This window comes from Aquarana catesbeiana, linkage group LG06 (genome assembly GCF_042186555.1).
Source record: "Aquarana catesbeiana isolate 2022-GZ linkage group LG06, ASM4218655v1, whole genome shotgun sequence".
Taxonomy (NCBI): Eukaryota; Metazoa; Chordata; class Amphibia; order Anura; family Ranidae; genus Aquarana; species Aquarana catesbeiana.
The window spans coordinates 20672451-20816629 of NC_133329.1; the positions used below are offsets into that span (position 1 = coordinate 20672451).

A 144179-nucleotide genomic window follows, 5' to 3' on the forward strand; every position below is an offset into this window, starting at 1 on the left:
GGGTTTAGGCAGTTTGAAACCCGGACACATGATTCCAAACTCGAACTGTCCAGGTGAATCCCGGACAGGTGGCAACCCTAGGCTCACTGCAGTGTGGAGTGGACACGAATCGACAGACTAAGGCTGCCAGAGTGGCTCCATAATGGCAGAGGTAAGCCCCTATGCAGGGCAGTGACAAGGCATGGACGGAGGAGAAGCGGCTCTGTATAGAGGGATGAACTTGAAGTTGGAGCAGCTTGTCCTCTCTGTAGCAACAAGCAATTGGAGAAAAGTAAACCTTTCACTCACTCACATGACAACATCTCACTGCACACCAGGCTCAGCCTTATTTATTGCAGGAGAGATACCGATCTTCCCCTGTGACAGGTTGCCATTCAGAGTGCTGCTATCTTCAGCTATCTCACTCTCTGTTGAACTTGTCTCCAGACAGTAAACAACTATACTAGTTTTCCAACACTATCCAGAGGTTAGTACAGTAATTGATTGTTTCTTGACCAGCTGCACCAGACTCTTTTACCACTTCTTGCCCGGCCTATAGCAGATTGACGGCCGGGAAGTGGTTCTGTTATCCTGACTGGGCGTCATATGACGTCCAGCAGGGTAACATGCTGGCGCGCGCCCGCAAGGGCGCACAGCACGGCGATCGCGAGTGCGGTGTGTCAGTCTGATACGCCGCATCTCTGATAATGATAAGAAGCCTCTGTCAGAGGCTTATTACCACATGATCAGCTGTGACCAATCACAGATGATCATCGCGTGAACCAGGAAGTGGCGGTAAACGGCGTTCCTCGGTTCGTGCTGACAGGGAGCCCTGATCGGAGCCAATTGGTGGCTCTCCCTGTCAGAGGGGGGTCTGTGCTGATAATCAGCACATTGATTATCAGCACAGCCCTATCAGATGTGCCAAAAAGGTACCCAGTCAGTGCCCCTTCAGGATCGCCTATCAGTGCCCAATAACGTGCCAATCAGTGCCATATAGTGCCCACCACAGTGCCAGTCAGTGCCCATCACTTTGCCAATCAGTGCCCTACAGTAACACCTGTCAAAACCTCATTAGTACCTCATGATCAGTGCTGCCCATTAGTGCCGCCTGCCAGTGCCACCTGTCAGTGCCAATCAGTACCGCCTATCAGTGCCAATCAGTGCCACCTATCGGTGCCAATCAGTGCCGCCTGTCAGTGCCCATCACAGCAACTTGTCAGTGCCCATCTGTGCCGCCTGTCAGTGCCCATCAGTGCCACCTATAAGTGCCCATCAGTGCCACCTATAAGTGCCCATCAGTGCCGCCTATCAGTGCCCATCAGTGCTGCATATCTATGCTGCCTATCAGTGCCCATCGATTCTACATATCAGGGCCTCCTCATCAGTGCCCATCAGTGCCACCTTATCAGTGCCAACTCATTAGTGCCCATCAGTGCTGCCTCATCAGTGCCCATCAGTGCCACCTCATCTTTGCCCGTAAATGAAGGAGAAAACAAAATTTTTTAACCGAAACAAAGAAAAACGTTTTTTTCAAAAATTTCTGTCTTTTTTAGTCGGTTTAGCAGAAAATAAAACCCCCAGGGGTGATCAAATACCACCAAAAGAAAGCCCTTTTTTTTAGAAAGAAAATAATAAAAATTTATTTTGAGTACAGCGTTGCATGACTGTGCAATTGTCATTCAAACTGCGACAGCGCTGAAAGCTTAAAATTGTCCTGGGCAGGAAGGTGCGAAAGTGCCTGGTATTGAAGTGGTTAAAAATGGAGCGAGGCACCTTCAGTACACCAAGCTTGAGAAAGGGGGATACCTCCCCAAGACACTTCACCTTGCACATCCAGTGAAGCTTTGGCGTAGGAAGTGGAGGGAATGCTACCTCTTCTCCACTGATAGATGCCACTTGCAGGACAACGTGCCAGCAGGTTCTTTTTTTTTTTTTTTTTGAAAATAAAGCTTTATTAAAGAGCAGTGCAGTACATTGAAATGAAATCCAAAGGTATACTGACAAATCCCATGCAAATAAGGGATTGATATTAGAAAAGTACAAAGATTTTAAACAGACATTCAAAACAACTTATAATTGCTATTGGAACAGTAGGGAAGGCTGAGTCTTATGTTCCCTGTGTGGGTTGACATTCCCAACACCCCTAACGGGATCACACTGTGTCAGGAGCCCCCCCATCTCCAGGGAAAGTGTTAAGGATATCCCGGGACCCCTACTGGCCCCGCTCCCAGGGACCTGCCACATTCCCTGAGGTAAAGATAGGGACCACTAGAAAAGCCATCAGACCCCTCCAGCAGCTCCCATCTATCTGGAAATAGTCCGTGTTGAGTCCATGGCTCAAACTCACTATTCAAAGTCTGAAGGCGACTTAAGAAATTCTACTATATTGCAAACTAGTGAGTTAAATATTACTGATACACTGCGAATGTGATATCAAAACATTATGGTAACAGAAAGAAAGGACAGAGAAGAAGAAAAGAGGAGAGAAATAGAACGCTAGGATGGTTGAATATAGTTGTGCCTGGTCCAGGGTGTTTTCCTTTTTTTATTTATTTATTTTTTTTAACTTTGAATTCAGCTTGACTATTTAGTTTGAATACCAGGGATAAGGGAAATGCCTAAATGCCTAGCCCAGGGCTCCCATCTTGCCTCGAATGATTTAGTTTTGTCCGTCATAGAGCTGACCGTTTTTTCTTGGGACATAATCCACAAAATCTTTCTTTTGGCTGCCTGGAAAGATACTGTGGGTTGCTTCCAGGCCTTAGCTGTGGTGGTTTTAGCTCCTAACAACATGAAAGATATCAACTTTTGAGAGTGTTTCGTTGTCTTAGGAATTGGTGCATTAAGTAATGCCACTTGGGACGATTTAGTAATAGGAAGACCCGAGACTTTTCGAATCATAGTGAATATTTTGTTCCAGAAACCTCTTAATCTCGGACAATCCCACCAGATATGAATCATGGAGCCCTGAGCTTGACAACCTCTGAAGCATAACGGGAAAGCGGAGGAAAACATAGTCGCTAGTCTGGTGGGTACTAGATACCATCTCAACAAAACTTTTAGATTAGCTTCTATTAATGAAATATTTAAGATACCTTTATAGGCTATGGATCCTCTCCGATGCCATTCCTCCAGGCTCCAGGTCTCCTGTAGATCCCTCTCCCACGCTTCCATGTACGCAAATTTTGTGGTGGGTTCCACAAGAGATGCGTAAATGAGAGATATGCCCCCCTTTATGTCTAAAGCTTGGCCGCACCAACGCTCATAATGTGTAAATTCCAAAGGGAACGCCTGTCCCTTCGTTAGTGAGGAGAGAAAGTGGGAGATCTGGACAAATCTAAATCTCTCTGAACCTGGAAGTTCAAGTTTATCTATACAGTGCTTCAGCGTAATCGGACCCGAGGGAGAAAGAAAGTGGCCAATACGGTACATCCCCTTGACCAGCCACCATTTAAAGGACTTGATATCCATGCAATCGGGGGTTATGGAAAATGTGGTCAAGAGGGTGGGTGGGTGAGGTCAGTGCTGGTAAGCATTTCATGGTGTCCCATAATTTAAAGGATTGGGACAATGCCAGAGCTAGTATGGAAGGCCTTGATTTCATGGGGCACCCGAGGAGGTAGTCTATGGTGTGTGTCGGGACAGCTTGTCTCTCTATATTTATCCAATCAGGTTTCTCAACTCTGAAGTATACCATTGAGAGTTGGGCCAGTCTTGCAGCTTGGTAGTAGCTATAAAGATCTGGGAGACCTAAACCCCCCCTGGTTTTGGGACTAAAAAGAATATTGCGAGCTAGCCTATATCCTTTTTTACCCCAAATGAATTTTATGATTTTCCCTTGGAGGGATTTGAGATGATGTTTTCTAATGTCTATCGGGAGTGACCTAAACAAATAGAGGAGCTTGGGCAGTAACGTCATTTTGATAGAATGTATTCTACCTAGCCAGGTTATATTGTATTTGGACCAGGCTAGAATGTCAGATTCTAATGTGCGGAACATGGGAGGGAAATTAGCTTGAAAAAGTCGCTCAAACTTGGGGGTAAGGTTTATCCCTAATGGGAAGTGAGGTAGTTGGGGATGTGACAAATAGAAGGATGTCGTCCGCAAAAAGGGCGCATTTGTGGGTGTGCGCTCCGCATTTTACACCCTTAATATTTTGGTTAGATCTGATCGCAATTGCCAGAACCTCTATAGCTAATGCAAAAATCACAGGAGATAGGGGACACCCCTGTCTGGTACCCCTGGTTATTTGAATGGGATCCGAATAGAATCCGTGTAGTTTGACCTTGGCACTAGGAGTGGAGTATAAAGCTTTCAGGGTACTTATGAACTTTTCCCCGAATCCCCAACGTCCCAGGACTGTGAATAGGAATGACCAAGACAAGGAATCGAAGGCCTTTTGAAGGTCCAACGACAGCAATAAACCTTCCTGCTTTGGGCCTCCATCCCAACCCGTTTGTAATAATGAGACAATATTGACCGCCCTTCTAACTTGATCCGGGCCCTGTCTTCCCGGTATAAAGCCCACTTGGTCTTTGTTTATATATTGGTTGATGAAGGAGTTAATTCTGTTAGCTAGGATTTTAGTAAGTATTTTCAAGTCGTTGTTAATCAGCGAAATTGGTCTGTAGTTCTCGACTAAAGATGGATCCTTGTCCGGTTTGGGTATGACAGAGATAAACGCCATATTTAGTTGTGACTCTAGGGGTGCCCCTGCCCTTTTGGAGTTGAAGAATTTTGTAATATGGGGTGCTAAGGTTTTCGTAAAAGTTTTGTAGTATTGATTGGAGAATCCATCGGGGCCGGGAGCTGAACCCCCTTTTAAATTTTTAATTACCTCTATTGTTTCTTCTATGGAAAAGGGCGCTTCCATGAGGTCCACATGATCTTTACGTAGAGTGGGTATGTCAAGATTTCAAGGAAGAGTCTGACATGGAGTCATTTTTCTGATATAGTTTAGAGTAAAAAGACTGAAATGCTTGCAGAATTTTTGGGGGATTAAGGGTTGAGGAGCCGTCCTGTAGTCTAAGGTTTGGGATTGTGAAGTTAGTGAATTTGGGAGAGAGCTTTCTTGCTAATAGAGTACTCATCTTGTCTCTCTGAAAGTAGAATTTCGCACTATTCCATTTCAAGTGTCTTTCTGCCCTTACTGTGTGAGCTAGGTTTAAAGCTTTTCTGGCTGCATTTAGATGAGCTATTTGGACCTTAGAAGAATCCCTTTTGTGTTGTTTACATAGGGCCTTGAAGCCCCTCTCTAGTTTCTCTATCTCCGCTATCTGTTCTTTCTTTCTTTGAGACGACATTTGAATGAGCTTTCCCCATATGGTAGCTTTATGAGCGGCCCAAAGAGTCTCTGCTGATATTCCCTCCACATCGTTCCGCAAAAAGTAATCTTTTAATTCCCTCTCAATCTCTATTACTGAAATAGGGTCATTAAGGATAGTGTCGTTGAGTCTCCACTGGGTAGTGGGTGGTTTGTGGGAACCCCCCCGTAGGGTGACGACCACCATGGCATGATCTGATAGGGCTGTGTCCTTAATATAGGCCTTAACTACATAGGGGATATGAATCACTGACAGGAGTATGTGGTCGATCCTGGGGTATGTTTTGTGAGGGTTTGAATAATGTGTATAATCCCTCTTTGTGGGATTATGTTCTCTCCAGATATCGGCTAGGCCTTGTTGATAAATAAGTTTCGCGATCTTGGAACTTGTTTTTGTGGGGCGGATTAATTGTGCTTTTAGAGGTTTGGATTTATCTAGACATGGGTCGAAGGCGACATTAGAGTCACCTCCGAATATTACCGTTCCTTCTAATAGTGGGCTTAAAGTTTGAAGCATTGCTTGGAAGAATTTTGTCTGACCCTTGTTGGGGGAGTAATAAGAAATGAATGAATATAGGCTTTCATCTATTTTACCTTTTACCAAAATAAATCTACCCTCTGGGTCTCTGTGCACCAGATTGGGCTTGAATTTACAATTTTTCGCAAATAGTATTGCCACACCTCTGGTCTTATCATTCGCATTCGCTAGGAAGAATGTGGGAAATTGAGCATGTAAAAATGTCGGGTTATATCTTGAAGAGAAATGTGTTTCCTGGATCAAGACTACCACCTTTTTTGAGCATGATAAGACTGAAATAATTTACGCCTTTTTACCGCTGAATTTAACCCTTGGGCATTGTGAGATGCTAATTTAAAGGACGTTAGGGGCACGGTGTTACTTGACATATTGGTTGCGTGGGGAGAGCTTGTGAGAGTCAGTATTTCTTACCTCCTCTGAAGTATGGTGGAAAGTTGTTATTCGAATCGTGAAGCAGGACCTGGAGCCTGGAGGAGAGAAGCATATCTGTATATCCTGTGGACTGGCACAAAAGAAGACAGGGTTAGAGAAGAAGACCAAAAGAAAAGAGAAACAGAGAAAAAGAAAATGCGAGTATTGTCGTGTAAAGTGTCCCAAAAAGGACCTGCGGCATCGGGAGGGTGAAAAGATCCTCCCAATGACGCACAACAATAGACAATAGTAGCCCTCCAAAGGGGTTAACGGGCCATCTCTCGACCATGGGGATCCCATTATCGTGAGATGGATGGAGGTGCATGACTGCTACCCCAGTCAGTGCCTACCCAATTGGTTAACCTGTATAAAATACTTTACATAACCTCATGAAGAAAACCAATTAAACACTATAACATTGTAAACTGTGTGAATCAAATCCAGCCGGCAAAATTATTCTTACAGTAGGCCTATCAAGCCTTGGGAAGGTATGGGAGAGAGAGGGGTGGAGGTTGAGGTGGGGAGGGGAGGTAAAAGAAGGGGAATGGGGTAAGAGCGGGAGGGAAGAGGGGGAGGATTATTAGAAGAGCTGTATCTCAATCTACTAGGTGAGAGATATTCCTATCTTTCGGATGGTCGGGGTACGAGGTAGACAACCTCTAAAGAGTCCTCTGCAATTCCCCCCATAAACTTTGGGAAAATTGTCGTCGCAGGGTTCTAACGTGTCCAGTTCCTGGTCTTCCAATCTACCAGCCGGTGTTGAAGAAATCCCAGAGGGGGGAAGGCCCAAGAGCTCGATCTTTGTTGCTTGTTGTCAAGTTGATCGTGAGAGGTCCGGACGAACCCTTTGAAGAAAGGGGGGAGCAGTGATTTTTCGACCCGCTTAAGTAGGGACCGAAGATCCAACAGAAGAGTTCGCATGGCAAATAGATGCATTCTTATGGTTCAGTGGGACCCATCAGGTCTGAAGTGTCGGTGTCAGGAGATGTACATAAGGAGGTGGAAGTCCGGTAACCCTGATGAGTTCAGAGATCGTACATCTTAAACTTATGGGGGGGGTCTGAGGGGTCCCCATCTCATTAAGAGGGTCATTTAGGGTTATTAGCGACTTGGGTTAGACCCTGAAGAATATGTCTAGGTAAAACCTGGAGGTACTCATCTGAATCAGGTGGGCATCGGTTCCCTCAAGCGTCTGCTTTTGGTAGTTTTCCATAAAGGTGAAACAGGGCTGGTCGGAGTAGGTCTCTTGTAGGATCCGGATTGTGTATTTGATGTGTCCATCTCTGAGTCCTGAGATATAAGCTTCAGTGAAAGGAGGATCCGTTCTCCTTCAGACAGATTGGTGAATGAGTGGGTCTTGCCTTTGTAGGTGAATTTTAAAGCAAAGGGGATAGCCCACCAGTATCTAATTTCCTTTTGTGTCAGGATTAGTAATAGTGGTTTGAGGGCTCTGTGTTTTTGTATCGTCATAGGCGAAATGTCCACAAATATTTGAACATCGTGGCCTTGGAAGGAGATGTGTGTTTGCTGGCGGGAGAGCTTCATGATGTTCTCTTTCACTCCGTAGTGGTGCGGCTTCACCACTATATCCCTGGGAGACCCATCCTTCCTGGGGGGTCCCAGTGATCTGTGGGCTCTGTCTAACTCCAGCTTGTGTGTAGAGATATCAGGAATAAGGGATTTGATAAAATCTTGCACTGCTGTAGGGACATCCGTGCATGATTCTGGGATGCCTCTGACCCTGAAGTTCTCCCTTCTCAATCGGTTTTCCAAATCATTGATCTTATTTAATTCTGCATCCAACTGTTCCTGAACAATCTGAATGTGATCAGAGTTTTGATTGGTTCTTGCGACTGTATAGTCAAGCTTTTGTTCGATCGCTTCTATTCTGGTGCCCAGGTTCTGGAAACCAGAGCGAATGTCATTTGTTATTTTGTGGGCTGTGTTAGCTAAGCCCCTTTCCAACAGGTCAGATAACTTGAGAAAGAGATTCCCTGCATTCTGGGGCATGTCTGTGTCTGGGCCTCCCATAGTGCTGTTAGTGTGCTGGAGGTTAGGATTATGTCCCATAGGAGATAGCAAGGGGGTTGCCAGGGAGTGCTCATCCAGATTGACTGAATTGTAGCTTGAGGGGGATGTGGTGAGGGGGGATGAGGAGATCGCTGGAGGAGGATATGGGAGAGTAGCAGGAGTGATCACTTGCCTGTTGTCTTGTAATCCCCCTGACGCTGCATCTCGTGTCTGAGGCACGGCCGCCATCTTGGATTCGGCCTGCAAACCTTCTGCCTCAAAACGGGGTCCCAGGTCCTTTTTTGCTGCTGAGCCTGGCATGGGTGGGGAGCCGCTGTGTTCCCCAAACAGATCCCGCTGTGCACGGGGTCGCGGCTGGCTTTGAAACGGCGCTAGGGCGGCTGGCTGGGGTAGTGAGGAGCTCCCGGCTTACGCGGCCATCTTGGAGTCCCTCACACATGCGCCCCTCGTGCCAGCAGGTTCTTGTGTGCCAATACCAGTGCTCCAGACCTGTTATAGTGCTAGCCCCACCCTTTGTATTTTGCCAGTTCTATTTAGACCTTGCTTTGTGTTGAGGGTCAGTGAAGTGCTAAAACAGCCACATTTGGCATCAATAGCCAATCTCACCAATTAGATGCAATAGTTGAACACTTTTGGTCATATAGTTTATGTTCAGTGTCACTTGTGAAAGTGTGTAGGGTGATGGTTCTCTAGCTACCTTGCCTCAAGCAGGAGTGTTTATTAAATATAGTACTATATTGTTCCTGGGAGAGGCAGAACGACTATGTAAACAAGGCTGATTGCCGTTATGACAGAGCAGAAGATGGAGATCTTTGATTTGTCCACCGCAATGTCGCAGTCCCGCTAAAAATCACTGATCACCGCCAATACTAGTAAAAAAATTAATAAATAAAAATTCCATAAATCCATCCCATAGTTTGTAGACGCGATAACTTTTGCGCAAACCAATCAATATGCGTTTATTGGGATTTTTTTAAATCAAAAATATGTAGCAGAATACATATTGGCCTAAATTGATGAAGAAATTTGATTTTTTAATTTTTTTTTATTGGATATGTTTTATAGCAGAAAGTAATATATAGATATATATCTATCTATATCTATCTATATAGATAGATATATATCTATATATATAGATATATATATATATCTATATATATAGATATATATATATATCTATATATATAGATATATATAGATATATATATATATAATTTTTTTTTTTTTTTAATTGTCTGCCTTTTTTTTTATAACGCAAAAAATAAAAACCGCAGAGGTGATCAAATACCACCAAAAGAAAGCTCTATTTGTGGGAAAAAAAGACCTACATTTTATTTGGGTACAGCGTCGCACAAACGCGCAATTGTCATTTAAAGTAATGCAGTGCCATTTCGCAAACAAAATGGCCTGGTCATTAAGGGGGTAAAATCTTCCAGGGGGCTGAAGTGGTTAAAGGCACAGGGGCCCACTGGACATCCAGTATTTAATATAGAATTAAATATATTGATTATTTGGTATAAGAACTTTCCAGATGAAAATAAAATTCCATCAATCTTGGTCCTGTTCACATTCACTTTTTGGGATCAAGTAGCTAACTTCATATATATATATATATATATATATATATTTATATATATATATATATTTATATATACATATATAAGGGTTTACGCTAAAGAATCCCCAAACATCCAATATGGCACAATGGCGTCTAACTCTACGATGGGCCAATCAAAAAGTACCCTATATTTTTCACAAAGGACTCATATATGTATATTAGTTGCTTGTAGAGCAATCCTGAAAAAGTGGATTCTCCCTACAGCACCTACTGTAGCTAATATAAAAAAAAAAAAAAAAAAGAGCTAAATCTTGTAATGAATAAAGAAAAAACAAAAGGTAAAAATTACAGAACTATTCTCCCATTGATTGTTTCTTTACCAGATGGTGGGCCTTCATGGAAATTACTCTAACTAGGTCAGAGATAGCATCACTAATAACATTGTTTCAATATACGGAGTGGTATTCCAAAGTAGTCCTAGGCGACCCTATAGGTGCATTACGCATCTGATTCCCCCTTTCTCCTCTATATGAATTCTCAGGGGTATGTCTTTTTCAGGCCTTAAAGTATCACTAAACCCACATCATAAAAATCTATCAATAAATGGTGGATTACATGCTGTTCATACTCACTCAGTCACGATGAGATTTATTTTCTGTATTCTGCAAAAAACCTGGTTGATCCTGCTGTATCTCCACCTACTTACTGTTCATGTCCCCAAATCAGCTAGGGGTTTTGCAGCTGTAGTGGCAACCCTGCACATGCTCAGTTTTCAGTGAGTTTCTACTCTGAGCATTTCCTCCCTATCACATCTGAGCAGCCCATGTGACTATAGAGTCACACATGTGGGCGTATACATAGTGCTAAATTACAGCCTACTCCCTCCTCCTCCACGCCCACTAAGTCTAAATGTGAGATCAGAGGTCTTTTTGACCCCAGATCTCACATTAAAGAGGTCCTGTCATACTTTTTTCTATTACAAGGGATGTTTACATTCCTTGTAATAGGAATAAAAGTGATCCATTTTTTTTTAAAGGAACAGTGTAAAAAATAAAATAAAAAGTAAACTAAATAAGACTTTTTTTTTTAAAGCGCCCTGTCCCTCCAACCATACGTAAGTCGCGCCCGCATATGTAAACTGTGTTCAAATCACACATGTGAAGTATCGCCGCGATTGTTAGAGTGAGAGAAATAATTCTAGTACTAGACCCCCTCTTTAACTCAAAACTGGTAAACTGTAGAAAATTTTAAACGTTGCCTATGGAGATTTTTAAGGGTCAAAGTTTGTCGCCATTCCACGAGCGGGCGCAATTTTGAAGCATGACTTATTGGGTATCAATTTAGTGTAACATTATCTTTCACAATTTAGAAAAAAAATTGGGCAAACTTTACTGTTGTCTTATTTTTTAATTAAAGAAAAGTGTTTTTTTTTCCAAAAAAATTTGCGCTTGTAAGACCGCTGCGCAAATACGGTGTGACATAAAGTATTGCAACAACCACCATTTTATCTCTAGGGTGTCTGAAAAAAAATATATAATGTTTGGGGGTTCTAAGTAATTTTCTAGCAAAAACACCTGATTTTAACTTGTAAACAACTGATGTCAAAAAGAGGCTCGGTCCTTAAGTGGTTAAAAACTTTTCAGTTCCTTTATCCATGATTCTTTGATACTATATTATATTTTCCAATCCAATATTTCCAAATACACCTTCAATCTAATCTATTATTTTCCTGTTGCTGCTAAGATACCACTTACAAAATGCTGTGAAAACCCTACTATTGATTTTGTGTTTGGAAGGCTTTATATTATATGATAACGTAGAATTAGGTAATTAAATAAATAATATGTGTTCTTTTTAAAACTAAACCAAAAAAGACATGGATGAGCTTGAATTTTATCCTTTTTATGTAAATCTGTGGTCATATATTGTGGAATTATAGGCATCGTTTCTAAATATTTGTTAATTTACTCATCAGTTATTTAATACATTTTTATTTAGGATCTTCAGTACAACTCTTTATTGTCTTCTTCCTTTACTTCATGACAACAACCAAAAAATGTTTTGAAAATTTAAACTCTCCTTTTGGATGTCCATATTTGTGTTATTGCTGCCTTGATCTCTTGGTTCCTCAAGGTATAAATGAAGGGATTCAATAATGGGGTGAGAACTGTATAGAGAAGTGATAGAACTTTGTTTGCTACCAATGAATGTCCAGATGGGACCTCATAGACCATAATCAAGGTAGCATAGTACATGGAAACGACGCCAAGATGGGAACTGCAGGTAGAGAAGGCTTTCTTTTTCCCCTTTGCTGAAAAAATCCCAGTGATGGCTTTGATGATGAACCCATAAGTAGCTATGATTAGGAGAAATGGGAACACAGTGGCTGTGGATGAAAGCAGAGACACAACTATTTGAACAGTAGAAGTGTCAGAACAAGACAGCTTCAATAAAGGAACAAAGTCGCAGAAAAAATGATCAATAATATTTGTGCTGCAAAAATTCAAGGTTTTCAAAAAACCCAAAGAAATCGACATAATCAAAAATGCTGACATCCAGGAGACAAGAATCAGAGATAGACACATCCTGGGACTCATAATTAACCTGTAATTAAGAGGTTTGCAGATAGCAAGAAATCTATCATAGGACATTGCCGAGAGGAGGAAACTTTCCAGGGCACCCAATGACCCAAATAAGTAAAACTGAATGAAACATCCAACAAGAGAAAACTTTGCACCATCTCTGCTTATTACATGGAGCATGGGGGGAGCAATGTTACTGGTAAACAAGATCTCCGACAGTGAAAGATTGGAGAGGAGCACATACATAGGAGAATGTGAAAGTTTGGAGAAGAACATCAACAAGATGATCAAGAGATTGCATGATAAAGTCAGTATGTAGATAATTAGGAACATGTTGAAGAGAATAAGTCTGTAGTTAAGGGGAATTCTGAACCCAACGATGAAAACATTACTGATAGAAGACTTGTTCTGAGTGTCTGACAATTGTTGAAGGCTAGATTCCTCCTTGTCTTCAATCATCTGCATACAAAATGTATATTTAGACATTAATGGCACTGTTTTCATGTCTATCATGTGAAGATCTGTTTCCCCTCATAACTTGTTTCTGGTTTGATTTACTAAAATCTATGTCATGCCTTAAGCTGGTCATAGATGGACCAATTTTCTTTCAACCACAGGTTACAGGTAAGAAAATTACTTAATTCCCCCATCAGTACAGTCAGTATTAATGGGGGGGGGATTCCTCCTGTGGGTCCATTGCGTTCTCCCTATGGGAGGGGGGGGTAGGGGGCAACTAGCAATAATTGCATGTAAAATCCGACAGGCTAGTTATACCTAAGTTGATCGATCAATCAACTTGGGTATATTCAGCCTGCTAATACATGGTTTGAATCTTGGCAGGTCTCTGCTGAACCGACCAAGACTTGAACTGTCTATGACTGGGTTTGTTTGATATTTTAAGTGTAGGAACAGTTTTTTATCTATTATATAAAATTAATGAAAAAAGGGAAAGCAGGACCCCTCGCAACATTATTGGTAGGTGAATGGAGCAAATCATTTAGATGTGGAAACATTGTCACCAGTGTTTAGATGGATATCATGGATATCCAAAGTTCTTTGCAAAATCAAGATTTTTTTTCACAAAATTGTTATATTAGCATGTTATTTCTCACACACAGCATATGCATACCACAAATTACACCCCAAAACACATTCTACTACTCCTCCTGAGTATGGCGATACCACATGGCCCAACATTGAGGAAACACCATCAGACATTCTTGGAGCATAAATTACACATATAATTTCTTGACTACCTCTTACACTTTTGAAGGCCCTTGAGCACCAGGACAATGGAAATGCCCCAAAAATGACCCCATTTTGAAAAGAAAACAACTTAACGTATAATCTATGAGGCATAATGAGACTTTTGAACATGTCATTTTTTTCTACAAGTTTTTGGAAAATGTGCAAAGAAAATGAAAATGCATTTTTTTTACACAAAGTTGTCCATTTATACAATATTTCTAACACATAGCATGTACATACCAAAAATTACACCCCAAAATAGATTCTCCTACTCCTCCTGAGTACGGCGATATCACATGTGGGAGACTTTTACACAGCCTGTTCACATAGAGGCGCCCAACATGCAGGGAGCACCATCAGGCATTCTAGGGGCAAAGGTTTCAAATCTAATTTGACTATGGCTGAGTATAGATGGGATGACTGAGCATGAATGAGTATGGCTGAGTACGGCCAGGTACGACTGAGTATGGCTGGGTACGGCTGGGTACGGCTGGGTATGGCTGAGTATGGATGGGATGGCTGGGTACGGCTGAATATGGATGGGTACGGCTGGGTACGGCTGAGTACGGCTGGGTATGGCTGGGTACGGCTGAGTACGGCTGGGTACGGCTGAGTATGGATGGGATGACTGGGTATGGCTGAGTATGGCTGGATACGGCTGAGTATGGCTGAGTATGGATGGGATGGCTGGGTATGGCTGGGTAGGGCTGAGTATGGCTAGGTATGACTGGGTATGACTGGGTATGGCTGAGTATGGCCGGGTACGACCGAGTACGGATGGGTACAGCTGAGTATGAATGGGATGGGGGTGGATGGAATGGCTGAGCATGGATGGATGGATGAGTATTGCTGAGTATGGATGGATGGATGAGCATGGATGAGTATTGCTGATTAGGGATGGCTGGCTGAGTATGGATGGATGGCAAAGTATGGATGGATGGCCGAGTATGGATGGATGGCTGAGTAGGGATTGCTGAGCATGGATGGCTGGGTATGGATGGCTGAGCATGGATGGCTGGGTATGGATGGATGAGTGCTTGAATGGGCACATATCAGCGCTGTGGACACTACACATCCAGCCCACAGCGCTGCAGCACTTGATCTCTCCCCTCGCACTGTACCAATTGGTACAGAGAGGGGAGAGAGGAACCGGACGTGATGCCGATTTGTTTACATGTGATAGCTCCATCAATTGACAGAGCGATCCCGTGGTAAACGCCCACTGTCAGCCGTGATGGACGCCCTCCCAGAATAAGCTGACCGCTCTGCAGCTGTCTTTCAGCTTTGGCCCGGTCGGCACTAGCCGACCTTCTCATGCAGATATACGTCGGCAGGTTGGCAGCGGTGCGTGAAGCCGTGAATGGGTATGTCGGTGCCTTTAAGAGCAACAGCAGGCGCGTGCGCGTTGCACGGCGGGGGACCCGATGCACATGGCCGGCGATCGCGATGGCAGGAAAGCCAGAATGGGATTTGTGTGTTTACAAACACACAAATCCCTGTTCTGTCAGGAAAGGAGAGACAGATTGTCTGTTCCTACTAATCAGGAACAGCAATCGGTCTCCTCCTCTAGTCAGTTCCATCCCCCCTACAGTTAGAACACACATGAGGGAACGCATTTAACCCCTTGATCGCCCCCTAGGGTTAACCCCTTCCCTGACAGTGACATTTACACAGTAATCAGTGCATTTTTATAGCACTAATCGCTGTATAAATGTCAATGGTCCCAAAATAGTGTCAAAAGTGTCCGATCTGGCTGCCGCAATGTCACAGTCCTGCTAAAAATTGCAGATCGCCGCCATTACTAGTAAAAAAAAAAAAATTACAAAAATGCCATAAATCTATCCCCTATTTTGTAGACGCTATAACCTTTGTGCAAACCAATCAATATACGCTTATTGTGATTTTTTTTACTAAAAATATGTAGAAGAATACATATTGGCCTAAGCTGAGGAAGAAATTTGTTTTAAAAAAAACGGATATTTATTATAGCAAAAAAGTAAAAAATATTGTTTTATATTCAAAACTGTCGCGTTTTTGTTTATAGCACAAAAAATAAAAAGCGCAGAGGTGATCAAATACCACCAAAAGAAAGCTCTATTTGTTAGAAAAAAAGGACGTCAATTTTATTTGGGTACAACGTCGCACCACCGCGCAATTATCAGTTAAAGCAACCTTCCGGGGGGGCTGAAGTGGATAAAAACCATATTAAAAAAATGCACCTCCCCGTTAAAATAAATTGTGCAAAGAAAGAGGGGGCTGTGAAAAAACACATGTGGGACTTTGAATGAGGAACATATCAAGTGTGCCTCCATTACTGGTACAGAACAATAGAAAAAGGGATATGGAACTTTAAATGAGGTTAGAGATATAGTGGGGGTATGTAGGAAAGAAATACATGTTTATTGACATGGAAGAAAACTGCGTAAAAATATCTGGGTCATGGGGTTGCACATAAAAATATAGATATATCATGGACAGCAAAGATATATGATCATATCAACTTGGAAACTCACAATATGGCGAATACATATATGTAACATGGTACATCAAGGATTCAAATTAATGACAACTTGTCAGTACATGACAGTATCCAAAATAAATGGACAATTCCCATGAATTCGTATATATATATATATATATATATATATACACAGTCAGGTCCATAAATATTGGGACATCGACACAATTCTAATCTTTTTGGCTCTATACACCACCAAAATGGATTTGAAATTAAACTAACAAAATGTGCTTTAACTGCAGACTTTCAGCTTTAATTTGAGGGTATTTACATCCAAATCAGGTGAACGGTGTACCAATTATAACAGTTTGTATATGTGCCTCCTACTTTTAAGGGACCGAAGTAATGGGACAATTGGCTGCTCAGCTGTTCCATGGCCATGTGTGTGTTATTCACTCATTATCACATTTACAAGGAGCAGATAAAAGGTCCAGAGTTCATTTCAAGTGTGCTATTTGCATTTGGAATCTGTTGCTGCCAACTCTCAATATGAGATCCAAAGAGCTGTCACTATCAGTGAAGCAAGCCATCATTAGGCTGAAAAAACAAAACAAACCCATCAGAGAGATAGCAAAAACATTAGGTGTGGCCAAATCAATTGTTTGGAACATCCTTAAAAAGAAAGAATGCACCGGTGAGCTCAGCAACACCAAAAGACCCGGAAGACCACGGAAAACAACTGTGGTGGATGACCGAAGAATTATTTCCCTGGTGAAGAAAACACCGTCCACAACAGTTGGCCAGATGAAGAACACTCTCCAGGAGGTAGGTGTATGTGTGTCAAAGTCAACAATAAAGAGAAGACTTCACCAGAGTGAATACAGAGGGTTCACCACAAGATGTAAACCATTGGTGAGCCTCAAAAACAGGAAGGCCAGATTAGAGTTTGCCAAACAACATCTAAAAAAGCCTTCACAGTTCTGGAATGACATCCTATGGATAGATGAGACCAAGATCAACTTGTACCAGAGTGATGGGAAGAGAAGAGTATGGAGAAGGAAAGGAACTGCTCATGATCCAAAGCATACCACCTCATCAGTGAAGCATGCTGGTGGTAGTGTCATGGCGTGGGCATGTATGGCTGCCAATGGAACGGGTTCTCTTTTATTTATTGATGATATGACTGCTGACAAAAGCAGCAGGATGAATTCTGAAGTGTTTCGGACAATATTATCTGCTCATATTAAGCAAAATGCTTCAGAACTCATTGGACGGTGCTTCACAGTGCAGATGGACAATGACCCCAAGAATACTGCGAAAGCAACCAAAGAGTTTTTTAAGGGAAAGAAGTGGAATGTTATGCAATGGCCAAGTCAATCACCTGACCTGAATCTGATTGAGCATGCATTTCACTTGCTGAAGACAAAACTGAAGGGAAAATGCCCCAAGAACAAGCAGGAACTGAAGACAGTTGCTGTAGAGGACTGGCAGAGCATCACCAGGGATGAAACCCAGCATCTGGTGATGTCTATGCGTTCCAGACTTCAGGCTCTAATTGACTGCAAAGGATTTGCAACCAAGTATTAAAAAGTAAAAGTTTGATGGATGATTGTTAATCTGTCCCATTACTTTTGGTCCCTTAAAAAGTGGGAGGCACATATACAAACCGTTGTAATTCCTACACCATTTACCTGATTTTGATGTAAATACCCTCAAATTAAAGCTGAAAGTCTGCAGTTAAAGCACATCTTGTTCGTCTCATTTCAAATCCATTGTGGTGGTGTATAGAGCCAAAAAGATTAGAATTGTGTCAATGTCCCAATATTTATGGACCTGACTGTATACACACAAGTCCTCAAGATGGCACAGTGTCATGGTGCAAATGGATAAAAACACAATTGCTTTGTGGACAGTAGACTTGGTTGGTTACTGATAAGAGTATGTGTTAGCATCATAGGTTGTCTAACGCGTTTCATGTCTGCACACTCATCAGGGGTGGATGCTCCTAAATATCTAAAAAGATTGGAATGTAATTAGTCTAATGTGCCATTAAGCATAACAGAAAGAGGTGGTTAAACCAGTCCTGGATACTTACATATATGGAGTGAATGGTGGGGGTATGTTGAATGTGGGACCAGGGCCAACATGAAGGTGTCCATCCTGGAAGCTGGGGTAATATGGAGCCATGTGTAACTGGGACGCATTTAAAATAAATTGAAACCGCATCAAAAGTGTTTTTGGTGCATTTTTGAGTCACATGTCCAAGTTCCACAGGTTCATGATTTGAGTCAGGAGTCCAGCAAATATGGCAAAAATGCCTTAACAATTATGCAAGAATGTATACGCATTTCTAGCATGTTTTTTCCCAACACAGAAGTGTGAAAGAGCCCTTAGGGTTCAGGTTAATGTTGTGTGGGATTAAAGAATATGTAAACCCAACATTTTATATTCCTGATATGTGTCTGAAAACACGGATATCGCCCTTTGGACTTTATATCAGGTGTGCACAAATGGCCGAGGAAATTGACAAATATAAATACAATAAAAACATTTATTGCAGAAATGATCACACATGAAAGAGTAGCATAAACAAAGGCAAAGCCGATACAATTTTGCATATAAAGATTGCCCATTAAAGATTGCATTACATCGCAAGGCCTAGGTGCCTGTGACCATGTTCACTGAGGATGGCAGCAATATATACTTGGGAAGGGAGCTGAGGGAGCAGAACCAACCAAAAAACCCTGACCAAGGAATAACGAGAAGGCGGACATGGCATGGGTAGAAATAAGTGACCTTGGAGGTCCTAGATAATCCGTTCAGGTGTCAACTATAATATAATATGTATATAATCAAACATTGCTAAATTGGCAAAATAATCATAAAGAATATAATGAAATGCATGAATGCATGTATGAACCAACCTGTTGCGATAGTAGGATGGATAATAAGGCCAAGGAGGAATGTGTGCAAAACAGCAGATATGTGAAAAGTGATGTCAGAAAAGGCAACCCCTAAAAGGAAAAGGGGAAATATGAAAAAGTGTTGTGTGTCTAAAGATCAATTGATCTTTTGATGGATGAATACCAAGAATTTGGCCTTGAATTTTATTTAATTCAATTGGTTTTTATTAGGATTTATAAATGAATACAAAATTATACTTAGTAGACACAGTATCATAAAAAAACAGATAAAACATCATGTAAGAACAGTGTACAACATACATCTGATACATTAGTAGACGAGAAAGAGTACACACCTAGTGGTCAGATCAATTGTGAGAATTTCAAAGTATACAAGCTTAGGGTTTAGCCCAGGATAGCCATTGGTGCCATAATTTCTCAAGTTTGCTTAACATGCCAGAGCGCACTGATAGTGTTTTTTTCATATTCATAGGTTAGGTTAACGGACAAGATCACTTCAGATAAATTGGGGGCCTTCTCTGTTTTCCAATATCTGGTTATTACTGTTCTGGATGCTAGTAGTATGTGGGTGACTACCAGAGGAAATACGTGTGGAAAGTTACCAATTTCCTGATTTAGTAAGGCCAAAGCTGGAATGGAAGGGGTTAGTATGCCTGTAATGGAAGAAATTAGGCCAAATTCTCCTGTCCAAAAACTTGTGAGATTCTTACAGGACCACAGGGTATGGTGAAGGTTACCTATTTGACCACCTTTACGCCAACATAGAGGTGACTGAGTAGGGTAGATCCGTGCCATACAATAAGGTACCACGAGACAGGATTTTTTGAGAGGGTTCCCAATGGTTATTACACTTTGAGATACCATGGGTAAATCTAAACGACTGGAGCCATTGCTCTGGTGTGAAGGTTTTCTGGAGGTCCTCCTCCCATCTTAGGATAGGATTAAATTTGCAGAACGTTGACTTGCAGTGGAGAACATTATAATTTGTTGACTTGCAGTGGAGAACATTATAATTTGTTGACTTGCAGTGGAGAACATTATAATAGTGGGACATACATCTAGGGCCATGTGAGGGGGATTCATAATAGGTAAGTACCAAGGAAGAAAGTTTTATCACTGGAATGTTTTTTTTTTTTTAATTTGATAATTCAGACATGTGAATATAGTTCAGAGGAAGGTATGTTATATAGAGTGATTCATTCAGAAAAAGGCTTAGGTAAACCATTTTCTAGAATATTGTCTACCCACTGGATGTTGTGAATATTATCACAACAATATTATTAACACAACGGTGACTATACCCCTTGGGGTAACAGCTGTTTTTTTTTCTGTAGTCCTGCTGGAAGCATAGGGGTATAACCACCGTTTTGAGGGCAAGGAGCATTTTTTTATCAGCCTTCCTTAATGCTGCATGATATGATTTGCTTGTGTGTGTGAATTGAAATAAGAATGAATGTGCCAGAATTAAATTAAAATTTGTAGTCAAGGTAAGAGCCAAAGATCAAGATCCAAGGCTGGGTCAAAGGTCAGGGTCATTATATTTTGGGTAGAATTTTTTTTTTAAAAGCATTTTTTTTAATTATTATCGGTGTCAGTGCTCTTCACACCACCTCCCTTCCCATAACTTTTTCTTTTTTTTCTTTCTATCTGTGTCCCTTCAGGGGATATTTCCCTTTACTTCCTGTCCCAGAGAGACAGCAGGAAGTAATAGGAGCTATCTCCAAAGTGAAAGATATCTCTCTCAGCTGTCACTGGAACAAGTGTCCTCATTGGAAGAATTGCCCTTACCTCCCTTGACAACTCAAATATTTTGTATTTCCCATTACTCTCTATACTGGGGACAATGGCTTCCAGGTCCATTCAAGAGGGATAAGGAGGGATACAGGAAACAATAGAAACCTTACAAAGGTTTTAACCATTTCACATATCATAAAAAAAAAATGCTTCAATCAAAAATAAAATTTAAACACTTCCCACCGACAGTACGTAGATACGTGGCCTCACGGAAAGTGGGTCTTTATCTGAGAGGCCGCATTACTGCGTACCTTTCTTTGTGCTGGTAGTGTCCCACACAGAGCGCTCCCAGCACAGAGACCGAGCCCCAGGTCTCATACTGATGACATCTGATTGGCTAGCACAGTGATCAATCACAAACTTTCTCTTCTGAATGGAGAGAAAGATACATTGTATTTTCCTCTCATTGAGGGAGAGGAAGATGTAAATAAACAAGTGTGTAATAAAATTAAAATAAAAAATAAAGAAAGAAAAAAATACAGTAAAACCTCAGATTGAGAGTAACGCGGTTTACGCATTTAAAAAAAAAATGCTGACTCAATTTGTAAGCTTTGTCTCGCAAGACAACCAGGATTCAAGCCCCTGGGGTGTGCAGTACCGCATGTGGCCAGAGGTGCGGGGGCGTCAGTGATGCTCAGTAACACTTGGAAACATGCCTTTCCCAAGCATCTCCGAGTGTCTCTGAGCATCCCCGAGTGTTTCCGAGTGTGTCCGGCACCCCCCACCTCTGGCCACACACTGTACTGCATGCACTAACAGCAAGGTTTGATCTAGGTCAGTGCCAGGGTTAGTGTTAGGGTCACGGTAAGAGCCAAAGGTCAGGATCAAAGGCTGGGGTCAAAGATCAGGGTCAGTATATTTTGGGTAGAATTTTTTTTTTTTTAAATAATTTTTTTAATTAGTATCAGTGTGTTTTAGGTAGGGTAAATAAAGCAAAATGTGGATTATTGTTTCTGGGCCCAACTAGGGGTACAAACAACTAACATACACATATGTGGTATTGCTGCAATCATGAGGAGCAGGAGAATTTATTTTGGGTTGTTCTTTGGTGGTAAATAATGGTTATGGCAAGAAAAAAAAATATTTTGGGCCAGTTTTTCATTGATAATAAAAAAAATCAGGAGACATCAATTACCTTTCATGATCAAACGAAAGCCCAATTTGTTCTGAAAAAACCTGTAGTATACTCCACCTGAATACACAAAGTAGTTGTAATGATATGTACAGTTTTACTAACACATGTGAAAGTTGGAAAATTGTGTTCAGGCATTAACATTTGTTTCACCCTCCATCACTAAGGGTTAACCTTTATCTTCTATGTCTGTCTCTATTTATGACTAAATCAAACCTTTATTTGCAGATCCAGTTGTCATTCACCAACATTCACAAAAAAAAAAAACACAATCCGAAATAACATTTTCTCATAATAAAAGAAAAATAATTTTCAGTAAGATGGGCTAATCTAGTTAAAAATCAATCAATCGGTTCTCAAATGGAAATGGCATATAATTGGTTTCATTTTTTTTTTTAAATAGGTCTTTGTGATTATGAAATGTACGCATTGACAGATATGTTGAATTCTTTTTGTTCTTTGCTACCTAATAAATCTATTATTATGGCTCAACATGGGAAAGCTCATTCAGCCCAGTCTCATAGGCACTAATGTGCAAATCCTTAGCAATGAGAGTGCAGTAATGTGCCTGATTACGATTCCTTTCATTTAATTAATTAATGTAACAATGAAAATATGAAGGTAAAATATCAGAATGGGAAAAAGAAGGATAATCCCCGACAAGCAAAGAAAGGTGTCTCACTTCATTATGGCAAATAATAGTCATTGTACAAGTCAGAAGGACAGACACAGAACCGTGCAACTAATATACCTTCAGACCAAGTGATGTAAGTCAGAGACATGGAATAAATTGGTCCCCCGGAAAATAAATACCCAATGTGTATTGTACAAATTACCGTCCTTCAGTTACAAAAAATTATCTTTAATAAGTGAGTAATTATTATTTCCTTAGATAAAAAAAATCAGTTCACAGAAAAAAGAAACAGCCGTATTATCAAACATAAGATAATAGGTATAGGTTGAACTTGATGGACTTGTGTCTTTTTTCAAGCTCACCTACTATGTAACTATGTAAGACCAAGACTGGTAATATTACTATGTACAAAGACTAAATTCAATTCTATGCTATATGGTGATAATAAAACTAGACGAGGGTGCGCTGCCCTGCGCACCAAATGCCATTTGTCTAAAACTTTAATTGTAAATCATAAAAGGTACGTGTATGACCATAGATATGCCTGTAAGGTGATGCCTATCTCCAGATATGTGATATGGGTACACTCAGGGCTTTTTTCTCAGAGAATAGGTTCAGGAACTCCCCTTTTCAAGTCACCCCTTGACTTCGCCCCCTATCCACCTCTGAGCACCGTCCCTTGGTTCCATCCTCTACCCACCTTCCTGTGGGTAGAGGTAGAATAAAGAACCAAGTATCACATTGTGGTGCTAAGTGATTTGTATAGATTTTATTAATAAGCATTAAGATATACACAATTCTTTCAACAACAGATCCTCCCTTTCAACAATAGACCCCCCCACAATAAAATGACCCTCCAGTAACAAAAGATCCACCCTAGTAACAACAGATCCACGCCAGCAACAATAGACCCCTGTCAGAAACAACAGATTGCCCAGCAGCCAGCATCAATAGACCCTCCAGCAGCCAGCAACAATAAACCCCTCTCTCAGTAGATCCCTCCCAGCAACAAGTGGCCCCCAGCAACGATAGACCCCCCCAGCAGCTAGCATCAATAGACCCTTAGGCAGCCAACAACAATAGACCCTTCCCTCAACAGTAGATTCCTCCCATCAAAAATAGATCTCCCAGCCACACCCCAGCACCCTTTGCCATTACATACATTCAGTGGAGGAGGTGCCCGAACTGCATTCCCACACGTTCCTGCTGAAAAAAAGGCCTGGGTACACTCATCCATGTGGACACAAATAACCACTGATGGACGAGCCCCATATATCACCATATCCACAACAAAGCTTCTCCCTTAATCAAGACTGCATTGACACAAGGCATATCGCACCCCACATAAAAGAAAAATGGAGGGGGGAATGTGTCAGGACAAAAATTAAATCATGTGAACCCAAATGAAAATAAAGTCAGAAGGTGCTCCCAAAATCAAATCACCCAAACCTTACATGTTTCACTCTTCAAATAGAGCTTCGTCGGGAGGTAAAAAAGGGCACAGAAAGTGAAGAAAATAAGCAACCCAAAGTAACTGACTGTCACATGTTGAAAGGAAAATGGTGTCTTGTGTTTGTAGTTCATCTATTTATAACCTAACCAGCTGAGATGGCCTCTGCACATGCTCATTGCTGAGGAGAATCCTATCACCATCTTGTGGATAAGATCAGAACTACTGTACAAAGCAATCACTTATTGATTGCTCCTATCCCATATAACATTGTCCCGTATATGTGTACAATTCCTCTTGAGCAAAAGTGAATGTAAATTCTTACCTAAATCCCAATATGATCCATACCAATGTTGATGTTTGGTATTGTTTCTTTAGATCTAGTAGGTGCCTCGTTGGAGAACACCTGGCTATCTTCTAGAAAGAAAGTCAAAATCAATCTTTTTCAAGAAAGCCAGAAAAAAACGTAATAATGAAATTACAAATATACAAATGCCTGTGTTGTTAACAACATTTACTGTGGCAATGATCAAATAAAACTAGACCATGGTGCCCTGCCCTGCACAACAAATGCCACTTGTCAAAACATTTTATTGCAAATCATAAAAAGTATGTGTACTGTATGACCATAGATGCCTGTAAGGTGATGTCCATCTCTCGGGTATGCGATACGGGTACACTTATCCATGTGGACACAAATAACCACTGATGGAGGAGCCCCATATATCACCATATCCACAAAAAAGCTTCTCTCTTAATCAAGACTGCATTGACACAAGGCATATCTCACCCCACATAAAAGAAAAATGGAGGGGGGGGGTAATGTGTCAGGACAAAAATTAATCATGTGAACCTGTCAGAAATCATGAAATCAGACCAAGACAGAAGTACAGTTAAATCACTCTTGTTTAATAATAAAAGTAACAATAACAAACATAGTCAAAACATAGCCAAAGTTCAGTAACCAGAATGGATAGTCAGCCAAGCCATAAGTCAGGGATGAATGCAATGGAACAGCAAGCATGATCTGGAGCCAGAAGGAATGTCAGCAAAGCAAGTCTTTGAACAGGAACGCAGGAGATAGTCTCTGTGATGTTGACCAAGGCGAAGGCAAAGATCCTCTGGGCTGAACGGTTTAAGTAGGCAGGACTGACGAGCGGGATATCATCAGAAACTGAGTAACTGTGGAGAGAGAGGAGCTGACAATTAGCTAACAGCTAAGCGGCCAGATCAGAGAAGGAAGGGCTGAGCCCAGCCCTGACAGAACCTAAATGAAAATATAGTCAGAATGTGATAATGTGTAAGAAAATAATAATTATTATTATATTATTACTACTACTACTACTACTACTACTACCACCACCACTACTACTACTACTACTAATAATAATAATAATAATAATAATAATAATCATCAGTTTTCCAGGTCAGAACTTCAACCAATTCAAATAAGATGAAGAGTCAGATATTCTGCTGGCTTACAATTTTACAGTTTGGTGGCATCAGATGGGTTCCCCCTCTAACAGGCTTAACCTCCTAGATTTTTTTATGTACTGCATACCAAGATGAAAACATCTCAGAGGAAGAGCCACCTGCACTAGTCACACTGCACCCTATTGTCTTTTGCTTAGACTACAATCTGAAGATGCTATAAATTATTTATTTTTTTAGTAATACGAATTATAAAAAAGAAATAGCTCTTAAAAACTTTACACACCTCAAAAAGCCTTCCTCGCTGACTTCTGAATGCCATCACCGCATTTGTGTATGTGGACAACCTTGTATCATAGATTTATTTTGTGCATTACAAAAGTCCACTTCCAATTTAGCCAGCCACATCAATTCACATGGATGAATTTATAAAGGGAATGTATATTCGTCCATGTGAATTGATGTGGCTGATCTGGAGTTGAGGCGAGACAGTCCAAGGTCCATAGAGGGGCATACAACATTTCATGGATGGCTGTAATTATTACTCATTTGACCTTTCTAGAGATGGAAGGTCAATAAAATCTGGAAACCGCCCTATTATCAGAGGTGGTGGTATTTACACAAGGAATCTGGAGACTTTGGAGTCCGGTGTATTCTGTTTGGTGGCCCTTGATTGGATGGTTTCCACGGTGTTTATTTGTTATAATTTGGAGATCATTACCATTTGGTAAGAGAACTGGCACACTTGATTTCAAGGTGGTTTGGGACTTTTGCACGTGGATTTTCACAAATTTTCAAGATCTCACAAGATATACAGGTATGTGTTTTTTTAATGTTATGCCGTGTACACATGGGCAGACTTTTCAGCATCAAAGGTCTGTCGATCTTTCCGACAGACTTTTGACAGACTTTTGACAGATTTCCGATGGACTTTTGAACGAACGGACTTGCCTACACATGATCACACCAAAGTCTGATGGATTTGTACGTGATGACGTATGACTGGACTAAAATAAGGAAGGTTATAGCCAGTAGCCAATAGCTGCCCTAGCGTCTGTTTTTGTCCGTCAGACTAGCATACAGACGAACGTATTTTTCGACCGGACTCAAATCTGTCGGAAAGATTTGAAACATGTTTTAAATCTAAAGTCTGTCTGATTTTCATCCGAAAAAGTCCGCTGCAGGTCCGATGAAGCCCACATACGCTCGGATTGTCCGACGGATTAGTTCCGTTGGACCAGTCTGGTCAAAAAGTCCGCCCGTGTGTACTCTTTTATCATGTGCAAGTTTCAATTATATGTTCTGTGATAGGAATATATAAGGGCAGCATCATCCTTTTGTACTGAGCTCAAAATTCTTTTTTGGGTTCAAAAGTTCTATTATGACAATTTTTCCCTCTATAGTGTGGCAGTAGATGTTGTATTCATAAACAATGAAATAATGTACACCAACTCTGTCAGAAGTGAGGCTATTCATACAATCTCACCAGGAGCGGTCCATCCATTAAGGGCGCATGGGCACCACCCCCCCTGTCCATCACCACCTGCCCTATCCATGAATCCGACCCCTTTCCAGACACCAGCACATGGATTCCAATGCGGGGGGGCTGTTTTTTTGAAGCACCAATTAGAGCCAGAAGCTCTAATAGGCTTCAATATAGGGTGGGCTCGGGTCACAGAGAGTGCACTCAGATTTGTTACAACAGCGAATCAATATTCACTGTTGTAACACTAATCCTCCTCCCGGCCAATCAGGATGCAGGTTTTGACACCAGTCACCCGATTGGCTTTAAGGACAGGTGATCCTATTGCATGCCCAGGAGAAGGAAGGAAGGAGCTGGAAGCCCCAATGGAGGAGAGGACGCAGAGCCGAGCCGCTGCACCCTGCTGCCTGCCATCCGCCATGATGGGGTATGTGCCGGACTGACCAGCAAACAGCAGGGGGGGTGTTTGCCACTCGGGGCAGATAGGTGGTGTTTGCCAACCCCCCCCCCCCAAAAAAAAAAAACACCAGCCGCCACTGATTTTCACTATGCTTTCGAAAAAATGCTAGCTCTAACTCACTACTCCTTTTGAGAAGGCATGGTTACCCTGGACACAACGATTCTCTAAAAACAACTGAGGATGGCCTTCTTTGATAGTTATACATTGTGTAAGATACGTGAAATTATATTGCACTGTACCACCATTAGATTTAGGCCCTGTGGGGTGACCTCTTTTGCTTTCTTTTGTTAACTCTTGTTAACTCCTGTTACATTCAATGTATACTGTTTGTTCTGCTTACTTTACAGTTGCAGGTTTTTGTAAATCTTTCATGAAAAACTCCAATAAAATTTATAGAAAATAATCATCAAATCAATTAAACTCTCACCTTAAATCTTCAAAATAAATAAATAAATAAATAAAAATTATGTCAGTCTGCATTTTCTGTTCATATATCCCCCATTTATTGCATGATCATCTTAAAAATGATGGATGATAAAGATGTAAAGTTGGATAAGTCAGAAATAGTCTTTTCTATGGAAAAAAATAGAAACACATTTGTTTCACTTTTTTTTATAAACAAGTCTCAAAGATTATGGCATGTGAATATCATAAAATGTATTTGTTTCTATTGCTCTCTGATACCCAATAAAACCATTACTATGGCCCAATTTTATCGTCAGATTTGTTCATTATTTTTTTAAATATAACAAAGATTGACAAATTGAGTAGATACAAAGATGGTGGTACAACATTCAGATAGCAATAAAGCTAAACATATCAATTTATGAACCGGATGAGTACATAACAATGTAAAAATGTATCGAGTAGAGCAACAAATAAACCAATAAAGTATTACATCAAAAGCATTAGAAAAATATGGCCTAATTTTAGAGAAACTTGGACATCCTTGTATAGAGGTTTTGATATTTTTATGTTCAATAACAGAGAACTAACAGGAATGCTTTGCGTTTCTGGGAAATCAATTAGCAAGGCCAAAGGTATAACGTGTTTTTTTTTTTTTATTAACCTTTTTATAAGCTAATGATATGCTTAATATGACATGATGCAATCTTATCTTCCATTTTATTGATATAATTATAGTTACATAGTTACATGGTAGGTGAGGTTGAAAAAAGACACAAGTCCACCAAGTCCAACCTATGTGTGTGATTATGTGTCAGTATTACATTGTATATCCCTGTATGTTGCGATCATTCAGGTGCTTATCTAATAGTTTCTTGAAACTATCAATGCTCCCCGCTGAGACCACCACCTGTGGAAGGGAATTCCACATCCTTGCCGCTCTTACAGTAAAGAATCCTCTACATAGTTTAAGGTTAAACCTCTTTTCTTCTAATTTTAATGAGTGGCCACAAGTCTTATTAAACTCCCTTCTGCGAAAAAGTTTTCAGCCTATTGTGGGGTCACCAGTATGATATTTGTGCATTGAAATCATATCCCCTCTCAAACGTCTCTTCTCCAGAGAGAATAAGTTCAGTGCTCGCAACCTTTCCTCATAAGTAATATCCTCCAGACCCTTTATTTGCTTTGTTGCCCTTTTTTGTACTTGTTCCATTTCCAGTACATCCTTCCTGAGGACTGGTGCCCAGAACTGGACAGCATACTCTAGGTGCGGCCGGACCAGAGTCTTATAGGAGAATTATTGTATTTTTCGTATGTACACGCGCATGTACTCATTTGAATTAGCCTGCGTACTTGGCTCCCAGTTGCCTATTTAAACTGGCCTATTACCATGAGCAGTTGCTGAGTGGTCTTCAGCTTGGATCTGTATTTCTGAGACCAAATCCATTGAACCTACTTACCTGGGTATAACCCGGCTTTCTCCTGGACTTTGCCTTGGCTTCTGCATTAACCTTGTTCATCTGATCTCTTTGACCTCGCCTGTTTACTGGACTCGTCTATACTTACTGATTCGGTACTGCGCTGCCCAGCTGTTACCAACATAGACCTGCTTCCTGGACTTGCTCTGCCTGGTGACTCGGTCCTTTGTTGCCCGGCTAACGTTGGTTGCTGACTGCATACCGACTCTGCCACCATCTCCTGCTCTGGTGCCAAGCTGCTTCAGTATCCTGTTCTTAGGACTGCAACCTCAAGATTTATTCACCTAAGAGCAGAATTCACTAGCCAGCTACCCGTACCCCTCCTTGCCCTCTCTGTCCCCACCTTCTGGAGTATTGGGCAGGAGGTGCAAGAGAGGCTTTTACAACATTCCAGTCATCACCAGGCACGTGATAGCAACTCCCAAAGTGGGTTCTGGAGTTCAGAGACTTTGAAGAGCATTGGGAGGGAAGAGGCCTCTAACTGTGGGTCCAATCTTTACTAGGGGTCATCAGGCTGTGTGTGCATGCATGCATGTACACTCTTTATATTCTAGGGCCTGACAGAAGTTTGAGGCTTTACCCCGCAGACATGAGGTCCCCTGCCCAAAGGTAGGGCATGTGTCAGAGCAGAAGGGAGCTGCAAGAGAGAGAGCTAAGAGAGAGGTCCACTGTCAGGCATACCAGCAGCATTGATGGCTAGATCTGCGTAGCTACACTGAGGCCAGTCTATATATATGATAAAGTAAGTTTATTAATAGTAAAGGCATCCTAACATGAGCAAACAGGAAAAAAAGCAAAGGTAACGATACAAGTGAACCTTCAACTAAGTGACAAAAATATATAACAAGCAGCCTAACTAAGTACCAGAAAGCCTAACTAACAAACTAACTATATACAATAGATACAAAATGGGGAAAACAGAAAAACAGGGTAATACCAGAGATACAGGGAAAGGGGAACCAGGACTGGTATCAGAAACAAGGGGAGCAGATACAGGGCAGCAGGGTGCAGGATGCAGGGCAAGAGAGCAGATGGTACAAAGAGAATGAGATTTCAGGGATCACCTATAGGTGGACAGTGTAGAAGATAGCCAAAAAGTTTGAGGTAGAGGGTTCCAGATGTTGGAAGAGACTCTGGATAGGTCCTGGAGGGGCGTTTCGTCATCGATGTTTTCAAATGCGGCGCCATTTTGTTACACCTCATACCTTATAAGGCGGACGGACATGCAATATTCTCCCCCCTCTTGTTAACATAAAGGGCAGTCATGGGCGTCATAGGTAAACCAAACCCTCCCCCATATAGCAGCCACCATAAGGAATAATGGGATAGAGGGAACGCCCATCTGGAGGAGCCTAATCCCATTGTGTATTTAGACGGACCAGCGCATCTCCGTTCGCCTGTACATATATATTAGCAGACATAGATCAGAAACTATATATATATACATAATGGGCATCATAAAACTCTATGTGTGAATGCGGAACATTAAAATTATATATATTAATCAATAGTAACGGATAGACCCTACCTCTGCTTATAATGGAAATTAGAGAACCTCCCCCCAGTGGTGGGTAACAGTATTGCACCTATTGAGAAAAGGGGAAACATCTATACCAAGCCAGATATTACCCTAAGAAAGTATTGGTCAGCCTTTAGAAACAAACTTTTGATAGTGTTAATACACAATGATAAGCTTCTCCCTTTCTCAACTCTACAGGCCAAATACAAGATATTCCCTCAGGGTTTATTTGTATATAGAAAAATAGCTTCCTACCTTTATAAAAACCCTACCCCCAACACCAAAACTGCCTAAAAGGGCATGGAACTTTTGGTCCTCTGACTCACTTAAATTGAAAAGTATCTCTCTTTTCGATGTCCTCTTAAGCCTCGTACACACGCTTAGATTTTCGGATGACCAAATGTTCACTTTTTGTTGCATACTAGTCTCATGTCGAAAGTGAAGAGGTTACTCAAAATACAAAAACTTTCAAACAACATAATACAAACGTCAGAAGTCACGTAATGTATTGAATAGTTTTGTATGTATTTTTTTGTTTCTGAGCATGCATAGTCTTTCTCTTACAATTTTTTTTCCTATGAAAACTGTACCAATTTAAAGAAAGTCTGACTTTGAGTTCACATCTGACAAAAATGTTATAGTCTGCACATCCAGCTTTTGTCTGACGAAAAATCTGAATCGGTTGTGGAAACCACCGTACTAGCGATCCGAAAAATCGTCAGAGAGCTCATCGTACAAATTTTTCCATCCAATTTTCGTATTGTGTTTATGGGCCTTTACACTCTTACATAACAAAAATACTTTTAAAAAGTATTTACTAGTTAAAAAATCTCTTGTTCCACCAGTGGTGCCAGGCTATCTTTTACAATCATAGCTCCTCCAAAGCTCCCATAAACGTCATCATAGATGGTACCTAACTCCTTTTCAAATTTTCTAACTTAGATGATGACAAATGCTGGGAGGGATGCTCCCAAACAGGTTCTTTACCGCACATTCTTTGGGTGTGTCAAAATATATGCTCCTTTCGGAAAAAAAATGTCACCTTTATCTCAGAGCTTACTGGAATTATAAGGCCGTGTACACACGAGCGGACTTTTCGGCAACAAAAGTCCAACGACCATTCTGGCGGACTTTCATTGGACTTTTGAACGAATGGACTTGCCTACACAGGATCACACCAAAGTCTGATGGATTTGTACGTGATGACGTACGACCGGACTAAAATAAGGTAGTTGATAACCAGTAGCCAATAGCTGCCCTAGCTTGGGTTTTCGTCCGTCGGACTAGCACACAGACGAGCGGATTTTTCAACCGGACTCGAGTCCGTCGGAAAGATTTGAAGCATGTTTCAAATCTAAAGTCCGTCAGATTTTCAACTGGAAAAGTCCGCTGAAAGTCCGATGAAGCCCAAACACGATCGGATCGTCCGCCGGACTCGGTCCGTCAGACCAGTCCGGTCGAAAAGTCCGCTCGTGTGTACGCTGCATAACAGATCCTTCTCCTTCCTTAGCCATTCTCAGCTTAGGTATAGATGCTTTTCCATATAACCTCAGAATCCTAACCATGCACATACTATTCACTGCTAGACTACTAATTATTTACAAGTGGAGATGCTCCACAGTCCCAAATTAATCAGATGTTAAACACCAACGAAACCTAGTTAAAACTTAGTTAAAAACTTTGAATTCTGTTTGGCCTTGTATTCCAATTCCAAACAGGTAGAATCCCTCAGCTTTATCAGCCATTACTACTAGATATATCCTTTCAAATACCGATAACCAATGTTTGCATTACTGAGAAATTCTTTCACTAGCTCTTCCATTATCTGTGTCTGTGTTATATTCTAATTGGTTTGTTTTATACTTCTGTACATTACCATACTTGTAAACGCTATGTTCTTACTTTTCTTTTTTCCTTTTTTTGTTTTTTCTGCCTTGTTAATGTAAAAATCCAATAAAGATCTATGAAATATAAAAAAATATATTATATCTGGAAAAAACGCTCTTTTGGATTTCAGGAAGACATCAAACATTTTTTTTTCATTACAGGGGTTGCAAAGTCAGAAGGTTGTTTATCTCAGGAACACGCCTAGTACAGAAGTTTTTTAATGATTAACTCATCTCTAGTCATAACGAAAGTGAATTTGCTACCAACAGGAGAGCAAACAACCCAAGTAGAGCAGAATCAGATGCCATCATCCAGGATTTTGAGAAAAAAGATATAAATAACACTTTTACTGTAGACAACTCAGAAGTGGAAGAATTGCGGAATACAAACATCCCAATCTGCTCTGTTATACCTATATGTCCTCATCATACAGGGAGTGCCTAAGGGTGACAACCAAAACAAAGGAACTTATAACACAGGAGTGACAGGTGAATTGAAAATTCCTTAATGGTAAGTTCATTATTTTATATTAAATAAAGTCCCACAATGTTACTGTAGCTCTGAACCATGGAACATATTGTATATTATTATACAGGATTTATATTTCGCCAACAGTTTGCGCCAGTGTTGCCAACCTACCAAATTGAAATTTACTGACACAACACCTAAAATTTACTGGCACTGCCAAGTTTTTACTGGTATTTCCAAAATTGAAAAAATGGCAGTTTTAAGTGCAAGTTTCAGTATTTAGGCTACATAGAAATACAACATGCAATTAGCAATGTGATTTGAAATAGATATTAAGGCAAAAAACATGTTTCTTATTTTATTTTAGATATAGTAAGTAAGTAGCTCAGGGACTGGACTCAGGAGGGCAAGAAATTAGAATGGACAGCACACACACACACAGGAAATTGTCTTACTGTGAAACTGACAGCAGGTGCAGCAGCACAGATGATGATGACATCTCACCAACACGACACGTCCCCTCCCAGGTCACAGTGACAGTCTCTCTCCACGCCAGGTGGTCCCTTCAGTCCACTCCAGTCCAAACACCACTGACAGTCCCGCTCCCAGCTTGCCTTGCCCTGCATACCCGCACACGAGACTCTGGCCACTCCGCTTGGCTCCCTTGCATCATGACATCACACGACACGACTGCATGTGCAGTTCCGAGCCGAGCGCTACACAGCCATATTTTTTACTGGCAACTTTTTCCTGTTACTGGCATTTACTGGCAGGAGAAAAGTGCCGCTTTTTACTGGCTGCCAGTAAAAATACTGAGGGTTGGCAACATTGGTTTGTGCAGCACTTTACAATATAAATGGGGGCAATACAATTACAATACAGTTCAGAACATAAGGGATAGGAGGGCCTTGCTCATGGAGCTTCTAAAGGAAAGTGGATATATTTCTCTTTTATCCCTCTTCCGTTTTTATTTGTGCCTGCTTTTGTGCCCCCCCCATCCCCTCCCCTATTTCCAGAACAGAAAGCAAGCAAAGGGATATCTTTCAATGGGGACACAGATAGAAATAAATAAGCTATAAACTATGCTCACCCCAACAAACCTGCACCCTAAGAGGCCTATATGTATTAAATACTTACCTATTTTCAGATACCTTCGGTTCTGTCATATGTAGAGTTGCCACCTGGGCTGAAGCCAGCCTTTTTTTCCCCAATAAATTTGGCAACCTTAGTCACATTGCACACAGTGTCTTCTTCTTCTTCTCCTCTTCTTTAGAGCTAAGAAGTGCTCAATGATGCAGAGATCATAATGACATCAGCACTTTTCTCTGTATTATTATAGAACACCATTGTGACAACCCCCGGGGGGGATCCTTGATGCTCTATGCAGAAAGTGAGGATTGAATGAAAGTGGTTTAAATTAATTGGAGTGCAGATCAACCTAGAAGACCAGTGCTGGATCACAGAAAGCTAATGCCGCGTACACACGACCAGACTTTACGGCAGACTTGGCCGGCGGACGGGATTTCGTCAGACAATTCAATCATGTGTGGGCTCCAGCGGACTTTGTTTTCTCAAAAATTGGACAGACTTAGATTTGAAACATGTTTCAAATCTATCCGACGGACTCGAGTCTGTATGCTAGTTCGACGGACAAAAAGCCACGCTAGGGCAGCTATTGGCTACTGGCTATGAACTTCCTTGTTTTAGTCCGGTCGTACGTCATCACGTACGAATTCGACGGACTTTGGTTGATTGTGTGTAGGCAAGTCCGTTCATTCAGAAAGTCACTCGTAAAGTCTGCCGTAAAGTCCGCTCGTGTGTACGCGGCTTGAGTCTGCAGGGGATAGCACTAGAAGGGGGCAGCCTGGCTGCTAATCATGAAAAAAAGAAATAAAAAAACTGCCTTTACGGTACCTTATTTGTATGTACTACAAGTTATGACTGCAAGCACATACTCTGGTCTTTGGTACATTTTTCATAATCAGTATTCATGTTGTTTGGCAGGCATTATGTTCATGCTTTTCTCATATGCCACCATGTGACATCCTGGATTTTGAGTGGACATATCTGTAAGCTGCATTTGGATATCATTTTTTTCAGCAGGCAATTCCCTGCAAATTAAAAGCCCTCATAGTGGCTGTTTAGATACTTGATTACTTTTACAGGTAGCGGGAGGGGACTCACTCACTCACCCTACTTCCTCCCTCCGGTGCTTCTCCTGGCTCGCCCGTGTGAGCCAAAGAATTAAACCGCTTGTGGCGGTGGTTTACCATAGAGCTGGCCATGGAACAGATGGATCCTGGCCATCTCTATGACCCTCGGAGGCCAGAAGCATCACTTCCGGCCAGGGGCGGCCCGTCCATTGAGGGAGCACGGGCGTCGCCTCCTATATCCCTTCCGTTGCCCCCCTATTTGTACGCCCAGCCCTGGCATATGGTTTACAATTGCGGGGATGGGCGGGGGGTGTAATAGGCTTCGAAATAGGGTGGGCTCGGGGCACAGAGAGTGCGCTTTCAGCTCACCCAGGTGTGTTACAACAGCGAATGAATATTAACTGTTGTAACACTGATCCTCCTCCCGGCCAATCAGGTAGTGGGTTTTGACACCATCACATGATTGGTTGAAAGGACAGGAGATCCTATTGGATCAATCCTATCTGTCCACTCACAAAAAAAAATGAAAGGGAAAGTGTAAAAATAAAAAAAATAAAAATAAAATAATTAAAAAAAAAAAAGTAAACCACCCCTATCCCCGCACGCAGAAGCAAAGCATATGTAGGTTGCCCCTGTATATGTAAACGGCGTTCAAACTGCACATGTAAGGTATCACTGTGAATGTTAGAGCGAGAGCAATAATTCTAGCACAAGATCTCCTCTGTAGCTCTAAACAGGTAATCTGTAAACATTTTTAATGCATCACCTGATTTGTAAGTACCAAAAGTTTAAGTACCAAAGTTTGGTGCCATTCCACAAGTGTGTGCAATTTTAAAGCGTGACATGTTAGCTATCTATTTACTCAGTGTAACATCATCTTTCACATATTACAAAAAAATTGGGCTAACTTAGGTGGTTTTTTTTTGATTCAAGTGTTTTTTTCCCCAAAAAAATCGCATTTGAAAAATTCCTGCACAAATACCGTGTGACATAGAAAATTGTAATGACCACCATTTTATTCCTTAGGTCTCTGCTAAAAAATATCATTTTTGGGGGTTCTGAGTAATTTTCTAGCAAAAAAATATGATGAGTTTTACATGTAGGTGAGGAATGCCAGAATTGGCCTACCATTAACTAACAGGAACATCTGCTTGTATAATCCTAAGGATGTCAAGTGTATCCTATTGACAGATTTGTGTTTGTTTTATGCATGCGAGTCAGCAGGTCAGTATTATAAGGATATTCAGATCTCAAAAACTGTTTTCATCCTTTTTTATATTTTCTCCCCACAGGTTATCTAAAAACTGGGAAAATGAATAACAGCAAAGTGAAAGTGGCTGTGAGGGTCCGTCCTCTGAATCAGAGGGAGGAAGGACTAAACTCAGAGTGTGTTGTTCGGGTCAGTGGAAACCAGATTACCCTTCTGTCACCCATTTCCTGCAAGGAAAAAGCCAGAAAAGAACCTCATACCTTCACATATGACAACTGTTTCTGGACAGAGGATAGACATGATACTGGGCAAGAAGATGTTTTTGAACATCTTGGAGAAGGAGTTCTCGAGAACATATGGCTTGGTTACAATGTGTGTATCTTTGCTTATGGCCAAACAGGATCAGGAAAAACATTTTCAATGATGGGCACAGAAGACCAACCTGGTATTGTGCCAAACATCTGCTCTGCTTTATTTAATAAAGAGTCCAATGACTTGAAAACCATCAGGATTGAGGCCTCCTATTTTGAGATATATAATGAGGAGGTGAGAGATCTTCTAAGGTCAGAAGAAAAGCCAAGGAAACTAAGAGTTAGAGAAGACCGACTACTCGGCCCATATGTTGAGGAGTTATCTTGTCATGCTGTTCGAAGCTATGAAGAGATTAAATTGCTGCTGGAACAAGGTAACAAACAGAGGGCCATTGCAGAAACCAAGATGAATGAACAGAGCAGTCGATCCCATTCCATACTAATGCTGACTGTTACACAATTATGTAATGATCCCAAGTCTGGAGCCTCCAGAGAGTTGGTGAGCAAGGCCAGCCTAGTAGATCTAGCGGGAAGTGAGAGGTCCTACAAATCTGGAGCCCAAGGCAGTCAGCTTGAGGAATGTCGTAATATCAACAAATCCCTCTTAACTCTCGGTCTAGTCATAAATTCATTAGCTGAAAACTCAGAAAATAAAAGGAAGACTCAACATGTGAAATATAGAGACTCTGTGCTCACATGGCTGCTAAAGAACAATCTTGGAGGAAACAGCAAGACAATTATGTTGGCCACAGTCAGTCCTGCAGCAGATAATTATCAGGAAACGCTCTCTACCCTAAGATACGCAGAAAGCGCCAAACGAATAGTCAATCAAGCCATGGTGAATAAGGATGTGAAATCCAAAGCCATAGAGGAGTTACAAGAGGCAATAAAAAGCCTCAGAGAGCAGCTTACAACAACAGAACAAGTGAAGGCAGAAGTAAAAAAACTGAAGTCACAGTTAGAGGAAAAAGAAAGTCTTCTCAGTGATCTGAAAACCTCGTGGGAAGAAAAGCTGAAAAGGACCGAGGTTGCCACACAGGAATGGCAGAAGAATTTAGAGAACATGGGCATCATCCTTAAAAAACAGAATGTCACATTTAGTAACGATTGCTATCTTATCCAACAGAGTACATCATTAAGTATCCATAGTATAAATGATATCACCAAAATTGGCTCTGGACCTTCTCAAGACATACAGATCTCTGGTGCTGAGGCTGAGTGTGAACACTGTGTGATTAGGAAGACAGAAGAAGGAGAGGTTTTTCTAACTCCAGTCAACAACTCAAAAACCTATGTCAATGGCTGCTTATCTAAGACAAAGACCCAGCTGTGGCATGACGATAAAATGCAGATAGGAACAAATGTATTTGTTTTACACCAACCTAGCAGACCAAAGCCAGAATATATGAAGACAAATGTTTCATCTAAAGCTGAGGCTCAAACATACGATGAACTGAATACAGAAAAGGGCAGGCCATCCATATTATCTGAAAGAGAAGGCTGGAATAGTAACATGATTGAGAATGAGAAATCCAAGACTAAATCAGCATTTTACAAGGAAACTGAAAGTTCTGCACCAACCATTCCAGCCTCTGATGATGATCTTAACTCTACTGAAAAAAAACAAACATCTGATATGTTCACCCCAATCTCTAATGAGTCAAACAGTCAACCTATTGAAATGAAAGTTAATACCACCAAATCAGAATACTTGGAGATAGGTGATGGCACAAAAGTACAAGACTACATGGTTCCATGTTCACCACAGTATGGTGAGGCCAGTTCTCAAACTGCTGAAATTTTAAGGAACAGTAATTGCTTGCAGAAAACGATAGATCTGGAAGATCATTCTACTTTACCAAGGTATTTTATTAATTTTTTTCATGACACATGTAATAGTAAATTGCAGGTGATATATGACACATAAAGGCATACAGTATATCAGAAATTCCTTTTATTTTGTTATCCTGTAAATACAGGTGTTGTTACTAAACTATGCTGTAACTCGGTTGGGTCTTTGCAGCTGGGAACGTATATTGCAAATGTTTCTTAAACTCCAGCGTTCTTATAGTTTAACTTTAAGATATGTTGAAGCATGGGTGCCACGCAAAACATGAAAAAAAAATGAATACACAAAGTTATGGATTGAAAAATGCAAATGAGTGCCAAGACTATCATCATAGCAGCCAATTGGATTGCTTTGGGGACAATGAGAGCTTGGCTATCTCTGACAAAGCCAAGGTTTTAACTTAATTTTTTTATTACAACTAACTTCTGTAGGAAGGCCTTGTAATGGAATGTCCCACACTCCGATTGAGTGCTTCCGTCATATACCATAGTTTAGGCACCAAAAGGTAGAAGCATAATACCAGCACAGCCAGTAAGAGAATCACATTAGAGTGGGAGTCTTTCAGGGGCTGCAGCCTCTATTCTCACTGGCTAAGATATTCTGACTCTCTGCATTACACCCACTACAATGTACTCTAATTCTGAGCTGGACTCTAGTAACTAACCTGTTGTAACACTTATTACCAATGTAATAGAGGCTTTGGCATTGACCTCCAATAAAACAGGAATATTCACACTAATCATCAATATAATGGGAGTATTTGCACTGACCATGTCACGTACCTGGTGGTGGAGCCCAGAATGCAAGGAGTAGCCTCTCGTGTGCCTCTGGTTCGAGAGCCCCTGATAGAGAAGACAGGGACTCAGGAGCGCAGGGGGCCACAAGTGCTTGGTAAGTGGCAAGTGTAGAGTTGATCCGGACCTCTGGTGAAGCAGCAGGAGGACTGACAGGAACACTGGATCCACTGGCAGGAACTCAGGAACAACAGGCAACAGGGAGGTGTTCTGTAGTGCAACTGAAGCACTGGAACAACTGGTAGAGAACCGGAACTCTTGGCAGGAACACTAGAACTGTTGACTGGATAGAGAAGCACTGTAGCTAGCAGGAACCCACGAACAAGCAGGCAGCAGGGAGGTGTTCTGTAGTACAACTTAAGCACTAGCAAAGTCAGACAGGCCGGGTCAAACACAGGCAAGCAGAGCAGGTACAAAACGGAATCAGGAGAGTAGTCAGGGCACGGACCGGGTCGGCAACGGACAGGCAGGTAATAACTGAAGGATGAGGCAGGAGAATCGTCAGACAAGCCGAGGTCGGAGACAGGCAGCAAACAGGAGAAGTCAGGAACAAGCCGGGTAACAGGAATCAGGTAAACAGGTATACTGGAAGCTTAGGGTCACAGGAAACGCTGTAGACCGGACAGCAAGGAAGCATGCTGACAGGTACCCCTAAATAGGCCTAATGGCGCCAAAGGCTGTCACACTGCACGTCTGCACGCCGCCGCGTGCACACGTGCACGCCCGAGTACCGATTGTACGTGCCCGTTCGTCTCATCGTGTACCCGCGTACACCCGCTCGTATAAGCGCGTACCCGCATGCGTCCGTTCACGTCAACGCGCCTCCGAACGCGTCCTCTTGCTCTACTGACAGTAGCTCTGTTAACCGATCTTCCGCCGACGGCTGAACTAGCAGAACGTCTTTCATGACATTGCCCCCCCCCAAGGGGCAGGCTCCGGATGCCCAACTGTGCCATCTTACTTGGATGAGATCTTTTAAAGGCAAGAATCAACCTCCTAGCATGGATGTTGGACTCCGGCTCCCAGGAGTTTTCCTCAGGCCCATACCCCTTCCATTTTACCAAGAACTGGACTCTCTTCCTACAATCCAGAATGGACTCAACCTCATATTCAGTTTCTCCGTCAATGATCACGGGCTCAGGGGGATTGACCATCCGGTTGACAAAAGGATCAGGAACTGCAGGTTTGAGTAGGGCAACATGAAAGACCGGATGAATCCGGAATGATTCTGGTAGCTTTAGTTCATAGGCCACATTATTAATTTTTCTTGTCACTGGAAAAGGACCCACGAACTTGGGACCCAACTTTTTGGAAGGACAAGCCAATCTTAAATTCAAAGTGGATAGCCAAACCAAATCTCCAGGTTTAAGATCAAGCTCCCCCCTTCTCTTCTTGTCAAACACCTCTTTGTTATAGTCCTGGGTCCTTGCCATAGTCTCTTGCAGAAGCTTATTATTTGATTCAAAGAAGTTTAGGTTTTCTTGCACAGCTGGTACTGGACACTCCGGAATGTTAGTGGACAAGAACAGAGGATGGAACCCATAATTTTCAAAAAATGGTGTTTGTTTTGTAGCGGAATGAACAGAGTTGTTGTATGCAAATTCGGCAAGGGGAAGAAGCGGAGCCCAATCATCCTGAGAAAACGAGGAAAAACAGCGCAGATACTGCTCCAGCGTCTGATTCGTTCTCTCTGTCTGGCCATTTGTTTGGGGGTGATAGGCAGAAGAGAAGGCAAGATCAATTTTCAGGGATTCACAAAGAGCTCTCCAGAACCTAGAAGTGAATTGTACCCCCCGATCAGAAGTAATATTGGCAGGGATGCCATGAAGCCTCACCACCTCCTTAATGAATGTCCTGGCAGTTTCAGCAGCAGTAGGGGTACCTTTCATTGGTAGGAAATGTGCCATCTTGGATAGTCTATCCACTATTATGAAGATCGTAGTGTAGCTTTCAGAAGGTGGCAACTCGACAATAAAATCCATGGAGATCATCCTCCCTGGCTTCTCCGGGACAGATAGTGGTTTTAACAGGCCCCAGGCTTTAGATTTGCTGCCTTTATTTTGGATACAGGTGACACATGCTTCCACGTAGTCCTTGCAGTCCTTTCTTAATGATGGCCACCAGCACGTGCGCTGAAGAAGTTCAGATGTTTTATGTACTCCGAAATGGCCGGCCAACATATGGTCATGGCAAGAACTAAGAGCTGCCATTCGCGCCTGCTGAGGTACGAAGATCCTATCCTTAAACCACAGAAGATCATCTCTGGCCTGTAGGATTGTATCAGGTGGAGTGGAAACGTTCCTGGAGGCTTGCTTGATCTGTGACAGTAGATCCCCTTGGAGTAACAGAAAGTTCCCTGAGGACAAGATGGTATCTGGCGGAGAAGGTGCTTCTGAATCACTGTACATCCGTGACAGAGCGTCAGGCTTGATATTCTTTGACCCGGGACGGTAGGTAATATGGAAAGAAAATCTAGTAAAGAACAGTGCCCATCTGGCCTGTCGTGGTTTCAACCTCTTGGCAGTCTTTAAATATTCTAGATTCTTGTGATCTGTATAAACAAGAATCGGGTGGGCTGCTCCCTCTAACAGGTATCGCCATTCCTCCAGCGCAGCTTTGATCGCTAACAATTCTCGATCACCCACGTCATAGTTCCTTTCTGCTTCCGATAATTTACGGGAAAAAAAAGCGACTGGGTGCAGAAGAGCCCTAGGCCCCTGTCTTTGGGAGAGTACTGCGCCGACCGCTATCTCCGAGGCGTCCACCTCCAGGATGTAGGGCAACGTGGAATCAGGATGTTTTAAAACTGAGGCCGAGACAAACAGATCCTTCAGTGTAGTAAAGGCCATCTGAGCTTCCGTAGACCAGTGGAACTTGAGGCCCTGTTGGGTTAATCTTGTAATGGGAGAAATGATGGTGGAGAATCCCTTGATGAATTTTCTATAAAAATTCGCAAATCCCACGAAACATTGAATCCCTCTTTTGTCAGTAGGAGCGGGCCAGTCCAAAATGGCGGAGACCTTCTGAGGGTCCATTTTGATGCCTTCCACTGAGATAATAAGACCAAGGAACTGAATACTCTCCTGCTCGAAGACACATTTCTCAGGCTTGGCGTAAAGGCCGTGCAGGCGAAGTCGGGTCAAAACGTTTCTGACATGTTCACGGTGTTCAACTAGGGAGGAAGAGAAGATTAGAATGTCATCTAGATAAATAACAACAAACAGGTCAAGGTAGTCTCTGAAAATGTCATTTACAAAATGCTGAAATGTAGCAGGAGCATTACAAAGTCCGAAAGGCATGACTAAATATTCGAAGTGCCCAAACCGGGTACGGAAAGCAGTCTTCCATTCGTCTCCCTTGCGAATGCGGACAAGATTGTAGGCACCACGAAAATCTAACTTAGAAAACACTACTGCAGACCCCAGCCTCTGAAAAAGTTCTGGCACTAATGGTAAGGGATAACGGTTCTTGATCGTGATTTTATTGAGTGCCCGATAATCCACACAAGGGCGCAATGAATGGTCTTTCTTTTCCACAAAAAAGATTCCTGCTCCTGCCGGGGACGTGGAGGGTTGGATGAAGCCTTTCTTTAGATTGTCGTCAATGTAAGTCTTTAATACTCCTAGTTCCAACTCTGACAAAGGAAATATTCTCCCAAAAGGAATCTCTGCCCCTGGGAGAAACTCAATCGGACAGTCATATGGCCGGTGAGGAGGAAGGGTCTCGGCCCCTTTTTGACTGAAAACGTCCAGAAAGCTATGGTAGACTTCGTGTACAACTTGACGGGTCTCGGCATCAGTTTCCAGGCACAACAGGGCAGAGGGAGCTTGAGTAACTTCTGGTAGACAGTGTTGGTGGCAATAAGAGTAGGGAAACTCAATTTTCCCTGAGGCCCAGTCAACTTGTGGGTTATGGGCCTTGAGCCATGGCATGCCCAATATGATGGGGAATAGAGGAGATTCAATGACATCCAGGCAAAGTAGCTCTTGATGAGTGCCAACAATGGTAGTGAGCATAGGTACTGTTTCCTGGGTTACTGGTCCTGATCTGAGGGTAGAACCATCGGCCAGATATATGGAAAGTCCTTTCGCCCTGGGCCGGATGGGAATGTGATGTCTGGAAGCGAAGGACAAGTCTAAAAAGCCACTGCAGGCCCCGGAATCAATGATAGCGCTGGTTGGTATATTCCCTCCTGGGAGCTGTAAAAGAAGCGGAACAGCCAGGTGAGACATATTATTCAGTGCAGCTGGGGTAAGAGCAGGAGAGACAGAGAGGCACTTACGAAGCTTGGCCGGGCATGTTCGTACAAAGTGTCCGGGTTCCCCACAATATAGGCACAGGTTACCAGCCCGACGGCGTTGACGCTCTTCAGGAGTGAGGGATGGCCGTAAGAGTCCCAGCTGCATTGGTTCCGGTGTATCTGAAGTCATGGTAGTAGAAGCTGGAGGAGCGGAGTGGGGAGAACTAGGCACCCGGGGCAGCATCCAGACAGGGCGAGCAGAACCAGAAGATCGCTCCGTACGTCGTTCTCTCAAGCGTCTGTCTATTTGGATGGAAAGGTCTATGAGGTTCTCTAAAGTCTCAGGAATGCCCACTCGGGCTAGTTCATCCTTCAAGGATTCTGAAAGGCCCATACGGAACTGATACCGTAGGGCGGCATTGTTCCAGTTTGTGTCAGAACTCCAGCGTCTGAATTCTGACACATAGTCTTCAACAGGTCTGCGGCCTTGCTGTAGGGAGTGCAAGGCTGTCTCTGCCGTGGCGGTCAGCTGTGGGTCTTCATATAGTGCTGACATAGCCCGAAAGAAGGTATCCAGGGTATCAAGTGAGGTATCTTTCTTTTCTAATAAGCGATGGGCCCAGGACTGGGGCTCGCCGGTCAGCAGCGAGATCACGAACCCCACCTTGGTGGCTTCCAGGGAGAAAGTCCTTGGTTGAAGGGCAAAAAAGAGCTCACACGAGTTGCGGAAGGACCTGAATTTGCTCCGGTTACCTGAAAATCTTTCAGGCGTGGGGACCCTGGGTTCAGGCGGCAACATGACCACTGATGGTGAAGCAGAAGTCCCGGATACTGGAGGTGTAGAAGCTGCTAGGGCCTGGACTCGGCCTTCCAGCTGGGTGTAGCCTTCTTGTAGGCTTTTTACTGCCTGGGTAAGTCCAGCAAGATGGCGGCAGAGTTCATTCATGGGAGAGGCTCCCTGCGTGGGCTCAGACATGGCTGTCCGGTACTGTCATGTACCTAGTGGTGGAGCCCAGAATGCAAGGAGTAGCCTCTCGTGTGCCTCTGGTTCGGGAGCCCCTGATAGAGAAGACAGGGACTCAGGAGTGCAGGGGGCCACAAGTGCTTGGTAAGTGGCAGGTGTAGAGTTGATCCGGACCTCTGGTGAAGCAGCAGGAGGACTGACAGGAACACTGGATCCACTGGCAGGAACTCAGGAACAACAGGCAACAGGGAGGTGTTCTGTAGTGCAACTGAAGCACTGGAACAACTGGTAGAGAACCAGAACTCTTGGCAGGAACACTAGAACTGTTGACTGGATAGAGAAGCACTGTAGCTAGCAGGAACCCACGAACAAGCAGGCAGCAGGGAGGTGTTCTGTAGTACAACTTAAGCACTAGCAAAGTCAGACAGGCCGGGTCAAACACAGGCAAGCAGAGCAGGTACAAAACGGAATCAGGAGAGTAGTCAGGGCACGGACCGGGTCGGCAACGGACAGGCAGGTAATAACTGAAGGATGAGGCAGGAGAATCGTCAGACAAGCTGAGGTCGGAGACAGGCAGCAAACAGGAGAAGTCAGGAACAAGCCGGGTAACAGGAATCAGGTAAACAGGTATACTGGAAGCTTAGGGTCACAGGAAACGCTGTAGACCGGACAGCAAGGAAGCATGCTGACAGGTACCCTTAAATAGGCCTAATGGCGCCAAAGGCTGTCACACTGCACGTCTGCACGCCGCCGCGTGCACACGTGCATGCCCGAGTACCGATTGTACGTGCCCGTTCGTCTCATCGTGTACCCGCGTACACCCGCTCGTATTAGCGCGCACCCGCATGCGTCCGTTCGCGTCAACGCGCCTCCGAACGCGTCCTCTTGCTCTACTGACAGTAGCTCTGTTAACCGATCTTCCGCCGACGGCTGAACTAGCAGAACGTCTTTCATGACAGACCACTAAGGTAATAGTGGCACTAAAACTGACCATCAAGACAATGGGGTTGATAGCACTCACAATTAATTTAACAAGGGAATTTACACTGACCACCAATGTAATGACTACATTGACACTGATCACCAAAGCAATGTTCTTCGATGAATTATAGTGTTGTTATGTTTTAATAGAATCAAATCAGAGAATGAGCTTGTGTGGCAAAATTATGACTAATTGACCATCAGCATGAGATACAATTTAATAACTCTTATAACTTGTGTAATAAATATGATTATGACCGTTCATGGCAGATCCCTCAATAACAACAAGATTGAAGATCTTCCTGTTATTGTTGATTGCCAACAACTCATTAACTGTTTCCAGTGACAGACAAAAACTATTTGGCCTATGTTTGCATGTTCCTTAGGTTCTGTCTGAATTTAGTTGGTATGTTTATTTGAGAAAGGTTTTCTACAGTGCCCTGCAAAAATATTCACCCTCTTGGCATTTTTTGAGTTTTGTTGCCTCACAACCAGGAATTAACATGGATTGTTTGAGGATTTGGATCATTTCATTTACAGAACATGCCCACAACTTTGAAGATGTTTTTTTTTATTGTGAAGCAAACAACAAATGGGACAAAATAACAGAAAAAGTCAATGTGCATAACTATTCACCCCCTAAAGTCAATACTTTGTAGAGCCACCTTTGGCAGCTATTACAGCTCCAAGTCGCTTTGGATAAGTCTCTATGAGCTTGCCACATCTTACCACTGGGATTTTTGCCCATTCCTCCTTGAAAAACTGCTCCAGCTCCTTCAAGTTGGAGGGTTTACGCTTGTGAACAGCAATCTTTAAGTCTGACCACAGATTTCCTATTGGATTGAGGTCTGGGCTTTGACTAGGCCATTCCAACACATTTACATGTTTCCCCTTAAACCACTCAAGCGATGCTTTAGCAGTGTGTTTGGGGTCATTGTCCTGCTGGAAAGTGAACCTCTGTCCTAGCCTCAAATCACACACAGAGTGGTACAGGTTTTGCTCAAGAATATCCCTGTATCCGACTGCTGAAAAACATCCCCACAGCATGATGCTGCCACCACCATGTTTCACGGTGGGGATGGTGTTCTTTGGGTGATGTGATGTGTTGGGTTTGCGCCAGACATAGCGTTTTCTTTGATGGCCAAAAAGTTCAATTTTAGTCTCATCAGACCAGAGCACCTTCCTCCATACATTTTGGAAGTCTCCCACATGCCTTTTCACAAACTGAAAACGTGTTATTTTGTTTTTTGCTGAATGTAATGGCTTTCTTCTGGCCACTCTGCCATAAAGCCCAACTCTATGGAGCGTACGGCTTATTGTGGTCCTATGTACAGATACTCCAGTCTCTGCTGTGGAACTCTGCAGCTCCTCCAGGGTTACCTTAGGTCTCTGTGCTGCCTCTCTGATTAATGCCCTCCTTGCCCGGTCCGTGAGTTTTGGTGTGCGGCCGTCTCTTGGCAGGTTTGCTGTTGTACCATGTTCTTTCCATTTGGTTATGATAGATTTTATGGCGCTCCTAGGGATCATCAAAGATTTGGATGTTTCTTTATAACCTAACCCTGACTTGTACTCCTCAACAACATTGTCCCTTACGGGTTTGGAGAGTTCCTTGGTCTTCATGGCAGTGTTTGGTTAGTGGTGCCTCTTGCTTAGGTGTTGCAGCCTCTGGGGCCTTTAAAAAAGGTGTGTATATGTAATGACAGTTCATGTGACACTTAGATTGTGCACAGGTGGAAATCATTTCACTAATTATGTGATTTCTGAAGGTAATTGGTTGCACCAGAGCTTTTTATGGGCTTCATAACAAAGGGGGTGAATACATACGCACATGCCAATTATGATTTTTTATATTTCTAAAAAATTGTTTTATTTATAGATGTTTCTAATTTTACTTCACACACTTAGACTACTGTGTTCTGATCCAGCACATATAATTCAGATAAAAAAAAAAAAACATTGAACTAAAGGCTGTAATGTAACAGAATAGGTAAAAAGCCAAGGGGGTGATTACTTTTCCAAGGCACTGTAGATTCTCCCCAATCTCGTTCTACTGTATAAATTTAGGAAGAACAATAGGTTGTAAGCTCTCCTAAAGAGCATATACATTATACATTGCCACATGACATGTTAGTACTTTATGAATTTGGAAGACAAATAAATATTTTATACATAAACTATCCCAAGCTGCAGAGATTTTCTAGCAAGTCCTAACCATTTACCATCAATAATAAGCACCTTTGTTGCTCAGAGGTTCTCTTTTCAATTGCTGATAGGATCGGTTCTCTTTCTCTGGGATTATCTCTAGTTATGTTCAAATGTATTACATCATTGGAGAAGTGTTACACTGGTCACTATAGGAATATCTGATACCTTGGAAAGAGTTAATCCACCCTTGCGTGATTCTCTGCTCACCTAGAATTCTAATAACTAACTTATTGCATGTCATTAAATCTCCCTATCACTAGTAGTGATCTTGATATTAGAGAGGAACTTCAGTCTGCTCACATAATTTGTAATAAAAACATCTTTTTATCTCTTTATCTCTTCTGAAACTTCCCTCCAACCACTTTGAATATTATTTTATATATACTGTAATTCTGTACTTGCCAAATATGCTGCAGAAATCTCCCTCCACTGAGTCTGGCTGCATCCATTTTAACTGTGGGCAGCTGAAGCTGCTGCCTGTTCACTTCCTGGATTTACACAGACACACAGAGCACAACTCCAGCTCTGCAGCTCTGATTGGCCCTCTGATGACTCATCCCCCCTCCCTTCCTTGCAAACTCTCACCAGAGTGAGATTATGAGCTGTACACGGTGTCATAAGCTAATGACCAGACAAGAAACAGGAAGTGGGCTATAGAAAGGTATTTACTGGCAGAAAAAAAAATGTTTTACTATCCAAAGTTAAAACAACAAGGGCAGAAGATTTCATAGATGGAAAGTTGAAAAAATTACTGAAGTTCCGCTTTAAAGTGTTTGTTAACCTAAAAAAAAATGGATCCTGTCCCTTTAAAGCAGTGCTTGTGCTTTGTAATTTGGCCCCCTGTAACACCTAAAATACCAGGCTGATCCTGCCAGTTTCTACCCTCCTGTCTGTAAACTGACCACAGTGTGTCATGGCTGCTGAGCCCTGACCCTGTCTTTAATTTACGTGCCTCCGTCATCTGCAGCCCTGCTCTCTGCTCTCCCTGTGTCTCCTGTGTCCTCCTCCCACCTCCCCCCCTGCCTGTCAGCTCGTACCAGCGCCTCCCACCCTTCCTGCTGCTGGAATAACATTTACATTACCATACTAACCTCTCTGTCTCCTAATCCTGTGTGCCCCCATGTGTGTGACTTATTAAAAAAAAGATCAAAATATACCTAATTTCAGAGCAGCGCTCGGCGATCACATGACTGGCCAGGCTCTCTCCTCCTCCCCTCCCGGCTGACGTCAGCGGGGAATTCTCAGCTACACCCGCTGCAGCTGTCAGATGGGGAAAGGAGAGAGCTGGCCGGATCAGCACTCTGAAATGAAGTATAACCAGCATTTTTTAATAAATCACACACACACAGGGAGACACAGGATTAGGAGACAGAGAGGATAGTATGGTAATGTGGCCTAACAACTATTTTAAGTAAAACTGATAATAAAGTTTGGGTTCACAGCTGCCATGGTCTTGAGACAAATTCCATGACTTCTCCCATTCATTATGCCTTTTTTGAAAATGAGAAGGAAAGTCTGTTTGTATGATAATGAAATCTGCCAATGTGTATGTGGCTACTGTACCATATGATTTTTCTTTTGTTCCTCCAAATGATTCTAAGGTGAGTCTAAACCCAAGCACAAAAAAATAAAATATTACAATGTATCAGTCCTTAGAAGTATTTTAGCATTTTATGGTACATGCAGTACTGGTCATCTTCACTCTCTTTAACAGACATCATGAAGGTTACAGAAAGCTGTCAGTCCTGAATGTCACCCAGAATCTGTATACATTGTTTCTTTTTATCACTTTTATATTTATATTAACAAAAACAAACCAACGTCTTATTATGTCTGCTCTGTGTTCTTTCAGTGATACAAAAATTAGTAAGGAGGGTACAGAGCGCCTGGCTGTCTTCACCTGGAACCCCAAAACAGATGTAACACCACTATTAAAGCTTTTGTCAGAACTTTCAGTCTTTGAATATTGGACTGTGTGCGGCTGCATTTTTCATCTTGCAGAAGATAAATGGAAATCTTATGTTGATAGATCCTCCACCATTTTCCTGTATCACTCATACTCTCCGGAAACCCCTCTGCCGGATCTGTCTTGTCTGAAGAAATTCCTTGATCACAGCAGAGAAAAACATGGTAAGAGAGTCATACTGAGTCACATATGATAAAGGGATCTACTGGATTCTGGATCCATTCTAAATGGCTCCACAGATCAGCGAGTTCCCATCACTCTCCATTTCTCAGCTAAATATAAATATTCTGATCGACAAACTCTTTACACATCAGAAATCTAGAAATATTTAAGGTGTATGTAAAGGCAAAACTTTTTTATAGATTGTGGTAGAGTTAGACCTGCTGCCATTTTTTTTCTGTCTGTGTACACGCTAGGGAGCCTTACCTTCTCTATTTGTACTGGTGGTCATTGTCAAATAGACAGAAAATGATGTGAAATCTAAACTGTTTGAGTTGCCATGAGAGAAAGAGGTGAGGCAAATGCTTCCTATGGGAACAAACATTCTGGTGACAACTGTCTAAGATGGCATTTCCCCTCCCTTTGGGGAAGTTCCCTCTCATTTCCTGTTGCATCTTTAAAACAAAAAGTGAAGGGAAACAGGACATGGACAATAACAAAAAAAATTCTCTGACGGGATATGTTATCCTTTCCTTACTTAACTAAAAATTAAACAAAGAAAAAATTGGGCTATAAATACAATATAAAGGCATAAAGAAAGAATGTTTCTAAACTACTTTGCAGATAATTGGCCCATGTCTGGAGCAGACATGACTCCTCCCATTCATTATGTCTTTTGAAAATGAGATGGAAAGTCTGATTGTATAATAATTAAATCTGCCAATGTGTATGTAGCCACCATATATTTTTACTTTTGTTCCTCCAAATCATCTAAACAGTTTTAGCTTTTCCTCTTTCCTCCACACTGAAGATGGCTAATGCCCCGTACACACGGTCAGATTTTCCGATGGACAATGTCCGATCGGAGCGTGTTGTCGGAAATTCCGACCGTGTGTTGGCGCCATCGGACATTTTCCATCGGATTTTCCGACACACAAAGTTGGACAGCAGGAGATAAAATTTTCCGACAACAAAATCCGATCGCGTCTTTTCCGACCGTGTGTGGCCTGTTCCGACGCACAAAGTGCCACGCATGCTCAGAAGAAATTCCGACACGGGACAGCTCGTTCTGGTAAACGTAGCGTTCGGAATGGATACAGCACTTTCATCACGCTGCAATGTTCAAAATGGTTTAATACAGCGCACTCTCTTCTTCTTTATAATGTGACAAGAATTAAGTAGTTTTGCTGCTCATATTCACACACACTTCTCACAAACTTATTTCGTTACTATTTATCTGGATTCCCTCAATATATTTTGATTTCTCACATCTGACAACAAAATTTTTTTTTTTTTTTGGACTTTAATGTAGATTCTTTTTTTGTGTTTCTCTTTTTTATTTTTTTTTTTTTTTGGTGATTTTGATTTGTATTCCCGAAAATGTTTGTGTGTTTTTGGTGACAAGTTCCCACAACACCATTGATATGTTGTTCTATTTAATCTGTAGGAGATTGTTTGGTGTTGTTGTCCCTTGTTAATTTCACATTGTACTTTAGAAATGTACCTGAATCGTCACCAACAAACGGTCCTTTTTGGATGAAAACACACACAGGAGAGTAGAATTTACCTAAAAATATTTTATTAAGGGGTCACAACTAAACAAAGAGGGAGGCAACGCTGGAGAAACTGCAGAAGTGGGCGAACCCTTGGACCCCCAGGGCAGACATCAATTATTTAAAAGCAAAATTGGTGGCCTGAGGAGTCCATATCTAAGGGAGGGCAGTCTGGTCCAGAAGTCCCAGAGATCCGGAAAGCAGCAGATGACATCTGTGTCCCCAGGCTGTGGTCATACGAGAGACTGCAACTTCTGTCAGACCAGACTGAACCCAGGGTCATCACTCTTTGGTCTTCTTTCCACGCTTCCTTCCAGCCTTTGGCTGTGGTGGTGGAGTTGTGGCAGCAGGAGGAGGAGGAGGAGGAGGAGGAGGAGGATCGTCCCTCTCCATGACATCCGTCTTGTGTGTCAGTTCCCCACTCTCCCCCTTACGAAGGACTTTATAAATCAGGTCCTCAGAGATCTTGCGTTGACCCTCCTGCATGCCCTGCAATTTGGTGGCAGCCATGCAGGCAAAGGCCTCTTCAGGACTGGGGAAGGCTCGGAGGGACGCCGAAGCCTCCTGGATCAGCCTGCACGCTGAATCCTGCACGGGACTCGGAGTGGCCTTCCTGGCTCGTTTATATGGCAGGCGAAGGGGAGGGACCTGAGACTCAGTCAGGCTGCGACTTGTCCCAGGCTTCTCTTGGCTGCCACTTAGCCCCGCCTCCTCCTGGCTGCCACTAATCCCCGCCTCCTCCTGGCTGCCACATTCCACAGCCTCCTCCTGGCTGAGGTCTTCCTGTGTATGAAAAAGTGACATAGTTTTAGTATTTTTTACATCAATCACACACAATTTTCACCTCCTGACTGCTGCAAATTGAATGTTAACAAATATAACAGACTATCCTTCTGAGCCCAGCAGTTTTCATTCTTTTCCCAATTTTGGGTGCCCACTACTGTCTATTGATATGTAAAACACTTTTTTTAATCAGCAATTAGTGATCAATAATAACATCTAGTAAACATCATTTATTTATTGACCAGAAATCTGTAGAAGAATGCTATACCTGACTCCAGCTGGGCTCCTCCACTTCTTCCTGGCTGGAAGGCCCAGGTTGGACATCAGAAGCCTCAGCTGGTATGGAAGGAAGCGTGGAAGGAAGAGTAGAGAGGGATTCCCTGACTTCAGTGTGGTCTGACAGAAATCGCAGTCTCTCATAGTACCACAGCCTGGGGACATAAACGTCATCTGCTGCAGCTCCAGACCTCTGGGAATCTGTGACCTTCTTGCGCTCCCTCAGATAAGTGCTCCTCAGGCCACCAATTTTAGCTTTTAAATAAGGGATGGTTGCTGTGGGGACCACCGGCATCACCAACTCCAGCAGTTTCTCCAGCGCTGCCTGCCTCTTCTGTTTGTGGTTATAGTGGGGGTGTCTCACTTGCCACAGACAGGGCAGCTCCCTGTACTTGTCTATGAACAGGGGCAGGAAATTGTGGTCGTTGAACCCATCCATTTTCTCTGCAAGACACAACACAAGACAAACCCTAATGTCAGGCCAAACTCCCCTAATCTTGTTACAATATAGGCTTCCATTTCGAAGCAGTATAGGCCCAAGTTTAGATCCTACCTTCGTTAGCACGATCGGCGTCTCCGATGCTCCTTCCTCCGCTCACAGAGACGCGCGCGTTACGATTTATACACACTGCGCATGCATATAACTCCGCCCGCCCCTGACGTTCTTTCTAGTCTATTCCCCGCCCCTTTTCGTTTGGCGCAGTGGGGGAAGAGCACATGGTGGATAGACAGCAGGATCGTGCTAATTGTAGCAACGAGGAGGAGGAGGAGGAAAGGCTGGAGCCTGAAAAGTCCCGATCTAGAAGGAGATTAAAGGACTCAAATATGTCCTTTGGGGAGATGTTGGAGATGGTGGACATCCTGAAGAAGGCCGACTATGATGGAAAGTATGGGCCTTACCCCAACCCCAATGTCCGAAAGGCCAAGATCATGGCGAAAGTGGTCAGGAGTCTGCACCGGAAATTCGGGGTACGACGATCGAAAGATCATCTCAGGAAGCGGTGGTCGGACCTCAAATTACGAGAACACTAGCAGTACAGAAAGATCCGGAGAGTGCTGCAAAAAAGTAAGTAGTTGTGCTGTGTTCCTATTCTTTATGTTTATTACGTTCGTGCTGCTCCATGTGCTTTTAGGAACTGTTGTACAGTTTAAAATGGTAACTTTCATGTTCATGGGCACATTATTTGTTCGGATCACACATTGTTATTTCGGACAATAAAATACCATTGTTTAGGCCATATGCATTTGGCCACCATTTTGACGCCCTATACTTGTCTTTAACCACTTGAGCCCCGGACCATTATGCTGCCTAAGGACCAGAGGTCTTTTTCCAATTTGGCACTGCGTCGCTTTAACTGCTAATTGCGCGGTCATGCAATGCTGTACCCAAACGAAATTTGCGTCCTTTTCCTCCCACAAATAGAGCTTTCTTTTGATGGTATTTGATCACCTCTGCGGTTTTTATTTTTTGCGCTATAAATGGAAAAAGACCGAAAATTTTGAAAAAAAATGATATTTTCTACTTTTTGTTATAAAAAAAATCCAATAAACTCAATTTTAGTCATACATTTAGGCCAAAATGTATTCGGCCACATGTCTTTGGTAAAAAAAATGTCAATAAGTGTATATTTATTGGTTTGCGCAAAAGTTATAGCGTCTACAAACTAGGGTACATTTTCTGTAATTTACACAGCTTTTAGTTTATGACTGCCTATGTCATTTCTTGAGGTGCTAAAATGGCAGGGCAGTACAAAACCCCCAAAAATGACCCCATTTTGGAAAGTAGACGGCCCAAGGAAATTGCTGAGAGGCATGTTGAACCCATTGAATATTTATTTTTTTTGTCCCAAGTGATTGAATAATGACAAAAAAAAAAAAATATTTACAAAAAGTTGTCAATAAATGATATATTGCTCACACAGGCCATGGGCCTATGTGGAATTGCACCCCAAAATACATTCTGCTGCTTCTCCTGAGTATGGGGATACCACATGTGTGGGACTTTTTGGGAGCCTAGCCGCGTACGGGGCCCCGAAAACCAATCACCGCCTTCAGGATTTCTAAGGGTGTAAATTTATGATTTCACTCTTTACTGCCTATCACAGTTTCGGAGGCCATGGAATGCCCAGGTGGCACAAAACCCCCCCAAATGACCCCATTTTGGAAAGTAGACACCCCAAGCTATTTCCAGAGAGGCATATTGAGTCCATGGAATATTTTATATTTTGACACAAGTTGCGGGAAAGTGACACATTTTTTTTTTTTTTTTTTGCACAAAGTTGTCACTAAATGATATATTGCTCACACAGGCCATGGGCATATGTGGAATTGCACCCCAAAATACATTTAGCTACTTCTCCTGAGTATGGGGATACCACATGTGTGGGACTTTTTGGGAGCCTAGCCGTGCACGGGACCCCGAAAACCAATCACCGCCTTCAGGATTTCTAAGGGTGAAAATTTTTGATTTCACTCTTCACTGCCTATCACAGTTTCGGAGGCCATGGAATGCCCAGGTGGCACAAAACCACCCCAAATGACCCCATTTTGGAAAGTAGACACCCCAAGCTATTTGCTGAGAGGCATGGTGAGTATTTTGCAGCTCTCATTTGTTTTTGAAAATGAAGAAAGACAAGAAAAAACTTTTTTTTTTCTTTTTTCAATTTTCAAAACTTTGTGACAAAAAGTGAGGTCTGCAAAATACTCACTATACCTCTCAGCAAATAGCTTTAGGTGTCTACTTTCCAAAATGGGGTCATTTGGGGGGGGTTTGTGCCACCTGGGCATTCCATGGCCTCCGAAACTGTGATAGGCAGTCAAGAGAGAAATCAAAAATTCACGCCCTTAGAAAGCCTGAAGGCGGTGCTTGGTTTTCGGGGTTCCGTACGCGGCTAGGCTCCCAAAAAGTCTCACACATGTGGTATCCCCGTACTCAGGAGAAGCAGCAGAATGTATTTTGGGGTGTAATTTCACATATTCCCATGGCATGTTTGAGCAATATATCATTTAGTGACAATTTTGTGCAAAAAAAAAAAAATTTGTCTCTTTCCCGCAACTTGTGTCGCAATATAAAATATTCCATGGACTCGACATGCCTCTCAGCAAATAGCTTGGGGTGTCTACTTTCCAAAATGGGGTCATTTGGGGGGGTTTTGAACTGTCCTGGCATTTTATGCACAACATTTAGAAGCTTATGTCACACATCACCCACTCTTCTAACCACTTGAAGACAAAGCCCTTTCTGACATTTTTTGTTTACATGAAAAAGTTATTTTTTTTTGCAAGAAAATTACTTTGAACCCCCAAACATTATATATTTTTTTAAAGCAAATGCCCTACAGATTAAAATGGTGGGTGTTTCATTTTTTTTTTTCACACAGTATTTGCGCAGCGATTTTTCAAACGCATTTTTTGGGGAAAAAACACACTTTTTAAAATTTTAATGCACTAAAACACACTATATTGCCCAAATGTTTGATGAAATAAAAAAGATGATCTTAGGCCGAGTACATGGATACCAAACATGACATGCTTTACAATTGCGCACAAACGTGCAGTGGCAACAAAATAAATACATTTTTAAAAGCCTTTAAAAGCCTTTACAGGTTACCACTTTAGATTTACAGAGGAGGTCTACTGCAAAAATTACTGCCATCGATCTAACCTTCGCGGTGATACCTCACATGCATGGTGCAATTGCTGTGTACATTTGACGACAGACCGCCGCTTGCGTTCGCCTTAGCGCGAGAGCAGGGGGCGACAGGGGTGCTTTTTTTTTTTTTTTTTTTTTTTTTCTTTATTATTTTTTTGCTTTTTTATCTTATTTTTAAACTGTTCCTTTCATTTTTATTTTTTTTTAATCATTTTTATTGTTATCTCGGAGAATGTAAATATCCCCTATGATAGCAATAGGTAGTGACAGGTACTCTTTTTTGAAAAAATTGGGGTCTATTAGACCCTAGATCTCTCCTCTGCCCTCAAAGCATCTGACCACACCAAGATCGGTGTGATAAAATGCTTCCCCAATTTCCCAATGGCGCTATTTACATCCGGCGAAATCTAAGTCATAAAATGCTCATAGCTTCCGGTTTCTTAGGCCATAGAGATGTTTGGAGCCACTCTGGTCTCTGATCAGCTCTATGGTCAGCTGGCTGAATCACCGGCTGCATTTTCAGGTTCCCTGTTGAGACAGGAGAGCCAGAGAAAAACACGGAAGACGGTGGGGGGGGCATTCCCTCCCACGGCTTGTAAAAGCAGTCTAGAGGCTAATTAGCCACTAGGATTGCTTTTACATGAAAGCCGACCGCTGGCTGAAAAGAATGATACCAAGAGGATACCTAAACCTGCAGGCATCATTCTGGTATAACCACTCAAAGTCGTGAATGGCGTACCTGAAGACAAAAAAATGGTTAACAATAAAGCACAGTAAACGGTAAAGTACAAAAAATTGCATACCTGAAAAGCAAACATGATAAAACATAATAACAATAAAACATTGCAGAATAGAATACAGTAAAAAAGAGCAGAACAATAGAGAGAATAGAGAGAGAGAGAACAATAAAACAACAACTATTTTTTTTTATTTTATATATATTTTTTTTTTTTACACTTTTTTTGTAACTAACTTTTATAACTGTAATCGGTTCCAGGTTCGGGTCTCTCAAAATGCGATGGCATCTTGGGAGACCCTGTGAAAGTGCGCCTAGTCTGTGGAATGCTGTACCCTACGCTAATACTCAACTAGTGCATAGTAGCGTTCAAAACATTCACCAATGCAAAGACCAGGATTGTCAGGACAGGAGGGACAATAATAGCGGGTGTCACGCCTATATCCACGCTTGCTGCAGACACGACATCTTTTTGGGGGGGTACGTTGGGTAGGGGTACATAAAGAAAATGCCTCTCATGCAGCCGACTGCATTTGGTTGGGGATGTGAATGGGGGAAATACGGGCGCTGCAGAAGCGGTGGGTTCCCAATTAGGATTGGCGAATGCAGCAGGAAGGGCATTATGGGCACGACGGGCTTGTGTTTGTCTTTTTGGTGGCAGCGGGACACTACTTGTGCTTGCCACCTCACCAGCTTGAACTGCACTTATGGGACTCGCCGCGTCACCAAGTGTTACTGCAGTGCGGGTTTGACTACGACCGGGGTGTACTAGGCCGCTGGTGCTTGCCAGTTCACCAAAACGCTACCAAAAAATCTGTTGGCGATCGCAGGGATCAGGCCTGACTCTGCGAACGCTGCAGTTATGCGTTTAGTCTTTTGTAAGTGACAGTGATCGATCGATACTGCACTTGGGTGGGCTGGGCTGGGCCGGGCGGAGGGGCAAAACGCAGGTGCTAGCAGGTATCTGGGCTGATCCCACTAACACTGCGTTTTTGGGAACCCTAAACTGCTGGGGACGCCAGTATAGATCTGATCAGATCAGATATTGATCCGATCAGATACTATACCACTAAGGGAGGTGTACGGTGCGTGCGTGGGTGTTAGCGGTACTGGCGCTAACCTGACGCTGCCTGGGGCTGGTGCTTGCCAGTTCACCAAAATACTACCAAAAAAACAGTTAGCGATCGCAGGGATCAGGCCTGACTCTGCGAACACTGCAGTTATGCATTTAGTGTTTTGTAAGTGTCAGTGATCGATCGATACTGCACTTGGGTGGGCTGGGCTGGGCCGGGCGGAGGGGCAAAACGCAGGTCCTAGCAGGTATCTGGGCTGATTCCGCTAACACTGCGTTTTTGGGAACCCTAAACTGCTGGGGACGCTAGTATAGATCTGGTCGGATCAGATATTGATCCGTACAGATACTATACCACTAAGGGAGGTGTACGGTGCGTGCGTGGGTGTTAGCACAACTGGCGCTAACCTGACGCTGCCTGGGGCTGGTGCTTGCCAGTTCACCAAAATACTACCAAAAAAACTGTTAGCGATCGCAGGGATCAGGCCTGACTCTGCGAACGCTGCAGTTATGCGTTTAGTCTTTTGTAAGTGACAGTGATCGATCGATACTGCACTTGGGTGGGCTGGGCAGAGGGGCAAAACGCAGGTGCTAGTAGGTATCTGGGCTGATTCCGCTAACACTCCGTTTTTGGGAACCCTAAACTGCTGGGGACGCTAGTATAGTTCTGATCGGATCAGATATTGATCCGTACAGATACTATACCACTAAGGGAGGTGTATGCTGCGTGCGTGGGTGTTAGCGGTACTGGCACTAATCTGACGCTGCCTGGGGCGACGCATATCACCGCCGGGCGATCAGGGGGCTAAACCTTTATTCGGTAATAAACGGCGGGTGCCCTGACACTATAAAAAATAAACAAACTAACCAGCGTCACCCGTAACACTTATACGGTGATCAGTGGTGAAAGGGTTAACTAGGGGGCAATCAAGGGGTTAAAACATTTATTAGGTAGTATATGGGGGTCCCTGACACTATAAAACGCTGACGGCGAACCTAAATATTTACCTCCCTAACTAGCGTCACCAGCGACACTAATACAGCGATCAGAAAAATGATCGCTTAGCGACACTGGTGACAGGGGGTGATCAAGGGGTTAAAACTTTATTAGGGGGGGTTAGGGGGGTACCCTAGACCTAAAGGGGGGTAACAGTAACTGTCCCAACACTGTAACTGTCACAAACTGACACTATGCAGTAATCAAAAAAAAAAAAAAAAAACTGCTGGTGTCAGTTTGTGACGGGGGGGGGGGGGATCGGGGTGTTTGGTGTGCCTGGCATATTTTACTGAGTGTGTAGTGTGTTGTGCACTCACAGTGATGTCTTCTCTCCTCGGGCCGGAACGGAAATTACCGAGCCGAGGGGAGATGACATAATTTCCTTTGCTGCTGTTTAGCATACAGCAGCAAAAGAATGATTCGATTGGCCGGCGGTGATCGCGAGGGGGGAGCCACGAACGGATGGTCTCCCCCTCACCTCTGATCGCCGCTGGACAAAAGACGACCGCCTCGGGCACCGGGGCGGGTCCGATCGGACCCCCCACCCGCGGAAGGCAAATCACGTACATGTACGTGATTTTGCCTGTCCGTGCCACCTTGCCCACGTACATCGGCGTGAGGCGGTCGTCAAGTGGTTAAAGAATTGGGTTGTGTAGATGGCTTTGTTACTAGAATGAAATGCAAACTAGATTGTGTGTAAGGAGAGGACACTCAGCAGCTGTTTTCACATCTGGACACTGGAGCACTAGTGTGGGACAAAAGAACACCATTTTTATTAGGGGGCCACACAGGTGCTCCAGTGTATACTATAGGGGGGTCTCCATCTGTGAAGCTTGTGCCAAACAGGTAAAGGATTGTAGCTTGACAAAGGGCACTAAAAAAGCTACATCTTGGAACTCGGCTAAAATAGATCATTGTACCCCACTTCCAAGCAATGTTTCATCTTTATATTTCTGACATTAAATATCTGTGTGCTAATTATACCATTTTTGTTTTACATAGGGGAGAAAAGACTCGGAGGACACCCCTCATCCGAGGAGACCAGAGCCCCCCCCCTCTGGAAGAAGGGGAAATACCCCCAACACAAGATGAGCAGGAGGAAGAAGACGTGGTGGAACTAGTCACCACAACAGGTGAGTGTCTGCGACCACAGGCTCAGATAAGAGATGGATGGCGGCATATTTTGGGAAACCTAATTTATTTGGGGTTTCCTCTCTTTTTAGGTGATCGTGATGTTGTGGATCCAGATCCTTTCACATCCGAAAGTGCCCAGATCCTGATCGGGGAGATCATGGGGTGTAATTTACAATTGGAAAACATCAAGCAAAACATCAATGATGTTATTCCAAAATATAAAAACATCATTGATGTTTTGGGGCGAGTTTAAAACCCCTCCAAATCACTTTCTTCTTTTGTGTGCTACAATGTGCGAAATGTTTTTGTGATTTTTCCCAAAGCCAAATTTGGAGGATGCACACAGTGTGCCAACATGTGCTATCTGCCATCACGGGAGATCAATGGACGCGTTTTGGGGGTGCAACACCTTCCTCAATTATAAAGTAGCGGTGAGGAAGGGCTTTCTCCCCCAAAACACGTCCCTTGATCCCCCGTGATGGCAGATAGCACATGTTGACATTGTGAAATTTGTGTGCATCTTCCAAATTTGGCTTTTCCAGGGGTGATTTCCCCCCATCTGAACGCAATATCAAACACAGTTCCTAAATACTCATGTCTGATATTGCCTTCACGTTCTACCAAATGTGAACTTTGTAAGATCAAGATTTGTGTCTTTCTTGTTGGTTTTACACAGGCCTGTTTTCTATAAAATGGACATTTTGATTTTGGATAATGACACCACAAAAATTGGTATACAACAAACATGTTGGTTTGTCAGAAAAACCTTTGGTAAATGCACATGTGATTGTGCTGGTATTAAAAAGATTGTTAATCAAGAATGTGTGGATTATTGTCTCAACGCTACAACACTTTTGGGGTGATGTAATTGTTGTTTTATGAGAAAATGGGGGTTATTTCCTAAGGGCAAATCCACTTTGCACTACAAGTGCAGTTTCAGTGCAGTTGCAAGTGCACTCGTAGTGAAAAGTGTCTTTGCATTTAGTAAATAACAGCCAACAGTGCTTTGTATAAGGTTACACAATCACGACATTTTCTGCACTCCACACATTTCTGTCAGGGTCAGCTAAAACAAACACAAGCAGTAAATGGCCACAAAGAATTTCTTTTGGTTGTTTTTTATTTGAAAAAGGTGTCACAGATTGTCTGGCATATTGATAGCCCCCCTACCCGCAAAGAACTCCAGGTATCGTAACTGGACATCACGGGCATTCAGGGAGGGCAAGCCAGGACGGCCGCTTTCAAGCGCCGTCATTGTTGATGTATTTGGGATTCCGGCCTCAGGCCCAACTGAGCCAGCATAGTTGGCTGAATGTTTTCGTAGAAAATTATGGAGAACACAGCAGGCAAGTATTTTATGGTTCAGTTTATACTCCGCCATATGGATGGGTGTCAAAAATAATCGGAACCGGCTGGCCAGGATTCCAAATGTGTTCTCCACCACTCTTCGGGCTCTGGCCAGCCGGTAATTAAAAACTCTCTGTTCCGGTGTGAGGGTCCTCATAGGGAATGGTCGCATAAGATGGTCCCCCAGCGCAAACGCTTCATCAGCAACAAACACAAATGGGAGACCTTCAACATTGTCCTCTGGAGGTGGCAAGTCCAAGCTGCCATTCTGGAGACGCCTGTAGAACTCCGTCTGGGCGATCACTCCACCATCGGTCATCCGGCCATTCTTCCCCACGTCCACATACAAGAACTCGAAATTAGCCGACACCACCGCCAACATCACTATACTATTAAACCCCTTGTAATTATAATAGTACGACCCCGAGTTGGGTGGTGGGACGATGTGGACATGTTTCCCATCAATTGCCCCTCCGCAGTTAGGAAAGTCCCACCGCTGGGCAAAGTGGGAGGCCACAGTCTGCCATTCCTGTGGCGTGGAAGGAAACTGTTGAGGAAAAAACAATAAACATTACTATTTTTTCACAGAAACCTGGCAAGCAGATTAGACACAAACATTATGGGTCAACCTCCAGATAGCATTTATTAAGGGGAATTTTACAACAACAAAGTATAAGGTACACCTATCATATTCCCCCTCCCCCCCTCTCATGGGCCAGTTCTAACATTATAGGGGGGAGGAACTCTTGGACAGGTAACCCTCTTCACTTCATTGAGAGATGAATGCCTAAATAATGGGTATTACTTGGAACAGCCCCTCCTTAGTTACACTATTGGCAGACCACTGAACAGGTAAGAAGTGTCATAATACAAAGATATAAATACACACTGTACACATTTGAGCACATTTGGACATTCTGCTATTACCTATCAAGATCATAATAGGATACAAGAACTTTAAACAGTACCATTGGAAAGTATACAGGCAGGCCCTTGCACTACATGCTTTGGGTAATTCATCCATAAATCTGACCAGTAAAGAGATGGGTATAGTGTGTATGGGTTTGGCAAAGTCAGCAGATAGATGATTGAGGATAGAGAATTGGGATCAGCTGACTTAGCAGTTGGGGGAGGGAGGGTTACAAAAAATGTGGGGACACCACAAAAAAAAGCCTCTGGCCCTCTGCCTGAATTTAAATCAAAAATAACATTTCCAAACATTTTAGGGGGTGTTTGGGGTAAAGCACTACTATGGAGCTGATAAAATACATTGTTAAGTGACTACATGAGGTGAATATAGGGCAGGAGACACCATGCTGGAGAGGTTATTGAAGGGCAAATATGTATGAAGGACCTAAAATAATAATTACATAAAAATCCAGCATGCATGAGAACAAAGGGGACATTCACAGCATATTACAATCATGGTAATTAGGGAATGAGGAAAGAAATACAATATATTAGCAAACATTCAATACAATAAAATGTGATATAAAAGGATAAAAATCTTACCTTCATATACTCCTTCTGTAGGACCTGTATGATGGCAGAACAGGTCTCTGGGATAATGATCCCCAGAGCCTGGGGGGAGATGCTTGTCGAGAACTTTAAGTCCTGCAGACTTCTCCCTGTGGCCAAATACCGCAAGGTAGCGACCAACCTCTGCTCCGGAGTGATGGCTTGCCTCATGCAGGTATCCTGCCTGCTAATATAGGGGGTCAGCGAAGCCAACAGACGGTGAAACACGGGGTCCGTCATCCTGAGAAAGTTCCTGAAATCATCAGGATTATTCTCACGGATCTCACGGAGCAAAGGCATATGACAGAACTGGTCACACTGAAGCAACCAATTCTTGGTCCATGAACTCCTCCCCACCCTGTTCATGGACTGGACTTGTGTCAAGGTCAGGACCCCAACACCAAGCCCCCGCACAGCACGAACTCTACGAGGAGTACGCATACGCAACATGGCTAGAAAACGGTCGGCTGCTCAGAACGAAGTAACAGAACGCACTGAAGAACAGCAAGGCCTGTGAAGAGCGACCTGAAAAACAGCAACGAGCGGACAAGATCGCACAGAAAACTCCAATACGAACTGACTGCACGCACTGAAGAGCAGATACAAACCCACAAGCACAAACTGAACGTCAGAAAACGATCTGAAAGCCACGAGTCTGAAAAAGCGCGAATCGTCTCTCACCAAACTTTTACTAACACGAGATTAGCAAAAGGAGCCCAAAGGGTGCCGCGCTTGGTTCTGAACCGGCCTTTTCTAGTCTCGTCGTACGTGGTGTACGTGACCGCGTGGTTGTCGATCGGAAATTCCGACAACTTTGTGCGACCGTGTGTAGGCAAAACAAGTTTGAGCCAACATCCGTCGGAAAAAATCCGAGGATTTTGTTGTCGGAATGTCCGAACAAAGTCCGACCGTGTGTACGGGGCATAATACTTCTAAAGCGGATGATATAGAAAACCACATGCGACGAAATAACGTCTGCATAGTGGGCCTCCTGAAACACACTGAAGGCCGGGATCCCACTGAATTTGTGGAGCGCTGGTTATTGGAGATTTTCGGTAAAGAGTCTTTCACTCCTTTGTTTGCAGTGGAACGAGCTCTTCGCACTCCACCGAGGTTGCAACCACATGGTCTACCACCAAGACTGCTGTTAGCACGTTTGCTGAACTACAGGGACCGGAAGATAATCTTACGCTTAGCCTGTACTAAAGCCAATATTCACTATAATGGGGTGAAGATATCCTTCTACCCTGATTTTTCGACAGAAGTTCAGCGTAAACGTTCACGGTTTATGGAGGTGAAGCAACATGTGCAGTGTCTCCAACTAACCTATGCCATGTTGTATCCTGCCCAACTACGAGTGGCTGCTAATGGACAAACACACTTCTTTGATGCTGCTAAGATGCTAGCGAGCATTAGGGATGAGCTGAACACCCCCCCCCCGGTTCGGTTCGCGGTAGAACATGCGAACAGGCAAAAAATGTGTGCGAACTCGCGAACACCGTTAAAGTCTATGGGACTCGAACAGGAAAAATCAAAAGTGCTAGTTTTAAAGGCTAATATACAAGTTATTGGGGACCCAGGTCCTGCCCCAGGGGACATGTATCAATGCAAAAAAAAAAGTTTTAAAAACGTCTGTTTTTTCGGGAGCAGAGATTTTAATAATGCTTAAAGTGAAACAATAAAAGTGAAATATTCTATTAAATATCGTGCCTGGGGGGTGACTATAGTATGCCTGTAAAGTGGCACATTTTTCCCGTGTTTAGAACAGTCCCTGCACAAAATTACATTTCTAAAGTCATTTAAAACTGCTTGTGGCTGTAATGTAATGTCGGGTCCCGGCAATATGGATGAAAATCATTGAGAAAAATGGCATGGGTAACCCCCAGCCCTTTACCAGGCCCTTTGGGTCTGGTATGGATATTAAGGGGAACCCCGCACCCAAATTAAAAAAAAGGCGTGGGGCCCCAGGCCCCATATATTCTGAACAGCAGTATACAGGCGGTCCCTGGGTTACAAACAAGATAGGGACTGTAGGTATGTTCTCAAGTTGAATCTGTTTGTAATTTGGAACAGGTACATTTTGTAAGTGTAGCTCCAGCCAAAAAATCTATTTTTAAGCTTTTTGGATAACATAGGGAAGGGTTATCACCCTGTAACATTTGTTTTGCCGTCTGTGCCCCTGTTCAGAAGATTTCACCTCACTTTCTGTCCCAATGACAATTGGATTTTGAAAATTTTGAGTTATTAGGGAAACAAGGATTGGTGATAAAGCATCAGTGGAGACACCTTTTTCCCATATTAACTCTTACAGGAGAGAATTTCCCTTCCTAGTGATAGATTTCATCTCACTTCCTGTTATCTCCCTCTGTTTGTAAGTAGGAGTCGTTTGTAAGTCGGATGTTTGAAAATAGGGGACCGCCTGTATATACTATATGGGCTGCCCTATACCCTCTGTGGAGAATTGGGCTTTAGGTGTTGGTGGTACCAGAACACTGTAAGCCCTCACAGTTACTCTTGGTGGGCACTGGAATGGGCCCTGCTGTGAAATATTATATCAAGAATTGTAATTACATGCCCCTGTTAAACAGGGGCAGAAAAATTGGGCCTTAGGCAGTGGTGGTGGTGATGCCACCACACTGTAACCCCTCACAGATACTCTTGTTGGGCGCAGGCATGGGCCCTCTTGTGAAATATTAGATCAAAAATTGTAATTACAATACAATGCAGATGTAGTTCAGTTGCCACTATTTTTCTGGTGGTGTACACAGTACACAATACAGTGTAGTGCGGTGTTGCAAAACAAAATATACATTACGTCCAGAAGGCCACCAATGAGAGGCAGATGCTCACAGGCCACTAAAAGAGGGCAAGCAGGCTCTGTTTCTACAGTGAAAAGTGCTGGTCATGGACATGGTGCATCCTCTGCAGGTGGCCGTGGGGCACACTTGTCCTTTTTTTCTGCTGATGGCCGTGTTTCTGAGCCAGAACATGCAGAAGAGTTGGTGGAGAGGATAACAAAGCCCTCCTCATCCTCCTCATCCTCTGTCACCCAGGCTCATAGTAGTTTTCCTTCCTATGCAGCTGCCAAAGCAGCCTATTCCACTGGCTCCTTGTCTACAGTCACTCCTTCCATAGCCCCCACCATCATGCACGGAGGAGTCCCCCGAACTATTCGACCACAGTGTCGGGTACATGCTGCTGGAGAATGTGCAGTGATTTGAAGGTTCCAATGTTGGTTCCCAGGTTGAGGAAGGGAGTAACGTGAACCTAGAGAGAGGGGGAGCCCAAGAAGGACAAGAAACTGGAACTCATGTTCCTCCAGCTGCAGAATAGTGCCAAGTTTGCTCCAGTGATGAGGAGGGAGGGGATGATGAGGTCACTGACTCTACTTGGGTGCCTGATAGAATAGAGTAGGAGGAGGTGTCACAACTCCAATGAGGCAGGATATCCTCTAGGGGGCAGGACAGGGTTCAGTATTGCTGGAGCTTGTTCCGCCACCACACCTCCAAAATGCTAGTGATGATTCTGCCACAGATCTCTCCTCCACCCCCTCCTCTTCTTCTTCCTCTATGGCCTCTGCAGATTTGTTCTCTGAACCAGCTTTGCTCCGTAAACGTTCAAGGGGCTACGCAAGCACTCAGGCAAAAAGATGCCATGCAGTGCATGAGTTGGTCTGCTTAGGGGACAGGAGCCACACTGGGGCAGAGATTCTGTCATTGGCATGCTCAGAGGTGGTTGACGCCACACCAGCTTCAGCCAGGAATCGTTGTATGTGACAATAGCACCAACCTTCTCTTCGCCTTCCGACAGGGACACTTGACCCATGTTCCATGTTTGGCACACATCCTGAATTTGGTGGTGCAGCAGTTCTTGAGCAGGTACCCAAGCTTACAAGATCTCCTGAGGCAGGCCAGAAAAGTCTCTGGTCATTTCCACCGGTCATACAATGCCAGTGCTCGGCTGGCTGACATTCAAAGGGAATGCAACCTGCCCACCCACCGCCTCATTTGTGACATGTCCACCAGGTGGAACCCAATGTTGACAATGCTGCAGCGGCTGCACACGCAGCATAGGGCCATAAATGAGTACCTGTGTGAGTATGGCACAGGACAGGGTCAGGGGTGCTTGGCTTCTTTTCACCATGCCATTGACTACTGATCAAGGATGCATGCACTGTCCTGTCAAAATTTGAGGAGGCCACAAGGATGGTGAGCAGTGACAATGCATGCATCAGTGATACTGTCCTCTTGTCTTCCTGTTGGAGAACACGCTTCATGGAATAATTGGACAGGGCACTTGAGGCAGAACAGCGGGGGAAGAGGAGGACTTCCTTACCTCTCAAGCCCCCCTTTATCCAAATATTATTCCTGCAGGCCCGCCAAACACACAGGAAGAAGAGGAGGAGGAGGAGGATTGTGTCAGCATGGACGTGGAGGATAACACTCAGCAGCAGTCTTCAAGGGATGGTTTTTAGTCCCCAGAAACCCAAGGAGTTGTACGCGGCTGGGAGGAGGTTGTTACGGATTATGTTATCCTTAGTGACCCTTAGGACTCAGAATCGAATGCCTCTGCAAACTTTCACAGGCTTTGCAGAATCAGGAAGGCCATGCAGCGTAAGGACCCTATGATTCGTGGTATCAAAGAGAGAGATCATTACTGATCATGACAAGGGTAAGGTTTCAGAACTCATCCTGCCTTCGCAGAGGGAGCAGAGGATGAAACATCTTTAGGAGGCCTTGAAGAAAGGTTTGTGCAATGCATTTCCAGACCCTGTGAGGTTACAATTTCCTGGTGGTGGACAACGTATTGCTGAGGCTTCGTTCAGTCAGAGGAAGAGCAGTGGAAGAGCAGTGGAGAAGGTGGCCAGCTGACTGATGCCTTTAGACAATTTTTCAGTCCTCAGCGCCAAGGTCTGATCCATTCAAGCAACCATCGCCAGCGTCTGCATTATCTGCTGGATAATCTAGAGGCAAGACCTTTCCAACAGTGCATCCACTGGGTTACTGGGTCTTGAGGATGGACCACTGGCCAGAACTATCTCAATATGCATTTGAGCTACTGGCCTGTCCTGCATCCAGCGTATTTTCTGAACGTACATTCAGTGCTGCTGGAGCGTTTGTAATGGATCATAGAGTGTGCCTGTCCACAGACTCCATTGATAGGCTCACATTCATAAAAATGAATCAGTCTTGGATCAGCAGCAGCTATCAAGCACCTGATGCTGATGTAACTGATTGATTTTTCTATGGATGTGGGATCCCTTGAAGACTGCCTATGCTGAGTGACTATCCTATTCCTCCTCAATCTTGAAGATGCTAGCTTCCAACAATATTTTTGGTTTAGGGCACCACCACCACTGCCAATTTTTCTGTCCCTGTTTAACAGGGGCATGTAATTACAATTTTTAATCCAATATTTCACAGCAGGGCCTGTTCCTGCGCCCAACAAGAGTATCTGTGACTGTGAGGGGTTACAGTGTTGTTGCACCACCACCATGAATGGCCCAATTTTCTGCCCCTGTCCCAGCAGTAGAAAAAAAGGACAAGCGTGCCCCACGGCCACCTGCAGAAGATGCACCATGTCTATGACCAGAACTGTTGACTGTAGACACAGAGCCTGCTTGCCCTCTTTTAGTGGCCTGTGAGCGTCTGACTCTCCTTGGTGGCCTTCCAGACATGATTTTGTTTTGCAACACCACACTACACTGTATTGTGTACTGTGTACACCACCAGAAAAGTAGTAGCAACTGCACTAGGGGTGCACGGTACTGTGTACACCAAAATAATTCTAATAACAAATATGGGTCCACTGTATGTATTGTGTACTGTGTACACCACCAGAAAAGTAGTAGCAACTGCATGGTATTGTGTACACCACCAGAAGTCTAATAACAACTATGGGTGCACTGTATGTATTGTGTACTGTGTACACCACCAGAAAAGTAGTAGCAACTACACTATGGGTGCATGGTACTGTGTACACCAACAGAAGTGTAATAACAACTATGGGTGCACTGTATGTATTGTGTACTGTGTACACCACCATAAAAGTAGTATCAACTGCACTATGGGTGCACGGCACTGTGTACACTAACAGGAGTGTAATACCAACTATGGGTGCACTGTATGTATTGTGTACTGTGTACACCAGAAAAGTAGTAGCAACTGCACTAGGGGTGGACGATATTGTGTACACAATCAGAAGTCTAATAGCAACTATGGGTGCACTGTATGCAGTGTGTACTGTGTACAACCCCAGAAAAGTAGTAGCAACTGCACTATGGGTGCGCGGTACTGTGTACGCCAACAGAAGTGTAATAACAACTATGGGTGCACTGTATGTCTTGTGTTCTGTGTACACCACCAGAAAAGTAGTAGCAACTGCACTATGGGTGCAGGGTACTGTGTACACCAACAGGAGTGCAATATCAACTATGGGTGCACTGTATGCATTGTGTACACCACCAGAAAAGTAGTAGCAACTGCACTAGGGGTGAACAGTATTGTGTATGCCACCAGAAGTCTAATAGCAACTATGGGTGCACTGTATGTATTGTGTACTGTGTACACCACCAGAAAAGTAGTAGCAACTGCACTATGATTGCACAGTACTGTGTACACCAACAGAAGTGTAATAACAACTATGGGTGTACTGTATTGTGTACACCACCAGAAAAGAAGTAGCAACTGCACTATGGGTGCACGGTACTGTGTGCACCAACAGAAGTGTAATAACAACTATGGGTGTACTGTATTGTGTACACCACCAGAAAAAAAAGAGTTCCTTCTACCCTCTCCCTACTGTTCTAATCTAGTCTTTCATTGGCAAAGGCTTATGTTTGGGGTGCCCGGTTGGCACTTCTACAGACTTTACAATGTCTGGTATATTGGTTGTTAGCTTTATGATACGGGGCTGTGGGGTATCAGCATTCACAACGGAGAACAGATATGTCTGTATTGTTCTGTTATACCTCCAGGTTGCAGTTGCACCACATTTTTCTTTTTGGTTTTCGCAGTTTACTCCGAGACAGCTCCCGGTGTACTTGTTCCTTCTACCTCGAACGGCCTGCTATCACAAATTCATGGACTTTCCGCTTCCTGCTCCAGCAGAGACTGCTTCCACGGTCATACGACTGGCCCAGTATGAGTGGGGACATTAATAGTGCCAACTCTGCTGTTTTCTGTATATATTTGAGTTCATGGGTTATCCTTTGGACATTCTTTTATGTGGTATTATGACAGATATCCCGGTTGTATCATGGAATGTATGGGGGGTGCAGAATCCTTTAAAACAGTCTATGATTTCCACATGTTTGCGCAAATTCCATCCTGCTATTGTTGGTCTACAGGAGACTCACCTCACAAGCACTACTCTAAGCTGCCTCCGGTTTTCTCGGTTGGGTAGTTAAATTCACTCCACTAATACCTCCTTTTCTCACGGAGTGAGTGTCCTGGTCAACCAATCATTAAATTTCCATGCATATCACTCTTCCATAGACTCTTAGAGCCACTATGTATTCATTTATTGCCGATCAGCTGCTGTCCTTTCATGTATATACAGTACATACCACCACCTTTATCCAAAGTAATATTCCATACACTGTTGTACCTGGCTGACAAGGCTGATGTTCCCATCCTGATCATGGGAGATTTTAATGGCTATATTAACCCATCTTTAGATTGACATCCCACTATAACACCCGGGGCGAGTCTTTGGGGCACCACTTTGTCTCGTTTTTTGGAGGAAGTGGGTTGGCAAGATTTTTGGCAGCACAGATACCCTTTGACTAAACACCCACCCCTTTTGAGAATATATTTATGTGTTGGCACTCCATCCATGAATTGCCTGCTGTCCAAAATTTAGTACTTTCCTCACGGAGTATCTGACCACTCCCCGCTGATGGTTTGGGTTATTGCCCAACCACCAACTGGGATGCCTAGATCCCCTTGGAAGCTTAATGCTTTCTGGTTATAATTGTTCCCCTCCCATGACCGAAGATGAAACAAAGAAACCACCATAGGCAAAAAGTATGGCTGGGGCCATAAAATCACCTTGTCCCAGTGGAGCACTGAGAATGGTTTTGTTTGCTGGATGTCAGGACGTGCAGTATCTACTCTGATAACGTGTTTAAAGTTGAGATCAGCTCTCCTATAACAGAGCCTTTCTCCCGCTTTGGTTCCTTCTCACCTGCAACATCTCAGGATCTTTCCAGTGAGTTCCTCTAGCCATTCCCCTTCTGGGGGGCCTAGGGAGGGAGTTTTAAGATTTCCTTTGACAGTTGAGATATTGAAGCAGAAAGTCAGCAAACACAGTCCTCTTCATGTCTTCTTTGTTTTTAATTGTAATATGATGGAATGTCAATCCACCACATCACCATAATATCTATCTATATAGAGATATATATATCTCTATATAGATAAATATCTATGTGTTGGGTGCAAAAGGATCATATCTGTTATGCTAGTAGATGGCGATAATGTCATTGAAGTATAAAACATTCCTTTTTCATATGTTTATTTTTACTCAATGTATTTAATAAATAACAGAATCTTTTACTGTAATACTTCCAAATACTTTTACTTCAATTAGGTATGCCTTAAAAGTCCATTAAAAAGTTTTTTGTTTTTTTTCGTTTTGACTCATAGGAAAGAGCAGTCAATTCTGAAACTCTATGAGCTAAAGTAATTTTGACCAGAATAATAACCTTCTAAGTAGGGGAACTAAAGGAATATTCTGAATGGGTCCAAATGGAGAATTATGCAAAACAGAAAGTATCAAGTTGAGGTCCCACAACGTCAATGGAGTTCTACAAAAAAAGGTCACTGCCCCCACCTATAACTGGTCTTCACAGTAAGGAGCACTGGAAGGGCAAACGCATGTAAAATAAAAGCAAAGAATTTCCAAGCTCAACTTACCAACCAGCCTGCGACCAACCAAATTAACCTGCCTAACAGTATGCGTTAAAAACAGGGGTTTAGTTGCACACATTTGCAAATACATGCATAAGCTGCTGGCCACAGCAAGGCACCCTGTATCCTCAAAATACTAACCACAACATACAAAGCCATTCACTGCCCCAAGCTACATCACCAATCTTGTCTCCAAATATCACCCAAATCGTCCTCTCCGCTCTTCTCAAGACCTCCTACTCTCAAGCTCTCTCGTCTCCTCCTCTCATGCTCGTCTCCAGGATTTCTCCAGAGCCTCTCCCATCCTCTGGAACTCGCTACCTCTATCTGTCCAGCTATCCCCTATTCTTGCTACCTTCAGGCGATCCCTGAAAACTCATCTCTTCAGGAAAGCCTATCACGTATCTAGTTAATCTTTTACCACTTCTATCAGCTCATTCCCCACAGTTACAACCTTTTGTACCACCTGCGCCACCCTATTAGATTGTAAGCTCTTCTGAGCAGGGCCCTCTTAATCCTCCTGTATTTTATTGTATTATAACTGTATTGTCTCCCTTTTATATTGTAAAGCACTGCATAAACTGTTGGCGCTATATAAATCCTGTATAATAATAATAATAATCCTGTAGACCCTAACTCTAACTTTGAAGAGTCTCCACAGTGGGAGCACATGTATTCTAATGGATAGATGAAGGGAAGATGACTGGAGGGAGCCCAACCCTCCTTCAAGGTGCAGGAGTACACTGAACACCCAGCACATTGCACAATGGCAGCAAAGTTGTCAGTGCGTTGCCTGACCAATATGTCAACAATACAAAAAAAGGTCACTGCCCACACCTATAACTGGTCTTCACAGCAAGGAGCACTGGAAGGGCAAACGCATGTAAAATAAAACCAAAGAATTGCCAAACTCAACGCATACTGTTAGGCAGGTTAATTCGGTTGGTCGCAGGCTGGTTGGTAAGTTGAGCTTGGAAATTCTTTGGTTTTATTTTTCAATGGAGTTCTAACTGGCAGAATTATGTGTGTAATGCATTGAACAAAAGGATAGCTGACCCAGTGGTCACAAGTTCAGGAAACACTAATTTTTTCCCAATTCTGCCAGGGTTGAGAGCAAACAGCTGCACAAAGTTTCATCTGCTGGATCTCAAAGTGGAGGACATTTAATAATGTATCCACAGCATGGAGCATTGTAATAAACAGATTGCAGGCAGGAAGAGGGAAAGATGCTGAAAAACATTTGTAAATGGAATGTAGAGCCATATACACACTATAACATCAGCTTTACCATCTATTTACTGTAGATCTATACATTGTATTGTTGGTTTTTACACATGTTGTGTAATCAATAGTCTTATCTACTGTAGTTTCAGAAAACATAAAAGTTGTGATAAGTGATGTGGCGGATATACATTTGGAGAGGAAGATTACAGGATGGTGGATGGCGGGGGATTACCGAGACTGGGAACTCCTGACTCTCAGCAAAGCAGAAATGAAATTACTGATTGGACATAAAATAAACCCTCTATCAGCGGAACGAAGAATGGCCAATAAACTCCGACACATCTACCAGATCCTACAGGAGGCTGCAGGTAATGGAGACATTCCACTATTATATTCCCCTATTATTCTCCTATAAATACATTGTTTTTTTTTATGAGTATTACAACTAGAACAGTATTAGGTGTGGTTTTATTATGAGAAAACCTGTCATAGAAGTATAGAGACCGCCATTGCTGGCCTCTGCTTCTGAAAATATGTTTTTCTGATTACCCTTCCACAATGTCTCATATTTGTCTTTTTTTCTTTACAGAGGAATACTTTAAATGGAATTTAAAGAAGGTAAGAAGTAGATACTTATTTTATTTATTACAGGTACTTATATAGCACCCTCAATTTGCACAGTGCTTTACATACTTTATATATTGCACATTCACATCAGTCCCTGCCTTCAAGGAGTTTACAATCTAAGGTCTCTAACTAACATTCATACATATACAAGGGCCAATTTAGACAGGAGCCAATTAACCAGAACATCTTTGGAGTGTGGAATGAAACCCACACAGGCACAGGGAGAACATACAAACAATGCTATGGTTGGGATTCAAACCAATAACCCTAGTGCTGCTAGGTAGAAGTGCTAGCCACTAATGCCCTGTACACATGGTCGGACATTGATCGGACATTCCGACAACAAAATCCATGGATTTTTTCCGACGGATGTTGGCTCAAACTTATCTTGCATACACACAGTCGGACAAAGTTGTCGGAAAATTTGATCGTTCTGAATGTGGTGACATAAAACACGTACGTCAGGACTATAAACGGGTCAGTAGCCAATAGCTTTAGTCTCTTAATTTATTCTGAGCATGTGTGGCACTTTGTGCGTCGGATTTGTGTACAAACGATCGGAATTTCCGACAACGGATTTTGTTGGTGGAAAATTTTATAGCCTGCTCTCAAACTTTGTGTGTCGGAAATTCCTATGGAAAATGTGTGATGGAGACGATACACGGTCGGAATTTCTGACAACAAGGTCCTATCACACATTTTCCGTTGGAAAATCCTATCGTGTGTACAGGGCATTAGTCATTGTGCTGCCCCATAATGGAAAACTGTCCCCAATGGTGTAATTCCACCATAACATCGTTCACCCTACCTGTAGATCCATTAGTTTTCCATTTTGTTTTACAGACCAAGATGACCATTACAGAAGTTTGGACAGACCACATAATACTGCTGGGGAACTTACAATAGTCATCTTTTATTCATGTGTTTATTTCCCAAATAGTGCAAAACTTGTGCAGTAACTGCTTAAAGGGAAGATAACCTTGTAAAAAAAACCAAAAGAAATGCACATCTTTTTGCAGGTAAAAAATGAGCATTTATCATTTTCTTTTACCATGAGCCTACAAAGCATTGCACCCTTGATTAGCAGATCGCAGGTGCAATGCAGGACTCCTGCACACTGTCAGCTGTTTGCTTGTACCTCGTGCAAGCTGGCACTTACAAGCTGACAGGAAGACTGGTAGTGAACTACCACAGTGCTCAACAGTGCCCCTGGTAGTTCACTGAGAACTACAAGCCGATAAACAGATTAAAAAAAACTATGTTACAGGGGAATCATAAAAAAAATTGCTGTGTTAATGATACTATAGTGTGATTTATGTTGCAATCCCTTCAGATGCCATTAAATGTCCCAACACTTTGGTTGTTAGGCAGCTTTTCCTGCTACTCACTCTAAGTAACCCAGGACATATAAGAATTGGTGAGAGGAGCAACTAGGCTTTTGGCGGGCAGCGTAGCAGTTGGTGTTTTTATTCCTTTTGTGTGATCCAGCAAAGGAGACAGCATGTGAGTGAATGCAGATCTGCGGTGTGTGCTGTCCTTCAGGGAGGGGAGGGGGGTTGAACTACTCCCTAATAAGAGTGAGCTCATGTTAATATGGAATTCCAACCTGGGCTGTCATCCTTTTAGGGAAGGGAGTTCTCTTGATTAGGGATGGGTGAACAGTTCGGCCCAAGCATAAGTTCAGGCTGAACTTTGGTTGTTTGGAAGTTCGGCGAACAACAAACAATATGCAGTGTTCGCGGCAAATTCAAAAGCCACGGAACACCGTTAAAGTCTATAGGACACTAACATGAAAAACCAAAAGTGCTCGTTTTAAAGGCTTATATGCAAGTTATTCTCATGAGAATGAGTGTAGGGGTCCCCCCCAAAATCCATACCAGACCCTTATTTGAGAGTGCAACCTGGCAGGCTGCAGGAAAAGAGGGGGGTGAGAGCGCCCCCCTTGTGAACCATACCAGGCCACATGCCCTCAACATGGGGAGGGTGCTTTGGAGTAGCGCCCCAAAGCACCTTGTCCCCATGTTGATGGGGACAAGGGCCTCATCCCCACAACCCTTGCCCAGTGGTTGTGGGGGTATGTGGGTGGGGGGCTTATCGGAATCTGGAAGCCCCCTTTAACAAGGGGACCCCCAGATCCCAGCCTCCCCCCCATGTGAATTGGTAATGGGTACATTGTACCCGTACCATTTCACAAAAAAAGTGTCAAAAATAGTAAAAAAGACAGGAGACATGTAGGGACAAGTCCTTTATAAAAAGATAAAAAAATAAAAATGTTCCACGATGTAGATCCATCTCACGCTGCTGATGATCCGGAAAAAGAAAAAAAATCTGCAACACCTCCGCCTCTATGGCAGGCTCCCGCCGAGTGACTCTTCTTCTCGATGACAGCTGTTATATAGCTGAGGGCGGAGCCACTCGGTGACATAAATGGGCGACCCTGCCTTCCTCTGACCTCATGTGGCATCAGAGGGGGTGGGGTCACCCATTTACGTCACCGAGTGGCCCCGCCCTCAGCTATATAACAGCTGTCATCAAGAAGAAGCGTCACTCGGTGGGAGCCTTCCATGGAGGCAGGGCTGTTGCGGCTTTTTTAAAATTTTTTCGGCTCATCGGGCGGCGTGAGATGGACCTACATTGTGGGAAATTTTTAGTTTTTTTATCTTTTAATAAAGGACTTGTCCCTAAGTGTCTCCTGTCTTTTTTACTATTTTTGACGCTTTTTTGTGAAATGGTAGAGGTACAATGTACCCATTATCAATTCACATAGGGGGGAGCCTGGGATCTGGGGGTCCCCTTGTTAAAGGGGGCTTCCAGATTCCGATAAGTCCCCCACCAGCAGACCCCCACAACTACCAGGCAAGGGTTGTGGGGATGAGGCCCTTGTCCCCATCAACATGGGGACAAGGTGCTTTGGGGGACTACTCCAAAGCACCCTCCCCATGTTAAGGGCATGTGGCCTGGTACGGTTCAGGAGGGGGGCACTCTCTCATCCCCCCTCTTTTCTTGTAGCCTGCCAGGTTGTGTTCTTGGATAAGGGTCTGGTATGGATTTTGAGGGGACCCATACGCAATTTTTTTTTATTTGATACAGGGTTTCCCTTCATTTCCATACCAGACCTGAAGGGCCTGGTATGGATTTTGGAGGGACCCTCACACATTTTTTTTTTACATTTTTGGTTCGGGGTTCCCCTTAAAATTCATACCAGACCCAAGGGGCCAGGTAATGGACTGAGGGGGAACCCATGCCATTTTTTTCAATGAGTTTTATCTATATTGCAGAGACCTGACAATTCATTACAGCTGTGATCACTTTTAAATGACTTTTTTTCCTTTAGAAATGTCATTTTGCTGTGGTACTTTTCTAAACACGGGAAAACTGTGCCACTTTACAGGCATACTATAGACACCCCCCAGGCACAATATTTAAAGGAATATTTCATTTGTATTGTTTCACTTTAAGCAATATTAAAATTACTGCTCCCGAAAAAACGGCCATTTAAAAAAAAGATTTTGCATTGATACATGTCCCCTGTTTGTGTTCAGTGTTCGTGTGTTCCTCCAAATTTTTTGCCTATTTGCATGTTCTGGTACGAACGGAACCGGGGAATGTTCAGCTCATCCCTACTCTTGATTGTAAATCTGTGTGCAGGGACAGAGGGACTAACACAGGCCTAGAGTGTGGACTCAATAATTGTGCTGTATTCTGGTTAGGTCAGGCTGGGCCTTGCCTAGGGTTCCCAAGGGAGGGATGTTTTGCTGTTCCACCCTGAGGGAAGTGGGAACTTTGGGGAGTCCCATGCAAAACGATAACAGCTGCGCCACAATGTCTGCCTTGAACCAAATGAGTCAAAACCCAGTGTGATCCCACCACGTTCCAATCTCAATAGACTGCATCATCATGTACATCTTTATTTGTAATGTGCCAATATTTACACTTAAAAGGAAACTTATACTAGTACTTGTTACATATTCTTAGTTGGTAGCTTTTATTTTATATCAGCAGTGTGCCTTCTCACCAATTCATGTCTGTTTTTTAATTAGGTTTCTGTAATGTATCAAATCTGGGTAAGTACTACCTCTCTTCTTCATCCAATTTAATATTAACATAAATAAATGGATACGGTTCTGTATAGACATTTGTAAACAATTGCAAACCTGGGAATGTTTGTAAATCAGTGGACATGGGAATGGGGTTGGGACAGGTGGTGGAGTAAAGGTGGGGCCATTAGTGGTGTGCATCATCATTATGACCAGTGTATCAGATACATGATTGTAACTCTACATAAAGGTACATCTGTGGGAAGAATTAAAACATGCATATACTGTATATATGTGCAGCTCAACAAAAATGAAGATAATTGCATAGCTGCACAATGTCAGGATTGTCACAAAGTTCATATCAATATATATCAGCTATCATAAAGCACTTACCATATCTGCAATGCTGAGTAAGGGTGAGGACCACCGCTATAGAGGAATGCACCACAAGTTCAAAGTACACTCCTAGGTTGGGACCAAATATTCTTCTGTGTCGAACATATCATCTCTCGTTCTCTGACATATACAGTACAGGTCCTACATCTTAAATCTGTAATTACCTTCCTGGAGTGTGTGCATTCAGTCCTCACCATGTCCTCTAACAGACTTCAATTGCTGTGTAGTGTAGGTCCTGACATGTGCACAATGGTTGTGTAGACATCTTTAGAATGAGTCACTGTTCAGGTCTCTGCTTCCACATGGATATTTTAAAGATGTAGACAAAGATATTCACATAGAAATAGTACAGCGCTAAAAATGAGAACAAACCATGTATGTGTACATGCATACTTACTTCCTATGTTTTCACAATTGTGTAGTGATACTTCATATGAATGTACACATACATAGTTTGTTCTCATTTTTTAGCACTGCACTATTTCTATAAACGCAATTTTGATCATTTTATATCAATTGAGGTGCTGGCTGCTGTTTATACCCTCGTAGTGAATTTTTTTTTCTCTTCTTTTATAAATATTCACTTGTCAGAGAACTGAGCACAGCTGATAACAAGCTGGTAACGCCAATGAAAAGCCAGCATTGCTGGCCGAGATCAGGCAAGCTCCTGTGGATGGATATCAGTCTGCAGTTGTAACACTGCACCAGGCTGAGACCAAACATTTAAGTCCTGGTGATAGTATAGTGTGCATTCTAGGTGGTGTGAGCTGGGGATAGGTAACAGGTACAAAAACTCCCTGGGGTGAGCACGCTTCCAGGCACAGATACCAGTTCAATGGAGTGGAATCAAACAGTGGTGTGTTTATTGGTGCTATATACAAGTCTATTTACAGGTGGTGTACAGTGTTCCAGAAGATAAACAAAGGGCAAAAGCTACTAAAGAAAATCCTAGCTGTGTCCTGGCACCAAGTACACAAACTACCATTCCTTACTATCATGCTGAGCAAGCCTAATGCTTGTTAGCCTCCACATACACAGCTTGTTTGCTTTTCACCAACCTTGCAGCTCTCTCAGACAGGACTTGTCTATTCCCCAGGTATGAGAGCTCTGCCTGAATGTCTCAGGTGAGTATAAATTGCCCCCAGGAAGAGGAATAAAACCCAAACTGGAACAAGTATCAGAGCTGTAAACCCTGAACAGGACTTTTCCAAGCCCCCCTTTAGAGAGACACTGCTACAGCAGATAGAGGACTTCATTCAAATGGGATCAGAGATTTCAAGTGGTTGTAAACCCTTACAGACAACATTTCCCTACAGGTAAGCCTATGATAAGTCTTACCTGTACGTACTGGAAATGTCTCCTAAACTTGCACGGTTTAGGAGAGATTTACCATATACTGTACGCTTGCATTGTGCATACACACTTTAGAAAGGGCACAATCTATAGGGCCCATGCTGTGACCGCCAGCTTCTGCACGCATGAGCGGGAGTGACGTCATGCGACTCCGGCCAGTAACAGAGCTAGAGTCACAGAGCCCCCGGAAGGAAGAGGGGCAAAGATGAATGCTTTCGCCAGCGGGGACATCGCGGACATCGCGGGCTTCGTTTGCATACTAGCCCATTATGCTTTTACTTTGCAGGGGAATAAAGAGGAAGTAAAAGCCATCAGTGTTTACTTCCTCTTTAATGAGGGAATATTTTGGCGCTGGGATTCAATCCATTGCCCTTACTGCTGGAGTTGGCGAGAGTGCACGATAACAGGTTTTTAATCCGCTCCAACATTCATCATACCATTTTACATACCGTTGTTTAATCATCATCCTGTCTTTATATGGCTATTATGTAACTTTATTATGTAAAAAGACTCCACTCTGCATAAAAACAGCTGTGTGAACTCTATCTGAAGGGTTTTTCTTTCCTTGATTTTAATGGTTCAATATAGCAGTGTAAAAGTGAAGGAAGGATGAGAATGTACTGCTGGGAGCATTAAAGTGAAGGGATTGCTCTGGGCTGTTTGGGCAAAACTAATTAACACCCTATGAAGTGTATATTTATTTGTCTCCTCTCTATTAATTTCTGACTGGGGTAGGGAAAACAGCAGAAGGAGATGTGCTGCAGTGCTCATGCACTAACAATGATCATGCTGATAGGAGGAGAGAACAGAGTGACTGAGAGCTTTAATCAACTTGCTGCTTCTCCTTTCCCTGTCCAAACACACATTGTTAGAGATTTGTAAGAGATGCTGAAATGCAGTAGACACAAGTCATTATTATTATTATTATTATTATTATAATACAGGATTTATATAGCCCCAACAGTTTACGCAGTGCTTTACAATATAAAGGGAGACAATACAGTTATAATACAATAGAATACAAGAGGATTAAGAGGGCCCTGCTCAGAAGAGCTTACAATCTAAAAGGGTGGGGCAGGTGGTACAAAAGTTTGTAACCGTGGGGAATGAGCTGATGGAAGTGGTAGGAGATTAGTTGGAGACGTGATAGGCTTCCCTGAAGTGATGAGTTTTCAGGGATTGCCTGAAGGTAGCAAGAGTAGGGGATAGCCGGACAGGATGTAGCTTGGGGCAGAGTTATGAATGGCTTTGTATGTTGTGGTTAGCATTTTGAATTTAATTCACTGGGCGATTGGGAGCCAGTGTAGGGATTGGAGGAGAGGGTTGGTGGACACTGAATGGAAGCCAGTGTAGGGATTGGAGTAGAGGGTTCGCAGACACTGAGCGGTTTGTAAGGTGGATAAGTCTGGCAGCAGCATTCATGATAGACTGAAGAGGGGAGGAGCCTATGGAGAGGCAGGTCAATGAGAAGGGAGTTGCAATAGTCAAGGCAAGAAATAACAAGGGAGTGAATGAGGAGCTTGGTGGTTTCATTTGTTAAAAAGGGGCGCATTTTAGAGATGTTACGGAGGTGAATTCTACAAACATTTGACAACGATTGGACTTGGGGTTGAAATGACAAGTCAGAGTCTAGGATTACACCTAGTACCCTGGCATTAGGGGAGGGACTGATAGTTGCATTGTTGATTTTGATGGAAAAGTCATGGAGGGGGGCACGGGCGGGGGAATATTAATAGCTCCGTTTTGGAGAGATTTTGTTTAAGAAAGTGCGACATCCATGCTAATATGTCAGTTAGTAAGTTAGTAATGCAAGAGGAGACTGAAGGAGTGAGGTAAGGAGTAGACAGATAGATTTGGGTGTCATCTGTGTATAAGTGGTATTGGAAGGCGCGGGCGGTTAACAATGACCAAGGGAGGAGGTGTAGATAGAGAAGAGAAGGGGTCCAAGAACAGAGCCTTGGGGGACCCCCACATAAAGGGGCAATGGAGAGGAGGAGACAGAGTTGTAGGTAACACTGAAGGTGCGCTGTGATAGGTAGACAGAGAACCAGGATAGAGCAGGATCTTGGAGGCCAAGGGAATAGAGTTTATTGAGAAGGAGTGAGTGGTCAACAGTATCAAAGGCCGTAGAGAGGTCAAGTAGTAGGAGTATGGAGTACTGGCTGTTGGTTTTAGCAGTTAGTAAATCGTTAGTGAGATTTAGTAAGGCAGTTTCTGTGGAGTGCTGTGAGCGAACGCCAGACTGTAAGGGGTCAAGAAGGTTATTTTCACTGAGGTAGGAGCTAAGACGGTTGTCGACTAAGCGTTCTAGAAATTTAGAGGTGAATGGGAGCAATGAGATGGGTCTTAAGTTGTTCAGGTTGGTGGGGTCCAGTGACGGCTTTTTAAGTATGGGAGTGATCTGCGCATGTTTTAGAAGGGAGGGGAAGGTGCCACTACAGAGGGAGAGATTGAAGATGTGAGTGAGGGAGCATAGGATAGAAGAAGAGGGTGACCCCAGTAGTTGTGAGGGAACAGGATCCAAGGGACAATTGCTTGGATGGGCATCTGAGAAAAGTTTTGTAACCCCTTCAGTAGTAGACAATTCAAAAGAGGAGAGTGTTGAATGTGTGAAGGAGACGTCACACTCCTTTATCAGACACCTGATGGTATCCCAAACAGGAGACCTCCTTGATCTATCCCAACTCACCAAAAAGCCTACCCTACACTTTTTACTTGTCCTAACCAACGGGTACCTGTTCACTAATTTTAGCCATGCCAGAATGATGTAGGGCACCCTATTTATCAAGTCCCCCATCAAGATGACTGCCTGAGATCTCATGGAATTTAAGTGTCCAATTGGAAAATTGTCCTCGCCAAGATGGCCACTGGAACCCAGAAGAGAAGATCCATTCCCCCTGTAACAACAGTTCACTGCCACTTACAGGCTGAAAGAGGGCTGTCAGAACCTGGGTCTGAACCAGCAATCTCTGCTGTGGCCGATGATGTCTTTTCTTGCTGTGATACCTGGAATGCTGGACAGCTCCTGGGACAATTCCTTGAATGATCCTGCTTTAAGCCTTGTTTGTCTTGAACCTTGAACACTTTGCTCCTCCCATGAACTTATTGACTTAAGCCATGTCTCTGCATATCCTTTTTGACAGATAATTGTGCTCTCTCAGTCAATATCTCCCTCTTGTCACTCCTGCTGACATCAGGGAGGTCTCCTTCTGTTTGGGATACTATCGGGTGTCCGGTAAAGGAGTGTGATGTCTCCTTCACACAAGAAGTGCAATTTGATAATCAGTATACCACTACCCCAACAGCAGAAGCCATCCTCTAGTAACACAAATTGTGAGACACATAACACAGTGACAGCTTTATTTCTTGATTGCCTTATATCAGTGTCAAAACATTGCTTGTGGTGTTTCTGCTATCCTGTTTACAAGTTATATTAGTGCTCCATAAGACTGTGTGTGGTTCCTTTGTGTTGGGTACTTTGTCTGTTTCCCCGTCTACACAAAGGAACCTTTTTTCTCTCTCACTCTTGGGCCACTAATTCTCACATTTACTCACATTTTCCATTGTGGGATCATTCCAGTCTCACACAGCAACCACATAGTTATATAATGAAAATACTTTATTTAGTTTTGCCTTTAGTTCTATTCTAATCCTGATCACCAATTCACCTTTATTTCTTCATCAGGCCACTGGGAATTTTACAGCCCAGGTAAGTAAAGTCTACTTCCTATCTATAACTCGCCTTATCTGCTCCAATTTTCCTATCATTTGTTAGGCCTGTGATGAATTTGTTTGCCTCAATATAGCCCTATATGAATGCATGACCTGAAGCAAGTCAACTGCACAACTGCAGGTCATGTGTACTGGCCAATGAATTCTGAATGATCTCAGAAACACCTCAAACTGATCTCATCAAGACAATCCTAACACTGTGTCCACATGTGCTGTAGAGAGATATGTAGATAGCTGTATGGAAATATTCAGAATGCTCCATAAATCTAAATTGTTGCACTTATGTTCTTTTAAATGTACATTAACGCTAAATACTTTCTCATAGTGAGAATGGTGTCATCAGTCACAGTGTACTGAATAATGCTTTCACTCCATGCCCTAACCACTTGAAGACTAAGCCTTTTTCTGACACTTGTCGCTTACAAGTTAAAATCAGTATTTTTTGCTAAAAAATTACTTAGAACCCCCCAATCATTATATACATTTTTTAGCAAAGACACTAGAGAATACAATGGTGGTTGATGCAATATTTTGTGTCACACTGTATTTGTGCAGTGGTCTTTCAAAATTTTTTTGGGGAAAAAATACACTTTCATAAATAAAAAAAAATTTAAAAAAAACAGTAAAGGTAGCCCAATTTTTTGAATAATGTGAAAGATGATGTTACTCCAAGTAAATAGATACCTAACATGTCACGCTTTAAAATTGTGCACCTTCGTTGAATGGAGGACAAGCTACGATACTTAGAAATCTCCATAGACGTTGCTGTAAAACATTTTAATGGTTACCAATTTAGAGTTACAGAGGCGGTCTAGTACCAGAATTATTGCTCTCACTCTAATGCCCCGTACACACAGTCGGACTTTCTGTCCTACTTGGTCCGGCACACTTTTTGACGGACTTTGTCCGCCAGGTGCGCCGGACTTTAAAACGGACGGACTTGCCCACACACGCCCGGACTATTGCGGCGGGCTAAGTCCGCCCGTCTTTCCGACGGACTTTCGCCGGAGTTACGGCGGACTTCCAGAATGAACGGACTTGCCCACACACGGACAAGTCCGTTCATTTTGAACGTGACTCAGGTGCGACGGGACTAGAAAAGGATGTCAATCTTGCCGCTTTTATCGGCGAGATTGACACCTTGCGAGCCCCGTCGCGGGTCATACCAGGCCCTTAGGTCTGGTATGGATTATAAAGGGAACCCCCTACGCCGAAAAAACGGCGTGGGGTCCCCCCTAAAATCCATACCAGACCCCGATCCGAGTACGCAGCCTGGCCGGTCAGGAAAGGGGGTGGGGACGAGCGAGCGCCCCCCCTCCTAAACCGTACCAGGCCGCATGCCCTCAACATGGGGGGTGGGTGCTTTGGGGGAGGGGGGCGCCCTGTGGGGCCCCCCAATGCCAAAGCACCTTGTCCCCATGTTGATGAGGACAAGGGCCTCTTCCCGACAACCCTGGCCGTTGGTTGTCGGGATCTGCGGGTGGGGGGCTTATCGGAATCTGGGAGCCCCTTTTAATAAGGGGGCCCCCAGATCCCGGCCCCCCACCCTATGTGAATGAGTATGGGGTACATGGTACCCCTACCCATTCACCTAGGGAAAAAGTGTAAATAATAAAACACTACACAGGTTTTTAAAATATTTTATTAAACAGCTCGGGGGGATCTTCCTCCGGCTTCGGGGGTCTTCTTCCGGCTTCGGGGGTCCCTCCGGTTCATCTTCTCCCGGCATCCGGTTGGTTCAACATCAACATCACCCAGTGACCACGCCCCCTAAAACGTCACAGTCCCAGCATGCCCAGGGACTGTGACATCAAAAGGGGGCGGGGTCTCCGCCTATATAAGTCACAACGCAGCCCTCGGAGAGCAGTCCAGCCGGAGAGAGCATCGTGTAAACATCTGGAGAAGAGAAGAGAAGACAAGAAGCCCAGAAGACAAGAAGCCCAGAAGTCCGGACCTCTGCTGGCAAGAGAGCTACCTGAAGACAGCGGAGGAGCCGGCCGAAGAACCAACCGGACGCCGGGAGAAGATGAACCGGAGGGACCCCCAAAGCCGGAAGAAGACCCCCGAAGCCGGAGGAAGATCCCCCCCGAGCTGTTTAATAAAATATTTTAAAAACCTGTGTAGTGTTTTATTATTTACACTTTTTCCCTAGGTGAATGGGTAGGGGTACCATGTACCCCATACTCATTCACATAGGGTGGGGGGCCGGGATCTGGGGGCCCTCTTATTAGAGGGGGCTCCCAGATTCTGATAAGCCCCCCGCCCGCAGACCCCGACAACCAACGGCCAGGGTTGTCGGGAAGAGGCCCTTGTCCTCATCAACATGGGGACAAGGTGCTTGGGGGGGGGGGCCCGCAGGGCGCCCCCCTCCCCCAAAGCACCCACCCCCCATGTTGAGGGCATGCGGCCTGGTACGATTTAGGAGGGGGGGGCGCTCGCTCGTCCCCACCCCCTTTCCTGACCGGCCAGGCTGCGTGCTCGGATCGGGGTCTGGTATGGATTTTAGGGGGGACCCCACGTCTTTTTTTGGCGTAGGGGGTTCCCTTTATAATCCATACCAGACCTAAGGGCCTGGTGTGCCCCGCGCTCGCCGCAATAGGAAAATTTGTTTTTCCTATTGCAGCGAGCGCGAAATGCAATACCCTGCCCTCGCGTTGTATCTGGTCCTTTGGACCAGCATACACACGAGCGGACTTTCCGTCAGACCAGCACAAAGACAAGCAGACTTTCCACCCGAAACTGAGTCCGACGGAAAGATTTAAAACTTGTTTCAAATCTAGGTCCGGCGGGCTTTTAGGAAAAAGTCCGCTGGAAAAGTCCGCCGGCGCCTACACACGGGCGGATTGTCCGGCACACTCTGGTCCGCTGGACCAAGTATGCCGGAAAGTCCGACCATGTGTACGGGGCATAACAATTGCGGCAATACCTCACATGTGTGGTTTAAACACTGTTTACATTACGGGGGCGACTTACGTATGCGTTCGCTTACATTCTTTTTAAAAATATATATATTTTTTTGAATTTTTATTCTTTTATGTGTACACTGTCCTATTTCTTTTTTTTTGGTTTTCCAAGGAATGTAAATATCTTTCTTTTTTTTGTTTATATAAAAAAAGTAAAAAACCCAGTAGTGATCAAATACCACCAAAAGAAGGCTCTATTTGTGTGGTATAATTATTATTTGGGTACAGTGAGCGACTGCCAGTTAAAGTAGCGCAGTGCTGAAAAGCAAAAAATGCCCTGGTCATGATGGGTGTAAAACCTAAACAGGACAAGTGGTTAACATAATGATCCATACCAGGGACACATCCCATTATGGACTAATTATACTGTATATAGATTTAACCCAGAGATAAAAACAACATTATTGTCCCAGATAGTGTTGAATTGCATAAATCCAATTCTATCACCAGAAGACCTAAAATAGAAATTCCTAGTCTAATGCCCTGTACATACGGTCGGATTTTCAGCCGGAAAATGTGTGATAGGACCTTGTTGTCGGAAATTCCGACCGTGTGTAGGCTCCATCACACATTTTCCATAGGAATTTCCGACACACAAAGTTTGAGAGCAGGCTATAAAATTTTCCGACAACAAAATCTGTTGTCGGAATTTCCGATCGTGTGTACACAAATCCGACGGACAAAGTGCCACGCATGCTCAGAATAAATAAAGAGATGAAAGCTATTGGCTACTGCCCCGTTTATAGTCCCGACGTACGTCACACTCCACCACTGGAGGAAGGTGGAGTGTGTGCAGCTTGCTGTTGCTGCATCAAGACAGACCTGTCTGAAAAGCTGTCTGCCCTGTGTGAGACTACATCCCTGTCCCTTCTTTTTTATGGGTTTGATGTCTGTGGAGCCTAAAGAGCCTGGTTGGAGATCATCTGTTTTCCTGTTACTGAGCCCAGAGGTGGCTCCATAGCGTGTACAGACGCAGCTAAACCCTGTGTCACACGCTCTAAGGTGAGCGCAACTACTTTGGGGGTCACCAAGGCACATCACGGCATGATCTGGGCACTGGGGTTCAGCGATTGAATTTCTCTGTGAAACACTGTGAAACACTTTTTTGCACTGCAGTTTTACCTTTGGAACTTTTTCACTGCACATTGCTGTGGGATATTATCTTGAAAGATTTTTATCACGGATAAGGACATTATTATTTCAAGCATTGCATATCACTTATATATGGTTTTGATTTCACCTATCACCTGTATGATTTATTGCAGTTTATTAGCATAAGATACCATATTTATAGCGCATGTTTTGGTTCACTTAGATTTATTTAATACTATTAATCAATGGGAGTATATTTATGGATAGATGTAGAATATTATTTGCACACTGCACTTTGGATATAATACGCATGGCCTTTTGATATATTTCTTTGGCACATTTTTTTTGTTAGTTCGATTTAATTGATTATATGAGCTATGCAGTTTTTATGGATATATTAGGAGTAAGCCCAATGCACTTTGGATGCAACATTCAGTAGCACGATTTTTTTATGCATATAGAGTTCATTTGTTATTAAGCACATTGCACTTTGGATGTGGAATTTGGTAGCACATCCTTTTGGATATATGGTATTATTTTTGTTCTGAATCGCATGCGCACAGCACCTTTGTATATGATACCGATAGGGAAAACACATGTATTGATGTACACCTAAGCGCAGCGCATTTTTCTTTAATTATATCTATTGCACGGTCATGAAAAACGTGATCTGCGTTTGCAGCTGGGTATTTAGTTTCATAACTGTTTTTGTTGTCCAGTAGGGCATCGGATTATTGTGGCTCGCAAGATTCTCTCTATATAACAAATGTTGGATGTGAGCTTGTTGTCGGAAAGTCCGACTGTTTGTATGCTCCATCGAACATTTGTTGGCGGAATTTCCGCCAACAAATGTTTGAGAGCAGGTTCTCAAATTTTCCGACAACAAACATTGTTGTCGGAAATTCTGAGCGTGTGTACAAAAGTCAGACGCAAAAAACTCCACGCATGCTCAGAATCAAGCAGAAGAGCCGCACTGGCTATTGAACTTCATTTTTCTCTGCTTGTCGTACGTGTTGTACGTCACCACGTTCTTGACGTTCGGAATTTCCGACAAGATTTGTGTGACCGTGTGTATGCAAGACAAGTTTGAGCCAACATCCTTCGGAAAAAGATCCACCACGGTTCTGTTGTTGGAAAATCCTATCTTGTGTACAGGGCATTACAGAGGAGGCTTGGTGCCAGAATTATTGCTCTCACTCTAACAATTGCGGTGATACCTCACATGTTTGGTTTAAACACTGTTTGCGTTTGCAGGGGGGGGGGTAACTTACGTATGCATTCACTTCTTCATGGAGGGATGGGGCGCTTTAAATAAAAAAATAAATAAATAAAATTTGTATGAAAATATTTGTACAGATTACAAGACTACTAAATGTTTTCCATACATAGTAATATTTGTATATTCATTTCTTTATTTTAGTCAAAGTACACCCTTGGGATGTTCTCCAGATCAGCAATTAGCGATTATTCCTGGATAACAGAACTGCTCCATTCAGATCAATTCGGGGATCATGTTTCAGATGTCAGACATTCTGATATTAGCAATGACCCAACCAGCACCTTTGGTATTTTGTACTTCACCAACAAGAGAGGGCAAATCAATGAAATAGATGCCAAAGATGTTCAACTGATACAACAGTACAGAAGTCGTCTCGGTAAGGATTTTATAATATATATATTTATTAAATACATGTACACCCAATCAGTGAAATTTCATATAAGATTTAACATCCTAATGTCATTTCAACCACCAATCAGGTAAGAAAGCCTCACCCCCTAACATTAACCTAACATTTTAACCCTAACTAAATATCTAAAAAACATGGTCCCTGTTACCTTTAACCAGGGGCGTTGCTAGGTCTACAAAAGATCTGGGGCTAGAGCCCATAGCAGTGTAGTAAAGAAAGTCATACGCTTGGGCGGGCATACACATGTATATACAGTAATATATGTGTGTGTGTGTATATCCCCAGAGAGCCCCCCCACTTACATCAGGGTTTCCAGAGAGCCCCCCTTACATTAGGGTCCCCAAAGAGCTTCCCCCTTAAAATCAGGGTCCCCATAGAGCCTCCTCCTTGCATTAGGGTCCCCAGAGGGCCTCCCCTCCCCTTGGGGACACCTGCAGAGACTCTGGGCTATGGGCCCCAGATTCGGGGCTATAGCCCCAATAGCCACCCCCTAGCGACACCACTGCCTTTAACATTGCCATTATTGGCACTTTTGTAATTGCTATTGTTATTGATATTACCACTCATTTGCTAGTACTGGATAACATCTGCTACCTATCTGTGGTTTTAATATAACATTGTTTATTTTGATAAATTAAAATGTTTAGATGTGTGCCCATGCAGGGCATTGGATTTTGTATATGACACATTGCTTCTTACCCACCAGATTTTTCTGGATTACTCACTTGTTAATATCACTTACCATGATCCAATAACTGACTAATAATATTGTCAAAAGTATTGGGATGCCTGCCTTTACACACACATGATCTTTAATGGCATCCCAGTCTTCGTCCGTAGGGTTCAATATTGCGTTGGTCCACCCTTTTGCAACTAAAGGCAGGTGTCCCAATACTTTTGGAAATATAGTACCATATATACTCGAGTATAAGTCGAGTTTTTCAGCACATTTTTTTGTGCTGAAAGTGCCCCCCTCGACTTATACTCGAGTCAAGCACTTTTCTGCAGCAAAAAAATTCATTTTCCGATCCAACTTTGGGGCCCCGTATCTCAGCGTCACTTGGTGCTATGAACCCCAAAATTGGTGTGCAAACCCAGTGGATCTTCTACCACAACATATCCAAAGCTTGAGTACCTATCACCACGATGCCCTGAGATACATGGCCCCAAAATCGATTCGGAAAATGCCATTCTCTGCTGCAGAAAAGTGCTTGACATTTTTTGAACCAACTTTGGGGCCCCGTATCTCAGGGCCACTTAGTTCTAGGAACCCTAAATTTGTTGTGCAAACCCATTGGACCTGGTACCATAACATCCAAAACTGGGGTTCCTAGCACCAAGTGGCCCCGAGATACGGGGCCCCAAAATAGGTTCGGAAAATGTCATTCTCTGCTGCAGAAAAGTGCTTGACATTTTCTGAACCGATTTTTGGGGCCCTGTATCTTGGGGCCACTTGGTGCTAGAAATACCAGCTTTGGATATTTGATGGTGCTAGTTCTACTGGGTTTGCATACCAAATGTGGGGTTCCTAGCACTAAGTGGCCCGGAGATATGGGGCCCCAAAATCAGTCAACTGTGTCTATCTGCAGCAATGTCCTTTCGGGACCCTTTGGGTTCAGAGACCCCAAATTTTGGCTACAGCTAGGGGGCATCTAGGAACCCTTAACTACCGAGTTTGAAGTTCGGGGAACCTATGGCTGCAAATGGGCACAGTGAGGCTGCAAATGGGCATTGTTGACCCCAGGGCCGGATTAACATAGGGGCTGATGGAGCTGCAGCTCCAGGCGCCTGCCTTAAAATCGGCCCTCACAGCCAGCAGTATAAGCCTGATTTCTCATGTCCATAAACTTCTCTGGGACAGGAGAAGCTGTGTGTAAATGGAGGGGTGTCTGGCTGCATCTGTGTTGGCTCACTGTGTTTATTACAGTGTCACAGTGCACAGTTCCCCCCCTACACAAATGGCTCTGCCTTCCCCCTCCCCTCTCTCCTCTCTCTGTGTGCAGTGAAGGAGCCGTGTGGGCTGGGAAACAGAGCAACTGCAGCCGGCAGATAGAAGGTGAACTAAACACATATCTGAGTGATAACTTTCTGACCATCCAAGTGTGAGCTCAGTGACTGGACTCTTATCTCCCTTCTCTCCTCCTCTTTTACCTTTATCTTCAGCAATGGCTCTTATAACTGCAGTCAATATGTAGACTTGGCTCCTTTTGCTTTTAGGTTGGTTCACACTGCTTTGCTGTGTTTTGGCCCATTGCTGGTGTATCCGCAGTTTTCCTGCGTTTTACCCACAGTCCTATTGATTTCTAAACTGCAGATACACAAGCAGTGCGCCCAAACTGCAGCAAACCAGTGTGAGCCCAAAGGCTGTACACACCCCCCTCTATAGAACTTGGTCTGATCAATACTGCTGGCATTCATTTTACACACAGCCATACCATCCCAGATCAGGAGGGGTGGGGGCTCCAGGGATTTGTTTGACTATGCTTGCCCTGTCCCTTCTACCCATCCTGGAAGAGTCCTGGAGGGAGTGGCAGGCTGCTGGTGGCAAGTGGCACACTGTATCTGGTGGCAGGCTGCTGGTGGCAAGTGGCACACTGTATCTGGTGGTAGGCTGTGGTTGGCAAGTGGCACACTGTATCTGGTGGCAGGCTGCTGGTGGAAAGTGGCACACTGTATCTGGTGGCAGGCTGTGGTTGGCAAGTGACACGCTGTATCTGGTGACAGGCTGTCAGTGGCAAGTGGCACACTGTATCTGGTGGCAGGCTGCTGGTGGCAAGTGGCACACTGTATCTGGTGGTAGGCTGTGGTTGGCAAGTGGCACACTGTATCTGGTGGCAGGCTGCTGCTTTTAAGTGGCACACTATCTGGTGGCAAGTGGCACACTGTATCTGGTGGTTGGCAAGTGGCACACTGTATCTGGTGGTTGGCAAGTGGCACACTGTATCTGGTGGCAGGCTGCTGGTGGCAAGTGGCACACTATCTGGTGGAAGGCTGCTGGTGGTAAGTGACACACAGTATCTGGTGGTAGGCTATGGTTGGCAAGTGGCACACTGTATCTGGTGGCAGGCTGCTGGTGGCAAGTGGCACACTGTATCTGGGGTCAGGCTGCTGGTGGCAAGTGACACGCTGTATCTGGTGACAGGCTGTCAGTGGCAAGTGGCACACTGTATCTGGTGGCAGGCTGCTAGTGGCAAGTGGCACACTGTATCTGGTGGCAGGCTGCTGGTGGAAAGTGGCACACTATCTGGTGGAAGGCTGCTGGTGGTAAGTGACACACTGTATCTGGTGGTAGGCTGTGGTTGGCAAGTGGCACACTGTATCTGGTGGCAGGCTGCTGGTTTCAAGTGGCACACTATCTGGTGGCAAGTGGCACACTGTATCTGGTGGTAGGCTGTGGTTGGCAAGTGGCACACTGTATCTGGTGGCAGGCTGCTGGTGGCAAGTGGCATACTGTATCTGGTGGCAGGCTGCTGGTGGCAAGTGGCACACTATCTGGTGGAAGGCTGCTGGTGGTAAGTGACACACTGTATCTGGTGGTAGGCTGTGGTTGGCAAGTGGCACACTGTATCTGGTGGCAGGCTGCTGGTGGCAAGTGGCACACTGTATCTGGGGTCAGGCTGCTGGTGGCAAGTGACACGCTGTATCTGGTGACAGGCTGTCAGTGGCAAGTGACACACTGTATCTGGTGGCAGGCTGCTAGTGGCAAGTGGCACACTGTATCTGGTGGCAGGCTGCTGGTGGCAAGTGGCACACTATCTGGTGGAAGGCTGCTGGTGGTAAGTGACACACTGTATCTGGTGGTAGGCTGTGGTTGGCAAGTGGCACACTGTATCTGGTGGCAGGCTGCTGGTGGCAAGTGGCACACTAGTGGCAAGTGGCACACTGTATCTGGTGGCAGGCTGCTGGTGGCAAGTGGCACACTGTATCTGGTGGCAGGCTGCTGGTGGCAAGTGGCACACTATCTGGTGGAAGGCTGCTGGTGGTAAGTGACACACTGTATCTGGTGGTAGGCTGTGGTTGGCAAGTGGCACACTGTATCTGGTGGCAGGCTGCTGGAGGCAAGTGGCACACTGTATCTGGTGGCAGGCTGTGGTTGGCAAGTGGCACACTGTATCTGGTGGCAGGCTGCTGGTGGCAAGTGGCACACTGTATCTGATGGCAGGCTGCTGGTGGCAAGTGGCACACTATCTGGTGGAAGGCTACTGGTGGTAAGTGACACACTGTATCTGGTGGTAGGCTGTGGTTGGTAAGTGGCACAATGTATCTGATGGAAGGCTGCTGGTGGCAAGTGGCACACTGTATCTGGTGGCAGGGAGCTGGTGGCAAGTGGCACACTGTATCTGGTGGCAAGTGGCACACTGTATCTGGTGGCAAGTGGCACAATGTATCTGGTGACAGGCTGCTGGTGGAAAGTGACACACTGTATCTGGTGGCAGGCTGCTGGTGGCAAGTGGCACACTGTATCTGGTGGCAAGTGGCACAATGTATCTGGTGGCAAGTGGCACACTGTATCTAGTGGCAGGCTGCTGGTGGCAAGTGGCACACTGTATCTGGTGACAGGCTGTCGGTAGCAAGTGGCACACTGTATCTGGTGACAGGCTGTGGTTGGTAAGTGGCGCACTGTATCTGGTGAAAGGCTGCTGTTGGCAAGTGGCCCACTGTATCTGGTGGCAGGCTGCTGGTGGCAATTGGCACATTGTATCTGGTGGCAGGCTGATGGTGGCAAGTGGCACACTGTATCTGTGGCAGGCTGTGGGTAGCAAGTGCCACACTGTATCTGGTGGCAAGTGGCACACTGTATCTGGTGGCAAGTGGCACACTGTATCTGGTGGCAAGTGGCACACTGTATCTGGTGGCAGGCTGCTGGTGGCAAGTGACATGCTGCATCTAGCGGCAGGCAACTGTGGAAAGTGATATGCTACATCTGGTGGCAAGTGACAAGCTCAGGTCCCACTGATTCTGCATCATGGTGAGTTGAACTATTTCACTATATATTACAATGTAGTAACTGAAATAATGGAATTTGATCATCCTGACTAAGGATGAGCTCCGGCGTGTTCGCATGCTGCACGTGCCGATCCCACCAGGAAGTCGGCACGGCGCAGCACTAATCACAGGCAGCGAGACATTTCCCGAGCTCTGCAGCCACACATCGGGAAATGTCTCACTGCCTGTGATTAGCGCTGCGCCGTGCCGACTTCCTGGCGGGATCGGCACGTGCAGCATGCGAACACGCCGGAGCTCATCCTTAATCCTGACACCATATCAAGCATGGTGTCAGGATGATTGATTTTATGTACTAACACCAGCCATTTGCCTGACAAATCACCTCCACCGCCAATTTCCCCGCCAACCCTGAGACTACATCCCCCACCCTCATCTTTTTTTGGGAAGAGGGGGTTGTCTCTGAATGACAGTTTGGAAATGTGGTCTCCCTATGTTGCTGCTGGTGAGAGACCGCATAGCAGGTGGTATTGGTGGTGTTGCTGCTGCTCAGAGGCTGCACGGCTGATATTACTGGTGAGAGTTTATTTAATTTGTTTTAGCGAAAAATTGTTTGCATTTTCATTTTGTTTCCATAAAAAGGCCCACCAAAATCCTCAGCACCAGGCCCATGATGCTCTTAATCTGGCCCTGGTTGACCCTCTTTTCCACTTACAGTAGCTGTGCATTTCTCACCCTCGTCTTATACTCGAGTCAATAAGTTTTTCCCATTTTTTTGTGGTAAATTAGGGCCTCGACTTATACTCAGAACGACTTATACTCGAGTATATACGGTATATATTGGATTTTAACAACATTCTCAATTATGCATACACATGAAATTAACCAAGATTTATCCCGCTTAATGACCAGGCAATTTTTTGCGACACGGCACTGCCTTACTTTACCTGACAATTGTGCGATCGTGTTTGTACCCAAACAAAATGTATGTCATTTTTTTCCCACAAATAGAGCTTTCTTTTGGTGGTATTTGATCACCTCTGCGGTTTTTATTTTTTGTGCTACAGTATAAACTAAAAGAGACAACTTTTGAAAAAAAAGCAATGTTTTTACTTTCTGCTATAAAACATATTAAATATAAAAAATGAAATTTCTTCATCAATTTAGGCCAATATGTATTCTTCTACATACATATTTTTGCTAAAAAATGCCAATAAGCGTATATTGATTGGTTTGCACAAAAGTTATAGCGTCTACAAACTATGGGATATTTTTATTTATTTTTATTTAATTATTCTACTAGTAATGGCGGCGATCAGCAACTTTTAGAGGGACTGCTATATTTCAGCGAACAAATTGGACACCAAACTGACACTTTTGACACTTTTTTGGTGACCAGTGACACTAATATAGTGATCAGTGCTAAAAAAAATATACACTGCCACTGTACTAATGACACTGGCTGGGAAGGGGTTAACATCAGGGGGCAATCAAAAGGTTAACTCTGTGCCTAGACAGTGTTTTTTTACTGTTGGGGAGGTGTTTGTACTAGAGGAAGGCATAGATCAGTGTCCCTGCTTTGCAGAGGCACAGGATACATGCCTTCTGTACTGACAGAATGACGACCTGGCTTGCCCTGCCACAGTATATCTATGGTGGGTGGTCCGCAAGTGGTTAAAATCAAATTGTTTTATTGTTTATGAAGAATCATAAAGCCAGTACATTAAAAGCATGTTGGCTGACAATGTAAACATCCAATCATGTCGGGGGCGGAGCCGGCGCGCAGCATGTGAGGACGTCTGGAGAGGAGCTCTCCCTGCAGATTCTAGATCCTGACCTAATCCTGTGAGCTAAAGCTGGCATTTTTGCCCTGGACTGCTGGGGCATGAGTGGAGGACCCTCCGGAGAGCCTCAGGGGATAGTGAAGTATGGGCCTCTGTGGCCAAAAACACCGGGGGAGAGATTGGCCCGTTATGCCTGGGGCTCTCAAGATGGCGTTGTGGCGCCAAGGAGAGAGGAGTATGAGGAATGGCCGCGGCTCCGGCAGCATGAGGACACAGAAAGATCGATGCCTGCTTCCTCTGGTCGGGTGAGTCCCAGAGTACAGAGAGACCGCACTATACGCAGGGGGAGATGTGCTCATACATGGTGCAGACAGGGCCTTGGAGGAGGAAGAAGAGCCGTCCCTTAAGCAAATAATGGCTGCCATACAGGGATGTCAAACTAAGCTGCTAGATCATTTTGGGGAACTACAAATGGAATTCTCCTTTATGAAACACGATATGCAGAAGCTTAGAGAAAAGGCCCAGGCTACTGATCATCGCACTGCTGCTTTGGAGGACACTGTTAGACCTATGAGCACTGATAACCAAGTCATTAAAAAGACCCTCTCTGAGCACACTCTTAAAATGGCCGACATGGAGGACCGCATGAGAAGAAATAACATAAGGCTGGTGGGGTTCCCTGAAGGAGTGGAAGGTAGCCATCCTGAAGAATTCTTGGAGGAATGGCTGAAAGAGAATATGGCCCCTGGAACTTTCACTGCTATGTTCGCCATAGAGAGGGCACACCGAGTACCAGGTAAACCCCCACCAAAGGGAGCAATCCCCAGACCCATGATAGCAAAGATTTTGCACTTTAGAGATAGAGAAATATCCTGAAAGGGGCCAGGACAGGCCCTGAGCTGAAGTGTCATAATTATCGGATATCTATTTATCCTGATTTCTCTGCCACCATGCAAAAACAGAGGGCTTCCTTCTATCAGATAAAGAAACGGCTTAGAGAACTGAACCTGATGTACAGTATGCTATATCCAGCAAAACTACGCATTGTGGATAATGGCAAGGCATTTTTTTTACCACCCCCACGGAGGCTTCTGACTGGCTGGATGCGAGGGGACGCCCGAGAGGAGGGGGATCTCCAAGATCACCTTAAATCCATACATACAGATGGAGGGGATTTTGGGGGATGAAGGATGTCAGGGGAGGAAATCTGGCGGACGCTGAGCTGATCTTTTACCACCCCTTTTTCCCCCTGGCCCATTCTACATAATTCCAGGATGAACTGACTAGTGACATATGATGTGGCCTTATGCACCTGGCAGTCCGGAGAGCTACAGAGGGATTATGCTTTTTGCCTTCAAATGCTCAATTGTACATTTAACACTGAAGGAATCTGCAGGTTTTTTCTCCTTTCGGAAACAAAAGTTTTTTTTTTCTTTACTTGTAACTTGAGGAGTGGAACAGGAATTTTTCCTCTCCTTTCTGAACACATATAATTTTCTTATTTTTTTGTTATAGGTTTTTTTCCTATTGTTTTTTTTTTTTTTTTCTCCAACTTGAACTTACTCCTCGCAGTGCTGGAGCCTGTGTGACTTTTTGAAGTCGCACATCCGTTATAACCTCTTTTGGGTTAAAGGTTTTGGGAATGAAGTGCCTTGCAAGTTGGGGGCGGGTACGGGGTGGGGGGAGGAGAACAAGGGAGGAGGAGGGGGGAGTAACTGGGATAATTGTCATTATGCTTTATGTATGCTCATAATTTCAAGTTCATTTCAAATATTCGTTGTTTGCCTTCTATGTTGCTGCCCAACAGGGCAAGGGGAGGGAGTGGTGGAGCTCTGGAAGATATCCTACCAAAGTTTTAGGAGTGAGGGGAGGGGAGGGGAGGAGGTTCTTGTTTTATATACTATGGCTGTGAAACTTAGAGTGATCTCTTGGAATGTCAGAGGCCTTAACTCAAAATTTAAAAGATCACTGCTCTTTGCTATCTCAAAAAATATAAACCACATTTAATATTGTTACAGGAAACACATCTGCAGGGCTCCAGGGCTCTCTCTCTCTAAAAAGGGCGCATATTGCTGGAGCCTACCATGCAAGTTATTCTTCATATGCTACGGGAGTGTCCACACTAGTAGCTAAATCTTTACCCATACATATCCATGCAATTAAAACGGATATAAAGGGTAGATATGTTATCATAGTGATAAAAGTTCATAATAGATTCATGACCTTTGTGAATTTGTATGTCCCGCCTCCCTTCTCCTTGTCTCATTTGAATGATATGCTTCAAGCGGCTTTTGAGATAGCGGAAGGGAGGATTTTCATTTTGGGAGACTTGAATGCGGTGGTGGATCCGACAATGGACAAGTTGGATGCACCGCCAAAAACGCCAACACCACTAGCGAAGTGGATGTCAGTTCACGGCTTCTGTGACGCATGGCGGGCGAGACACCCAGAGATTAGGGAATATTCTTGTTACTCTGAGACACATAAAACACTGTCTAGGATAGACACTGTGTTGGTTGAACCTGAGGGACTGCAAATGGTGGCTGGGGCGAGGTACTTACCTAGAGTGCACTCGGACCATTCACCTATACTAGTAGATATTGTAGTAGGACAGAGACAGGGAATCAGACACTGGAGGATGGAGGCTAGTTGGTTACAGGAGGAATATGTTAAAATTAAATGTACTGAGACTATTCAGCTGTTCTGGAAAGAAAACAGGGACGCTGGTTCTGATCTCATAAAATGGGAGGCATTCAAAGCTACGTTATGAGGGGTGTTCATGGCGGAGGTGAGTGGCTTCAAGAAGCAACTAGCCTCTTCAATACTGGACAGGGAACGTGAGGTATCTCTAGCTGAGGCAGAATACGTTAGGCGACCGACTAGGGACGGCTTGCGCACTCTCCAGGATAAGACGCGGGCATACAAGGAAATACTGACTGATCAGACTACCAAACTCAGACTTGCGCAGCGTAGACATATTTTTGAATTTGGGGACAAAAATAGTAGACTGTTAGCATATTTGGCATGACCAGAATACACACCCATATGTATAATGAGTATCTATGATCAAAGTGGGGTGGAGGTGAGTAATTCCAAGGATATACTACAGGTCTTTACCCAGTTTTACAAAGAACTTTACAAGTCATGCATCCCACCAGGAGGTAACACTCTAGAAAATTATCTGAATGATATTGAGCTTCCTAGGTTAACAAATGTGGATCATGATGAATTGGAAGCTGACATAACTGTGGAGGAGGTTGAGGGGGCGATAGCTTCTTTTGCCCCTAGGAAATCTCCGGGCCTAGATGGTATACCCTCGGAATGCTATACTACCTTTAGTGGTGGACTGGCGCCCCGACTATTACGAGTGTTCGTGACTGCGCGGCGGGAAGGGAGACTTCCCCCCTCTATGAGAGAGGCCCTGGTGGTTCTAGTACATAAAGGGGGAAAAGATCCTAAAGAATGTGAATCCTATAGACCCATCTCGTTGATGAATGTCGACACCAAAATTCTAGCGAAAGTATTGGCGGGGAGGCTACAGTCGGTAATTCTGAAGCTAGTTAACCCGGATCAGACGGGCTTTATAAAAGGGCGTTGTGCACAAATGAATGTTAGAAGGTTATTTATTAACCTACAGACTGAACATGACAATTCCGGGGAGAGAGTGGTGGCCTCTTTGGACACCAAGAAGGCCTTTGATTCGGTGGAGTGGGGCTATCTGTTTGGTCTCCTGGAGATATTGGGATTCGGGCCTATATTTATATCCTGGGTGAAGCTGTTATACACTGACCCATTGATCAGGGTGAGGGTAAATGGAATTATATCTGAGCCCTTTCCTGTCCTCTGGGGGACCAGACAGGGGTGCCCGCTCAAAACTAAGGGATACTCCTCACATGAATGGACTTCGGGTGGGGGGGATTGAGGAACGAGTCTCCCTTTATAGGGAAGACATGCTCCTGTATCTGCAGGATCCGGGTGCTTCGTTATCCACGGCCTTCCGGTTGATACAGGAGTTCGGAGACTACTCTGAGTTCCGTATCAATTGGAGCAAATCGTCCCTGTTTGCTATAGATGACACAGTGTCGGTCCCGGTGGATTCCCCCATTCAACTGTCCCAATCATTTAAATATCTGGGAGTTGTGATTCAACTTCCCATTTCGGGGTATCTGGACCTTAATCTGAAGCCGGTAATGGAGGCTCATCGTGAGAAGGTGCAGCTGTGGAGGAATATGCCATTGACAGTGATGGGTCGCATAAACCTATTTAAAATGATTTTCCTTCCAAAGCTGCTGTACGTTCTATCGAACTCGCCTGTATATGTCTCGGTGAAACTGTTCAAACGCATAGACTCCATTGTGGTGGATTTCTTGTGGGGATCCAAGGCCCCCAGGTTATCCCTAGCAATCCTGAAGCTACCAATAACTCGAGGGGAGTTGGCTATGCCGGATATGAGATCCTATTTTTTTGCATCCCAAATGACATTCTTGCATTAGTGGTGCTTCCCCCAGGTACCTAATGCCACTACTCTATTGGAGGCGGCTGTGGCCACATCTCAGGAAACATTATTGAATATGCTGTTTAGAAAGGAGATACCAGGGAGAGGGGTGGGGTCTGTTATGGCACTACCAGGTAGGGTGTTTCACCTATGTGCACAGAGAATAATGGATGATCCACTATGGTTATCACCTAATTGTCCTCTCTGGTACAATAAGTCCCTAAAAGAGTTCTGCAAAATAGAGGATGGGCATAGATGGGCCAAATTTGGGATAAAATATCTTCATCATATATACCAGGATGGTAGGCTAACATCTTTTGCACAACTACGGGAGCAGTTTGGTGTACCTAGGACCTGGCAGTTTAGATATGCCCAACTGCAGCATGCAGCAACAGATAAAATAACAAAATGTGGCGCTAGAAAGTGGTGTTCATTATTAGGCAGGACAAACCAGAAAAATCGTCTGGGTGTCAAGTATGCGTAATAAAGAATTAATGAGAACAAAATACAAAAAAAACAACACGATTGAAGTGTGTGAAAGGACACGGGTGTGTCTGTGAATCTAAGCCAAATGCAGCAACAGACCAGTTCGGGGGGGCGGAGGTGAAGGTACAAAACACAGCCTTGGAAAGGGTCCTGATCGACCCGGAACCAACTAAGCGTATATCTAGATACTACAAGGAGATTGGATTGGGAGGCCCTGATCTGACTGCTAGGGCCAGAATTAGATGGATGACTTTTATTCCGGAACTGACTGAGGACTTGTGGCAGGAGGTGCTCGATACATATCTTGTATCGGTGATTTCCTCCACGGACAGAATGATACAGCTTCGATATTTACATCAGATGTATTACACTCCAACCAGATTATTTAAAATGCACAGAAGGGACAATCCAGAGTGTCATAAATGTGGGGGAGATGAGGGAACTTTCCTTCACATGGTATGGGATTGTCCTAAGATAAGACCAATGTGGTCCCAGGTGACCGAGTTCATATCGGACCACTTTGGTCTTCCAAACATATGTTCTCCTATGAGGTGTCTGTTGGGGATTTTTGATCAAGAAGAGATTAATACGAATACAAAACTGTTTCTTAGACTTCTCTATTTTGGCGTGAGAAAACTGATCGCTCGAAGATGGATTCATGATGAACAACCCACCTTGGGAATGTGGATAAAAATAATAAATGCTGATATACTTTTATATAGAATGACATACGAGGCGAGAGGAGCCCCCAAAAAATTTAGGAAAGTGTGGTATAGGTGGACTGAGTCCAAAAATACTTTACTGGCAGAAGAGGAAGGGAGCAGTAGAGATGAAGGAATGTAGGCAATGATGAAGGTAAACAGTAGGGTGTTGAAAGAAAGGATGCATACAATATTATGAGCAGATTAATAATGAAGGGGGGAGGGAAGGGAGGGGAGCAATTTAATCTGGGGTTTTTTTTTTTTTGGTTGAAACTAAGTTTCTAAGGTTCATGTCGACTGTTCTGACGCTCTTCTCTTTGAGTGGTTCTTCAATAAAATATTATATATATATATATATGTAATAATAAAAAAAAAAGAGCAAAACACTCAGGTTGAATGAAGTAAAGGGATCTCTACCATTGACAGGAATAACTATATAAAAAAAAAGTGAAACTGGATATGTTTTGTGTGTAGAGATAATATGATATCTTTAATGAGATGTATAACAACCTATTGGTTAAAGAATGTGATGTAACATGTCAATATGCTCAATAAAAATCTTGTTTAAAAAAAAAAAACATCCAATCATGTCACTGCACAGTACATCTCTATTGTCCTACAGATTCTATAGTGTATTGTTGAAATCATCATCTTAAAAGTGGGGTGTGGGATTTTTTTCCGATCTTGTTTCAAATTCTTACTCGGGGAAAGACTGTGTTCTATGCATCAGAACTGACCTTACATAATGTCAGCCCATATAAAAATATGTTTTGCTTCAAAGGTTTTGGTGAGGCCCTCTCAACAACTGTCCACACCAAACATGTCAAAAGAACCTCAGAGGCCTGAGGGACGATGTGCCACCATATCGTTACAATCAGGGTAGAACCACAAAGCACAAAGAGGTGCTTGGTGTCTGGCCCTACCCAGACCATTAAATTTAGTTAATAAGGTTCTTGTGACATGTTTGATCTGATGAGCAATACATTACACTATATCAGTGTTTCTCAACTCCAGACCTCAAGGCGCCCCAACAGGTCATGTTTTCAGGCCTTCCATTATTTTGCACAGGTGATTTGATCAGTTTCACTGCCTTAGTAATTACCACAGCCATTTCATCTGAGGGAAATCCTGAAAACATGACCTGATGGGGCACCTTGAGGACTGGAGTTAAGAAACATTGCACCCCCATGGCGTCAGAGGGAACGGGGTCACCCGTTTATATCACCGTGTGGCCCCGCCCTCAGCTATATAACAGCTTCAACCAGAAGAAGCGTCACTTGGCGGAAGCCTCCCATGGTAACTATGTATCTATGTAACTGTTGCGGCTCCAGACCTCAAGGCGCCCCAACAGGTCATGTTTTCAGGCCTTCCGATATTTTGCACAGGTGATTTGATCAGTTTCACTGCCTTAGTAATTACCACAGCCGTTTCATCTGAGGGAAATCCTGAAAACATGACCTGATGGGGCACCTTGAGGACTGGAGTTAAGAAACATTGCACCCCCATGGTGTCAGAGGGGACGGGGTCACCCGTTTATATCACCGTGTGGCCCCGCCCTCAGCTATATAACAGCTTCAACCAGAAGAAGCGTCACTTGGCGGAAGCCTCCCATGGTAACTATGTAACTATGCAACTGTTGCGGCTTTTATTTATTTTTTCTTCGGTCGGGCGGCGGCGTGTATTTACATCTTTTTTATTTTTTAATAAAGGACTTGTCCCAAGCTGTCTCTTGTCTTTTTTTACCATTTTTGACACTTTTTTTGTGAAATGGTAGGGGCACAATGTACCCCATTACCAATTCACATGGGGGGGCCGGGATCTGGGTTTCCCCTTATTAAAGGGGGCTTCCAGATTCTGATAAGCCCCCCGCCCACAGACCCCCACAACCTCCGGGCAAGGGTTGTGGGGATGAGGGCCTTGTCGCCATCATCATGGGGACAAGGTGCTTTGGGTTCAGACCCAAAAGCACCCTCCCCATGTTGAGGGCATTTGGCCTGGTACGGTTCAGGAGGGGCACTCTCTTGTCCCCCCTCTTTTCCTGTGGACTGACAGGTTGCATGCTCGGATAAAGGTCTGGTATGGATTATGGAAATTTGGAGCAGGGTTCACCTTAATTTTATTATCAGACCTGAAGAGCCTGCATTTTGGGGGGACCCTCATGCAATTTTTTTTAAATTTTGGTTCAGGGTTCCCCTTAATATTCATACCAGACCCAAAAGGCCTGGTAATGGACTGGGGGGGGAACCCATGCCCTTTTTTTCAATGACTTTTATCTATATTGCTGAGATCTGACAATACATTACAGCCGCGATCAGTTTTAAATTACAATTTTTCCTTTAGAAATACCATTTTGCTCTCGGATTGTTCTAAACACAGGTAAAATTTGCCACTTTACAGGCATACTATAGACACCCCCCAGGTACGAAATTTAAAGGAATATTACACTTTTATTGTTTCACTTTAAGCATTAGTAAAATCACTGCTCCTGAAAAAAACGTCCGTTTTTAAAACTTTTTTTTTGCATTGATCCATGTCCCCTGGGGCAGGACCCAGGTCCCAAAACACTTTTGATAACAATAACTTGCATATAAGCCTTTAAAATGAGAACTTTTGATTTTTCATGTTCGTGTTCCATAGACTTTAACGGTGTTCTTCTGAATTTTTTGCCTGTTTGGATGTTCTGGTGCGAACTGAACCAGGGGTGTTTGGCTCATCTTTACCTCTAAGTCATGCCGAGTCTACATACATTGCTATTCTCTGAGTCTAACTGTTTGTGCAACAACATCACATGTGGTTGTATGGCAGTTCTCTGTATGAAGGAGCTATGTATTTTATATTTTTTCACACATACACATTTTGTCAGTTGGTTCATCAGATGATTTACAATTTGTTTTTTGGTAAGTACTCTTTTACATTAAATTACAAAATTTACTGTGTGGTGCTATTGGTTCTTGTTCAGTAGAGATTGACAATCAGCTTAATAATAGACCACATGGTGAATGTCCTATACATACTTTCTTGGTAATAAAGTCCTGGCACATTCATCTCAGGGTTGGTTCTTTCCTGAGTAGAAAAAAGGACGGGCACCAATGTTGTTAAAGAGGAAATTAGATACATTTAAAAGGGTTCTGTTGGTGGTGGGGGGCCACAGAATACCTGAATATTGCTTTCCTGGACACAAAATTCTACACAATTATTTTCCATCTGGTTTCACAGGTTAATCTGGTCAGACTACACACACACATACACAGCCCTTTGCTCACTAGAGATACGGATTATTGTGATAGTTCTCACCCAGACAGTCACTCACTATCTCTCTTGTAGGGGACAACTGTAGCTTATTCCTATAGACCTATTGCATTATCTTTCAAGAGATAACATCTTCCAGAGACCTCCCAGGAGGAAATAATCCATCAGTGGTAAATCTGTAGGCCCTAATTGTCTGGGTAGAAAGAAATACAACTCACAGCACCATCACCTCATGGCAAAAGCCATGGAGGGAAGACCACATGCCAAGAAATGTGCAAAATATTTAACACCTGCCCAGTACACATTGCTGGCCCCCCGAATCTCGGTGATTGGCTGGGTTAAACGATAACACTCTGTTTACAGACAATAGCCTCTGACAGAAGGAATAAGAATCCCTGTATCGGGAAACCTTATTAGGTACATATATAAAGGATGATTATAGTCAACTATTTCCCACAGGGCACATAAAAGTGAAAAAAAGAATTTGGAAACATACTAGATCCCTATCACTGAAAAATTAGGAAAGAAACAAATATGCACATTAATCCCAATACTACCTCATTATGCCTTCCTATGACTCTCTATATTGTGAGCTCCAGTGACTATAGCCACTTGGGATACAGTAGATTCCCCATTAACACTGCCACTAATGAAAGTAAATTATTGGCAATTTTATCTTCAAGAAGACTGTGACTGTAATAAATGATGATGATGATGATGATGATGACGATGATGTCATGATCTGTACATACAGAAGGAAGAATGTAACTCTTATTAATACTTTGTGTCTACAGGGAAGGATAATGTGATCATAGCAATGGATGATGTGGAGGACAGCAGTGATCAGAAGAAGACGCGGATATTGGAAAGTCATCCTGATATAGAAGATTTGTACCACAATCTCTTTTTATTCAGTCAGCAGGAAAAGTCATCAGAGTATAAAACCTTATTGTCATCTCTGCTGAACGTAAATGAACCTCGCCAATGTTAAATCCGATTTAGGGATCTTCAAACAAGACATTCAGATGAGATAGTAGATCCAGATCTTAAGATAAGATAAGTAGGTGCTTTATTGTATACACTGCAGTGGAGAGACACACCACACAAACCGATATTCAGCACTACCAGGCTGAATGGAGTAGGAAGTGTCTCTGACTTAAAAACATCAAGTTTAACAATATATACATATGAATATGCATAAGTTCTAGGCATGTTATAAGTGTGATCGTATAGTTTAGTCCAATCAGCATTCATATCTTCTTAGTAGCAAGGGAACAGTTTAATGGGTGGTTAAATCATGTGACTGATAGAAAGCGAAAGAAAACCTGGGCGCCGCCATGACGGTACTGGATCAGACCAGCCAAATAAGACTGTTTATTTCTCTGAGCAAAAAGGGAGTAAACTGTTGCTTCTTATCTGGTGGTGAAGGTCATCATAAACTGAAAGCTCTGTCTAAGAAGAAGCAAGAAAGCAGAATATATATATATATATATATATATATATATATATATATATATATATATATATATATACTCAACATTATCAGACCCCTATAATTCTACTCATTTTCCTCCTCTTGACCCCTATGGAGGGGTCACTACCATATCTTCCCTACCTAGTATGACACCAGAGGGTCCACAGTGCTACTTCACATCTATGTGGAGTAAAGTTCTTTTCAGGGTGTATGTGGATACACATCTTTACTCATTCACATCACCCATCTCGGCATCATACAAATCTGCTAATCTGACTTTTAGATAACACTCTATCTCTTCCTTGGGGTCATCTTCCTCAGTTCTAACTGCCATTGTAGTAATCCTTGTATTTCACATTTAGCACACCTAAAAAAAACAAATAAACAAGCAATCCTATAATGATGATTCCTATGAGGACAAAAAACTGTTGAATCCATGAAAATTTACCATTTTTAAACAAAGTGTAATCTGGGTTTGTCATATTTCCTATCATAATGTCACATTGTATACCTCTTTCCATTACTAAACAATGGGATATTCCCAAAGGCCTGAAGTTTTATTTAACATAAAATGTATTTTCACAATAATAGAACATTTGTGGTATTTCTAGACATACTGGTATTTTGGGCAGCTTTGTATGGCTTAAACTTAAAATGAAAATAAATAGGCACTAGGTGTATGCCTTTTTTTAACTGTCTGGCCTATGTGAACATATCTAGCAAATTACTCCTTATGGTGGCGTATATCCACATCAATGGTGGCGTATATCCACATCACTTTACAGCTGGAGCAGTTGTCAGGAACACTTGGTAGGGTTCTTTAAACTTTGGTCTCAAAGATACTTTCACATTTTCTTTTACCAGGACCCAATCACTGGCTGTAAATCATGTTTTCTAGTTACTTGATCTGGATCTGGAAAAGAATCAAAAACAAACTTGTGCGTCGCAGTTAGTTGCATGTATTACACAAATATATAACAAAACAAAATCATTATACATTACAGCAGTCTGATGTGGAAAATACAACCCTGTCCTAGGTGGGACCCCAACAAAATCTCATAAGGGCTCAAGTTCTCTGACCTATAAGTAGGGTTTTTCCTGATGCTGTAAAGAACCAGAGACAACAGGTTCTGGCCATTGTTTCTTCACTGACCTATCTTCTCTTTTCCTGCATTAATTTAGCAAGCCTGTCTTTAATAATTCCACTATATTTGTCTACCTTCCCTGAACTCTAAGGATGATAGGGGCATGGAAGGTCTGCTCAATTGCCAAGCCCTTGCATATAATTTGTATGATCTGTCCAGTGAAATGTGTTCCTTTGTCAATCTCGATAGTCTCCAAAGCAGCATATTACTTCGGAAAGGAGCTTCTTTGCTGTTGTCTTGGCATTTGCTTTAGCCACCGGTCAGGCTTCTATTCAGCTTGAAAATATGTCTACGCACAACAAAACATATTGATATTGGCCTGATATGGGCAATTGGATGTAATCAATCAGAAGTCTTTGGAAAAGGAAAAATTACTTGGTCAAATGTCTTTGTGTTACTCCGGTCAGCTTTCCTGGGTTATTTTTAGCACAGATTATGCATCCCTCAACAAAGTCTTGACATGAATTTCTGGAGTATCGAATAAACCATCCATAGCATAGGAGTGGATACTACCCTGGGGAACATGTACTAAGAATAATAATAATAATACAAAAAAGAAAATCTTTACAAATTCTATGCAGCTGGGAGCAGTGAATTATTCCACTGATTTACAAAGGAAAACAGCATCTTTGTTTTTTAAAGCACACAAACACCTCCTAATGTCTGCTATGTATTTTGAGGGATCATTTGAAGGTGCTGTTTATTTAAAAAAAAATGGCAAGGAATGTTATTTTTTGGCAATTTAACTGCTTCGTGCCCGACCACTAAACATATGTGGCACTGCTCTGTTCCACTCTAGCCACTTGTGCAGACCCTTAGAGGCATGCAGAGGTGAGCCCTCACAGATATAAACCTCACAGATTGTGGGGACAGGGACAATTTAATTGGACCTGTACCTAGTGATAGCTGTGATCAATCACAGCAATCACAGTAAGTAGCAGTAAACAAAGCCTTTTATTCATAAAACCTTTGACTGTAACACAAACATGCATTCAGAAACTGCTCTTCTGTGCCCAGCCCCAAGCAAAGACTTGCAAGCAAAAAAAAGGGACCATGAATTGGTTGTACAGATGGCAGGGGCTTATTGGAGTACTAAATGAACCACAGAAATATACATAAAATACTGTATATATTCTTTATTCATATAGTGCTAAAAACATGTCCATTAGGCCATCTAAATCAAACTGTATTGCATCTCTAAAAACATTTATAACAATGGTGTGCATAATCCTCATCATGGGTTGTGTTTGCCTCTGCCACCCATGCAACCAAATGATGGTTTCTTTATGCCTGAATTTATGAAACCTTTGATTGCTCACATTGGACCATGAGATCTCTGTGACTAATTACAGTAGTAAACAAACCGCGACAACGGTAAAATATCACCATAGTGACAATACACTTGCTCTGTTGACAGTATGTAAAAAAAAAAAAAAAAAAATATATATATATATATATATATATATATATATATATATATATATATATATATAGTTTTTACATGCTGTCACCAAAGCACATGCATTGTCACTGTCGTGACATTGTTCCGCTGTGGTGGTGATCATGTACAATCTGGGCCCGTCCGTCCCCTTTGACATTTATGCCCACCTGGACTCATTGACTGATTGCTTCCATAGAACTCATGTTTACCGTGTGGCCGGGTCTATCTTGTTGAACTCTATTCAAGGCTATAGTTCCTACCTGATTTCCCTCAGCAGCAATGCAACCTCTCGTAGGCCCTGAACAAGGACTTTCCTGGGACTCACCTAATCTCTCTGCTTCACGTTCAGGATCACTCAATGGAGTGCAGCACACCCTCTATGTTATATTGGGACCTTAGATGACAGAGGAATATTCGACTCTAAGTGAGCTCTGTGAGCTGCTCCTCAACACCCCCAGTGGACATTCTTGCTTCTCATCCCCCACCAACAGTTATTAGACAGTGAGTTGTCCACAGGGCCACAAAACCTGTCTACCGTGAAGTTCCCTAGGTTGTCACCCTATCTACCCCACATGTTTATTGATCCCTGCTTCCTCTTTTGGAGAGCTCACCACTGGGTTTGGTCATATATGGCGGAGACTCTAACATTGCTTTAGATGCAGGGACAGATAAATCCTGCCCGCCAGGCAAGAATAGTATCTGCCCCACCAGACAGAGTGTCAATGTAGCCAGACAGATATACCATCAGGGGTTAGTAGACGTCTGGAGGGAAATGAACCCAAAGGCTCGGGATTATACACACTACTCCTACCCCCACAATACTTTTGCCATTTTCATTCTGCAAAATCATATCCCGCTGGTACACAAGGCAATCATAAGAGACTCTGCCTGGTCAGACCATTCCTTTCTTCTCCTAATATTAAACAGAGCAACAATGCAGGAACGAGGGTTTAACTGGAGATTAAACGCCTCAATCCTTAGCAATCCTTCCCACATTGCTGAAATCGGAAGAGACATTCAGGAATATTTCTTATTCAATGATATTGATAACATCTCCCCTACCACTTTATGGGCAGTGCATAAAACCTCTATTAGGGGTAAACTGATCCAAATGGCCTCTAGGTTACGTAGAGTCCGCAAATTAGATGTTGATAGGCTGGAGAGGGAATTCTCAGCTTTAAGCAAACAACATAATCGTACGCCCACCTCCGGATCGGCAGCAAAGCTCCAAACAGCACGTACAGCCCTTAATTTGGCCCTCACTGCTATAGCGGAAAAAAGCTTACGATGGGAGGGAGGGAGGTTTTATCATCAAAAAGATAAGTCAAGCGCTATACTGGCACATAGGCTGACCCCTAAAATAAGGTCTCATACCTTACCCAAAATAAAATTACGCAACGGCTCCCTCTCACAAAATCCCCAGAAAATTATGGAAGCTTTTCATTATTTCTACCGCTCTAGCAAATTACTCCTTATGGTGGCGTATATCCACATCAATGGTGGCGTATATCCACATCACTTTACAGCTGGAGCAGTTGTCAGGAACACTTGGTAGGGTTCTTTAAACTTTGGTCTCAAAGATACTTTCACATTTTCTTTTACCAGGACCCAATCACTGGCTGTAAATCATGTTTTCTAGTTACTTGATCTGGATCTGGAAAAGAATCAAAAACAAACTTGTGCGTCGCAGTTAGTTGCATGTATTACACAAATATATAACAAAACAAAATCATTATACATTACAGCAGTCTGATGTGGAAAATACAACCCTGTCCTAGGTGGGACCCCAACAAAATCTCATAAGGGCTCAAGTTCTCTGACCTATAAGTAGGGTTTTTCCTGATGCTGTAAAGAACCAGAGACAACAGGTTCTGGCCATTGTTTCTTCACTGACCTATCTTCTCTTTTCCTGCATTAATTTAGCAAGCCTGTCTTTAATAATTCCACTATATTTGTCTACCTTCCCTGAACTCTAAGGATGATAGGGGCATGGAAGGTCTGCTCAATTGCCAAGCCCTTGCATATAATTTGTATGATCTGTCCAGTGAAATGTGTTCCTTTGTCAATCTCGATAGTCTCCAAAGCAGCATATTACTTCGGAAAGGAGCTTCTTTGCTGTTGTCTTGGCATTTGCTTTAGCCACCGGTCAGGCTTCTATTCAGCTTGAAAATATGTCTACGCACAACAAAACATATTGATATTGGCCTGATATGGGCAATTGGATGTAATCAATCAGAAGTCTTTGGAAAAGGAAAAATTACTTGGTCAAATGTCTTTGTGTTACTCCGGTCAGCTTTCCTGGGTTATTTTTAGCACAGATTATGCATCCCTCAACAAAGTCTTGACATGAATTTCTGGAGTATCGAATAAACCATCCATAGCATAGGAGTGGATACTACCCTGGGGAACATGTACTAAGAATAATAATAATAATACAAAAAAGAAAATCTTTACAAATTCTATGCAGCTGGGAGCAGTGAATTATTCCACTGATTTACAAAGGAAAACAGCATCTTTGTTTTTTAAAGCACACAAACACCTCCTAATGTCTGCTATGTATTTTGAGGGATCATTTGAAGGTGCTGTTTATTTAAAAAAAAATGGCAAGGAATGTTATTTTTTGGCAATTTAACTGCTTCGTGCCCGACCACTAAACATATGTGGCACTGCTCTGTTCCACTCTAGCCACTTGTGCAGACCCTTAGAGGCATGCAGAGGTGAGCCCTCACAGATATAAACCTCACAGATTGTGGGGACAGGGACAATTTAATTGGACCTGTACCTAGTGATAGCTGTGATCAATCACAGCAATCACAGTAAGTAGCAGTAAACAAAGCCTTTTATTCATAAAACCTTTGACTGTAACACAAACATGCATTCAGAAACTGCTCTTCTGTGCCCAGCCCCAAGCAAAGACTTGCAAGCAAAAAAAAGGGACCATGAATTGGTTGTACAGATGGCAGGGGCTTATTGGAGTACTAAATGAACCACAGAAATATACATAAAATACTGTATATATTCTTTATTCATATAGTGCTAAAAACATGTCCATTAGGCCATCTAAATCAAACTGTATTGCATCTCTAAAAACATTTATAACAATGGTGTGCATAATCCTCATCATGGGTTGTGTTTGCCTCTGCCACCCATGCAACCAAATGATGGTTTCTTTATGCCTGAATTTATGAAACCTTTGATTGCTCACATTGGACCATGAGATCTCTGTGACTAATTACAGTAGTAAACAAACCGCGACAACGGTAAAATATCACCATAGTGACAATACACTTGCTCTGTTGACAGTATGTAAAAAAAAAAAAAAAAAAATATATATATATATATATATATATATATATATATATATATATATATATATATATATATATAGTTTTTACATGCTGTCACCAAAGCACATGCATTGTCACTGTCGTGACATTGTTCCGCTGTGGTGGTGATCATGTACAATCTGGGCCCGTCCGTCCCCTTTGACATTTATGCCCACCTGGACTCATTGACTGATTGCTTCCATAGAACTCATGTTTACCGTGTGGCCGGGTCTATCTTGTTGAACTCTATTCAAGGCTATAGTTCCTACCTGATTTCCCTCAGCAGCAATGCAACCTCTCGTAGGCCCTGAACAAGGACTTTCCTGGGACTCACCTAATCTCTCTGCTTCACGTTCAGGATCACTCAATGGAGTGCAGCACACCCTCTATGTTATATTGGGACCTTAGATGACAGAGGAATATTCGACTCTAAGTGAGCTCTGTGAGCTGCTCCTCAACACCCCCAGTGGACATTCTTGCTTCTCATCCCCCACCAACAGTTATTAGACAGTGAGTTGTCCACAGGGCCACAAAACCTGTCTACCGTGAAGTTCCCTAGGTTGTCACCCTATCTACCCCACATGTTTATTGATCCCTGCTTCCTCTTTTGGAGAGCTCACCACTGGGTTTGGTCATATATGGCGGAGACTCTAACATTGCTTTAGATGCAGGGACAGATAAATCCTGCCCGCCAGGCAAGAATAGTATCTGCCCCACCAGACAGAGTGTCAATGTAGCCAGACAGATATACCATCAGGGGTTAGTAGACGTCTGGAGGGAAATGAACCCAAAGGCTCGGGATTATACACACTACTCCTACCCCCACAATACTTTTGCCATTTTCATTCTGCAAAATCATATCCCGCTGGTACACAAGGCAATCATAAGAGACTCTGCCTGGTCAGACCATTCCTTTCTTCTCCTAATATTAAACAGAGCAACAATGCAGGAACGAGGGTTTAACTGGAGATTAAACGCCTCAATCCTTAGCAATCCTTCCCACATTGCTGAAATCGGAAGAGACATTCAGGAATATTTCTTATTCAATGATATTGATAACATCTCCCCTACCACTTTATGGGCAGTGCATAAAACCTCTATTAGGGGTAAACTGATCCAAATGGCCTCTAGGTTACGTAGAGTCCGCAAATTAGATGTTGATAGGCTGGAGAGGGAATTCTCAGCTTTAAGCAAACAACATAATCGTACGCCCACCTCCGGATCGGCAGCAAAGCTCCAAACAGCACGTACAGCCCTTAATTTGGCCCTCACTGCTATAGCGGAAAAAAGCTTACGATGGGAGGGAGGGAGGTTTTATCATCAAAAAGATAAGTCAAGCGCTATACTGGCACATAGGCTGACCCCTAAAATAAGGTCTCATACCTTACCCAAAATAAAATTACGCAACGGCTCCCTCTCACAAAATCCCCAGAAAATTATGGAAGCTTTTCATTATTTCTACCGCTCCTTGTACAGTAACAAAGGGAAGGAGTCCTCACCCAACCTGATTGATCAGGTGATTGATCATCCTTTCTAGGCTCACTAAAGATCCCTAAGATCCAGGACCATCACAGGGACAGCTTTGAGGCCCCGATCTCAGCCGAGGAAGTAACTCAGGTCATTAAAAACCTTAAAAATCATTCTGCACCCGGACCTGATGGCTTTTCGATTCCATATTACAAGCACTTTGCCCCACTATTGTCCTCCTATCTGGCTTGTTTTTTCAACCAGCTTCGAGCTGGAGCACAATTAGACAAGGTATTGAATTCAGCTTTTATCACGGTAATACCTAAACCAGCCAAGGACACTAGCTGCCTCACTAATTGTCATCCCATATCATTGATAAATAATGATCTAAAAATGTTGACACAATTCTGGCGGATAGAATTTCCGACTTTATTGGCCTTTATAGCCACAAAAACCAGGTAGGCTTTTTGCCTGGGAGACAGGCCCTGATCAGATCAGGAGAGCAATTGACATAGTATCCCTGCTGGGATCTGGATGGGATAAGGGAACCCCGCAGAAGGGATTCTTGCTTTCTCTGGATCTCATGAAGGCGTTTGACTCTGTCTCCTGGGCCTTTTTTTTCCTGATATTGCAAAAATGGGGTTTTAGCTAATCCTTTATGAATGTAATAGGAGCACTCTATTCCAATCCGGAAGCAAAAATCAAACTGCAGGGATATCATTCGCAACCTTTCCCAATTCTCAATGGTACTCGACAAGGTTGTCCCTTGTCTCCACTGATCTTTGCCATGGTCATCGAGACCTTAGCTATCACCATTCGGGACAACCCTGACATACATGGAGTGAAATGTGGCCCAAAAACCCACAAATGTGCTCTCTTTGCTGATGATATATTACTATTTATTACCTCACCACTTACCTCATTACCAATTCTATGCAGGGTACTCAATGACTTTGGCAAAGTCTCTGGACTCAGGGTCAACTACTCGAAATCCCTGGCACTAAACATCAACTTATCATCAACCCTAGTGACTCAGCTCAAAGACAACTTCCGGTTTGAATGGAATGAATCAGCGATCCCCTATTTAGGGATTAACCTCACGGCCTCCATAGACAAGCTATATACAGCTAATTTTCCCCCAATCTATCATAAACTGGGAGAGGATCTCTTGCCCTGGGATAAACTGGGCCTGTCCTGGCTGGGCGGAGTAAATTCAGTGAAAATCTCTACTACCACGCATCCTTTATCTATTTAGATCGCTACCCATCCCCATCTCTAAGGTTCACCTCTGGAAATTCCAATCCAAAATAATAAAATTCATATGGGGAGTGAAGGGACATAGGATTGCCAAAGAGACCACTATACTCTGGACTATATTCTCTGGTCCCCAGCTAAATCTAGACTGTCCATCATGGTCCCCACACTATCTCAATCCCTAGCATTATGGGACTCTCTCAAAACTCATCCACGACTGATTTCACACTGGTACCCACTGTCGCACATTTTCCGAAACCCTCTGGATTCCTCCTGGGATGGACATTAAAGCATTCCAGTGGTGGTTAGACAAGGGCCTATATAGGATAGGACATTTTGTCAACCCTGCGTCTCTTAACCTTGCCCACTGCATTAGTAAACTCGATATGCCGAGAACTGAGAGTTTTAGATATCGACAAATAGCTAATTTCCTGCAGTCCTTACGGTTCTCTACCTCCATCCCTCTCTCGATCACGGACTATGAAAGATGGTGTGGTCAAGCTATGGAGCTGAGGGGGGGAATATATGTGATTTACCGTTCACTTTCTTGGGCTGAGACCAATGCGCCCTTTATGAAAGAATGGGAAAATGATTTGTAACATAATTGGAGCATTGCAGAATGGCATAGAGCTTCTAGCGCGGCATCCAAGGGCATTTTAAACATAGCACTGATTGAAGTGAACTTGAAAGTCCTCTGAGATGGTACATGGTTCCCCTAAAAATTGCCAAAATCTACCCGAATGCCTCACCCCTGTGTTTTCCAACTGCGGACATGTCGGGTCGATACTATACATATGGTGGGAATTTCCCAAGATCAGGGGTCTATTGAATAGAATATTTCACACCATTAGGAAAATCACGGGCTTGCCCATCCGAAAGTCCTCTCAATTCACCTTGTTAAACTTCCCTTGCCCTGGAGCCCCTAAACTAGTTCAACGCCTTATCATGTTTATTTTACTTGGGGCCAAGCTAACGATTGCTAAGGCCTGGAAACAACTGACTGTATCCTTTCTCTTGGTCAAGGGGAAGATATCATGGATCATGGTCCAGGAGAAAACTGTTAGCATCCTCTTGAATACCGCTGACAAACATGAGGCTACCTGGGAATCCTGGTCCAGATACTTATCCCTGCCACCTATAGCCTTTCTCACGCCTGGTACCATGTAGATGAGCGAGCACCACACCGTCTCACTAAATTTCATTCCTTCTTTTCTCTCCTTCTCTTCTTTCTTTTCCTCTTTCCTTTACCCCTTGCTACGTTTCACTATCACCCTACAGGTATCACTACTAGCCTACTACCTTAGGTATTATGTATGCATCCTCCTGATTTGCAAGAGAAAGGTTTTTATAACTGGTTACGATAGCAGACTGGCTAACAACTGGACCTTAATCTCGATACCTCCTGTTAAATGGACTCCTACACGCTGTTATATCTTCATCCCCTGATAGTCCACTCAAATGTTTAGGCAAAGTACTCATACTAGGTATTTCAAATCAAGTTCTTTCATTGTCCTCACTTTTATTTTTATATCCTGTCCTTGTTATCACTTCGTATAATTGCACTTAGCATTATATTCCGCCCTGGGGATGATGGACCTTTCCTCACAGCTAGATCCCGTGAGGGATGTTGGGGGGTGGGGTCCTACCTTCCTACCGAAGCCGGAGTAGTTGGACTTGATATACTGAGGGCACAGTAGACCTTTCTTTCTCAGTTATGCACTGTGTCCCTTTTTGTACTACTTTAATGCCCTGTACACACGGTCGGACATTGATCGGACATTCCGACACTAAAATCCATGGATTTTTTCCTACGGATGTTGGCTCAAGCTTGTCTTGCATACACACGGTCACACAAAGTTGTCGGAAAATCCGATCGTTCTGAACGCGGTGACGTAAAACACGTACGTCGGGACTATAAATGGGGCAGTAGCCAATAGCTTTCGTCTCTTAATTTATTCTGAGTATGCGTGACACTTTGTCCGTCAGATTTGTGTACACACGATCGGAATTTCCGACAACGGATTTTGTTGTCGGAAAATTTTATAGCAAGCTCTCAAACTTTGTGTGTCGGAAATCCCTATGGAAAAAGTGTGATGGAGCCTATACATGGTCGGAATTTCCGACAACAAGGTCCTATCACACATTTTCCATCAGAAAATCCTATCGTGTGTACAGGGCATAACAGTTATTTTGAGAATGTATTGCCTGTATTCCTGTTGATTTTTTCATGCTGATATCTCAATAAAAACTATTGAAAGTAAAATTTTCATATCTCATTCCTCCCCAGCCACCCACTCACATATATCGTGGTAATTCGCCCCTACTGGCACGAAGTGCTTTGTCTCAGGGGTGTAGTATCCCTTCTAACCCTTAGGTCATACTGTTCCACTGTACAACCAAACCATCTGGCTGATATACTGTAATGAGTCCATTATTCTCTATCTTCTGAATGTGGCAAAATCCCTTATCCCCGCTATATGGGGACAAACCTTAGTTCCATCCCTGGTTCAATGATTCCGTAGAGAAGACTATATCTGTTTCTTAGAAGAACTAAACTATATTGCAAAGAGGACTGTAGCGCGACACTCCAAAATATGAGGCTGTTGGTTTGAGTTTAAAACGTGTGAACAATATCGTATTAAATTGACAACTCTCATTTTATTTACGCATTTTTTCAAAAAAAAGTGGCAAAAAATTAAGTATTCATGCCTCTTAACCACTTGCCGACCAGCCGCTGCAGTTTTACTGTGGCAGAATGGCACGGCTGGGCGAAATGACATTATGTAACCTTGCTTCGCCCTGTGGCCACTAGGGGCGCACACGCGCCTACTGCTCGCCCCGAGCCAATGCGAGTGCCCGGCGGTCACGATCACCGCCGGTCTCCTGCGATCACTGGTGACACACCGAGAACCGGGATCTTTGTGTGAAAACACAAAGTTTCCGGTTCTCTGAGGGGAGAAGAGACTGATCGTCTGTTCATGCAAAGTATGAACAGCGATCTGTCATCTCCTCTAGAGAGTCCCCTCCCCTTCAGTTAGAACACAGAGAGGGAACACAGGTAACCCCTTGATCACCCCCTAGTGTTAACCCCTTCCCTGCCAGTGACATTTTTACAGTAACCAGTGCATTTTTTTTAGCATTGATCGCTGTATAAATGCCAATAGTCCCAAAAATTTGTCAAAAGTGTCCGATTGTGTCTGCCATAATGTCGCAGTCCCAATAAAAATCGCAGATCGCTGCCATTACTAGTAAAAAAAAATAATAATAAAAATGCTATAAATCTATCCCCTATTTTGTAGACGCTATAAATTTTGCACAAACCAATCAATATACACTTATTGTAATTTTTATTACCAAAAATATGTAGAAGAATACATATCGGCCTAAACTGAGAAAAAATTAGTTTTTTTTAAATAAAATGGAGATATTTATTATAGCAAAAAGTACAAAATATTGAGCTCTTTTTTTGTTTAAAGCGCAAAAAATAAAAACTGCAGAGATGATCAAATACCACCAAAAGAAAGCTCTATTTGTGGGGAAAAAGGACATCAATTTTGTTTGGGTGCAGCGCCGCACGACCGCGCACTTGTCAGTTAAAGCGACACAGTGCCGAATTGCAAAAAATGGCCTGAACATTCAGCAGCCAAATCTTCCGGGGCTGAAGCGACAATACCTTGGGAGGTTTACTCCCCAAAATATGGTCATTTTGGGGGGTTTCTACTGTTCTGGTGCCCCAGGACATCCAAAAATGTGATAGGTAGTTAGTAAATGTGTGCTCTTAGAAAGCCTGAAGGTGCTCCTTGAATTTTAGGCCTCTCTATGTACCTGTAAAAAAAGTCTTGCACATGTGAAAGCTCCATACTCAGAATGAGTACAAGAATGTGTTTTGTGGTATAATTCTAAGTATGTCTATGTTGTGTGTTAGAATTAGAAACATCATATTAATTATCTTTAACTTTATGCAAAAAAAGTACATTTTCAATCCTGTATTTTTCCAAAAATGTGTGGCAAAAAATTACATTTTCAAAATACCGTATTTATCGGCGTATAACACGCACCGGCGTATAACACGCACCCCAATTTAGGAGGGAATTTTAAGGAAAAAAAACTTTTAGGAGGGAAGTTGAAGGGAAAAAAACTTACATTTAAATGCCCTTCATTGCAGCCTTGTCAGTGCAGCCATGTCAGTGCAGCCATGTCAGTGCAGCCTTGTCAGTGCAGCCTTGTCAGTGCAGCCTTGTCAGTGCAGCCTTCTCAGTGCAGCCTTCTCAGTGCAGCCTTCCCCAGTGCAGCCTTGTCAGTGCAGCCTTGTCAGTGCAGCCTTCCCCAGTGCAGCCTTGTCAGTGCAGCCTTGTCAGTGCAGCCTTCCCCAGTGCAGCCTTGTCAGTGCAGCCTTCCCCAGTGCAGCCTTGTCAGTGCAGCCTTCCCCAGTGCAGCCTTGTCAGTGCAGCCTTCCCCAGTGCAGCCTTCCCCAGTGCAGCCTTGCCCCAGTGCAGCCTGGGATCCCCTGTCCCTGCTTCCAGGGTTTCAAAATCGCGGTCCGCGATTTGAAAATGGCGCCGCCGGCGCCGAGGTACACAGAGCCGGTCCTCGGCTCTTTCCGGCGGCTCTCGTTTACTTTCGGCTCCACTCGTAGTCCCGAGCGGAGCTATCCGAGTAGGTTCGGATAGCTCCGCTCGGGACTACGAGTGGAGCCGAAAGTAAACGAGAGCCGCCGGAAAGAGCCGAGGACCGGCTCTGTGTACTTCGGCTCCGGCGGTGCCATTTTCAAATCGCGGTCCGCGATTTTGAAATTTGGTCAGCTCGGGATCGGCGGGGATCGGCGTATAACCTGCGACTTTCCCCTATACGCCGATAAATACGGTACTTATTATTCTTTTCTGAAATTACCTTTCTGTGTTTGCTTTTCAAAAGAAGGTAATTTTGTGGGTGTTTTGCTCGTCCTGGCACTTCAGGGACTCAAGAAAAATAATAAAAGGTCAGGCAAAAAAAGTGCATAATTTATATTCCTTAAAAGCCCAAACGCGCTCCTTGTAATTGTAAGTATGCCTGTGCTATGTGTGAGAAAAACGGTAACTTGTTAAAAAGGACTATTTTTATTTTGTTTCTTCAGTTTCCAAAAAAGTGACAAAATTACAACTTCAAAAACTTACCATGCCTTTTACTAAATACCTATGGCTGTCTGCTTTTATCATAACTGTAATAGACAATTACAGTGTAAAAAATCACTGATCACCCCCCAGAGTAGTCACTGTCACTGTTATAAAAAAAAAAATGTTCAGTTGCCATGCTTCATGTTTTCAAATTCCAACTTCCATTTTGGGATACACGTACATATTATAATAAGTGGGATTTTTCCAAGACGAAAATCATTCTCCAAGAAAAAAAATCCCATCCTTCTATTTTGATTTTCCACCATCAATATGGTGAAACTAATCATTGATTTGAACCCCCGGTAACTGTTCAAAAATCAAATAAACATTTTGAAAGCAATTTTTTTTTAACAAAATTCTACTGAAGTATGTCCAGCTTTGGCTGTCAGCATGCAATTTATAAATATACATACAGCTGGCCAGGTTACTTATTTCTTGTGTCACTATGGTAGAGATTCCTCTAATAAAATACAATATTGTCTTTCCAAATAAATTGATGGAAAATAAATTAAACCTAAAAAAACACAGAGAAATCAGTTGTGTAAAAAAAAAAAAAAAACACGTCTGTTATTCATGTCACAAATATTATGAGTAATGTAAATAATCTAAAGGATGTAATATATTCATAACTAATTATATATAGTGTACAGTTTCATAGTCTGATCATTCTTGACTTACCTTATAAGTTGAGGGAATCCATCTGTCTGCCAAAGACGGAACATTATTTGTAAGGTGATGTGACCCCCATCCTCAGATGTGAACCAGATGTGATTTGCTTATAAGTCTCTCTGCTATTCATTAAAAATGAACTTGCATTAACTCAGATAATCCCAGAGGTAATCACTTTAAGGCTATTTTAATCACTTAAGGACCAGAAGGATTTGCCCCCTTAATGACCAGACCATTTCTTGCAATATGGCACTGCATCGCTTTAACTGACAATTGCGTGGTCGTGCAGCACTGTACCCAAACAAAGTTTACGTCCTTTTTTTCCCACAAATAGAGCTTTCATTTGGTGGTATTTGATCACCTCTGTGTGTTTTTTTGCGCTATAAACTTAAAAAGACTGTCAATGTTGAAAAAAAAAAACAATATTTTTATGTTTTGCTATGATAAAGATCCGCCCCAAAAAATGTAAAAAAAACCTAATTTCTTCCTCATTTTAGGCTGATATGTATTCTTCTACATATTTTTGGTAAAAAAATCGCAATAAGCGTATATTGATTGGTTTGCGCAAAAGTTATAGCATCTTTAAAATAGGGAATAGACTTATGGCATTTTATTATTCATATTTTTTTACTAGTAATGGCGGCGATCAGCAATTTTTAGTGGGACTGCGACATTGTGGCGGACAGATCGGACACTTTTGAGACTTTTTTGGGACCATTGACATTCATATAGCGATCAGTGCTAAAAATAGCCACTGATTACTGTATAAATGTCACTGGCAGGGAAGGGATTAACACCAGGGGGCAATCAAGGGGTTAAGTGTTTCCTAGGGAGGTGTGTTTGACTGGTGGGACAGGGCAGTATAGTCACTGGGGGAGGAGACAGATCACTGTTCCTAATCACTAAGAACAGATGATCTGTCTATCCTCCCCTGACAGAATGGGGATCTGTCTGTTTACATTGACAGATACCCGTTCTGTCTCTCTCAGGAGCGATCGCAGGTGGACAGCGGACATTGCAGCCGCACGCATCAGCTCTGGCGTCTCGCCGCGGGCGAGCGCCCCCTTATGGTCTTAAAGCTGCCGGTGTACCATGACGCCGATTTGCCCAGTAGAGCCCACTTGCCACAGTAAAACTGCGGTGGCTGGTCTTTAAGCGGTTAAAGTATAGTTAAAAGCTTACTAAAGACAAACAAAGAGTTTTTTTTTTTTTACCCACAAACTTGTGGGAGGTCATACCATCTTTACATGAGTACCAAGGGTGGAGCCACTGGGTTGAACACCCATGTGTTGCATGTTGGATTAAGTTACTTTTGTAGTAATAGTTGGATTCCTTGTTCTGCAGACTAAGCGAATGAGACTGATCAGCCTTGACACAGAATCATAGCTGAAATTTCAGGAATCAAGGCTGTTTAACGATGTGCCATCATGGTGATCCAAGAGACCTGAGTAGTGGTGGTAAGGATTGAACCTAAATTGTGTGCTCTCTGATTTGCAGAATGATCAGTTAGGACTACCACAGAAAGATTGAAAGCCAAATGCAGGTAGAGCACCTGTTCTTATGCATATTAAGGACTTTTAGCATTGCCTCCAGTGGATGGGGAGTCATTATCTCCCTCACTAGGAAGAGCCTGGTTTTGGTGAACCATGTAAGTGACTCTGGTGCTGAAGAGTTAGTGACAATGGGGTTGATTTACTAAAGCTGCAGAGCACAAAACCTGGTGTAGCTCGGCATAGAACCCAATCAGCTTCCAGATTTTATTGTCAAAGCTTAATTGAACAAGCTGAAATTAAAAGCTGATTGGCTACCATGCACTTCTGCACCATATTTTGCACGCTCCAGTTTTCGTAAGTCAACCCCTAGGTGTAGTTTTTCTAACTCTGGAAGGAATACAGGTCACCATCAGTATTGAGTTTCTGTGGGACGTTCCTTTTTTGCACTGTGTAGGAAAGTTGAGGAGTCCTCAAGTTATTCAGTTCTACAGTTTATGGAGGTATCCCATGCTTCCTCTCTCTATGCAAGTTCATTTTTCCAAATACAACAAAAACAAAAAAAAACCCTAGACAGTTCCTTGGAGCCAGTAGGGGATTAAAGAAAATGCTATGTGCCTGACTGTGTGTGCTCTAAGTTGGGAAATAGGACTGCATTAAACAGTGGCTTCTATGGGGGTGTGCTACACGTGTGAATATTTCATTGTTTTAGGACAAAGAAGAATATAGTCACTGTATGGTGATGAAGAGCACTCCCAAATGTTCTTCCAAAATTTCTGTACAATTTCTGTAAAAAAACTGAAGAAAAACCAAATGAAAGGATTCTTTTTAAAACAGAGCAAAAATATTATGCTAAATAGAGAGACTTTAACAATACCAGGGGTTGGCAGAACCAGTCGGAGTGGCTACATGCAGTCTATTGGCTTTATTGACAAAATAACCCTTCCATCTACAGATGGCACTGCAGGCTGGGGGTGATAGTATGCATCTGTTCAATACTGTAATTTTCAGATACAATTACAATAATAAAAAAACGAATAAATTTTGATGCAAATTCTTCATATAGTTATTATTTAGTTAACAGACACATGCTGATAATGTAACATTTTACCCAGGTTTTTAATCGCCCAAACATCTGATTACTCCTGGTCACTGAAAGGATTAAAACAAACTTTTCCTTTTTTTTCTCAAACGTTTAAGACTTTTTCACAATACTGCATAATGTTTACACTGTGCATACCCACACATAATCACCCTCACAATCCTACATGTTTTTGTCCTAATGATTTATTTCAGGATATGCAAAAGTTCAAGAGTTTCAGTTAACATTGGCTATACAAATGAATGGAAATGAAAGCCTCTCATGCTTAAGTGCTCCAATACAATATCTGAAAGGCAAATTATTTCATTTTGTATCTGTTAAAAAAGCAAATAAGCTGCATTTCATTCTATTGCAAATGTGTGTCTGAACAAACACTTTGTAAACACACCATATTCAATAGTTTCTATACTTTATAATGTAATTTAAAAAAAAAATCTGAACCAAAGTCCTTTAACAGGTTTAGTGGGGGCTAGTTTCTGCAGACCAAGTCTGTGATATATTGGTTAGTTGCCACTCACTTAAAGTGATTGTAAAGCTTCTTTTTTTATATATAATAAACATGTTATACTTACCTCCTCTGTGCAAGGGTTTTGCACAGAGTGGCCCCAATCCTCCTCTTCTGGGGTCCCCCCGTGGCGCTCCTGGCTCCTCCTTTTCGCGAGTGCCCCCACGGAGAGCCGTTTTCCATGGGGTCACCTGTGCTCCCGAGTCCTGCTGCTGTGTCCATTGACACAGACAGCAGGACTCTGCCCCACCCCCCTGGCTTCTGTGTCACTGGATTTGATTGACAGCAGCAGGAGCCAATGGCTCCTGCTGCTATCAAACTATCCATTGAGGACCCGAGACAGTGGCTGGAGCTGCTGTGCTCGCTTACGTTGCTGGAACAATCGGGCTCAGGTAAGAATGGGGGGGTCTGGTGGGGGAGCTGCAGCACAAACGATTTTTCACCTTAATGCATAGAATGCATTAAGGTGAAAAACTGTGCAGGTTTACAACCCCTTTAACCTCCCTGGCGGGATGATTATTTCAGATTTTTGCATCTCAAAGCGGTACAATTATTTTGCATAGAAATTTGGCGTTTTATATTGTAGGTCTGTAATTCTTAGCAATAACGCACTTAAATCTGTCCACCAAGAGTCTAGTAGATATCCCGGGTATGATGAAGTTTGAAACACAAAATCATAAATTATAATATAATAAATAAATATAAATAATTAAAAAAAAATAATAATATAATAATAATAAAATAAATTTCCCCACGATTCACTATCGCTCAATTCTGCAAGTGTTCTAATTTACTATCACTGTTTCTAGCTGGTCTAAAGCCACTTTTGACGTAAAGGGACACTTTTTGGTTGCTATGGACAATCTCCAGTTTCCAGGAAGAGAGAACAGTATATATCATATAAAACTGCATGCAGGGCATGGGCCAAAGCATTGGGGACAAAAGAGAAGTGAAATGATTTCATACAGTACTGTAATCTCTAAGATTACAGTACTGTATGTGTTATGTTTTTTACTTTTTTTAATTTGCCGCCAGGCTCCGCCCCCTTAAGTCATGACGCTCGCAGGGAATGGAGCCTGGCACAGAGAGGCTTTGGGCAGAGGATGGAGCCCGCAGACACCAGGGGGGACATCGCAGGATCCTGGGGAGAAGGTAAGTAACTTGCACCAGGATCCTGAGATGTAATCCCGAGTGTGGCTCGGGGTTACCGCTAATGGTGCTGAAATTTAACCCCGAACCACACTCGGGTATACCATCAGGAAGGCTCTCTCTCATTTCTCAAACACTTAACAAAAGTTCCCAGATGAAAAACCAATGTCCCATCCTGTTCACACAACCTCTCACAGTTGTAAACAATAAGTCAAAGTGGTCCAAGGTTTGCTAACCATTTATTAACCCCTTGCTGTCTTGCTGTCCAGATTTAAAATTGCACACATCTGTGAAAGGTCCAATAACCATGGTACCTAAAATTGTCCATAGGTGACACTTTAGCATTACAGGTTATTAGTTTAGAGTTCATTTTGATTTAGGGCCCAAGAATTATTGTGCACACTCCTACTTTTTACCTCACATGTGTCGTGCTTTCACCATTAATATATACATGCCAGAACTATGCTTGTGTTTTCATTTGCTTGGGGGGGTTATTTTTTATTTCTGTAAAACCCTTCCCACCACCGCATCCCTGCCCTTTATGCGGATCTCAATGCCAGGAGACAGAGGCGGGCATTCCAATCATGTGACTGCTGTGATTGGCTGTCACAGCAGTCACATGATGGGAAAGCTTCTGATTGCAAGTAAGGGGACACTATTGCCTATTCCGATTGAAGCAGGTTTACTAAAGAAGCAGAGAATGTTCAGTTAAAGTGATTGTAATTTTTTTTTTTTAAATAGCAAACATGTCATGCTTACCTTCTCAGTGTAGTTGATTTTGCACAGAACAGCTCGGATCCTCCTCTTCTCGGGTCCCTCTTCGGTGCTCCTGGCTCCTCCCTCCTGTCAAGTGCCACCACAGCAAGCAGCTTGCTATGGCGGCACCTGAGCCGAGTCACAGGTCAGTGTGTTCATTCAGACACAGAGCCCCTCGACCCCACCCAGCCCCCTCTCTCCCCTGATTGGCTAACTTAGTTTGATTGACAGCCGCGGGAGCCAATGGCTCTGCTGCTGTGTCTCAACCAATCAGAAGTAGAGTCCCGGATGACTGAGACACTTGACTTGTAGACATCGCTGGAGAGAGATGGGGCCCAGGTAAGTAATTAGGGGGGCTGCTGCACACAAAAAGTTTTTTATCTTACTGCATAGAATGCAGTAAGATAAAAAACCTTATGCCTTTACAACTCCTTTAACCACTTGAGCCCCGGACCATTATGCTGCCTAAGGACCAGAGGTCTTTTTCCAATTTGGCACTGCGTCGCTTTAACTGCTAATTGCGCGGTTATGCAATGCTGTACCCAAACGAAATTTGCGTCCTTTTCTTCCCACAAATAGAGCTTTCTTTTGATGGTATTTGATCACTTCTGCAGTTTTTATTTTTTGCGCTATAAACGGAAAAAGACCGAAAATTTTGAAAAAAAATGATATTTTCTACTTTTTGTTATAAAAAAAATCCAATAAACTCAATTTTAGTCATACATTTAGGCCAAAATGTATTCGGCCACATGTCTTTGGTAAAAAAAATGTCAATAAGCGTATATTTATTGGTTTGCGCAAAAGTTATAGCGTCTACAAACTAGGGTACATTTTCTGGAATTTACACAGCTTTTAGTTTATGACTGCCTATGTCATTTCTTGAGGTGCTAAAATGGCAGGGCAGTACAAAACCCCCCCAAATGACCCCATTTTGGAAAGTAGACACCCCAAGGAAATTGCTGATAGGCATGTTGAACCCATTGAATATTTATTTTTTTTGTCCCAAGTGATTGAATAATGACAAAAAAAAAAAAAAAAAAAAATATTTACAAAAAGTTGTCACTAAATGATATATTGCTCACACAGGCCATGGGCCTATGTGGAATTGCACCCCAAAATATATTCAGCTACTTCTCCTGAGTACGGGGATACCACATGTGTGGGACTTTTTGGGAGCCTAGCCGCGTATGGGACCCCGAAAACCAATCACCGCCTTCAGGATTTCTAAGGGTGTAACTTTTTGATTTCACTCTTCACTGCCTATCACAGTTTCGGAGGCCATGGAATGCCCAGGTGGCACAACCCCCCCCCAAATGACCCCATTTTGGAAAGTAGACACCCCAAGCTATTTGCTGAGAGGCATATTGAGTCCATGGAATATTTTATATTTTGACACAAGTTGCGGGAAAGTGACACTTTTTTTTTTTTTTTTTTTTTTTTTGCACAAAGTTGTCACTAAATGATATATTGCTCACACAGGCCATGGGCATATGTGGAATTGCACCCCAAAATACATTTAGCTGCTTCTCCTGAGTATGGGGATACCACATGTGTGGGACTTTTTGGGAGCCTAGCCGCGTACGGGGCCCCGAAAACCAATCACCGCCTTCAGCGTTTTTAAGGGCGTGAATTTTTGATTTTACTCTTCACTGCCTAACACCGTTTCGGAGGCCATGGAATGCCCAGGTGGCACAAACCCCCCCCCAAATGACCCCATTTTGGAAAGTAGACACCCCAAGCTATTTGCTGAGAGGCATGGTGAGTATTTTGCAGCTCTCATTTGTTTTTGAAAATGAAGAAAGACAAGAAAAAACTTTTTTTTTTTTTCTTTTTTCAAATTTCAAAACTTTGTGACAAAAAGTGAGGTCTGCAAAATACTCACTATACCTCTCAGCAAATAGCTTGGGGTGTCTACTTTCCAAAATGGGGTCATTTGGGGGGGTTTTGTGCCACCTGGGCATTCCATGGCCTCCGAAACTGTGATAGGCAGTGAGGAGTGAAATCAAAAATTCACGCCCCTTAGAAAGCCTGAAGGCGGTGCTTGGTTTTCAGGGTCCCGTACACGGCTAGGCTCCCAAAAAGTCTCACACATGTGGTATCCCCGTACTCAGGAGAAGCAGCAGAATGTATTTTGGGGTGTAATTTCACAAATCCCCATGGCATGTTTGAGCAATATATCATTTAGTGACAACTTTGTGCAAAAAAAAAAAAAAAAAAAAAAAAAATTTGTCTCTTTCCCGCAACTTGTGTCGCAATATAAAATATTCCATGGACTCGACATGCCTCTCAGCAAATAGCTTGGGGTGTCTACTTTCCAAAATGGGGTCATTTGGGGGGGTTTTGAACTGTCCTGGCATTTTATGCACAACATTTAGAAGCTTATGTCACACATCACCCACTCTTCTAACCACTTGAAGACAAAGCCCTTTCTGACACTTATTTTTTACATGAAAAAGTTTTTTTTTTTTTGCAAGAAAATTACTTTGAACCCCCAAACATTATATATTTTTTTAAAGCAAATGCCCTACAGATTAAAATGGTGGGTGTTTCATTTTTTTTTTTCACACAGTATTTGCGCAGCGATTTTTCAAACGCATTTTTTGGGGAAAAAACACACTTTTTTAAATTTTAATGCACTAAAACACACTATATTGCCCAAATGTTTGATGAAATAAAAAAGATGATCTTAGACCGAGTACATGGATACCAAACATGACATGCTTTACAATTGCGCACAAACGTGCAGTGGCAACAAAATAAATACATTTTTAAAAGCCTTTAAAAGCCTTTACAGGTTACCACTTTAGATCTACAGAGGAGGTCTACTGCAAAAATTACTGCCCTCGATCTGACCTTCGCGGCGATACCTCACATGCATGGTGCAATTGCTGTTTACGTTTGACGACAGACCGCCGCTTGCGTTCGCCTTAGCGCAAGAGCAGGGGGCGACAGGGGTGCTTTTTTTTTTTTTTTTTTTTTTTCTTTATTATTTTTTTGCTTTTTTATCTTATTTTTAAACTGTTCCTTTCATTTTTTTTTTTTTTAAATCATTTTTATTGTTATCTCGGGGAATGTAAATATCCCCTATGATAGCAATAGGTAGTGACAGGTACTCTTTTTTGAAAAAATTGGGGTCTATTAGACCCTAGATCTCTCCTCTGCCCTCAAAGCATCTGACCACACCAAGATCGGTGTGATAAAATGCTTCCCCAATTTCCCAATGGCGCTATTTACATCCGGCGAAATCTAAGTCATAAAATGCTCGTAGCTTCCGGTTTCTTAGGCCATAGAGATGTTTGGAGCCACTCTTGTCTCTGATCAGCTCTATGGTCAGCTGGCTGAATCACCGGCTGCATTCTCAGGTTCCCTGTTGAGACAGGAGAGCCAGAGGAAAACACGGAAGACGGTGGGGGGGGGGGGGGGCATTCCCTCCCACGGCTTGTAAAGGCAGTCTAGAGGCTAATTAGCCGCTAGGATTGCTTTTACATGAAAGCCGACCGCTGGCTGAAAAGAATGATACCAAGATGATACCTAAACCTGCAGGCATCATTCTGGTATAACCACTCAAAGTTGTGAATGGCGTACCTGAAGACAAAAAAATGGTTAACAATAAAGCACAGTAAACAATAAAGTATAAATAATTACATACCTGAAAAACAAACATGATAAAACATAATAACAATAACAATAACAATAACAATAACAATAAAACACTGCAGAATAGAATACAGTAAAAAAAGAGCAGAACAATAGAGAGAGAGAATAGAGAGAGAGAACAATAAAACGACAACTATTTTTTTTTATTTTATATATATTTTTTTTTTTTTTTTACACTTTTTTTGTAACTAACTTTTATAACTGTAACCGGTTCCAGGTTCGGGTCTCTCAAAATGCGATGGCATCTTGGGAGACCCTGTGAAAGTGTGCCTAGTCTGTGCAATGCTGTACCCTACGCTAATACTCAACTAGTGTATGGTAGCGTTCAAAACATTCACCAATGCAAAGACCAGGATTGTCAGGACAGGAGGGACAATAATAGCGGGTGTCACGCCTATATCCGCGTTTGCTGCAGACACAACATCTTTTTGGGGGGGGTTCGTTGGGTAGGGGTACTCGGGAGCACATAAAAATGCCTCTCATGCAGCCGACTGCATTTCGTTGGGGGATGTGAATGGGGGAAGTACGGGCACTGCAGAAGTGGTGGGTTCCCAATTAGGATTGGCGAATGCAGCAGGAAGGGCACAATGGGCACGACGGGCCTGTGTTTGTCTTTTTGGTGGCAGCGGGACACTACTTGTGCTTGCCACCTCACCAGCTTGAACTGCACTTATGGGACTCGCCACGTCACCAAGTGTTACTGCAGTGCTGGTTTGACTATGACCGGGGTGTACTAGGCCGCTGGTGCTTGCCAGTTCAATAAAAAGCTTCCAAAAAAACTGTTAGCGATCGCAGGGATCAGGCCTGACTCTGCGAACGCTGCAGTTATGCGTTTAGTGTTTTGTAAGTGACAGTGATCGATCGATACTGCACTTGGGTGGGCTGGACTGGGCCGGGCGGAGGGGCAAAACGCAGGTGCTAGCAGGTATCTGGGTTGATCCCGCTAACACTGCGTTTTTGGGAACCCTAAACTGCTGGGGACGCTAGTATAGATCTGATCTGATCGGATCAGATATTGATCCGTTCAGATACTATACCACTAAAGGAGGCGTATGCTGCGTGCGTGGGTGTTAGCGGTACTGGCGCTAACCTGACGCTGCCTGGGGCCGGTGCTTGCTAGTTCACCAAAATGCTACCAAAAAAACTGTTAGCGATCGCAGGGATCAGGCCTGACTCTGCGAACGCTGCAGTTATGCGTTTAGTGCCTTGTAAGTGTCAGTGATCGATCGATACTGCACTTGGGTGGGCTGGGCGGAGGGGCAAAACGCAGGTGCTAGCAGGTATCTGGGCTGATCCCGCTAACACTGCGTTTTTGGGAACCCTAAACTGCTGGGGACGCTAGTATAGATCTGATCGGATCAGATATTGATCCGATCAGATACTATACCACTAAGGGAGGTGTACGGTGCGTGCGTGGGTGTTAGCGGTACTGGCGCTAACCTGACGCTGCCTGGTGCTTGCTTGCCAGTTCACCAAAATGCTACCAAAAAAACTGTTAGCGATCGCAGGGATCAGGCCTGACTCTGCGAACGCTGCAGTTATGCGTTTAGTGTTTTGTAAGTGACAGTGATCGATCGATACTGCACTTGGGTGGGCTGGGCGGAGGGGCAAAACGCAGGTGCTAGCGGGTATCTGGGCTGATCCCGCTAACACTGTGTTTTTGGGAACCCTAAACTGCTGGGGACGCTAGTATAGATCTGATCAGATCAGATATTGATCCGATCAGATACTATACCACTAAGGGAGGCGCATGCTGCGTGCGTGGGTGTTAGCGGTACTGGCGCTAATCTGACGCTGCCTGGGGCGACGCATATCACCGCCGGGCGATCAGGGGGCTAAACCTTTATTAGGTAATAAACGGCGGGTGCCCTGACACTATAAAAAATAAACAAACTAACCAGCGTCACCCGTAACGGTTATACGGTGATCAGTGGTGAAAGGGTTAACTAGGGGGCAATCAAGGGGTTAAAACATTTATTAGGTAGTATATGGGGGTCCCTGTCACTATAAAACGCTGACAGCGAACCTAAATATTTACCTCACTAACTAGCGTCACCAGCGACACTAATACAGCGATCAGAAAAATGATCGCTTAGCAACACTGGTGACGGGGGGTGATCAAGGGGTTAAAACTTTATTAGGGGGGGTTAGGGGGGTACCCTAGACCTAAAGGGGGGTAATACTAACTGTCCCAACACTGTAACTGTCACAAACTGACACTATGCAGTAATCAGAAAAAAAAAAAAAAAAAAAAAAAAAAAACCTGCTGGTGTCAGTTTGTGACAGGGGGGGGGGGGGTGATTGGGGGGGGATCGGGGGGCGATCGGGGGGGGGATCGGGGTGTTTTGTATGCCTGGCATGTTCTACTGTGTGTGTAGTGTGTTGTGCACTCACATTGATGTCTTCTCCCCTCGGCGCTGGAACGGAAAATACCGAGCCGAGGGGAGATGACATCATTTCCTTTGCTGCTGTTTAGCATACAGCAGCAAAGGAGTGTTCCCATTGGCCGGCGGCGATCGCGAGGGGGGGGCCACGAACGGATGGCCTCCCCCTCATCTCGGATCGCCGGGGAACAGAACGGGACCGCTTCGGGCACCGGGGGGGGGTCCGATCGGACCCCCCACCCGCGAGAGGCAAATCACGTACATGTACGTGATTTTGCCTGCCCGTGCCGCCTTGCCGACGTAAATCGGCGTTAGGCGGTCCTTAAGTGGTTAACTTAAGTGAAAAAGGCCAGATTGTGTTTTTTAACCACTTCTACCCATCCTAGAGCAGAATGACGGCCGGGTGGTGGTTCAGTTATCCTGACTGGGCGTCATATGCGTGGGGGCGCGCATTGCGGCGATCGGTGGTGCAGTGTGTCAGTCTGACACACCGCACCACTGATCTCAGTAAAGATGGAGGCTCCTTACCACATGATCAGCCATGTCGAATCACGGCTGATCATGATGTAAACAGGAAGAGCCATTGATCGGCTTTTCCTCCCTCGTGTCTGACAGACGTGAGTAGAGGAGAGCCGATAGGCGGCTCTCCTGATGGGAGGGTTTGCGCTGATTGTTTATCAGCACAGCACCCCTCAGATGCCCACACTGGACCACCAGGGAAGCCACCAGAACCACCAGGGAAGCCCCTAATATGTGGATGGCCAGGTATATCCCCATGGCCATCCACATGTGCCAACTTATGTCCAACAAATGTCAATCAGTGCCCCCCAGTGGGCACTGACTGGCACCATCATAGAACTAATAAAATCAGTGATGCCCAGCAATGCCACCCACCAGTGTAATCAGTGTCACCCATCAGTGTCCCTCATTGCCACCTATCAGTGCCCATCCATGCCCGTCAGTGCCCACCTATCAGTGACCATCAGTGCCCACCTGTGCCACCTATCAGTGCCACCCATAAGTACCCATCAGTGCCACCCATAAGTACCCATCAGTGCCACCTATGAGTGCCCAACAGTGCCGCCTATGTGCCCATCAGTGCCCATCAGTGCCAATCAGTGCCACATACCAGTGTCACCTATCAGTGCCCATCAGTGCCGCCTATAAGTGCCCATCAGTGCCGCCTATCAGAGCCCATTATCAGTGCCCATCAGTGCCACCTCATTGGTGCCACCTTACTGGTGCTGCCTTATCAGTGCCTGTCAGTGCAGCCATATCAGTGCCCATCACTGAAGAAGAAAACATACTTATTTACAAAAAATTTAAGAGAAACAAAGAAAAACTTTTTTTCAAAATTTTCGGTCTTGTTTTATTTTTTGCGCAAAAAATAAAAAGCGCAGAGGTGATCAAATACCACCAAAAGTAAGCTCTATTTGTGGGAACAAAGTGATGCAAAAATTGTTTGGGTACAGTGTAGCATGACCGCGCAATTGTCATTCAAATTGCAACAGCGCTGAAAATTGGCCTGGGCAGGAAGGTGTATAAGTGCCCGGTATTGAAGTGGTTAAAAAGCAAAATATGTCAAAGAAAAACTGAAAAAAAAGACATTGCACATAGATGTTTGAAAAATAAATGCAGCTTCACTTTATTAACTAAATTAACTTTATTAGCTAACTGACTTGAACATTAATATTGTAGTGTGAAACTTCTATACTCTATATTAAATCATTGACTCATATTTTTTTATTATTATTTGTAATTGTTATTTATTTTTATTCATTTTATTTTCATAACTTTATTTATTTATTTTTGTAGCACAAAACTTTTCTGTTTTGCATGATATACTGTAGATATTTGTTATATTTATAATTATATTTTTATTTATTTTTTAATATGTATCATTTATAATGCAAAACATTTCTGTCTTGCATTATATAGAGTAGTGAAGGGTTACAGTCTGTGGCCTGTGGCCCAATAGGGAGATTTTCTTCACTTTCTATGCTGGAAAAACAACAGGAAATAAGAAAAAATCTCTCCAAAGTAATAAGAATTTTCCTTTGGGGGGGGGGCTTCCCCACAGCTCTTGCTCTAGGAACACAGAGAGCAATAAAAACATGGCACAAATAAAAACTAACCCTCACATACACTTTTACATTTCTTTAACTGGGGAAAGCCCAGGGTAATGACTTGGGAAAGCCTTATTTTTCTTTTTACAAAAAAAAAAAAATTGGGTATAAAGACCTAAAAATGATAAATATTCATTGAAAAGTTAATACCAAAATTCTACTCATTGTTATGATGCCTGGAGATAAGCAGAACAAGTCTCAAGCACTTTAAGCAGTTTTTACATCTCTGAAATATGGATCTCCTGTTAGGACTGTTAATTATCTGTTGACTTGCCTGTCAGTCAGCAATTCCAGTGTCCTATGGTCTGACCAATCAGCTTTGATCACATTCTATTTAAAGCCAGAACCCACACCCAACTTTGCTAAAGATACATACTATGCCCACATTGTCTGTTTAAGAATTTTCTGCATCATTTTTAAGCTGATTCATAGATGTTGGTGGACCTAGAGCTACACCATTAAAAGGTATCCAAAGCTGATAAAAATCACATAGGAGCTCCTTCAGACAGAAGTTCTTGCATTCAACCTTTTTCAGTTCTGTTTTCTTCTGTGTGACTGATTTATGGCATTCACCCCAGATTGGACAATGTTTTTCATAATATCTCTGGAGTCCCTTATGGGAACTTTCACAAATTTCTTCATCATCTTTAGAATATTGTTCACCTATTGGAAACATAAGGATGTAAGTGGATGTGAGAAAATTATTATGGCTTTGAGCATCTCCAATCTATGTTATACCTGTTCGACTTTTGTCCACATTTTAGTATTTAGCATCTGGCCCACCTTTGTTGGGATAGTTCAGATATTTTCTGTTCTCTATTTTTTCACTTTTTTTGTCATCATCACTTCGGCTTGGCTGACGGCATCTCTCTGCTTTTACTATTACATCAAGATAAAAAACTTCAGCTCCAACCTTCTCTCACGGCTGAAGCTGAAGATTAATTCTCTTGCTTCATGGATGATCTTCTTGTCAGTTCTACTTTCTTTTCTTTGTTCCGTGATCAAAATATATCAGATGATTGCACAAAATACACAATCTGTCATTTCAACAGTCAGCAACACATCACGGGTGTCTTATGGTATCGACCTTTACATCTCATTTGTTAGCAGTTTTATACCTTTTACTGTTAGCGTCAGCACTACGGCTTCCACCGCCTGGTCACTACACCTCCACAAACGAAAAATGGTAAAGAACCAAACATCATCCACCAACGGCAATCTGAGAAAATATGAAGGTGCCATCAAAATCATGATGTGTCTGTTGGCTTTCTATGCCCTCTTCTATGTGGCTCTTTGTCTTTATTATTTTAATATTGTCAATCCAGGTAGTCGTGGCTTTTATTTTTTTTTGATCATATTATGCTCATATAGTCCTCTTCAATCAATTCTTCTTTCTCTTTCCACAACAATGCTGAAGAGAGCCTGGATGAAAATGTTTAACTGCAATGCTGGATCCAGTGATGACAATGAAAACAGAGAAGAGTAGATTTTGTTTTTTGATGCATCTTCTTGTTGTGTTTCCAATATATTCAATTATTCCTTAATTATTATTTCACTAAACTGTCTATAAATATCTAAGACATATGAATCATTTAAAAAGATATTTAACTGTGCAAGCTGTTCAAGTAAAAATTCAAGTTCCCTACAGCTGATCATTTTTCCCATTATGACTTACCATGCTTGCTCTGCATTGTGTTTTTGTGTGAAGGTGACCACCTTGATAGGGAATCAGGGCTTTCTTTTTTCATGTCAGAGCTCCTCCTGGATGTCTGTCCGTCTGATGACTGGTGGTAGAATATTCAGGAAGCATCAGAAGACATGGAGTAAGTGCAGAATGAATGAAGCAGAAGCAATGCCTAACACTGCAGATTCTTCTATCATCTTCCACAACAATGCAGAATAGAGCCTGGATGAAAATGTCCAACTGCAATGATGAATCAAGTGATGAGGTTACAAAATAGGAGTGACCATGCATAGTAAATGCACTGCCATTTTTTTACAAGAGAAATTCAAGACAAAATGTAGATTTCTCAGCATTTCTTGGCACAATTACACCGATCAGCCATAACATTAGGACCACTGACAGGTAAAGGGGATATCTTGTTACAATGGCATATGAAAATTGGTGGGATAAATTAGGCAGCAAGTAAACATGTTGTCCATAAAGTTGATGTGGTGAAAGCAGAAAAAAAAAATGGTCATTGAGGTTTGTTGTGTATGGGGCTGTGAAGCCCATGGTGACCAGTGTCTACAGCCAAAAGCTTCTACAAGGGTCATATGAACATCAGAACTGGATTACAGAGCAATGAAAGAAGGTGGCCTGGTCTTATGAATCATGTTTCCTTTTACATCATGTGGATGGCCCGGTATGTGTGCATCACTTACATGGGGAAGAGAGGGCACCAGGATGCGGTATAAGAAGGCAAGTCCAGAGAGGCAGTGTGATGCTTTGGACAATGTTCTGCTGGGAAACATTCAGTCCTGCCATTCATGTGGATGTTACTTTGATGTTGATGCCTCAATGCGTAAGAATTGTTTTAGCAAAAGGGGGCCATACTTAATATTAGGTGGGTGGTCATAATGTTATAGCTGATCTGTGTATATCCAGATGTTTACATTTTGAAATCAGATCAACATAGTTATATAGATTTCAATTGTACAACTTACATTAATTACAAGTACACAACAAATTATGATTGTTTAAGTATAAAAGGCTTATCACTATGGGGCCCATTTATATAGAAGCTGAGTGATTCAGGAAGTTGAATAGTTAATCGCTCCCAGAATAACGCTTGCCCTGCTCCAGCTGTATATGTACAGTGGCCAGGGCGGGAGAAGTGTTATTCTGGGATGACGTGCCCGTACATCCTCCCGAATGTGCGCCTCGTACTTCACTGTTCCAAGTACCTGACAGCTGTGCTCTGCCCTGGCACTATGTGATGCGATCACATGTCCAGAAGTAAACAATGGCTGTCATTCATACAGCCTTTGAGAACTACTGTGATTTCTATGATTGGTCACAGTGATCACATAGTACAGGGCAAAGCACAGCCTACCTGCACCCTGTGATAGCTGTGGCCAATTACAGCTATCACTGTCTGTTGTTCCCAATGGCTGCAATAATGCTTCATGGCTGTATAAGCAATCAGTGCAAAAAAGGGTAAAATCCCAATAACTTCCCTAGAGTAGTTCAGTGTCACTATGGTTACATCATACCGCTGTGGTGGTGATCATGTTTTATATCTGAAGAGATAGCGCAAGAGACTCCTGCGCTGCTAGCGGACTCCTAAACTAACCGGGGGGCACTGCTGCAACACCTAAAAACTGCTCCGCACAGACAAAAATGCATAAAAACTAGAGGGGGGTGGTGGTTGCGCTGTGATGGGGAAGGGGATGGGAAAAAAGGGGGGGGATCTACACTAGAGTGTATCTGGCAAATATGCCAAGTGACCTGAAAGTAAAATATATAAAACAAACACAGCACACTAGTGTATAATAAATGACTAAAAAAGTGACTAGTGCATATAGTAAACGAATGGATAGAAAGCACTAAATAGTGTAGGTATAAAGGCAAAGTGGTAATGAATCACATAAAAATGAGCAATGCACATGATAAGAAGGGCAATCACACTGATGACATATAATGCATATCTCACTAGGTGCACAAAAGAGCTAGTGAGTAAAGAATAGCGAATGGTCTTAAACATAAATCAGAAACGCTTGACCAATAAAATACATCAATAAATAATGATAAACAGTGATGGCAAAAGGAAATATAATTTCAGAAAAGTCTAGAAACCGTGGATCTCAAAATGTATATATAAAAATATAATGATGGTGTTGAATATAAACGACAATCCCACCACCAGGTGTAATAATGCTGGGCAGGGGCGGACTGACCATTCTGGCATTCGGGCACGGACCGAGGGCCCGCGAGGTCAGGGGGGCCCCATGAGAGGCTCAGTCTGCCCCTGGAGGTGCCCGCAGTTTATCAAGCAGATTGTATAACCCCCGCCCCCCCCAGGAGCAGTGAACGAAATCCTTGCTTGCTGAGTGAAAGAGCAATCACGGAGACATCAGCGGCAGCCGGCAGGGGATTATTGCAGACTAAGACAGGCGCGCCTCCGGCCACCTCTCCCCCTGGGGAACTCAGCTGAGGGGCGGAGCCATATCTCAATGCCGCGGGGGACTGTTGTGTCAGGAAGGGAGCTGGAGGCTGCAGTGCAGAGTGCACACAGATCGGACAGACAGCGGAGCGGAGTGTCATGTTCGCATTGGCCACCCACACTGACCTGCCTTGTGTGCAGCAGCAGGTCAGTGTTATAAAAACAGACAGCACAGCATTTGTATGCATTGTTTTTCTAAGAACTTGCCCTGGCCCATGATACTCTCCTGGTCCCCCCACCCCCACAGTGTCCCCCTGTGTGTGCTGCCTCTCCAGTGTCCCCCTGTGTGTGTGTGTGCTCTCCCTCCAGTGTCCCCCTGTGTGTGTGCTCTCCCTCCAGTGTCCCCCTGTGTGTGTGCTCTCCCTCCAGTGTCCCCCTGTGTGTGTGTGCGCTCTCCCTCCAGTGTCCCCCTGTGTGTGCTCTCCCTCCAGTGTCCCCCTGTGTGTGTGTGTGTGTTTGTGTGTGTGTGTGCTCTCCCTCCAGTGTCCCCCTGTGTGTGTGTGTGCTCTCCAGTGTCCCCCTGTGTGTGTGCTCTCCCTCCAGTGTCCCCCTGTGTGTGTGTGTGTTTGTGTGTGTGTGTGCTCTCCCTCCAGTGTCCCCCTGTGTGTGCTCTCCCTCCAGTGTCCCCCTGTGTGTGCTCTCCCTCCAGTGTCCCCCTGTGTGTGCTCTCCCTCCAGTGTCCCCCTGTGTGTGTGTGTGCTCTCCCTCCAGTGTCCCCCTGTGTGCGCTCTCCCCCTCCAGTGTCCCCCTGTGTGCGCTCTCCCCCTCCAGTGTCCCCCCTGTGTGCGCTCTCCCTCCAGTGTCCCCCTGTGTGTGTGTGTGCTCTCCCTCCAGTGTCCCCCTGTGTGTGCTCTCCCTCCAGTGTCCCCTTGTGTGCGCTCTCCCCCTCCAGTGTCCCCCTGTGTGCGCTCTCCCCCTCCAGTGTCCCCCTGTGTGCGCTCTCCCCCTCCAGTGTCCCCCTGTGTGCGCTCTCCCCCTCCAGTGTCCCCCTGTGTGCGCTCTCCCCCTCCAGTGTCCCCCTGTGTGCGCTCTCCCCCTCCAGTGTCCCCCTGTGTGCGCTCTCTCTCTCCAGTGTCCCCCTGTGTGCTCTCCCTCCAGTGTCCCCCTGTGTGTGTGCTCTCCCTCCAGTGTCCCCCTGTGTGTGTGCTCTCCCTCCAGTGTCCCCCTCTGTGTGTGTGCTCTCCCTCCAGTGTCCCCCTGTGTGTGCTCTCCCTCCAGTGTCCCCCTCTGTGTGTGCTCTCCCTCCAGTGTCCCCCTCTGTGTGTGTGCTCTCCCTCCAGTGTCCCCCTGTGTGTGTGTGTGCTCTCCCTCCAGTGTCCCCCTGTGTGTGTGCTCTCCCTCCAGTGTCCCCCTGTGTGTGTGTGTGCTCTCCCCCCAGTGTCCCCCTGTGTGCGTTCTCCCTCCAGTGTCCCCCTGTGTGCGCTCTCCCTCCAGTGTCCCCCTGTGTGCGCTCTCCCTCCAGTGTCCCCCTGTGTGCGCTCTCCCTCCAGTGTCCCCCTGTGTGTGTGCTCTCCCTCCAGTGTCCCCCTGTGTGTGTGCTCTCCCTCCAGTGTCCCCCTGTGTGTGTGCTCCCCCTCCAGTGTCCCCCTGTGTGTGTGCTCCCCCTCCAGTGTCCCCCTGTGTGTGTGCTCTCCCTCCAGTGTCCCCCTGTGTGTGTGCTCTCCCTCCAGTGTCCCCCTGTGTGTGTGCTCTCCCTCCAGTGTCCCCCTGTGTGTGTGCTCTCCCTCCAGTGTCCCCCTCAGTGTGTGCTCTCCCTCCAGTGTCCCCCTGTGTGCGCTCTCCCTCCAGTGTCCCCCCTGTGTGCGCTCTCCCTCCAGTGTCCCCCCTGTGTGCGCTCTCCCTCCAGTGTCCCCCTGTGTGCGCTCTCCCTCCAGTGTCCCCCCTGTGTGTGCTCTCCCTCCAGTGTCCCCCCTGTGTGCGCTCTCCCTCCAGTGTCCCCCCTGTGTGCGCTCTCCCTCCAGTGTCCCCCTGTGTGCGCTCTCCCTCCAGTGTCCCCCGGTGTGCGCTCTCCCTCCAGTGTCCCCCTGTGTGCGCTCTCCCTCCAGTGTCCCCCTGTGTGTGTGCTCTCCCTCCAGTGTCCCCCCTGTGTGCGCTCTCCCTCCAGTGTCCCCCTGTGTGCGCTCTCCCTCCAGTGTCCCCCTGTGTGCGCTCTCCCTCCAGTGTCCCCCGGTGTGCGCTCTCCCTCCAGTGTCCCCCTGTGTGCGCTCTCCCTCCAGTGTCCCCCTGTGTGTGTGCTCTCCCTCCAGTGTCCCCCTGTGTGCGCTCTCCCTCCAGTGTCCCCCTGTGTGCGCTCTCCCTCCAGTGTCCCCCTGTGTGCGCTCTCCCTCCAGTGTCCCCCTGTGTGCGCTCTCCCTCCAGTGTCCCCCTGTGTGCGCTCTCCCTCCAGTGTCCCCCTGTGTGTGTGCTCTCCCTCCAGTGTCCCCCTGTGTGTGTGCTCTCCCTCCAGTGTCCCCCTGTGTGTGTGCTCTCCCTCCAGTGTCCCCCTGTGTGTGTGCTCTCCCTCCAGTGTCCCCCTGTGTGCGCTCTCCCTCCAGTGTCCCCCCTGTGTGCGCTCTCCCTCCAGTGTCCCCCCTGTGTGCGCTCTCCCTCCAGTGTCCCCCTGTGTGCGCTCTCCCTCCAGTGTCCCCCTGTGTGCGCTCTCCCTCCAGTGTCCCCCTGTGTGCGCTCTCCCTCCAGTGTCCCCCTGTGTGCGCTCTCTCTCCAGTGTCCCCCTGTGTGTGTGCTCTCCCTCCAGTGTCCCCCTGTGTGCGCTCTCCCTCCAGTGTCCCCCTGTGTGCGCTCTCCCTCCAGTGTCCCCCTGTGTGCGCTCTCCCTCCAGTGTCCCCCTGTGTGCGCTCTCCCTCCAGTGTCCCCCTGTGTGTGTGCTCTCCCTCCAGTGTCCCCCTGTGTGTGTGCTCTCCCTCCAGTGTCCCCCTGTGTGTGTGCTCTCCCTCCAGTGTCCCCCTGTGTGTGTGCTCTCCCTCCAGTGTCCCCCTGTGTGCGCTCTCCCTCCAGTGTCCCCCCTGTGTGCGCTCTCCCTCCAGTGTCCCCCCTGTGTGCGCTCTCCCTCCAGTGTCCCCCTGTGTGCGCTCTCCCTCCAGTGTCCCCCTGTGTGCGCTCTCCCTCCAGTGTCCCCCTGTGTGCGCTCTCCCTCCAGTGTCCCCCTGTGTGCGCTCTCTCTCCAGTGTCCCCCTGTGTGTGTGCTCTCCCTCCAGTGTCCCCCTGTGTGCGCTCTCCCTCCAGTGTCCCCCTGTGTGCGCTCTCCCTCCAGTGTCCCCCTGTGTGCGCTCTCCCTCCAGTGTCCCCCTGTGTGCGCTCTCCCTCCAGTGTCCCCCTGTGTGTGTGCTCTCCCTCCAGTGTCCCCCTGTGTGTGTGCTCTCCCTCCAGTGTCCCCCTGTGTGTGTGCTCTCCCTCCAGTGTCCCCCTGTGTGTGTGCTCTCCCTCCAGTGTCCCCCTGTGTGTGTGCTCTCCCTCCAGTGTCCCCCTGTGTGCGCTCTCCCTCCAGTGTCCCCCCTGTGTGCGCTCTCCCTCCAGTGTCCCACCTGTGTGCGCTCTCCCTCCAGTGTCCCCCCTGTGTGCGCTCTCCCTCCAGTGTCCCCCCTGTGTGCGCTCTCCCTCCAGTGTCCCCCCTGTGTGCGCTCTCCCTCCAGTGTCCCCCCTGTGTGCGCTCTCCCTCCAGTGTCCCCCTGTGTGCGCTCTCCCTCCAGTGTCCCCCTGTGTGCGCTCTCCCTCCAGTGTCCCCCCGTGTGCGCTCTCCCTCCAGTGTCCCCCCTGTGTGCGCTCTCCCTCCAGTGTCCCCCTGTGTGCGCTCTCCCTCCAGTGTCCCCCTGTGTGCGCTCTCCCTCCAGTGTCCCCCTGTGTGCGCTCTCCCTCCAGTGTCCCCCTGTGTGTGTGCTCTCCCTCCAGTGTCCCCCTGTGTGCGCTCTCCCTCCAGTGTCCCCCTGTGTGCGCTCTCCCTCCAGTGTCCCCCTGTGTGCGCTCTCCCTCCAGTGTCCCCCTGTGTGCGCTCTCCCTCCAGTGTCCCCCTGTGTGTGTGCTCTCCCTCCAGTGTCCCCCTGTGTGCGCTCTCCCCCTCCAGTGTCCCCCTGTGTGCGCTCTCCCCCTCCAGTGTCCCCCTGTGTGTGTGCTCTCCCTCCAGTGTCCCCCTGTGTGCGCTCTCCCTCCAGTGTCCCCCTGTGTGCGCTCTCCCTCCAGTGTCCCCCTGTGTGCGCTCTCCCTCCAGTGTCCCCCCTGTGTGCGCTCTCCCTCCAGTGTCCCCCCTGTGTGCGCTCTCCCTCCAGTGTCCCCCTGTGTGCGCTCTCCCTCCAGTGTCCCCCTGTGTGCGCTCTCCCTCCAGTGTCCCCCCGTGTGCGCTCTCCCTCCAGTGTCCCCCCTGTGTGCGCTCTCCCTCCAGTGTCCCCCTGTGTGCGCTCTCCCTCCAGTGTCCCCCTGTGTGCGCTCTCCCTCCAGTGTCCCCCTGTGTGTGCTCTCCCTCCAGTGTCCCCCTGTGTGTGTGCTCTCCCTCCAGTGTCCCCCTGTGTGCGCTCTCCCTCCAGTGTCCCCCCTGTGTGCGCTCTCCCTCCAGTGTCCCCCTGTGTGCGCTCTCCCTCCAGTGTCCCCCTGTGTGTGTGCTCTCCCTCCAGTGTCCCCCTGTGTGCGCTCTCCCTCCAGTGTCCCCCTGTGTGTGTGCTCTCCCTCCAGTGTCCCCCTGTGTGCGCTCTCCCTCCAGTGTCCCCCTGTGTGCGCTCTCCCTCCAGTGTCCCCCCGTGTGCGCTCTCCCTCCAGTGTCCCCCCTGTGTGCGCTCTCCCTCCAGTGTCCCCCCTGTGTGCGCTCTCCCTCCAGTGTCCCCCCTGTGTGCGCTCTCCCTCCAGTGTCCCCCTGTGTGCGCTCTCCCTCCAGTGTCCCCCCGTGTGCGCTCTCCCTCCAGTGTCCCCCCTGTGTGCGCTCTCCCTCCAGTGTCCCCCTGTGTCCTCCGAGCACGGGAGGCTGCCACACAACAGCTGATGTTACGAGCACGGCGCTCGCAGAGTTTTACCCCCCAGCTGTCTGTTTTTTGTAAGTGTACCACTGTTTTTAACATAAATAAAGTGTGTTTACTGTACTGGATTACGCTATATGCGGTCTTCTTGTCTTGCTACTACATTATCTTTATGACGGATGACGGGTGGAGAGCCACAGGAGATATGAGACGCTAGAGGGGTCTACGGCCAGCAGTGTGGACTATACGAGTTCGGCACTCGTGGATTGAGGCTTACGCTCATCTGCCACAAAGTGAGTGCAACCCCCCCTCCTCCTTCAGCTCGTCCATCCCCCCAGTGTCATATGGTATCACACTATATGCTGTCTATATGCTTTTTCCGCATGTGATACCACTGCATTCACAAGCCATACCGGCAGCCGCAACCATTCTGGATTCCATATTCCACTGAGTGTCTTTTATGCTGTATACCTTACAGCTGTAAGGTAAGGGGCCTGTGTTCACTGAGGTGCCCCCATCAAAGACCACCCCCCTCCCTTCACCTGTCAATTTGTTTGGATGTCTACTTGAATTGTGACCCAGCATTATTACACCTGGTGGTGGGATTGTCGTTTATATTCAACACCATCATTATATTTTTATATACCGTATATACTCGAGTATAAGTCGTTCCGAGTATAAGTCGAGGCCCTAATTTACCACAAAAAAAATGGGAAAAACTTATTGACCCGAGTATAAGACGAGGGTGAGAAATGCACAGCTACTGTAAGTGGAAAAGAGGGTCAACAATGCCCATTTGCAGCATCACTGTGCCCATGTGCATGCCTCACTGTGCTCATTTGCAGCCATAGGTCCCCTGAACTTCAAACTCGGTAGTTAAGGGTTCCTAGATGCCCCCTAGCTGCAGCCAAAATTTGGGGTCTCTGAACCCAAAGGGTCCCGAAATGACATTGCTGCAGATAGACACAGTTGACCGAATGTGGGGCCCCGTATCTCGGGGCCACTTAGTGCTAAGAATCCCAAATTTGGTGTGCAAACCAAGTGGAACTAGCACCATAAAATTTCCAAAGCTGGGGTTTCTAGCACCAAGTGGCCACGAGATACAGGGCCCCAAAAATCAGTTCAGAAAATGTCAAGCACTTTTCTGCAGCAGAGAATGACATTTTCTGAACCAGTTTTGGGGCCCCGTATCTCAGGGCCA

General features: G+C 44.0%; 2 protein-coding genes across 3 annotated transcripts; one reads left to right on the forward strand and one right to left on the reverse strand.

The window, feature by feature from the left end:
• Positions 1 to 11913: 11913 nt before the first annotated feature.
• On the reverse strand, positions 11914 to 12885 carry LOC141147881 (olfactory receptor 1E16-like). Its single transcript, XM_073635044.1, has one exon. The coding sequence runs from the start codon at positions 12883 to 12885 to the stop codon at positions 11914 to 11916; it is 972 nt and encodes a 323-aa protein (XP_073491145.1).
• A 20007-nt stretch (positions 12886 to 32892) lies between these two features.
• On the forward strand, positions 32893 to 106944 carry LOC141148217 (kinesin-like protein KIF13A). 2 transcript variants are annotated; one of them, XM_073635456.1, is made up of 9 exons: positions 32907 to 33239; positions 36643 to 38734; positions 49757 to 50034; positions 73374 to 73598; positions 73820 to 73848; positions 77898 to 77921; positions 83329 to 83352; positions 88851 to 89085; positions 105572 to 106944. In XM_073635456.1, the coding sequence occupies exons 2-9, from the start codon at positions 36663 to 36665 to the stop codon at positions 105766 to 105768; spliced, it is 3084 nt and encodes a 1027-aa protein (XP_073491557.1). In that variant the 5' UTR covers positions 32907 to 33239; positions 36643 to 36662; the 3' UTR covers positions 105769 to 106944. The 2 variants fall into 2 exon arrangements, with proteins under 2 accessions (XP_073491558.1, XP_073491557.1); XM_073635457.1 differs by lacking the exons at positions 73374 to 73598; positions 73820 to 73848; positions 77898 to 77921; ... (1 more) ...; positions 88851 to 89085; positions 105572 to 106944 and adding exons at positions 60101 to 60231; positions 60322 to 60603 and having other exon boundaries at positions 32893 to 33239.
• The last annotated feature ends 37235 nt before the right edge of the window (positions 106945 to 144179 follow it).

Bases quoted from the DNA above. Each gene is read 5' to 3' on its own strand.
- LOC141148217 (XM_073635456.1), top strand. From the start codon at position 36,663: ATGAATAACAGCAAAGTGAAAGTGGCTGTGAGGGTCCGTCCTCTGAAT. The intron at 73,599-73,819 runs GTAATGGAGACA...TTTTCTTTACAG, and splicing joins GATCCTACAGGAGGCTGCAG to AGGAATACTTTAAATGGAAT. The intron at 77,922-83,328 runs GTAAGTACTACC...TTTCTTCATCAG, and splicing joins CTGTAATGTATCAAATCTGG to GCCACTGGGAATTTTACAGC.
- LOC141147881 (XM_073635044.1), bottom strand. From the start codon at position 12,885: ATGATTGAAGACAAGGAGGAATCTAGCCTTCAACAATTGTCAGACACT.